Source organism: Emydura macquarii, unplaced genomic scaffold, assembly GCF_026122565.2.
Source record: "Emydura macquarii macquarii isolate MOO-44397 ecotype Brisbane River unplaced genomic scaffold, CSIRO-AGI_Emac_v2 contig_2636, whole genome shotgun sequence".
Lineage (NCBI taxonomy): Eukaryota > Metazoa > Chordata > Testudines > Chelidae > Emydura > Emydura macquarii.
In genome coordinates, this window is record NW_027132773.1 from 45088250 (window position 1) to 45232428 (window position 144179).

The following is a 144179-nucleotide window of genomic DNA, read 5'->3' on the forward strand; positions in this document are numbered from 1 at the left end:
AGGTAGTTTGCCTGGGAGTTTGCCTGAGGAGAGAGCCCACAGCGGGTTTTTGCCTTTCAGACGTTGCTGAGCAGGAAATACAGCATTAGAAGAGGCTCTCAGAGGAAAGATATGGAGAAGTGAGCGATCTGTTGTTGTCACCTGCACTGGATGTGCTATGTTTGTCTTCCTCCCACAGGATAGAGATGACTTCATCTGTATCAAGTGCAGGCTGGTTTCCATATTGGAAGAGAAGGTTAAAGGACTAGAGGGCCAAATATCAACCCTGCGTTGCATTAAAGAAAATGAAGTCTTTCTCGATCGGGCACAGGCACAGTGTAAGGAAGATTCAGAGAAGGCCGGGCAGGCGAAACTGAAGAACGGGGAAAAAAATTGGCAGCATGTGATCTCCTGAAGAAAGAGAACCTATATGCCCACCATGCAGATAGAAGTAAGGAATCGTTTTCATCCTCTCTGCACAAGTACTACGGCAGAGAATGATTTGGAGGACCCATCGGAGGGAATGGATCAGAAGGAGACCCGTTTGATCAGAAGGCAAGGGATGCATTGTCCTAGGGATGGGGGTTCCACGACCACCATTCCCAAGAGAAAGAGAAGGGTGACGGTGGTCAGGGACTCCCTCCTAAGTGGGATGGAGTCATCCATCTGCCATCCTGACCAGGAAACTAGAGAAGTGTGCTGCTTGCCTGGAGCTAGGATTACGGATGTGACGGAGAGACTGCCAAAACTTATCAAGTCCTCAGACCACTACCCCTTCCTACTTCTCCACGTAGGCACCAATGACACTGCCAAGAATGATCTTGAGCGGATCTCTGCAGACTATGTGGCTCTGGAAAAAGAGATAAAGGAGTCTGAAGCACAAGTGGTGTTCTCATCCATCCTCCCTGTTCAGGGAAAAGGCCCATTGCGGAAGTAAATGCGTAGTTACGCAGGTGGTGTCGAAGAGAGGGCTTTGGATTCTTCAATCATGGAATGTTGTTCCAGGAAGAAGGATTACTAGGAAGAGACAGGATTCACCTAACAAAGAGAGGGAAGAGTATCTTCGCAGACAGGCTGGCTAACCTAGTGAGGAGGGCTTTAAACTAGGTTCAACGGGGGATGGAGACCTAAGCCCGAAGGTAAGCGGGGAAGAGGGACACCACAAGGAAGCAGAAGGAGGAGGGTGCAGCAGGGGAGGCCTCCCGATTCATACTGTGAAAGTAGGCCAATCAGCTACTTATCTCAAGTGCCTGTACACAAATTCAAGAAGCCTGGGAAACAAGCAGGAGGAACTGGAAGTCCTGGCACAGTCAAGAAACTACGACATGATTGGAATAACTGAGACTTGGTGGAGTAACTCACACGACTGGAGCACTGTCATGGATGGGTATAAACTGTTCAGGAAGGACAGGCAGGGGCGAAAGGGTGGAGGAGCTGCACTGTATGTAAGAGAGCACTATGATTGCTCTGAGCTCCACTATGAAACTGGAGATAAGCCAGTTGAGTGTTTCTGGGTTAAGCTTAGAAGCAAGAACAATAAGGGTGATGTTGTGGTGGGTGTCTGTTATAGACCACCAGACCAGGAGGATGAGGTAGATGAGGCTTTTTTTACTCAACTGGGGAAAGTTTCCAGTTCACAGGACCTGATTCTCATGGGGGACTTCAATCACCCTGACATCTGCTGGAAGAGCAATACAGCAGAGCACAAACAATCCAGGAAGTTTTTGGAGAGTGTTGCAGACAATTTCCTCGTGCAAGTGGTAGCTAACTAGGGGCCGGGCTTCTCTTGACCTGCTGCTCACAAACAGGGAAGATTCGGTAGGGGAAGTAGAAGTGGGTGGCAACCTAGGCAGCAGTGACCATGATATGGTAGAGTTCAGGATCCTGACAAAAGGAAGAAAGGAGAACAGCAGGATACGGACCATGGACTTCAGAAAAGCGGACTTTGACTCCCTCAGGGAACTGATGGGCAGGATTCCCTGGGAGGATAATATGAGGGGGAAAGGAATCCAAGAGAGCTGGCTGTATTTTAAAGAAACTTTATTGAGGGCACAGGAGCAAACCATCACGATGTGCAGAAAGAACAGCAAATATGGTAGGCGTCCAGCTTGGCTTAACAAAGAAGTCTTTGGCGAACTTAAACATAAAAAAGAAGCTTACAAGAAGTGGAAGTTTGGTCAGATGATTAGGGAGGATTATAAAAATACTGCTTGAACATGCAGGAATGAAATCAGGAAGGCCAAAGTACAATTGGAGTTGCAGCTAACAAGGGACATGAAGGGGAACAAGAAGGGTTTCTACAGGTATGTTGCCAACAAGAGGAAGATTAAGGAAAGTGTGGGCCCCTTAGAGAATGAGGGAGGCAACCTAGTGACCGAGGATGTGGAGAAAGCTGAGGTACTCAATGCCTTTTTTGCCTCTGTCTTCACAGTCAAGATCAGCTCCCAGACTGCTTCACTGGATGGCACAGAATGGGAAGGAGGTGAACATCCCGCAGTGCTGAAGGAACAGGTCCAAGATTATTTAGAAGGATTGGACATACACAAGTCCATGGGACAAGATGCAATGCACCCCAGGGTGTGAGGGAGTTGCCTGAGGTGATTTCAGAGCCATTGGCTATTATCTTTAAAAGCTTGTGGCAACAGGGGGAGGTCGCAGAGGTCTGGAAAAAAGCAAATATAGTGCCCCTCTTCAAAAAAGGGAGGAAAGAGGATCCAGGGAACTACAGACCGGTCAGCCTCACTTCAATCCCTGGAAAAATCATGGAGCAGGTCCTCAAGGAATCCATTTTGAGGCACCTGGAAGAGAGGAAGGTGATCAGGAGCAGTCAACACAGATTCACCAAGGGAAAGTCATGCCTGGATGTGGTGGATGTGATATACCTTGACTTTAGCAAAGCTTTTGATACTGTCTCTCACAGTATTCTTATCAGCAAGTTAAAGAAGTATGAGTTGGATGAATGGACTATAAAATGGATAGAGAACTGGCTAGAGCATAGGGCTCAACAAGTAATGATCAATGGCTCCATGTCTAGCTGGCAACCGGTCACAAGCGGAGTGTCCCAAGGGTTGGTCCTGGGGCCGGTTTTGTTCAACATCTTCGTTAATGATCTGGAAGATGGGGTAGATTGCACCCTCAGCAAGTTTGCGGATGACACTAAGCTGGGGGGAATGGTAGATACCCTGGAAGGTAGGGATAGAATACAGAAGGACCTAAAAAAACTGGAGGATTGGGCCAAAAGAAATCTAATGAGGTTCAACAAAGATAAGTGCAGAGTCCTCCACTTAGGAAGGAAGAATCCCATGCACAGCTATAGACTGGGGACCGACGAGCTGGGCAGCAGTTCTGCAGAAAAGGACCTTGGGGTAACAGTGGATAAAAAGCTGGATATGAGTCAGCAGTGTGTCCTGGTTGTCAAGAAGGCTAATAGCATATTGGGCTGCATTAGGAGGAGCATTGCCAGCAGGTCACGGGAAGTGATTATTCCCCTCTATTCGGCATTGGTGAGGACCGCATTTAGAATATTGTGACCAGTTTTGGGGCCCCCACTACAAAAAGGATGTAGACAAGTTGGAGAGAGTACAGCGGAGGGCAACAAAAATGATTAGGGGGCTGGAGCACAGAACTTATGAGGAGAGGCTAAGGAAATTGGGCTTGTTTAGTCTGCAAAAGAGAAGAACGAGGGGGGATTTTATAGCAGCCTTTAACTACCTGAAAGGGGGTTCCAGGAAGGATGGGGTTAGGCTGTTCTCGGTGGTGGCAGATGACAGAACAAGGAGAAAAGGTCTCAAGTTGCAGTTGGGGAGGTCTAGGTTGGACATTAGGAAAAAGTTTTTCACTAGGAGGGTGGTGAAGCCCTGGAATGGGTTACCTAGGGATGTGGTGGAATCTCCATCTTTAGAGGTTTTTAAGCTGAGGCTTGACAAAGCCCTGGCTGGGATGATATAGCTGAGGTTAGTCCTGCTTTGAGCAGGGGGTTGGACTAGATGACCTCCTGAGGTCCCTTCCAACTCTAATATTCTATGATTCTATGAAGTCATGTGAACTTTTTATATAGTCATACACTGGATCTTATGTTATTTATCTGACAAAACACTTCTCTTGAATCGTAAGGGTGGAGTGGGGTTTACATCTTTTTATAGTTAACACCTTTCCTTTCATTACATTCATTTAAATCTCTATTTTTAGGCCTGTTCATTTGAAGATATTTCCATCGTTGGAGAGGGTGCATTTTCAAATGGATTTGGACACAGTCCATTATATTTTGCTGACACTGTTGCCTGTGTGGTGAGTTAGAGAAGACAGTCCTAGTATTACTGACCAGATTAATTTTAGTTGCTCATATACCTTTGTTACCCAACACTTTTTGTGAGAAGGGGAAGGAATGTATAAGACTTCTTTCTTGATCGGATTCTAAGATTTATAAATGAAAATGCACATTTACAATTATCATGCTAAAATCTGTCTTCTCTCTCTCATTCAGCTCTTTCAAGAAAGATACGATTGGTTTAGAAACAGTACTTGTCATGGGAGTCTAATATATGCTCAGCCTTATGCTGCTCTGTTCTGAAAGGTCTCTTTCATATTTATCAGCTTTTGCTAGGAAAGCATCCTGATATAACTGGCTCTCTGTCAGGATCATTAGCTGTTAACAGGTGGTCTGCATTGGCTACATGTTTTTAAAACATAACCCTTGTGCAGAGGTTGAGGACCACAAGAAAGTGCTACAGAAGGCTACATTTAGAATGCTGGTTATAAGTGAAACATTACTCCAGGGAATATTTAAGGAAAGCTAACAGTCCTGGGCAACAGTCATTAAGATGCTGCTCTGGAAATGGAACATAAAATGCACAATCACTGAGTTCAGCTTAAAGCAGACATAGATACTTTAGTTAAAAAAAACACAACACAATAAGGTTTAGCAAAACTGCAGTGATTTTCCCTTTGCAAGAAAACATTTAACATTTGAATCTGATTTTCTCATTTTGTCTACAATATCACCAGGCAATAAAAAATGTTTTTGAAAATAGGCTGATTTTACAAGACAGATGCAACATTTTATTTCTTCTGATTTAGACTCTATTGTAACAGTAAAAGGTGAATTGTATGACTATTAGTTATTTAAGCATTTGCTCCATGTAATTTGTTTTATATTTTTTTTTAAACTTTCACATTATATATACTTAACACTCACTTGCTAATATTAGCACTAATACATAGAGCCTAAATAGCAATAATTACTAGATGACACATTGGCTTCTATTTAAGCTGACATCTCAGTAACTTGACATATGCATTACATCTCTGTTACACTGGAATCTAAATGGCACTTTATAAAGAATGCTTTTCATATTTAGTTCAGCTGTTGATCAGAATAATGAGGTAGCCTACTTGTGTGGCTCTAGCTGTGGATATGTTTAAGAATAACATGTGTGTCATTTCTTATACTTGCTTCATGACATGTAAAGGAACCTTAGCAAGTTTTATATTCACACTGAAATTGGTGGGTGTGGGGAGGCCATTCATTTAGATTTTAAAGAATATTAATCTGGTTGGTAACTGACACCAAAATATACAATTAAAAGGCTTTCCCAGATACTATATGCAATACTGAAGGCAACCAACATGGCATATCCAGTGTATAAGCCTATTCACTGGATAGCACAGAAAAAAATTGGACAGGCAATTGTAAACATTGCCTATCCTACAGCAGAAGGGGGGTTACAATTAATCATTCCTTTCTAATAAATATGAATCAGTATTTTTGATCACATATTCTAGAGTGTCCCATGATTACAATTAGTTAAGTTTTGACTGCCAGCTATTACAGAGTATGTATATCGTCATTGTTTGAGTGCTCACCGGCATGTCCCTTTTTTGAGATTTCCTGTGACATGCATTACTGGCACTACAATATCAGGAATTGTGGGAGGGGATGTCTTTGAACTTCCTCCTTTCTCATTTGACCTGGACACCTGCATCCTGGATGGTATCTCTCCATGTTCGTCATGACAGTTCAGTAGGAAATGGAAATCATATCAGAATCACTGAAAGTCCTGCTTTTTCAAAAGGAAACACGGATAGGACTCACTTGAGCAAAAGCTCTATATGCCATGGCATTTGAAAAAGGAAATGGCAATATTGCAACTTGTGTAATTAGTGCGATGCTAGCAAAAGGCAGCATTCTATCCATATTTATTAGCTCTCTCTTGCAGAGAGTGGTAATTTGCTTTTAGATTGCACCCTCACAAATAACATAACTATCATGTCTAATGCTTCATGTAGGACATACCATTAGCTGCAGAATAATCTATCAGTTTGTAGGTCTGATTCCTATTCCCTCCTGTTTTCTGATGTTGCTAAATGAGCCCAAGATTTCTAGCATTTAAAAAAATGTGCAAAGAGAAAGCTGTGGTAGCCCATAAAACCAAGAAGCAAGCATGAGGAGGTCAAGGAGAAAACACAGGACAGATGGGTAATGGCACTGATTTCCCCCTAAGAGGCCAAATGTAAATTGGGATGTATGTGCTGAGTGAATAGTAGAGACAGGTACGAAACAGCAGATTTGTCTGCCCTGGCAGCCTGAAATTTTCCAGTAATAAAGCCACATGTCTAGTCAGGGAAACATCAAGGTGACTGACATAGTAAATGACATCTGCCAAGATGATCTTCAATCATTCTCTATAGGTTCAAATTCCATCACTGTGCTTCATGGTTTGAACACTGCTATTTGTTCCCCAGACTGAAGTTTGATTGATTGTGCACCAACTCTCCTTGTTATAACTGAGTAGTCCCTCTAGAAGGCAGTGAAGATTTTTTAGTCTGTCATGCAATAATTCATTTTCCGAATATTTAGAAAATAGCTAGATCTTTAAGAACAAAGTTAAATTTTAAAGATGGTCACAGAGAAAAGTAGGAAGACAGACAAAAGCTGAGATATACTAAATGAAGCAGGAAATGGTGTCCCTAATATTTCTGAGCATGGGTTAGTCAGGCTTACATCTGGTCATACTCCTGTAACGGGCCTAAAAGAAAAGAAAAAAACCCCCACCCTTTTTGAATTGCTGTTATCTTACTTAATGAAAGCTCTTTTCCTATGTAACAATATCTTTTGAACATTTCAAAAGACATCAGTAAAGTACAGTTCAGCTGCACTCTCTCTCTTCCCACTCCCCCAAAAACTCAACCTTTGATGTTCTTTTAATTTCATATGGTGACTGACATAAAAAAAGTTCTTCACTGTAAAAAATAAAATAAAGAGCTCTTTACTGTACATATTCCACTATTGTGACTGAGATACAATTTAATCTTAACCCACTGAATAAACTGGCTCTCAGCAAACCTTTGAGATACTTTTTTAAACCCAGTGTTACTTTCCAATAACAGTAAAACCATGTTTGCCACACCTGAGAGGAGAGTATCCTATTAAAGAAAAATGTTGTAGCACAGTGAAGACTGGAAGTGGAGAGGTATGTAAAATCTCTGTACTGAACCCTGCTTATTTATAAATCCTAGTCCCATCCAGTTCAGAGGCAATCATGATGGCTCTTTAACTGTGCTTGGCAAATACACAGGCTTGGCAAATACACAGATTGTACATGTGAGGTAAGATTTTCAAAACCGCACACCTTCTATAAGCACCTAAATGAAAGGGCCAGATTTGCAGAAGTGCTCAAGACAAGGTGATTAAGAACAATGCTGGAGCCCTGTTAAAAAATTGACTCAGTTAAGCGCCTAATTTGGTGTGAGCACTTTAAAAAAACTGGCTGTATTATACAGACAGACACACGCGCGGGTCACATTTAAAGTCTGTAATTTGCCTTAGATACTTATACCTTAGTATTGATATTAATCCCTGTACTTAACATAGGTATTCTACATTAGTGCCAAATTCAGCCCTGTGCAAAGGTTCAGCACAAGCTTGTGTCTCATTTAAGTTATATTTGAGCCCCCAAAGTAGAATATAAGTGGTGCAGAAGTCCTGCGAGTATGTCAGAGAGAAACAAAAAATGTTTCTTTGAATGTATAGTAAGAGTTGTCAGTTCAAGCTGTTTCCTTCATAATTTAATCATTATAGATCATCCGTTTTCTGAAGGCATTCTGATTCTGAATGCTTTCAAAAATTATTTGTTCAAACATTGGGGAAGGGAAGAAAGAACTTTGTGCACTTTTCTTTCCTTCTTCCTCTGTCCTTGGAGTTCAAATTCAACTTCACTCAGGTACCTGCCTGCCCACTTTATGGAATTCCCAACACCAGACTTCACATGTTATGTCTCCAAAAGAAAAACCCCAACAGGGAGCAGGAAATATATTTCTTGTGCTATTTTCAGTCATTTTATGGAATGCTCTGAGCATTTGGCTTGTTAACTACAAACTCTGAAAAGCAGAGGTAATTTTTAGAAGACATTTATTGAAGAATTCTTTTAAAAAATTAAAGAGCTGCTTTTATATAGAAAAGCATGATGATACACATAGCAAAAGTAATGAACACATTGAAATATTACAGGTTTTCATCACAAATCAGAGAAGTAGCAAAAGTTGCCTGATGCACCAGCCTAGGGCAAATTTAACAGATAAAATTTAAAATAGTACTTATAAGGTCTTGGTTATTTTGGTACTTTCAATTAACCCAAGGAAATTCCCCCCTACATACTATCTGTTATTTGGATCTAAACATTTAGTTACTTTCTCGTCAAAAGATGTGTTCTCCCCCATAACTGCCTTCCCACTCTTCATACAATTCCTTATTGTTTGCAATATTCATTGCTAAATAGGTCATAGTGTGTCAAATTAAATCCTTTACTAGTCAGTGGGACTACCCATGTGCATAAAGCTAAGCACATTTGGGAGCATTTTCCGGGCCTTGATGTGTAGCATCACGATTCTGAACTTGTCTACACGGAGACTTAGTACATAGATTAGTGCCATTTGAAACAGCAGTACATCAAAAGCACTACAAAACTTTTAGTTTGCAGTACTAGGATCCACATGGTTACTTTGTACAAGACTCTAGTATGATGTGCACTTTCACACTCTGGCTTGCTACACACTAAGTCTCCTTTGGTATAGATTTCTCCCAACTTACCCTTTCTCCATCCAACCAACAGGGAAATGAAAAAGATGCCACTTGTAAATTTACAAACTCAGGTAAGGCAAACTTCTAAACATTCAATATTCTGAGCACCTAGAACTATTGTGCAAAACCTTTTGTGCTCAATTTCCTTTTCTGTTATCCACTCAATCTCCCTGTTGCTTTTATGTGGGTGATTTCCTTGAAATGGCCTGGTAGACAGATTTTGGTGTTCTGTGTCTTTCTTGGTCTATGCATATTCTACATAACAGGTGAAATCCCGGAACCATTGATGTAAATGGGAGTTTTGCGGTTGATTTCAATGCTATCAAATTGCTGATTGCAATTTGCAGGTAAATTCTCAGAAATGTACAGGCATCTAGTTGTGCAAAATTTTTAAATCCATGTATACTGCTTTGAGCATGTACTCCCACCCTCACATACTGTCCTGCATGTGTCCCTCATTTCTTCTCATTAAGAGTTGCATTTGTTTACCTATTGTATTACAAGTCAAACCACACTCTTGCTAACACAAAACTGTAACCTTGATCTAATTTTAAAAAACTCTGACTTTGTTAATATTCTCTCTAGAGATGCATCAGTGCTGGATGATAAACTCAGCAATGCAAAACTTATTGTCCTGCAGATGACTCTCATGAAGTGTAATTACTTGGGAGGGACAGAGCCACAAAGTCTGAATATGGTTTGGGACCATGTTTTGAAGTTCCTTTCCCCAGTTAGGCAGGCTAGAATTCAGGGTCTGATTCAAGCTACAATAGAGATAAGCAAAATTTCACTCCATGTTCAGCTCTAGATTTTAAATACCCAGTTTTCTGCAGGGGTACTTAGTTGTTGTGGGGAGAGGGGCAAGAGAAAAGGTATAGTCAGTTTTTGGTCCATCTCCAGTAGAAAGACATGCACCTTTAATTTCTTCTGACCTCACCAGCCCTAATTTCTGGAGTTGGGGGTTCATCTGCTTCAGACGTACATAAAAGACTGAACAGATCCAACCATTTGGATGTGAAATATTATGACCAGAAGAAAACAAATGTGCTATGCAATTTTCAGAGCATATAAAAGCCGGACTAATCTAATTGCACCTCTTTCCCTACTCACATTCATTCAGTGGTGCCAAATTCTAGTCTCAATAATCCTTGTGTAACCCACAGCAATTCATTGAAGCAGAGTGACAGAGTAGAATTTGACCAGTCAGATTATTGCCTGTTACTTGCAAAAATAATATGTATTAGTTCAGATTTCTATTTCATACTACGAGAATTTTCAAATAATCCACTCATAGTTGTGGATTTGGACCAGTTTTTACATAAATTTCAAAACTGATGAGGAATGGTCTGAAGTTTGGGTATGTATAAGCATATTAACACTTAAGGGTACATTTATTTCAGCATAAATTGATTAATCACATTAAAGCCGACTCACGTACCAACTGCATGGAGCAAACTAGTTCTCTAGTACTGTGAGGTTAGGAAGCTATGACAGATAGAGAGGCAACAGTGATAGTCACTCAAGCAGTGGAAGAGACAGACAAGATGACTGGATGTGGGAGCTGTGGGATATACATGATCCTGGAGGGGGTACCACAAAAAGCTGAAGGGAAAGACCCAGACTTGCAGATGGAAGCAGGACCAAAGAACTCTGAGGGGAGAATGCTGGGTGAGGAAACTGGCCAGTGAAAGCATGTGACTGCGAGAACCAGGTGGAGGAAAAGACAGGCTAGTGAAGGAGAAATAGAGCTCAAGAACAGGTTTGCAGAGCTGGAAAATGAAGATGCGGCACAGCAAGTGGTAACTGAAGGTGGGAGGGCAAGGAAGAAGAGAAGAGCAGTTAGTCCTATACAAAGAGTGGATGAGCCAATGGAAATAGCACTAAATAAGAGCCCCAGTGGGATCCAGGTTGGGTTGCAGAAGATTGAAAGGGAGAATAGAAGATGAGGGGACTTGCAGCCAGAAAGAACAGGGGAGAGCCTGGAGAATCGCACCATCACCAGGAAAAGGCAGGTCTATGTCACTAGGGACTCCTTACTGAGAAGAACAGAGAGGCCTGTAACCAGAGCTGATCTGGAGAACAGAAGGGTGTGGTGTCTGCCTGGTGCTAGGATACGAGATGTGGACCTGAGGCTGAAGAGGATCCTAGCGGGAGAGGGAAAGAATCCACTGATTATCCTTCATATGGGTACAAATGATACGGCTAGATTCTCGCTGGAACGAATCAAGGGAGACTATGCCAGGCTTGGGAAGACTCTTAAGGAAATTAAGGCTCAGGTGATCTTCAGTGGGATTGTGCCTGTCCCTAGAGGAGAACAACAAAGATATGACAAGATTAAGATGATTAACAGATGGCTCAGGCTGCGGTGCTATAAGGAGGGTTTTGGGATGTATGGCCATTGGGAGACATTCATGGACAGAGAACTGTTCTCTGGGAATGCACTTCACTTGAATAGGGATGGAAATAGACTTCTAGGATGGAGGTTGGCACAACTGATTAAGAGAGGATTAAACTAGGAATTTGGGGGAGATGGTTGGGAGATGCCTGGGTAATCTCCATGCCTGATTTTAACATTGAGAGGGAGGAAAATGAAATAGGTAAGGATATAGCAGTAGGTAGGAGAATAGACATTAAGAGGAAGGGTGGTGTAGATACCAGTCTAATAGGTGACACTGGTGGTAGAATGTCTGTGACAGATTGTGTAAGGAATGTGAGCGAAGCCAAACAGCAAAAATTAAGATGCACCAATTAAGATGTACACCAGTGCGAGGAGCCTGGGTAACAAAATGGAGGAACTAGAGCTACTGATGCAGGAAGTGAAACCAGACATTTCAGGGATAACAGAAATATAGTGGAATAGTAGTCATGACTGGAGTAAAGGTATTGATGGGTATGTGCTATTTAGGAAAGACATGTAAAGGCACAGGTGGTGGAATAGCATTGTATATCAATGATGAGGTAGACTGTAAAGAAATTAGAAGTGATGCAATGGATAAAACAGTTATTCTGGGCAAAAATCACATTGGGGAAGAAGGCTACTAGAGCTTCCCCTGGGATAGAGGTTGGCATGTGCTACAGACCACCAGGATCTGATTTGGATATGGATAGAGACCATCTTAATGTTTTTAATGAAATAAATACTACTGGGAACTGTGTGATTATGGGAGATTTTAATTTCCCAGATATAGACTGGAAGACTAGTGAAAGTAATAATAATAGGGCTCAGATTTTCCTGGATGTGAAAGCTGACAGATTCCTTCACCAAATAGTTGCTCAACCAACAAGAGGGGATGCCATTTTAGATTTGAGGTGAGTAGTGAGGACCTTGTAGAAGAACTGGTTGTAGGAGACAACCTTGGTTCGAGTGACCATGAGCTAATTCAGTTGGAAGGATAAACAAAAATAGATCTGTGACTAGGGTCTTTGACTTCAAAAGGGATAAGTTTAAAAAATTAAGAGAATTAGTTGGGGAAGTGGACTGGACCAAAGAACTTATGGATCTAAAGGAGAAGGAGGCTTGGAATTACTTCAAGTCAAAGTTGCAGGAACTATCTGAAACCTGCATCCCAAGGAAGGGGAAAAAATTCATAGGCAAGAGTTATATATAGACCAAGCTGGATAAACAAGCAACCCAGACAGGTGATTAAGAGAAAGCAGAAAGCCTACAAAGAGTGGAAGATGGGGGGGATCAGCAAGGAAAGCTACCTCTTGGAAATCAGAACATGTAGAGACAAAGTGAAAAATACCAAAAGCCAAGTAGAGTTGGACCTTGCAAAGGGAATTAAAACCAATAGTAAAAGGTTTGATAGCCATATCAACAGGTAAAAAACAAAGAAAGGAGAAGTGGGACCGCTAAGCACTGAGGATGGGGTGGAGGTTAAAGATAATCTAGGCATGGCCGAATATCTAAGCAAATACTTTGCCTCAGTTTTTAATGAGACTAATGAAGAGCTTAGGGATAATGGCAGGGAGGCTAATGGAACTGAGGATATGGAGGTAGAAATTACCACATCCGAGGTAGAAGCCAAACTTGAACTGCTTAATAGGACTATATTGGGGGACCTGGATATTCTCCATCCAAGAATATAAAAGGAAATAGCACATGAAATTGCAAGCCCATTACAGATCCATTAAAAATCCTTGCTAAACTCAGGGGTTGTACCATATGACTGGAGAATTGCTAGCATAGTTCCTATTTCTAAGAAAGGGGGGAAAAGTGATCTGGGTAATTACAGGCCTGTTAGTTTGACTTCAGTAGTATGCAAGGTTTTGGAAAAAAAATTGAAAAAGAAAGTAGTTAAGGACATCGAGGTTAACAGTAATTGGGACAAAATACAACATGGTTTTACAAAAAATCCAGACCAACCTGATCTTCTTTTTTGAGAAGATAACAGACTTTTTAGACAAAGGGAATATAGTGGATCTAATTTACCTAGATTTCAGTAAGGCATTTGATATGGTTCCTCACGGGGAATTATTAGTTAAATTGGAAAAGACGGGGAGTAATTTGAAAATTGGAAGGTGGATAAAGAACTAGTTAAAGGGAAGACTACAACGAGTCATTCTGAAAGGTGAGCTGTGTGGCTGGAGAGAGGTTAGTAGTGGAGTTCCTCAGGGATCGGTTTTGGGACCAATCTTGTTTAACATTTTTATTACTGACCACAAAAAGGGGGAGTGTGCTAATAAAGTTTGTGGATGACACAAAGTCTGGAGGTATTGCTAATGCAGGGAAAAACTGAGCTATCATACAGGAAGATCTGGATGACCTTGTAAACTGGAGTAATAGAAATAGGATGAAATTTAATAGTGGAAAGTGCAAGGTCATGCACTTAGGGACTAACAACAAGAACTTTTACTATTATCTGGGGATGCATCAGCTGGAAGTGACAGAGGAAGAGAAGGACCTGGGCGTATTGGTTGATCACAGGATGACTATGAGCTGCCAATGTGATGTGACTGTGAAAAAAGCTAATGCGGTTCTAGGATGCTTTAGGCGAGGTATTTCCAGTAGAGATAGGGAGGTGTTAGTACCATTCTACAAGGCATTGGTCAGACCTCATCTGGAATACTGTGTGCAGTTCTGGTCTCCCATGTTTAAGAAAGATGAATTCAAACTGGAACAGGTGCATAGAAGGGCTACTAGGATGATCGGAAGAATGGAAAACCTGCCCTATGGGAGGAAACTCAAGGAACTTGGCTGGTTGAGCCTAACCAAAAGAAGGCTGAGGGGAGATATGATTGCTCTCTATAAATACATGAGAGGGATAAATATCAGGGAGGGAGAGGAATTATTTAAGTTCAGTGCCAATGTGGACACAAGAACAAATGGAAATAAACTGGCCATCAAGAAGTTTAGACTTGAAATTAGACAAAGGTTTCTAACCATCAGAGGAGTGACGTTCTGGAATAGCCTTCCAAGGGGACCAATGGGGCCAAAAAACCTAGCTGCCTTCAAGACTGAACTTGATAAGTTTATGGAGGGGATGGTATGATGGGACAACCTAATTTTGCAATTAACTGATCTTTGACTACTATCGGTAAATATGCCCAGTGGCCTGTGATGGGATGTTAGATGGGGTGTGTTGAGTTACTACAGAAAATTCTTTCTGGGTGTATGGCTGGTGAGTCTTGTGCAGTTTAACTGATCACCATATTTGGGGTCGGGAAGGAATTTTCCCTCAGGGCAGATTGGCATAGGCCCTGGGGGTTTTTCGCCTTCCTCTGCATCATGGGGCACAGATCACTTGCTGGTGGATTCTCTGTAATTTGAAGTCTTTAAATCATTATTTGATGACTTCAATAACTCAATGTTATGTTAGGAGTCTATTACAGGAGTGGGTGGGTGAAATTCTGTGACCTGTGTTATGCAGGAGGCCAGACTAGATGATCATAATGGTCCCTTCTGACCTTATAGTCTGTGAGTCTATGTTGCATGTTCAAGAGACATCACCTCTGAAGTACAGACTCTTAAAGGGAGACAGTGTTCTCTAATGGACAGAGCACTGACCAGGAGTCAGAAGGCCTGGATTCTAACCGAAGCTCTGCTACTGACCTGCATTGTGACCTTGGGAAGTTACCTCACCTCTGTGCCTTACTTCCCTTCCCATCTTTTTGTTTATCTTGTCTATTTAAACTAAGTTCTTTAGGTCAGGAACTGTCCTTCACTGTCTGCAGTTCAGATCACAGAGGTGTGAATAGCAGTGTACACCTAAGTGCTGCGCTATAACTCCTTTGTATGGAATCTGCGGATGCAGATTAAAAGGTTCCTACTTCATATTAACATAATTGTCTTGAACTATGTGAACGCAAAGTAGGAACCTTTTAGTTTGCACCTGCAGCATCCACACAGAGGAGTTACAGCACAGCGCTTAGGTGTGCACTGCTATTCACATCGCTGTAGTCCGGACTGCAGACAAAGTAGGCATACCCTATGTATTGTACAATGCCTAGCACAAAAGGGCCCCAATCTCAGTTGGGACCTCATAACTCTAATATAATACAAATAATACAAAATGAAACACTGACAAAAGGAAGAAAGCTGCCGCAACACAGAATTTGAAATGAAGGCTAGTCACAAAGGGGTTAATGCTAACTTCATATTGAGCAGACAACCTGCACCAAAGTGTCTTTCACATCAAATAACAACGAATATAGTTTACATATAATCATAGCAGTCGTGGTCATCTACTGGTTTGGAAAGCTGCAGATGCAATGAACACAAAGTTTACAGCATAGGAGCTGGTATGGGTAAAATGGTTCATAAAACTTTTCAGGGACTGTAATTTATATCCTCTAATTTAGAACTTCCAATGAGGCAGGTGTTTCCTGAAATGGATCACAAGCGACAGTTGCCAGCAATGGAAGAATAATCATAAAAATACAATGCATGTTCAAAGTTTCATTGTTTGTAAACACTGAAGAGTTATTGCTGTTTTTCTAAGACATTTTATAGTAGTTATTAAACATGGACTGGAGAGTCTGTTATTTGTACATTAAATGTTCTCAGTGTTAAGAATGTGCAAAATGCATCTGGAGTCGATAACTTTTCCTTTTGCACTATAAAAAAATGCTTTTGTGTTCCCAACAGTTAATGTATTGTCAGGTATTGAATTTACCATTTGTTTTTATATATTTTTCATGTTTTTACAGAGAATTCTATCCAACATAAATATTAAGCATGTAAATTAGAAAAAAAATTAAGCTTTCTGGTACTAGAAATGAGAAACCATCAGAAGGCAGCAATATTTTGCCTTGAGGCATTACATCATCTACTAGATGTTATTTATATTACATAGGGTGCTGTTGGGGAAAGAGAACATTGATTGGCATGACACCAAGAAAATCCAGAAGTTTAGTCTGGACTCAGGGATGATGAGTGCTTTGGTGAAATCTATGCTGCTGCTTGAAAAGGAGTATTAAGGCAAAGCAGGTAATGTGAAGTCACTTTACACTCTTGCAAGACAGACACATGGCTCTCGAGGAAAAAGTGAATGGTGCACAGTTGCCCTACTGCAGGCCCATTGGTAAATTTGGTAGGATTTCACAAGACCGGGATTTGGTCCACCATAGACTGCGCTGCTAAACATAAGCATTCAGTAATTCTTAAAACAGAATAACAGATGCATCTGGGCCTGAAGTTCATCTTCTAACATAGAAAGTTGGTCTCTGCGAAGGAAAGGGGGTCATGGCGGATGGAGCGATGAAAGTTCAGAAGCAGCCTTCTTTTCAGCTGCCAAAGTCTTTTGCATATCTGGAATGACAAACCTACTCAATCTGATCCTAAATGTCAACTCTACTGCATCTCTGCATGAAAGCCTCTTCCTTTCAATGCAGTCCTTGATGTTGTTACGAGCCAATCATTTACCTAATGTTTTTGGTAGCATTGCTCAGCTCTGGCCTGCGTATTGGCACTTCAACACACTATACAGCAGGTAGGATATGTGAGATACCATATGTTGTACCACATAATGACTAACAAGTGCTATAGGCATGTTGCATTATACCCGGGCAGTAGCAGCACTGAAGTTAAATAGTAAATTCATGTCAATCTTAACAGCCAATTTATTCTTAATACTCTACAATCTACATGCTTTCTCAGATTGCCTTGAAAATTGTGGTGCCTTTTTGGAGTCTGGGTTAGGGGCAGTGATCAACATTTGAGGCCATTGGAGCAAGGGGTTCCCAAGATACATTCCTCCCCTAAAAAGTCATGTCATCAAAAATCTTATAATTTTTTGGTTACACCTGGGACTCAAACTATCACTCTGATCCTCATATTAACTCATATTAACCATTTGGGATTAATCTCAGCTAGCATCTGGCACCCAGTGCCCCTTTCAGGAAGCAACACATAAAAAGTTAATCAGGGTAAAAGCTGGAGCTACCATGTGTCTCAAGACAAGACAAGAGGAATCCATTTGCTACATGTGCAGCAGGAGAGGGGCTGTTGTAAGCCAGAATGTTCGCCGGCAGCCTGATGTCAGAGTAAGTAGGTGGCTGAAGGGAACATGCTGTGGCCATTGACCCCCAAGCAACACCCATGCATTGTGAACTGGTGTTCTGCCCTTTCCAGCTTCCTGACAATGTATGTTGTGCACACTAGTTGCTCTCTCTCGGCAGGGGCTTTTTTTGCAAATTTTACCCTCACAGCAAAACTTCTGGTTTCAGAGCCAATATTCAAAGTCAGGCCTACCAACAGCAAGCCTGTCCCCACGGCAGAACAGCCAATGGCCCCCCAGAAATGGATGGTTGAGGTCCAAGTAGGCTTCTACTGGAAGTTTTTATTTATTTATTATGTGCCATGCAGGCATCTGAGGAGGCTGTATCTGTTCCTTAGCTTCCCAGGTCCCTTGGGCTCCCCAGGGAGATTACTGATGAACCCGGGAGGCTGAGTAGTAGATACCATCTCCTCAGCCACCTGGGAACCTGCATAGTGCATAATAAATAAGCTTGGCTTAGGGAAAGGGCGGAGAGTGCGAGCGGTCGGGGCCTCAGGGGAAGGGGTATGTGGAGAAGAGGAGGATACATATTAATCCTCCCATCCACCTGGGCCATTTTAAATCAACGGGCCCCTGGGCAACTGCCCCTGCCCCATTGGCGGGTCTGTTCAAAGTGCTCTAAAATCTACATGTATACTCAAATTGTTTTGAAAATTTCTATGCCTCATCTGTGTCGGGGTAATGTTAGTGATACAAGTTTGGGCCATTTGGTCCAGGGATTCCTCAGATTGAACATCCCCAAAGGAGTTGTTTTCATATGCAAATTGCTGTAAAACTCACATACATATGATGACTGTCTTGAAAATTGGTATGTTGAAAGAAGGGATGGAATAGAGCTCGTGGTACAAATGGGTCCTCCTTTGGTCAAGCGGTTCCAGAGATAAAGCCCCTTAAAATTAGCTGGTAATTTCTAGATTCTTACGATGTTTTTGGTGCAAATCTAAGACTTTCAATTATGGTCTGACTTTTCCTGAGATCAGCTTCTGAATGGTACCAAGGACCAGTTTAAAAATATTTCAAAGTTCTTGTACACAAAAAGCGTTAGCACTTCTATCTATAGGCACTCCACATGAGTGAGAACTAGTCCATAGGGTAATGTAATCATTTTACATTCTCCTCCCCCATTTCTTCATCAATGGGACTGAGAGTGATCAAAGAAAAAGGCAAGCTACTCTCAGAATGAACAAGATCAGAGGAGTTGATGAGCTTCAGGAAACAGACCCACAGTAGAGAGGCTTATTCTGAGGACTGGCATTAGGTCAACATTGACTAACGTGGCACCAGGGTTCTCTTGTCATCCAAAACAGTAACTTTGTTTATCCTGCAAATAAACACAGAAAAATCTCAACTTTCTACAATAATCCATCTAATCTACACAAACCAAGGCTTCCCATCTATCATCTCCACTCAGCAAAGTGCTGTAGTTTTTATGAAAAAGGATTCTGAAGGAAATGTCAGACACTAGAAAATGTAGTTATATGATCCTTTTTAAAACAGTCATATTGAACTTCAAATGATATCTCTCCCCCTCTGCCAACCTGTTATAGAAGAATCAAGCAGTGCACAAACTACACTAAGCATTTAAAAATGATATTCCAACACAAAAGACTGAATTTTGAAGACCTTTTTGCCCTCTGTTAAAATGGAAATCCAGATGCAATCTGAACAATGGTGGCATTATTGCCCCCACCATAAAACTACTGTGCTACATCAGGACCAGAGGTAGATTTAGTGTTGCAAGTTGGGATCATTTGGTCACGAGGTTCCTCGGATACAGCTCCCTCCGCAATAAGAGCTTCTTTTAATTTTCAATGGCTCTAAAATCCACATACATACTGAGATTATCTTGAATATTGGTATACAAAAGCAAGGGTCAGATGATAACTTTTCGTGAATATTTTGAGTCATTTGATCAAGGGGCCCCACAGATAAAGGTCTTCCAGTAAGGAACTGATTTTAATAATAAGATTGCTCTAAAATCCATATGCATAGTGACTGGGGCTGGTCTGTACTTTAAATGTTATATTTTCTGATATCCACAGGTTTAAGTATGGGTGAAGTTGATGTTCTAGAAGAGCACAAGATACTGCTTGTCAACCTTAGCTCTGCATTAAAGATTTTGGCAGTGAGTTACAATTGCATACATTCAAGAAAATCATCTGGAATAGGAATGTGAGAAAGGAAAATAGGCAACTTTCAGAGTCTTTTCTCCAGTGTGGCAAATTTCTTGCAGATTTCTCTCATCCCCTCCCCTATTAGAATAAGCAAAAAGCAGTCTGTAGTTTTCAACCATCAAGATTGCTTTTCACTGAGCAAAAGTCTAAAAACAAACAAAAAACCCTAATGTTGTCATTGGAGGATAGCCCAAGCATAAATTCTGTGGGCAATATTTTCCTCTCATATCTACACTGTGGATTTTGACTCATGATGGTTCAATCTCCAGAGACTGAGATCATTTGGATGTTTGCCCAAAACTCAGCTAAACTTTGACAGCCTCTCTATCTCCAGTACACAACTCCACATAATGCTCCTCCTCACCCTCTACACAAACATCCCACCAAAACATGACCAGCCATGGCTGATCTGTGCACGTAGGGAGAGCTGAATATCAGAGGTGAAATTCACCATGCAGCTGTGATAGCAGAATGCATAATTATTTGCATCCCATGCTCTGGGTGTCTCTAGCCTCTGATTGCCAGAAGTTGATTTGGATGACAGGATAGATCACTTAGTGATTGCCTGTTGTGTTCATTCCCTCTGAAGCACCTGGTACTGGCCAGTCAGAAGACAAGATACTGGGCTACATAGACCATTGGTCTGACCCAGTATGGCCATTCTTATGGAATACCATTGTGCTATGCCCTACACATAGTGAGACACAATCCCAGACCAAAAGAGCTTACAGTCTGAATAGACAAGAAAAATAAAGAATGGGAGGGGAAAACAGAGGCACAGAGAGGTGAAGTGACTTACCCAAGGTAACAGTGAAGGGGCAGTGGCAGAGCCTGGAAAAAAAATACAAATCTCCAGTGCAGTGCACAATCTACCAGACCACAATGGTCCACCTTCTGTTTTGCCTCTTCATGCTTACTAATCCTAGCTAAATATGCCTTCCAATATTTTTTAATGACAGCTAATTTGTAGCCATTCAAATAGGAAAACAGCTGCTTTTCTTTGCATTGTACATCTTTAATCAAATGTATTGTGCACATACATAAAATAAGTCAGATATGTTCAAAGTGCATTTACCATTTTCCTGAAAAGAACACCATCCCACCATATGTTTAAAATACACTAAATTAAAGCTTGTGAAAAGTTGTCAGTTTTGTAATACTGTCACATGTTTTAAAAATGAGTGCATCAGACGTACAACATATGTGGTATATGGAAAACATACATTGTTTCTTTACGGGCATCTCTATCTTAAAAAAGATGACTCAGATGATTTAAATGTAATAGATTAGGATTGTGTTACAGGCTGGCTGGTAGCCTTTGGAATTGGATTAGACACAAAGGGACTGCTCCTAAAGTGGCTGAAATTACAGCTGTTGGATGCGAGTTCAGGGATCTTGATGTCCCACTTATTCCTCTAAAGATGAAACAGCAGTGCACAGCAGGGGATGCTAGTTTGCTGTGACCCCAGGCAAGTGTGGGGAGAAGTGAAGTTAGCATTAGCAGACGTTTGAAGCCTCTTGGGCACCTACGGCCTCACACACAAACAAACTGGGTCAGTGAAGGACAAAGAGGAGCCGTGACTTTAATCATCTTATTCATCATCATGCTAAAGAGATATGTATGTAACCCTCATGCCAGGCAGTGTCGGCAGCAGCAAGGGCTGGGTTCTATATCTAGGGGTCCCTGTCAATGATACAACACCAAACCAGCTCGAGTCCCTACCCAGTCACCTGGGAAATCATACAGTATCCCCCTAGGCACCCCAAAAGGCAATACTTCCGTCTTACAAGCACAACATCTGAGTACAGAAAAGTAAAATTTTAATAAAAGGAAGGAAGTAACACAGCACTAGTTTGGGAAACAGTGCAAACAGAATTCATGACCACAATGAGCTGAACCCAACCCATCCCAGGGTACGTGAATACAAAACCCATGCAAACAAAGTGCCCATCCCTTCAGCTGCTGAGCTGGGGGAGTGACACTCAGACCTTGCTTACATGTAGCTGTGCATTCTTCTCTTCAGCCCAACTGCTGGCCTCGGACACAACCACTATATCATGGCCCCTGCACAGCTCCACAGAGATCCTTGCCGCACTGCATTCAGGTGGAGGCAGGAACTGAATAAGAAAGAGCTCCAGTGTGAGGCACTAGGCACTGCTGTGAAGTCTCCATCTAACACTACTGCAGCCTCTGTGACCTATCTCCTGTAGTACGGCAGCCAGCAATTATAGCAGCAAAGGACCTAGCTTCCACAACTCTTCTTACTGCTTCCAATCCACTCTACCCTCTCCTTGTGATACTCCCGCCTGGTAATGATTTCAGTTCTGTCCTATTCCACTTTCAATGGCTGAATAATGATATCCAACTACTTGTCCACTCCTTAATCCTAGTCTTTTTAACAAATCCCTTCATTGTTTTACCAGCAGACTGCTTAATTAATTGCCTAATTGATGCCCTACAGCCTATATTGAGGTATCACTCTATCGTTTTGCCTTATATTTAATTGACTAATTTATTCATTGCTCAGTTGATTTCCTGCCTAATTAATTATTCACTACTTAATGAATTCATCATTTGTTTCACTAGTTGCTTGGACAGCGTGCTCATTTGCATTAAACCTCTGTTGCCTAGTCCCTGTCCTCCAACTTCATCCATCTTCCCCACCTTGTGTGCCACGTTTCCATGTTTCCTTCCTTATTCTTCCTGTTTTGATCCTTTCACTCTTTCTTTTTTTCATCCTCCCTCTCCAATTCCTCCTTTACCCTCCTCCCGCAGCACTACAACTTGACTCCTCTGCAAATCCATTCTTAACTGCTTCCTCTTTTTCACATCTGACAATGTTTTCCCTGACTCTTATCCCCCTTCACCAGGATCTTCACCTTTCTCACCAACCATCTCATCCCTTTGGCCCCATGAATTCTCACCTCATCATCTTCCGCAATGCGAGATTCTCTTTTCACACACTGGGATGGCCTTCTATTCCCCTTCTCTTACTGATTCCAAAACTTTCCCTCACTCTTCCTCCCCTCTTTGTCCAGAATCTGGCCAATTTATTCAAGAAGACTATCAACAAAATCCAGCACAACCTTCCACTATGCCCCTTTCACCTCATCTTCTCCTCCCATCTTCTCAAAGTCAATGGTGAGAGAAACATGAGCATTCTCACTTACTCTTCTCCTCCAACTACTACATTGTCCCTTTGACCCTCTCAACAACACCCTTCGCCACCCAGCCACTTACCCCACCCATATGACAAACCTTTCTCTCTCCTTTGGCTCCTTGCCTTTTCCCATCCTTTAAAAAACTGCTCTTGTCCCTCCCCATTTCCAACTACCATCATCCACTTTCCCTCCCAATTCCAAGATCATCAGTCAGGCCACCTACCTGCTCTGTATTAACCTCACTGAATCAAACTCATTGCTAGATCCACTCCAATTTCTCTCTCTATTGCACAGAAACTACTCTCAAATGAGTTATTTTTCTGGGTAAATTTCAAGGCCTATCCAGCATCCTCCTGGACCTTTATGCTGTCTTTGATACAGTTGGTCACTCCCACATCCTTGACAGTATAACCTGTCTTCTCTTGGTCTTTGTGACTTTGACTTTACTGGTTCTCCTCTTACTCCTTTGACCACACTTCAATTGGTTTTCTTGGTAGCCTTTCCTCCACCCCACTTTCCCTCTCTGTTGGAGTCCTCCAGAGATACATTCTTAGCCATCTCCTCTTTTCCCTCTACTGTGTCTTTGGGTGACCTAATTTACTCACAAGACTTTAATTATCAAGTGTCCCCTTTAAGAACTCACAAAAGTTGGGTCACCCAAAAATTGAGGTACCCAATATCAGTCACCTTTGAAAACCTTGGCCTGTGATTTCACTTGCTTTATAATGAACCTAGAACATTTCTGTGTACTCAAAAATAAGAAAGCTTGAATTCTAGCATATAAACTCCATAAGTTCATTAGGAAAAGCTCTGTGCTCAACTCCCATTGGCTCAGGGGTGTAAAAAGCATCATGAAAGTTCTTCATATTTATGTCCTTGAGTCAATTCTATAACCAAATAGTGAGGCTAATCAGAGACAGGGATCTCTGAGCCAAGAAAAAACATACCACACATGGATCTTTGGTTCTTTCTTGGAGATATCTTAGGTTGAATTTAAGGTTCACCTGCAAGCTTAAGAGGTTGGGGCCTGATTTTACAAAGGTGCATAGCACCCACAGTTCTCACTGAAGTTAAGGAGAGCTGTAGGTGCTCAGTGCCTCTGAAAATAGGTAATTGGATACTACTTATTTGAGAGAGAGAGAAAGAGAGAGAGAGAGAGAGAGAGATGTGTCTAAACTCTAATAGCTTTGTTCTCTAAAGTGAAGATTTATACCACTCTTGCAAAATGTATGTTAAATATTTCATGTAGTTCAATGTTTCCATGGCACCCTCTTTAATTCTGAATAAAGTCTCAAAAAAAAAATATAGTATTTAGCTAAATCGTGCAAGTAATTGTGAGTGGGCAAAAGTAATTTCCTAGATCCCTTGCATCACTGTCTTGTGATTACACTACATTTTAGAAAAGACACAGTGAACTAAATTCTGCCCTTACTTACATAACTATAAAAGTGGAGTAACTCCATTAATTTTAACTTTTCTTTCAATGGAGTTACTTTGGTTTTATAGCAGTGTAACTAGAAGCAGAATTTTTCCCAGTAATGCTATATATGAATGGAATCAGACTTAAACTTTCACTTTTCAATCCAACCCAAATAAGAAAAATGGACAAGAATTCCATTTATTACTCACATTAAGTTTAGGAGCTTGTAATTTCACTTGCCACTCCGACCTGAGACTAAATTTCTATCCATAGATTCCTAAAGGCCCTTCACATACTTTTATTTTTTAACTTCCTTCCACCTAACCCTCCAACCTAAAGAACAATCTTACTTTGGATATTCCTGATTTAATCTATTTAGAAATTTCATCTTGTGATTGTTCATAGATTATTATCTAACCATTGTTTTTTTCAAATCTTTGACACTATATCATAGAAAATGATTTAATTCCACAGCTTTACAATTTAGACCAATCTTCAAGAGAAGCATCTGAGCCTGGATACCAGGTTATATAAGGAACACTTAAGCATGACATCTGGATAGTCAAAAGATTTTGACAGAAGCCACTGAACTGGAATGCTTTAAACTTTGATTAAAAATTCAAAGCAGTCTGTAGCAATGTTCAGAATTCTATTTAAGAATTCTTTATTGGCCATGCTGGACATTCTGGTGAATACTTCCATACACTGGAGTTTGGGAAAGATTTGGTAAGAAGTGACTAAGTCTTTTGCTTCAGTGGCTGATTCAGGTGGGAGGATCACAGAGATGTTGTTATGTTCCTCAGGAAAGGCAATGGTGCAGCTTGCCACATGCTCTCCACTTCTCACAAACAGAGGATTATAGAAAAATACCCTGGGGACTGGGGGGGACAATCTGTTCTACCATTGAGATGCATTTTATAACTGTAGCCACTATAGGAGCAGGATAGGAAAGAGAGAGGGGCTTGCAGTCTGGTGTGGCATTATGAGTATGCCCCTCCTTAATTTCCCCTACTGGGACAGCAATAGGTTCATTTTCACAGCCCAGGGCAAGGAAAAGTCAACACAGACTGATGAATAGCATGTCCCCATTTAATAAGGTTTCAGGGTAGGAGCAATTACAAAACACAGTTCATAAGGTCCTCACCTCAGGCCATGGTTCAGCTCCCAAACTGAAAGTTCACAAACAAAGTCTGTAGTTAGGCCAGTCTCCTAAAGTCTGAGAGAAAAACAACCATCATCCACTGCAGCCTCCATGATGTCTCCTCCCCTCTTTCTTTCTCAGCATCCTGTTCGAAGAGACCAACCCGAGGGCCTCCTTGAATACACTTCAGACAGTCCCCGCTGTAGGCTCCAGCCTGTCCCTTTAAGGGTCAGTACACTCCTTCACAGAGGTAATTATATGGGAAGAGAGGAAAAAACACCACTGGCTCAGTACAAGCAGCATGAGAGCACATGTGGTGAGCTTACAGCCAATTTGCTATAGAACTGACATCATTTGTGACATTGGCTCCATGAAAGTCTAATGACATTTTTAATCTGCTTTAATCGTCGCTGAGCAATCAGAAAAATGCTGTAATGTGTGAAATTGCATCCACCAACAGTACACTCAGCAAAGTTTACCACAATTAAAGATTTTTTCAACTATCAAGACTTGTTGTTGCATCAATTTCAGTATGGTTTGGAGTTCCATCATCTGACAGATCACACCAATACTTAACAGGAATGAGGATTTTTGGTCAAAACTTGCTCCTCGGTTCAGTTTTCTCCATATCGTTCCACTGGGAGGGGCAGAGTTTGCCTCCCTATAGAGCAAATTGAGGTTCCCACCTCATGACCTTGGTTCCCTCCAGGATTTGTATGGGTCCCTGAAAAGCTGCAAGGCAGCCAGAAATATCCATATTAAGTGTTTGTGCCTTCAAACCAGCTCTTGGGCAGGTAGGGTCCAAAACACAGAGAGGGGGTCATGAAAAACATCAATGCACTGATTGTTGTTAGGGATTCTCCAAAAGGCTTGTAGAAAGTGGGGGAAAACATTTACCCTATTAACCCAGACCTTCCCCCACTCATCCTAGCCTCCTGTGAAGGAGACAGGAAACTCCTTCAGAAAGTACCCTGTGTGTGCAAATCTTAGGGAGATAATTCATGTATTTATGATCAGAAAGATCCATTAGATCACCTAGCCTGACATTCTACATAACAACGGCCACAGAATGTGATGATGCATCTCATCATTTTTGTGCAAATGACCCCTCCCCCTCATATCCTTATTTGATAATCACCTGGAATTCTTTAGTTACATAACTCATCAGAAGAAGTTTTTGTTTGGTTCAAAAAACAACAAGAATCAAAACTAAAAAAGGGAGCAAAAAGAGAACTTCAAATCTGCGATCCAGAGCCACATTATGTGGCTTGAATCCCTCTTTCCCCAAAATGCAAGCAGCAGATTTGCCTGTTTTCCCTGAGAAACATACGAACACAGATATAAATATATGTCAAAAGGCTACAAAACTCACACGTGTATAAGAAACATCTGTATGTACCTTTTCCCCAATTAAATCAGGTTGCATGATCCCTTAAGTACACAGCAGCGTTGGACTTCTGTGCTCACCTCACCTCCTGCCCACACCCAGGTCTCCCAAGCACCTCTTTCTTACATTTGCCCAGCGAGGTATTTATAATCATGTTCACCACTATGGTATGAACTATAACATGAAATATATATTTGGGACAGACCCTCAGATGGTATAAATACTGATTTCAATGGAACTCTGACAGTGTATACTAGCTGAATATCTGCCTGTTGTACGTGGACATTACAAGTTCTAGAAATTTTGCTTCAGCTTTTCAAAAGTCACCACTGATTCTGTGCTTCTCAATTTTTGAGTGCTCAACTTCAGAAAACTCTGTGTTTGTAGGACTTCTATTTCTTTTCTTTCCCACCTAGTGACAGGGCTTTTCTGTTTTTCATTTGTTGACCTTCCAGGCACACTGCAAAAGACATCTATCTGACAGCATTTTTTGGAGGATGCTGAGGGTATGCTTCCTACACAATGATGGAGCAGAAAGGAGATTTTGTAGGTGGTTGGCCTTTTCTGAATTACTCAGATAACACTGCTGAAATTTAACTTATATTGTTAATGTGCATTAGGGTACCGATATATTTGGATAAACATCTTTTAAATTATTTTTAAAAATCAAAACAATTACATGCATCAATAATAAATATTTTGGAAGTTTATGTCAAAGAGGTGAGATTTGCATTCCTTATTACTCAATGATTTCACTCAATGCTTTCGTATGTAGCAAAGGGAAAAAACAAAGATTTGTGCATGTGCTTTTTAGAATGTGCTTTTTGTTAAACCCCTATTGACAAAAGAACATATCTCTACTCACATATCTAAAGCTAAGTATCTGCAGGATTCTTTGTAGGATCAGTACCATACTTATCACTACTTCTAGTGTCCATTTGTATAGATAAAGAAAACACTTTCTAAAATTCCTTTCCTACTGCAGCTGTTGTGTCTGTCCCTTTGCTTTTATTCATCATTGGGACTTAGGTTTAAATGATCAGGTAGGGAAGAAATATATGGTTTTTTTTCTCTCTAAGTAGGAAGGATGCCAAAGGTTTCTGAAAGCCATTTGGCTATAGGTTTGAGAGAGATAATTAGAGTGCATTATAACCTAATTGTCTTGGCCTTGGCATTAAAATTAAATTAAACTCACTGTCTGTCCTTGATAGAACAAGATTTTGTTTCTATGCATGTGTCTGCTTTGGAAAGTTTGGTGGTTTATGGATCTGGATGTAGTATATAATGAACAAATTGATCCTCCCTGAGCAAAATTCCTCCTTATGATCAAAGGAGTGTGTTTAAGGACATTATTTGGACACTGTACTTACTAGAAAGAATAAAAGGATTAATTTATGACATTTCTCTATTCTATTCCTTCTTTCATTCCAGTTTTTTGTTTCCTTCCCTGGTCAATTCTATCATTTTCTTAACGGGTATTACTGGATACCGTATTCCTATTTCTTTACTCTCATCTTCTTAATTCATTGTCCATCTTCTTTCTCTTTCCCTCCATTTCTCTCTTCTCAGTTCCCTTTTTCCATCTTTTCACTATTTCTTTTTCATTAGATCACTGGACTTTCTTCCTCCCACCCATGACTGTCAATCCTTCTCACTCTGCCCATCTTTCAAATACCCTTTGTCTTCTAGTCTAGTTGACATATGATTTTATATCTCTTTCTTTATATTTGGTCAGATCTTCCCAACCCATCTCCTTCCTCTGTCTCTCCCCTTCCTGCACACAAGTTCCATAATGTCTTTTTCATTCTCTCCCCTCAACTACACCAGGCTTTCCTCTCTCTTCCTTCTTCACCTCCAGTCCTCTAAGTCTCCCTGCTGACTCAACAAATGATGGCAAATTGAAGTGGTCAGAGCATCTCCTGTTTCTCTTTTCTCTTTCTACATGCCTTTCTCAGCGAGGCTTGGGAGAACCTGGCTGCACTTGCTTCACCAGATCCATTCATTTCAGTGCTACCTTGCTCTGACTCAGTGAGTTATGCACCTATCCATTATCAGGCTCAGAACCACTTCTCCTGTTGATGTAAGCAATCTCTTTAGATGGTACTCTCTAGGCAGATAATGTAATCTATGAGATACCACAAGAGAAGAATATTCTCTTGCTAGCAGGACCATCTACATATAATTTGATAGGGACATTATAATGATCTGTTATGCTTGACCATCAAGAAAGCGTCTCTTCAACAGCCACTTACCGTGACTGTGTCTTTGCTGGTCACTGTAGGATTCAGAGTGAAGAGGAAGGGGAAAGAGTTCCAAAGAGTCATAGCTATTTTCATTTTAAACTTAGATTGTAAATTATTTTGGCCAGGGATTGTCTTTTTGCTCTATCTTCCTAGAGTGCCTAGTACAATGTATCTCAGTACCACAATACAAATACTATCTAGCAATGACAACATCAGAAGGAACAATGCTAAGAAGATGGTGAGATTCACAAAATGAACCAAAAGGATGTTAGAAGCAATACTGCTACTATTACTGCTACTAATTAATTATAGACTTCATGCAAATGTCTTTTTCAATGTGGAAGTAATGGAGTCAAAACACCGCTTGGGCCAGATAGAAACCAGCTGGAGTTCGCTGAATGACAGTTAGCCGTATTCCTCAATTCAGCACATTTCTAAGTGCAATGCTATTTCAGAAAGCTCTTAGTATTCAGCAGGATCTGTCAGGCTACATAAGTAACTCAAAAAATGGGATAAAACAGAATGCACAGAGAAATAATGTACACAGTGCAAAATTACATGCCCGAATATCAAGTAGTTCCATATATAAAAAGCAACTTACAAATGAAAAATAAGTTCAGATTTATAAGAGTACTTAAAAAAAAGTTATTTAAAAAGGCAAAATTATCTAGAAATCTTTATTGCCAGCATAATTTACTATGGAATTAATCCATTACATGTTTCCATCAGGTCAGGCTGCTAAAGGAAACCTGCATCTTATCGAAATCAGATTGAGAAGTACAAATCAAGAATCCCTAATGGAGCACTAAGCGCACTTCAAACAGCCAGCCATATGGACTACGTTACAGCCTGGGGATGGTTTCCCTTGAGCCATAAACTTAAGCAGCGGAGTGCGGAAGACTCTTTATTTGATATTGGGGCTTCAAGAAAAATCATGCATTAAATAAATAAATAAATAAATAGCTTAGCTCGTAAACCTAGTCCCCAGTCCTCCTCCCAAGCCCATCCCCCGCCCCTTTCCTTCTCATTCTATAAAGTTTGCTTTTAAAACAAGTTTAAGAGATAATATACTGATCTGCTGATTTCACAGTGCTTTAAAAGGGAAGCCTGTCCAATCAGAGGCACAGCAGGTAATACCAGAGATGTTATATTATCAGTCAGTATGCAGATGGGGCCAAATTGATTGATTCTATGATTAATGGGCAGGAAAGCTTTATGGACGATTCTGATTTTTAACAATTTTTATGTAGCCTTGTAAACCAGAATTTATGTTTCATATGGAAATCACTGTGTGCACAACAAACTACTGCACAAATAATTCCCACTAACAACTATCACCTATAACTATTATTCATTGTGTTTGAATTGTGTTATACTAGCAACCAGGGACTGAGTGGGCTCGTTCCTACGACAGGAAGGGTGATTGTGTGGATAAAGCACTGGGCTGGGATGCAGAAAGACTTAGTTTAGTTCCTGGTTCTGTCACAGTCTTCCTGTGTGAATTTGGGCAAATCACTTTATTGCTATGTGCCTCTGAGCTCCATCTGTAAAATGGACATTCTACTTCCTTTCTCTAACTTTTTGTTTGACTTATTAATTGACATTGTGAAATTATTGTCAGAAAAGCCAAAATATGAACCATATATACAGTTTTAATCATTTATATAAATTCTAAATCACACAGCAACATCCTGATGTGGTAGCCAAATTTTACTGTTTTAAACTCTTAAAATCCAAGATTTTCCAAAGATCTAATTAGCCTCTGGATTTCTGGAAGGTAACTTGTTTTTTAAATAGCGACATCCAGGGACGCCCAAATACCAGTTTGCCCCCCTTAGAACACTCCAAGCTGTAATTTTGTAGGTATGTGGAGAATTCTGTGTTTGACTTTTATATATGTCTATACATTTTACACACAGAGTACATTTATTTACCTGAAATTAAGTATTTTCATCATCCACCACAATTTTTTAAATGACTTTTGTTTTTTCACCATCAATGTGCTGGCAGACATAATGGCAGGTGCAATTCTGCACTCACAATTACTTGAGGAGGTACTTTAGAACTCACTTAGATGGTGATAAAACCATTGCACCAACAAAACAAGAGGGTGGGCAGAAAAATAGGGGCTTTGCTAAGCTCATGCTGAAATCCAGGTGCAATGATATTTTATACTACTTTATATACTACAATAAGAGTAATTGTATTCAAGTAGTAACTTGAGGCCCAGCTAAGATCAGAGTCCCCTTATGCCAGAAGCTGTACAAACTGATAGACGTAGAATATAAAAAGAATAGTTAATGGGCTTGTGCTTTAAGATAGAATAGTAAAGTATGTAACAGGGAAAGATGGGACCGGAAGGACCTAATAAGGGCTGTCCGGACGCTAGCACAGCACAGATAGAGGGCGAAGCTGACCACACTCGGCTGAGTGACACCTGGAAATAACCACAAGTCATGATGACTAAGCAGAAATGCCCACTAATTATGTCACATGATGAGGCAAGCTGAACAAGTACATTGATCAGCATGATCAGCTGGAGGGTATTTAAACCTCAAAAGTCAGTCACACTTTGGACTGCAGCTCGCTGGGATCCTCGGTAGCTGGACTGACCCCTTCTATGAACCAGCAGCTCCCAAGGGACGGCTAATACTTCTTAGAGTCGACTCAGCCCAAGGGGCTTAGGGAAAGAAGCGCTTTTGGTAAAGTATGAAAGTACACTTGCTTTAAGATAATTGAAAGTTTACAAACGACCATCTGTCTGTAAGCCCAAGAGAGTAGATAACAGAATTGTGTACTATGAAAAAGGATTACATGTATGGTAGAATATTAGGCCTATGTATCTTTATTTGGTTTCTTGTTTGTTTTAGTTATGTTTGCACACTATCTTCTATAGTGTAAATAAATAAGCCATATTTCTTCAAAAAAAGCTTTGTTCACATTCTTGTTCGGTCACCCCTGCCCCCCGGTTGAGGCAACTCCTCTGCTTCCAGAACCCCACAACCCTGGAGCAAGAGCCTTGCAGGCCGCTTTGAGTCCACGATAGAAAGAGACAATCCCCCTCAGAAACACACAAAATGAAGGGTCGAAGGGGAAACACAGAGGAAATTATTTGCCCAAGCTCACACAGTAGGTCAGTGAGAGAGCTACCAATAGAACCCACATCACCAGAGTCCCAGTCCTGTATTCACCGCAACACACTGCTCATTGATATAGATATTGAATTGATTTAATTATAGTCATGCAATATTGGACATGATTCTGATTCCGATTATTCTGAATTCTGATTACCACCATACATTACTAGCATTAAATTTTGCAGTTTAGCTATTGTCTTTCATCTCCAAGGCAAAATTTTGATCCACTGTTTAATCCAAAATAAAAAAAGTGTTTGATCAAATGTGCCTGATGAGGTACAAATCTGAGATGGGCTGGCCTCCTGCTGTCCATCCCCATGTCTGTCTGCCCACAAACAGTTGGAAGAGAAACTTCTGTTCAACCTGTTTGATTTGCATGGGTTGGAGTCTTGTCTCCCTCACTGGGAAAGCAGGCATCAGGCCATAGATTGGTGCTTCAGACCTGAGAACTGAAGGTGGGAAAACAGGGCAGTGCAAACGATGATTGAGTGCCTATATTATTCACACATTTGCCAATGAGCCAGGTTCACAGGTGTTCAAATTGAGCTGAACCGATCAGCCCAGCTTGCCAGAAGAGCAATATCAATTTTAATTAAAAATGTACTGTGATGACTTAACATATGAGTGAATGAGTATATCCACAGATAGGTGTTACCCAAAGACTCCCAAGCAGGGAAGACCATCATTAATTTCAATAAAAGGCTAACATACTCACCTTTTTTACTGTACTAGGCTTGCATCTTGACAGCAGTTTTAATAGAGAGTTTATTTATATATAAAAAGTAGCATTGCTTTTCACTTACAGAGCACCTTTCACCAGAGTATCTCAAAGCACACCATGAGCTTGAGCTAATTAATCCTCACAACACCAAGCAAGTCAGATAAAAATAATTACATCTGTTTTACAGATGCACAAAGTGGGGAGGTTAAATGACCTGCTCAAGGTCACATGGCATAACAGGGCAAAGCTGAAAACAGAAGCCACTGCTTCCAACTCCCAATCCTGCATCCCATAGGAATACAGGAATTAGGTAGTATCCCCTTAACTAGTTGTGATCTGTCCCATGGTGCTCATTTTGTTCTGTGTTTAGAAATCTGCCACAGTAGCAGGGTGTATACGTATCTAGGCATTGTAAGTTTTATATAGTTTAAAAACTCAGTTATTTGGAACTTGTTCTACCTGTGTGGTTTCTTCATACTACGTTTATTGTATAAAGAGCAAGATGTACAACACCTATCCATTTGACAACACTGTTTTCTCATATTCTCTCTCAGCCTAATACAGAGCTCAGGGCTTGTCTACACTTATAGCGCCGCAACGGCGCCGCTGCATCAGTACAGCTGCACCACCGTTGCACTTAGTGAAGACACTACCTATGCCCATGGGAGAACTTCTCTCATCGGCATAGGTACTCCATCTCCCAGAGAGGCAGTAACTATGTCAAATGGAGAAGCCCTCCTGTTAACATCGTGCTGTCTACACTGGGGCTCAGACTGGTTTTGCTACATCACTCAGAGGTGTGGATTTGCCACACCCCTTAGCAATGTAGTTATAGCGACATACATCTATAGTGTAGACCAGAGCTCAGTGAAGTCAATGAAAGGATTCCATTGATTCCAGTGGACATTAATTTGAGTCCAATATTCTTTAAAATGATGTATTTAAGTAGAAATTTGAAATCATTTGCTATTTTTAAAATATCAGCCCCTTTACTGAGGGAAGCCAGATAACTGAGCAGAACAAAACAGAAGTTCCATTTAAAAATTACAGGAGGCGGAGGATATGGAACGATGCTCTGAACTTCTTGCCCTACCATTCCACATCCGTACATGGATCAGTCAGAAAGATTCAGAAGATCAAGGAAGCTGGGCTCCCAGCACAGTCACTCTGGTTTATAATCAAATTCTATGTACATCCTGCTTAATGGAGTCATTACTTCTTTTGCAAGCAAATAATTTTAGAAGAAAGTTAGAGTACTTAGCACCATTCCTACCATTTTGTTTCATTAAAAGAAACAGTAATTTGTTATAAACAGATATCACCATGAACAGGGCAAGAACTTTTAGTAAACAATTGACAAATTTAGAGATAATATCATAGTAGATGTAATTTTCAAGCAAAAGAGCTGGGAAAAGGTGTACTTCAATTAGGGACTAGACTAACATAAACCTTCTTACACCATCTTGTTAGGTGCTCTTCCTACTACTGCCTTCTCTTCCACTCCACTGAATTAGGCTACCTTAAACCACGTCTACACTACAGCTGCTATTGCAGCATAGCTATGGCGCCATAGCTATGCTACATAATCCCATGGCATAGACTCAGACTACAGCAATGGAAGGGGTTTTTCTGTCACTGTAAGAACTCCATCTCCCTGAGCAACAGTAACTATGTCAACAGAGTCATTCTCCTATTGGTTTAGCTGGGTCTGCACTAGGGGTAAACTGGGAATAACTATGGAGGTCAGGAGGATGTGGATTTTTCACAACTCTGAGCACCATAGCTATGCCCATGTAAATGTAAGTGTCACTCAGGTCTTAGACAAAATGGTCCAGGCAGCATAAAGAGTCAAAATCTACATGGACACAGTTTTCAAACTTGAGTGCCTAAAGTTTGGTGCTTAAATATAGCCTAAGTAAATTGCCTGATTTTCAGAGGTGCTGACCCATATAGCTCCTATTGACTTCAGTGGGAGTTTAATCACAACTACATAGACTACCGAATAGTCACATCAGATGGCAATGATTTTTAGCCAATACCAGCCTGGATCAAATTTTACCTAATAACCTCGAGCTGAATGGCTCTGCACCCCATTATCCATCCACAGAATTATCCAGTTTCTCCATGTTTTTTGGCTTTATTTCACTGTTTTTTCATTTGAAATCTCATGTGTCAGGTCTATTACTATAATGGTGAGAGATTAGTGCCAAATTAGTGCCAGATTAGCGTGAACTCAAATCTAATTAACTGCAAAGTGAAGTTAAAGTGTCATGTTGTTAAAATGAGATGGTGAGATGTGAAATACCGACAGCACGGTAATGCATTTAAATTCCAAGAGTCATTAGTAAATGAATGCACATGGAGATTATAGAATCATCAAGCCTGTATCTGTGGATTTTGGTTCCAGTCTCTATTTTGCTGATTTAATGCCATAAGGGCTTTTGGATAGTGCTATATTTAAACAGTGATTTTGGATTTGTCCTTTGAAAATCTGTCAGATTACGTATCAAGTTACTAATACAAGAGTGACTATGCTAATGAGAAGATGAACATTAATGCCACCATGAGTGTGCTAACAGCAGTGTTAAGTCTCTGAGCATGCCCACTGTTAGTTAGAGGTGTCTAGAAACCTGAGCAAACAGTCTGGGCTGAGTGCTCACGCAATTAATAGAAAGCTCTGTTTTCTCTCAAACCAGCCTGCCCCTTTAAACTAAAAAGTTTGTTGATGTCTGGATCATATCCTGCTTGCTAAATCACCTTTATATATATGAATATATTTGGTGGGCGTTTTTTGTTTGTTTGTTTGTTTGAAGTTGGGATACAAACACAATAAGTCCAGATCCCTACTGTGTGCAAATCTCTATGGAAAATTGGGCTTATAGTATAAACAAGAGTGCTAAGCTTTATTTTGGAAGCCAAAGCCCTAAGTATAATAATAGGGGAGGAGAGTAAACCTCTCTCTCACCTACTGGACCAAGCAAATGTATTTTCCAAAGACACCATCACAGCCTGTAGTTAGTGTCTTAGGAATGATATGTTATTTCATTCCAGTGAGGATCAGGGTTTTTCCACCTTTATTTATGGCTGTCATTTTTATGCTTTAAACTCACAAACTCTTTCTAACTATGGAGCCATTCATACAACCTGAAAGAGTTTCAGATAATTTACTGTTGCTAGACAGAATTTCATTCACAATGGAATTACATGCTCAACTCCTCTTTTATGATGTATGGACCAAATCCTGCCCTCATTTACACTACTGTAATAGCAAAAAACCTCCTCTGGGACCACTGATATGTTCTGGTTGCTTGATGGATAAGAAAGCAGGGCTTTTTCACCATCAATTCCACAACCATTCTACACTCCTCACTGCTAGCTAATGGGGGTTCAGAATCCAAGAGCACCTCTAAACTGGTGTCAGTTTGCTGAGCTTCTATAAATGTTACCATTTTTATACGGCATTAAAGGCAGAAAACAACGTCCCTCCTCATCTTTCTGCCATTTAGTGTATTTTAATAGGGAATCTGCTAATATAAAATCTGATCTGGGGTGAGCTTTTCTTTTATAATACAAAAAAGAAGAATAAAGTGCAGCACAGTGGGTCCCAAACCTTGCTGGCCAAGCGAAGCAAGGCGTTTCTACCTGTCTGTATTATCACCTTCTAGCAAAATACCCCCATCTTAACTCTGCCACTCATCTCAATACAGTTTAAAAATCCTGGCAGCCTGAAAGGAAGGAAGATAGGAAGATAAGACATAAGAATGCTGGGGGGAAAGGGGAAGAGAGGGAAAGTGGGGAGATAGGGAGGAGAATGGATGACCATGGTGAGGAACACACAGAACCCCTGCCATGTGGTGGAGAGGGAAAAGGGGGGGACACACAAAGTCCCTGTCATGATAGGGGAAGGGAAGAGAAGAGGAATGAAGGGATACACAGAGCTCCCAACAGAAGGGGAAGAGGCAGAGGCATAGAGGCCTACAGAGGAAATGAAGTGTATGGCTCTCAGGTCACAGAATAGATCACACCTTATTAGAAAAACTGTCTTGCGGACCATCACACCTCCCAGTCATAACTGCATGGACCCACTTCCCATCCCATTCATCATCATCAAAACATCCCTGTGGCAACTATGTAAATTGTTTACACTGAAAGTTAGTATTACAGAAGTATTTAATGCATTTTGAGTTCTCGGTGACGTGATTTAGCAGGTGGAACGTGCAAGAAGAATTATCTATCTGTGCAGAGCTATCCCTCCACAAAGGTCACCAGTGGTCCACAGACCACAGTTCAAGCACCACTGGTCTTAGTGGTTAAAACACAGGACTGGCTGGTAGCGAGGGAAGACCTACATTTTACTCCCAATCAACCAGAAATCAGTATGGGACAAAAAGCTGCACTCTCTGGGTCAGATACACAGTTTCATTGTAGATTCATGGATTCTAAGCCAGAAGGGAATATTGAGATTGTCTAGTTTGACCTCCTGTATAACACAGGTCATAGCACTCCCCCAAAATAATTCCTGTTTGAACTAGAGCACATCTTTTAGAAAAATACCCATTCTTCATTTACAAATTCCTAATGATGTAAAATCGACCGCAATGTGGATATTAGTTACCTCCCTATGTCACAGGAGTGGCTTAAGGATTAATCCAAGTTTCTTTGCACATCACTTCAACCTCTAAGGCACTAGATGAGTAATAGGGGGTATTAATAATGTCTTTCTTTTAAAAGAAAAAGTATATACAAGAAATGGTTCTTAAAGAAGTAAGTACTAAAAAGAAAGATTGACAAGGAGAGAGAACATTGATACCATTTTGTACTCTAGGAAGCTAAAGGAAACAAATGCAAGCTGTGAGAGATGGATATCTAAGGGAGACATGTCCTTGTTTCTAGTCAGTTAATAAAGTTTGTGGGGTGTCTATATAGGAAACAAAACTGGAAAAAAAAATCTGATAATTACAGCAACTACCTCTCAGTGAGTTTAGTCTTTAACAGCTGCTTTCACTATTCAGTACAATGTGTAAGATTCCAATCACCAAAGATGTCCTTCAGTGGTTAAAAACAAAAATGAATAATAATAGTCAGACCAATTTGGTTAGCTTTTCAACTCTAATTTACCTTATAAAGGGTTTGAATACAGGGTGAAAATGAAATCAAGCATCTGGGTAACATTCCTTCATAGCACCAGCATCTGCTTAAACTTAATTCTTTAAGCACCATAGTTCACTGTGTTGAGGTTTAAGTATATTCACCCCCCTTTTATTCACAAACTGTGATGTGGAGACATAATGCAGAGACAGTTATTTTTTTAAATAACACTAAACAAAACAGTAAATTATCTTCTTCTTTAAAAATAAAACAACCCCCCCCCCAACTCTTCCTGAAAAAAATTGAAACAAACTAAAGCTGTTATTTACTTACTGCAAATAATTTCTTGTATTTTCTCTTGGTCCAAGAAAGTTCAGTGTAAAAGATACACATCCCATTTAAAATTAAATTGGACTAATGATTTGGCTTAGTTGTAAAGATGTTAAACCTAGGACTGAATATAGTCGCATCAAGCTCACAATTCCTGTTGAGCTAGTACATGTGTTTCAGAAAGACGCCAAACCTTGATTTAATGACTCCAAGAGATAGAGAGTCCACCACATCCTCAAACAAGCTGTTCCAATGTTTGAAGAAGGCAACATTATATCCGCTCCTAAGTGTAAAGTTCATCTGTCCAGGAGACAAAGTTTTTTCAGAGGCAGATTTGAGACTGTGTAATGGAATCCCATAGGAACTAAGGCTATGTCTACACTTTGCTGCCATCAGATCGATTTTCCCGGTTTGATTGAGCAGCAGTGAAGACACGCTTAATCGATCCGGAAGTCAATCTAATAAAACCACCTTCCCGTAAAGCATAGCATTGCGTCGACAGGTACGCATTTCCTGCTGGCGCAACACAGTGGGGATGGTGTGCTAAACAGAAGTTACGAAGTCAATGGGAGTTACGCAAGCTGCTTTGTGTAACTTGTGTAACTCCCGTCGACTGCCGCCAAATTTTACCAGCAGTGTAGACCACACCTTAATCATAATAAGTCCATCCACCTTCCGCTCCAGATGCAAGGTGCACTTCTTTGACTGCCTTCTCTAACAAGCACAGAGAAATGTGTACATAAACAAAACAAAAAACCCCTATGAAAACAAAAAAGCCTACTGCATTCAATTCTCATTGTGTTAAGAGAAAGAACCATACATGATAGACATCACTCAATATCATTTAATGCACTCCTGAAAAGATCTCAGATGGTACATTGATGAGGGTGGTATAAGAACCTATATAGAATTACAATAAAAGAAAAATCACATTAAAAAGAATAGTAAGGTTGCAAAGTCATTCAGAAGTTAGGAAATGCTAAAACAAATGTTGCCTGTGCAATATTAAATCAGACCCCTTGGGCATTAATTCAGACCCCTTGCTCCTCTTGACCTGCTGCTCACAAACAGGGATGATTTGGTAGGGGAAGTGGAAGTGGGTGACAACCTAGGCAGCAGTGATCATAAGATGGTAGAGTTCAGGATCCTGACAAAAGGAAGAAAGGAGAAGAGCAGGACCATGGACTTCAGAAAAACAGACTTTGACTCCCTCAGGGAGCTAATGTGTAGGATCCCCTGGGAGGCTAATATGAGGGGGAAAGGAATCCAAGAGAGTTGGATGTATTTTAAAGAAACCTTATTGAGGGCACAGCAACAAACCATCCCAATGTGCAGAAAGAATAGCAAATATGGTAGGCACCCAGCTTGGCTTAACAAAGAAGTGAGCTTAAACACAAAAAAAGAAAAGTGGAAGCTTGGTCAGATGACTAGGGAGGATTATAAAAATACTGCTCGAACATGCAGGAATGAAATCAGGAAGGCCAAAGCACAATTGGAATTGCAGCTAGCAAGGGATGTGAAGGGGAACAAGAAAGGTTTCTACGGGTATGTTACCAATAAAAGGAAGATTAGAGAAAGCATGGGCCCCTTACAGAATGGGGGAGGCAACCTAGTTACAGAGGATGTGGAGAAAGCTGAGATACTCAATGCCTTTTTTGCCTCCATCTTCACAGACAAGGTCAGCTCCCAGACTACTGCACTGGGCAGCACAGAATGGGGAGGAGGTGAACATCCCTCAGTGCTGAAGAAACAGTTTCAGGACTATTTAGAAAGCTTGGACATACACAAGTCCATGGGGACAGATGCAATGCATCCGAGGGTGCTGAAGGAGTTGGATGATATGATTTCAGAGCCATTGGCTATTATCTTTGAAAGCTCGTGGCAATTGGGAGAGGCCGCAGATGATTGGAAAAAGGCAAACTCAGTGCCCATCTTCAAGAAAGGGAACAAAGAGGATGCAGGGAACTACAGACCGGTGAGCCTCACCTCAATCCCTGGAAAAATTATGGAGCAGGTCCTCAAGGAATCCATTTTAAGGGACCTGGAAGAGAGGAAGGTGATCAGGAACAGTCAACATGGATTCACCAAGGGCAAATCATGCCTCACCATGTGATTGCCTTCTATGAAGATGTGACTGGTTCTGTGGATGTGGGGAAAGTGGTGGATGTGATATACCTTGACTTTAGCAAAGCTTTTGATACAGTCTCCCACAGCGTTCTTATCAGCAAGTTGAAGAAGTATGGGTTGGATGAATAGATTATAAAATGGATAGAGAGCTGGCTATATCATCAGGCTCAACGGGTAGTGATCAATGACTCGATGTCTAGCTGGCAACTGGTCACAAGTGGTGTGCCCCAGGGGTCGGTGTTGTTCAACATCGTCATTAATGATCTGGAGGATGGGGTAGATTGCACCCTCAGCAAGTTTGCAGATGACACTAAGCTATGGGGAGTGGTAGATACCCTGGAAGGTAGGGATAGGATACAGAAGGACCTAGACAAATTGGAGGATTGGGCCAAAGGCAATTTGATGAGGTTCAACAGGACAAGTGCAGAGTCCTGCACTTAGGATGGAAGAATCCCATGCACAGCTATAGACTGGGGACGAGCTATTCAGCAGTTCTGCAGAAAAGGACTTGGGAGTTACAATGGATAAGAAGCTGGATATGCGTCAGCTGTGTGCCCTGGTTGCCAAGAAGGTTAGTTGCATATTGGGCTGCATTAGGAGGAGCATTGCCAGCAGATCGAGGGAAGTGATTATTCCCCTCTATTCGGCATTGGTGAGGTCACATTTGGAGTATTGTGTCCAGTTTTGGGCCCCCCACAGCAAAAAGGATGTAGACAAGTTGGAGAGAGTTCAGCGGAGGGCAACAAAAATGATTAGGGGGCTGGAGCACAAGACTTATGAGGAAAGACTGAGGGAACTAGGCTTGTTTAGTCTGCAAAAGAGAAGAATGAGGGGGGATTTGATAGCAGCCTTTAACTACCTGAAAGGGGGTTCCAGGGAGGATGGAACTAGGCTGTTTTCAGTGGTAGGAGATAACAGAACATGGAGCAATAGTCTCAGCTTGCAGTGGGGGAAGTCTAGGTTGGATATTAGGAAAAACGTTTTCACTAGGAGCATGGTGAAGCACTAGAATGGGTTACCTAGGGAGGTGGTGGAATCTCCATCTTTAGATGTTTTTAAGCTACGACAAAGCCCTGGCTGGGATGATTTAGCTGAGGTTAGTACTGCTTTGAGCAGGGGATCAGACTAGATGACCTCCTGAGGTCCCTTCCAACTCTAATATTCTATGATTCTATATGAATCATGATACAGTCTTAAATTCACTTTGCCTCAGCTAACTATCTGTAAAATGAGGATAATACTATCCCCTAACCTCACATGGATTTTGCGAAAATGGATTCATTAATATCTGTGAAGCACTCAAATGTTATAGTAAGGTGTGCCAAAGAGAAGCCCATCAGGAAATTAATAATTCTGTCTTTGAAACACAGCTTCAATTGTGTGCAAATAAGGCATGAGTCTCACACTGAACAATGAAGAAAAAATAAAATATTGAATAGCTGCTCATGAAAGTCTTGTCTACACTACAGACCTATAATAGTATAAATGTGTCACTCAGGGGTGTGAAAAATCCAGCAGCTGCACCGACACAGCATTTTAAGTGTAGACTTGCCCTAAGTGAACATTGTCCATTCTGTGTACTGAGTGAGGCAGGAATACTAAAGAAAATATAGTAGTGATGATGTCATTAGAGCCTGGATCATAATGAATATGCACAAGGGGGCTGAACTGGGGTTGCACAAGCAACCTTAATTCCAGCATTTCCGAACTTTTGAAGGACACTGCCACCTTCATAATTTACTTTTAATATAGGTTTTGTATATTTAGCAGAATAGAATATACTCCACAGACTTGGAATGAGAAACGACTTGAGTAGTGAAGCACAAGAGGAAGGAAGCTCACTCTTGAGCAGCTCTGAATTATATTTCAGAGCAGCAGGTTTGCAGAGTCCTTGGTTTAGCTTTGGGTCTGCACAGCAGGCTGAAAATTACACTCTCAGTGACTTAGCATCATCAGGGCTGCAGGGTGTGCACAGCTGAGAAGACAACTAACTGAACTGGGCCTTCTATAAAAAGAAGGGGGACTCAGAATCTGACCTTATTACTGGTCTGTTTTGGATAGCAGGCCTTTGAACTTCCTCTACACATTGGGGCAATTGGGCGTATCCCAGACAACCCACATACAAGATGAGAGAGGCATCGTTTATTACAGAAAATGAGAAGAATTAAAATGCTGATACCTCTTTCCTGTTCCTAAGATTGCAATGAGAACAGGAAAGCACAGCAATGGGTTCTGGTGACAAGGGCAGAATTCAAGGGTGTGGAAATAATGTGTTCTTATTCTAATCTGAAGATTATCATGTTGTGTCCCTTCACAGATCTCATTCAGCACAGGCCAAATATTTCCAATACAGGGTGGGAACCCCAGATAGGTTTGTAGCCATCAGGAAACCATTACTAAGCCTGTAGTTAACGGCCTGCTATTAGTGCAGAACATAATGGACGGAAAGCAAAGGCTAACCAGAAAACAAAAAGAGGCTAGTTCTTTTCACGCAGTTTGATATTTTTTTTAATTAATTGGGGGAGTAATTGAAAAATGATATTATTCTCCAGTTTAGTTTAGACACTAGACACAAAATGCAACTTTATATAGGCAATGAACAATGGATTGGCACAATTAAAAACCAGGAAGTACAATGTAAAGTAGTAAATTAGACCACCCATGATAATAAGCTTTTTTATAGGATGAGGTCAAATACCCAGGAAACTGACTGTGCCTCTGAATAATCCTCCCATTGGTGAAGAGTTTGGCTGCAACCTTCCAAATCATAAATTTTAGGAAGCTGTGGGGAAGGGAATCTGGTATCCTGTGGGTGCCAGGGCATCTGTTTGTAGCACTCTTCTGGTCCCTCATATCCCTTGCAGCATGGCTCCTAAAGTACTGTCTTCCCATTGGCTATATACCCAATATTTGCACGCTCTCTCCTAATCCAGGCATGGTGTAGACACTCAATTCACCTTCCTACTATTTATCTAGCAGCATGAGCTTTAGCATACATATCTTCCAGTCCTGGAGGGAAGCATAGCACATGATATGGCTGCTCCTTGGGTCTCACCCTCTGTCTACCTTGGCATCCACTGCATGATACCTGAGTGCCGTCTGTCCTCAGATTCATGTGCAAAACCCAGCAGATCCCTGGGCCCAGGAAGTTCCACCTGAGGGGCATTTGAGGGCTCCAAAGGAAATGGAAAGCATTTAGAAACCCACATCTTTTCCTCACCTTGTGACAGGAGTCCACAGATCATGGTTTCCTTCAGCATAGAGACAGACAGACTCATTTCCTGAAGAAATTAACTGGAAATACTAGAGAAGGGAAATGTCACATTTAATAGGAGTTCCCTCAACAGCAAAGGCACTTACCGTAGTGGAGAAGTAGTAGTGCAGTTCAAGTATGTGGTTTTCAAATAAGAATGAAATAGGAACAGTAACCGTTATCAAAACAGTTAAGTGAGAAAACAAAGGTTGCATTCTTATTTCATTTCTTTTATTCCCTGAAATCTGATTTATGGCAATGTTTCATACGTTTCATCTTGTAAAAACCAAAGTAATTTATTTTACTAGGAAGGGGTTTATCCAGTCAAAACCCTGCATCCACTAACTCCCACAGCTCCTTTTGATTACAATGTACCATTGCCCCAATAAATGCATACCATATAATACATTTCATGAAATTGTCAGACTGTATCCTCCAACTTTTATTTTAAAACCACAAACATTTTGAATCAAAATGTGCATACGGATGTGAGGATTCATTCCTGAGGTATAGCTGAAGGTTGACAGCAAGTATGACTTACAGCAGCCAACCTCACAACTGGAGCATTTTGATCCAGCTCTGTGGATACCCATCACTCACAAAGTCAAATGGAGGGGGTGTACTTTTACCAACAAAATGGGGAAATATGCACGCCAGGTCCATATGAACAGAAAAACTGCATCAGCTTCTAAATACCCACTGAAATAATCAACAAGTCCATTTCTTTTAATAATTTTTGACTTCATAAACTTTAGAATGCTGCCATTTGCTACTCTGCAAAGAACATAAATCCTGTGTGCATGTGTGTGTTTCTTGTCAAATGACTGAAGCTTTTAGTCTAGTGGCCCATTAAGTTGGGTGTCTCAAGAAGGCAAACATTTTCAGACTTTAGGCTCCTAAACCTCTAGATTGATTTGTAAAAGTGCTGAGCATCTTTGAAAATCAAGCCACTTATTTGGGTAGTTAAAAATGGATTTAGAAGTCCAGCTTAAGACTCCCAGTTTTAGAATCTTAAAGCCAAAGTGAGAAAGTTTCCGGTAGTCAGTCAAGTGACTGAAAATATGATTACAATATGAAACAGACATCCTGAACATATTTTTACTGGAAACTTGCTTTGTAAAAAAGCTAATCTTTTAAGGCAACGCATATCATTTTCATAAATGCCTATGTCCTGTTTCCAAAGTGATTTATTTCAATGAGATTTAGGCTCCTAAATCAAGTAGGGGCAGATTTACCGAGGTATTTATGTGCCTAAAGACACAGATAGGTGGTTCCCAGTAGGGTTTTTAATAGCACCTAAAGCAGCTTAGGCACCTAACTCACTTAGGTGCTTTTGAAAATACTACTTGGCACCTATCTGCATCTTTAGGTACATAATTATTGTTACAAATCTAGTCCTTAAGCACTTTTGAAAATGTCATGCTAGGTCCTCTTCTTTCATGTCATTAAAGTTACTAGAACATTGTTACTATAATATAAATAAATGTTAACATTGCTTCATCACCCCATGTGTGAAAAGGCATTGTTGGGGCACCAGATGTCTTTTTTCTTCCACCCCAAGCCCACATCCATATGGAGTTATACTCCAGAAAGACCAATTTAGGATGGTATGATAGGCTGCACTTGGAAACAGAACATGCTTATAGTGCAAAAGAAAATTTCGTTACTCACTATGGGTAAAATTCACCCTATGCAGAGGGTCTAACACAAAGCCTATTCATCATTTAAATCCCAGAGGGGAAACTCCCATTTACTTCAATTGGAGCAGAGCTATTCAAAGGCTGAATATTTTTGAAAACTCCACCTTAGGACTCCTGGGTTCTTGATTGTCTGCCCTCCACTTGCTAGTCTTCAGTATGTCACTTAACCTCTCTGTACCTCTTTTTACCCAACTATATATAACCTACGTAACCTGTGCATAATATTTCTTTACTTCACAGAGATGTTGTGAGGCTTAATTTAATTAATGTTTGCAAAGCCCTTCTGAGATCCTCAGATGAAAAGTGCCTAGGAATATAAAGGATTGTTACCACAATAGCAGTGTTGTGTTAATTTTGATAAAATCATTTGGCCCAAAGAGTCAAAGGTGTTAATATGACCCTGTCAATGTCCAACACTAAACAGTTAAACCAGATCAGGGGTTTGAGTACAGGGACTTTGGCCTTCTTAGTTCCATGGCAACAACCACCACTAAAAATCCTCCTAACCCTTTATTAAAGATACAGAAGACAAAGAAAAACAGTTAAAACATTTCAAATGTAAAGTATTAAGAAAGGCTCCCATTTTAATATATCTTAATCCCTTTCCCTTTGGCTGGAGAGAGGGCTTTTGTTTTGTTTTTAAAGGAAAATCCCGCTTGACAATCTTTTGTGTGGCATTAAAGACCGTAATAACTGTCCTTTTTAGGGAAAAGAGAAAAAAGGTAGTTGAGATGGGCTGGCTCTGTTGTTAAAGTCCAATTCAGCCTCCTTTAATACGAAACGAGACAAACACAAGAAATTGGAGAGAAAGGAACAGGAAAGATAGAAAATTAAATTTCAGTCTCTGTGGGGGACTCTAACTTGCATCCTCACTGCTGGAAAACCACGAGCATAGCACACTGTCTGATCAGTCACTCTGAGACCTGTCAAGCTTGTACCAGCATCAAGCTATTTAGGGCATTGCTTTTAGCTGCCTCTCTGGTCATGGGCCCACAGTAGTATTGCAAAAGATGCAGCCTTAAACATCTAAGGCAGACTCTTATTAAACAGAAGGCAAAAAAGAGAGATAAGAAAGAGAAGAAATAAGCTGTGGTAGGAAAAGGACACAAAAGGGAAAGGGTAATAGCAGGGACCCAAATCTCACATTCCAGGTGCTTCTCAGGACTTAGCCAAAGCTGATTGAGTTGGAGATGTCACTGGTTCCCTCTCTCTGGCCTGGTCTGGCCAGGACACTTTTCAAGATCAGGACCTGGGTCCAAAGGTGTCATAGTGGGTTCAAAGACATTGGGAGGGTGGCAGCCATGGTGGTTATAGCTCACTTCTGCCAGTCCCCATGCCTCCAGACTGGCATCATGATTTCCTCTAAAGTATCTTTTTTAAAAGAACCCAAAAGGGAGTGATGGAATAGCCAATCCCCTCATTATCTTGTCCACCAATTTGGTCTAATATTCTTATACAAACAATTTTGTTCTATTAATTTCCATTTCCATTCTCCTTTGTTTATCAGACATGATCGTAACTGTCCTTAGGTGGCATCAGTACACATTTTTGTTTGGACTAATATAGTCTATAAAAGTCAGCGAAAATTAGACAGTTTTATGTACCAGGCTGAGTTGGACTTTTGTTACTTGGGACAACTTGGAATACAGTCATTTTGTCTACGTTCCTTCTCCCCCCACCACCCTTCTGATCTGGAAAACCAGTGGGTCAAAGAAAAAACAAGTCACATTTTGATATCAGGAAACACACCTTTCACCAGAGTGCTAAATTCCTGCATAGCTTAGAAGCCAATAGGAAAATATTTTTGCAGAAGAGTTCTTAGAGAGTAACATTCCCATAGGAGATATTGGTTTTTTGTTATGTGTCTTTCCCTTCAGTATAAAAAAGGACTGAAACCAGCGCATCACAGCAGGAATAGCACAAGTTAATGGCCCTGCAATAATATTCCTTCTTAACATATGGAACCAACATATTAAGCCAACTTTTCTTTAATTGTAAAAAATGATTGAATCCCTTCCACCTCAATCTAATAGTCATTTTCCCTAACAGCAAGCATTAATGACTTCCCTGCCTAATGAAAATTAATTGCTAGCCCGCCTTGACAATTACATTGTGATCGATCAAGTTTAAAGGAGCTGCAAGGGTCATTTGCTGTAATTCTAATGCAATCCATTAAATCTGCAGCAGATGATAACCTTTAACTTTGCCACATATTAGGGAATACTAATGGCAACTCTAGATGTCACTGTTTATACAAGAAGTGATATATCATATTGTCTCTTTCTCCTAACTCTCTTATGGTGTTGTTGTTACTTTGTTTTTATGGAATTTCGTTTACACATTGGACCATGACATCGTTATAGTCTTGCTGCAGTGCTATTAAAACCCAGTCATACAAAGTCTCCTGCCAATGAGGTGAAAGTATTCAGCATATTGCAGGATTGGACCTATAGGCTTTTAAACAAAAGAGTATTGTAAAATGAGGGTCAAATTTGCTCAGAGCTGATGCAAAGAGCGTCCAGATGAAGCCATTTGCAGCGCACAAGTTTTATTGGTCTTACAAAACCCAGCAACTCTGCTACATATTTTTGTGCACCATTTACTGGCACATAACCTATTAACTATTAACATTTATACAAATATACTCATGTAATGTCTCTCCAATACTTCAAAAGAGTAATTTCAATTAACTATATAGTCAATTCAAATAGCTAGGTGACTTCACAACCACTTTACTTCACGTGGTTCCATCTTCAGGACATTTCTGTGCTGCTAAATATTCCGGCATCGCCTTTCTCAACTTTGGAGGGTCACCACTAGATAAACTCTTTTACTCTGACATGTTAACAACCAATGTGAAGAGCAGACAGAAGCAATTCATAGTGTGCAACAAGTTCTCTTGGTCCTACAAACCCTAGCAATTCTGCTCCATACACTGAGCACCACCTTCAAGCATCTTATCTATTCATGAACTATTTACGTATACCCAAATACAGAGCACTCCCCTAACAAAATTCACCCCAGGTGAGAAAAGGATGCAATGTGCCCCTTGTGTCAATGGGGTTAGTGGCATAAATGACGTGATGCACCCTCAGGGGAGGGCAACTTTTAAATTAGTCAGAGCTCCCTAGGAGCAACAGCAATGGATACTTCCCAGAAAAGGTGCTGAATCAGACTGGAATTTTCAAAGGAGGTAGGCACTGAAATCCCATTCGATCGGAAAAACTTAAAAATCCCAGATTCAGTAGATTTTCCAGCCAGCCTGTCCTAGCTATAGCCTATAGTGTAGACGCAACCTAGTTGAGCAGGGAGTTCTGGCTATTGGGAAAGTGTGATGGGGAGTTTTTTAAGCTATTGGTCACATGATCAAATGTTGTGTAGCAGGAAGATGAGCTGCTGTTTTGGTCAGATACTGTGTGTCTCTGTACTCTTGTCCTTTTAAATATGCGGCAAGGATGCCTAGAGCTTTGGATTGGGGTCCTTGATTGTGGAGTCTGTACAATACCTAAGCATTCTTAATCTAAATACATATATTTATATGGTCTATATCACTGTGCCATCTGAACACCTCCAAATGTATATATAAAAAACCTCACTATCTCCATTCTCAGAAAAGTACCTTGATTGTGTGTGTGTGTGTGTGTGCGTCTGTGTGTCTGTGTGAGAGAGAGAGATTTACTGAGGGAAGAAATGAGCTTTGCCTTTAATTCTGAAAGCAGTGAGGTTTCATAGTTATTCTTATCTCTTGTGGAAGCGAATTCCATAGTCTAAAAATGTGTCTCCTGCACTCACAAGTCAGCTCTACTGGTCAATAGGATAATGATACCTTGAAGTCTTTAAATCATAATTTGAGGACTTTAATATCTCAGTCATAGATTAGGGTCTATTACAGGAATGGGTGGGTGAGGTTCTGTGGCCTGCAATGTGCAGGAGGTCAGACTAGATAATCACGATGGTCCCTTCTGATGTTAATGTCTATGAGTTCCTACACCAAAGACAACACTTGTAGCCAATCCTATAATAAAATATCCAAAGATTTACCAGGTTAAAACAGGTAAACATACACACACACACAAATGATCTGTGGTCTTAAGGCAAGTCTACACTTAAAATACTGCATTGGCACAGCTGCAACACTTTAATGAAGATTATCTAAGCTGATGGGAGAGAGCTCTCCCATTAGTGTAGTTAATCCACCGCCTCAAAAGGCAGTATCTATGTCTGTGGGAGAAGCTCTCCATTGGACAAAGCGCTGTCTACACAGGGAGAGTTAGGTCGGTATAACTACATAAGGGATGTGGATTTTTGTAGTTATACCAATATAGGTCTGTAGTGTAGACTAGACCTTAGTTTCCAAAAGGTGTTAGAAGCTTCTAAAATAAGCAAGCTCTATGAGTCCTTTAGGGATAACCCAGGCCAAGCACTGTGGATCCGTTGCTTATGCTTAGAAATCTTGCCCTCTCAAAGTCCAAGCAGGATAGAGATCCATTTTCTTCCTGTCAGGTATTTTTGTTCCGTTTCCCCAGAGTTCAAACTGATGGGATGTGTCCACATGTCCATCTCCTCTTCATGTGTGTGGGGGAAGCAATTAACAAAGTCTTTGTTCTTTGATGTTTCACAATGGCTCATTTAGTTTCAATAGGCCTACTTGGTGGCAGGAACCTAATGCCTTCTATAGGAAGACAGAATTTTACATTTGATGACCTGTTTGATGATTTACACAATTACAGAGGGTTTTCAATGCAAACATACAACACAACATAACAACATGAGATAGAGATGTTATAAGCGGAGAGGAAAAGAGAACACCTGAGTATCCTAATGCAGTGAAATATTACAGCTTTTACCAGACCTATCATAACAATGACAACTTTGCACAAATGTCATGCTTTTCCACAGAAGATTCAAAGTGGTTTGCAAAAGGTGTTGTTTCCTTCATTTTACTGATGGAGAAATTGAGACACAAAGGCCAGATCCTCAGCTGGACTAAACCAGCATAGGTCCATGGATGTTAGTGGAACTAAGCTCATTTACAATAGTTGAGGGTCTGGTAACAGAGTTTAAGAGACATGCCTAATTCCACACTAAAAGCCAATGGTAAGTCAAGAGCAGAATTCAGCTCTTCCAGCCATACATTTTAATGATGAAACAGGCTGTACTTACACCTTGGTCATACTACGGATGAAAAATAATTAATTGTGTTTACGTAGATTGGTGCTGCAAGAAGTCCAGATTGTGCTCTCAGTCACTCCAGTATAAATCTGTAATAACTTCACTGACATCAGTTAAGTTACTGTGAATTTATAGTGCTATAACTGAGATCAGATGCTGACCCATAAGTAGAGATGTACCTGAAAGAAAAAACCAAGATGGGAACATCTTCTGACTTTTGGAGATTCAGCCATTAAAGCAATTGTGAAAGGGGAGGGTAAGGAGAGAGAAGAAATGAGCACCAATGGAGCACAAAATCAAGATGTTGAAAACAAAATTAATCAGGGAATCAAAGGACATGAAGAGAACAATTTCTTGAATTACCAATACACTATGCTTGTTGCCTGAGTAATAAACAAGAGGAATTGGAACTGCTCATTTATTAATATAAGTTCTATCTAATTGGTACAGTATTACTGAAACATGGTGGGATGATCTGCACTACTGAAATGTAAAAATCAATGGTTTCCAAATCACTGATAACTCGAAGAAAACAGTCTTGACTGCTTAGACATCAACGTCTTAACAGATAATGCGCAAGATGGGATATTAGTTGGTGTCTCCTACAGACCACCAAATCTCACTAGGGAACTAGACGATCACTTTCTTATGTGCCTATTATAACATGGAGGGAAAAAAAGTTGCATGGTCACGGAGTACTTCAATTTGAGTAACATATGCTGGTGATCTCATGCTGCCAGTTCTAAAACATTATTGGAACATCTAAACGTTATAGATGACAATATCCTAACTCAAAAAAGTTGTAGTCAACACTGAGGAATTCTTTATTTGACCTTGTCTTCAACACAGAACTAAAAAATAATGGTAGTTTAAGTACAAGGAATCATGACTTGATCACATTTATAATGTGCAAGCAAAATAATGGCCAAGGCAGTAATACACACACACTTTCACAAATCAGCTAGGAGAAAAAATTTAAGAGGAAAAATGTGTATGATGATTGGGAATCATTTAAGAACAACTTACTAGATCCCCTCAAAGCCACAATCAAGGAAGAAGGCCAACCTGGTTTAGGGGAAATGAAGGCAGATATTTTAGAGATTATATATATATATATATATAAAATTGATAAGGGGAGCAAAGGGATACAAGGAGAAATCTATGGCAAGCAGAATTATGTACAACAAGAAGGAGGGTTTTTTAAAATATGTTAAGAACAAAAAGAATCCTGACAATCATATTAGTCCATTACTAGATAGAAACAGCAGAGTCATCAATAATGATGCAGAAAAGATAGAAGTGTTCAATAAATATTTCTCTTCTGTATATAGGAGAAAAAACAAACAGATGATATAGTCTCATTATATGGTGATGACAACAGCTGGAGACAGGACACTAGATGGGGAGGGCTCTGAGTTACTACAGTGAATTCTTTCCCCAGGCGTCTGGCTGGTAGGTCTTGCCAACATGCTCAGGGTCTAGCTGATCACTGTATTGGGGATCAGGAAGGAATTTTTTCCGGGTCAGTCTGGCAGAGACCTTAAGGTTTTTTCACTTTCCTCTGCAGCATGGGACAGGGGTCACTTGCTGGTTTAAAATAGAGTAAATGGCAGATTCTCTGTAACTTGAAGTCTTCAAATCATGATTTGAGGACATTAGTAACTTAGCAGAGGTTATAGGTCTATTACAGGATGGGGTGGGTGAGTTCTGTGACCTGCAATGTGCAGCAGGTCAGACTTGATGATCACGACTGTCCCTTCTGGCCTTAATGTCTTTGAGTCACTCTTTTCATCCCACCTGTACCTCAGACAGTTGTTAAATGGGAGCTAATAAACTTAAACATTTTTAAATCAGTAGGTCTAATCTAAATAACTTGAACCCAAGAGTTTTAAAAGAGCTGGCTGATGATCTTGCTGGACTGCTAATATTGATTTTCAACAAGTCTTGGAGCATGGGGAAGTTCTAGAAAACTGGAAAAATGCTGATACTGAGCCAATTTTTTAAAAAAGGATAAACAGGATGACCTGGGTAATTATAGGCCTGACTGACATCTACCCCAGAAAAGCAGTTGATATGGGACTCAATTAATTAAGAATTAAAGAAGGGTAATGTAATTAATGAAAACCAACATGAGTTTATGGAAAATATATCTTGTCAAAGGAATTTGATATCTGTTTTTGATGAGATTATAAATCTAGTTGATAAAGGTAAGAGTGCTGACATTACAGACTTCTGAAAGGCATTTGACTTGGTGCTGCATAACATTTTGATTAAAAAGCTGGAATGGACTGCTATTCTGAATCAGGCCTTAGTGGCTGCTCCTCAGCCTGGATTTTTTTTTTATTTTAATCACATGTTTCAGCTTAAACTTCAGCATATGCGTCAACATCTTAAACTAGATGATACTTAAACACTAAAGCTCTGAAATGTTATGGTTCTGAGGCATATTAGAAGCTGTGGCATGTAACGTAAATAGTTTCATTCAATAAAGGTAAAAATCGCACCACTATCAAGTGTGACTCTGCTGATGTGGAAAAAATATTAAGCATTGCAACAGGTTATTAAATTGTTAATGGACACATTCTATTCTTGGGTTTGTGGTTTGGTGCAGCCTGGGCACAACGTCAAACTGCATCAACATTGACAGCCGCTGACAAGCTCAGGGTGGGGGGAAAAGGAAGGCTGAATGAATAAACTGTTCTGTAAATAAAGAGACATTGTAACCATTTAAAGTGAGACGGGATTTAATTTAGAAAATTAACACAGGTTTCTGAGATGGCAAAATGCAGCAATTTTCTAAATCTCATCCTTATTGGTCAGCAGAAGGCTATGTTCCTTGATAATGAGAAACATTAAATGTCCCCTCCCTGGAGGAAAGTTCAGGGTATCAACTGAATAAAAGGGGAAAAATCAATATAATTTTATGCAAGGGGCATTCTTTTTTTTTTCCATGTATAAATTATATAAATTGCTGAGGTGGAAAATGTAAGAGAAAGGATAATGATACACACAGTGATATTTTCTTTTAACCACTTAGAAATAATAATAATATTTAGCATTAGAGCTGGACAAAACATTTTCAACACAGTTTTTCCTTAAAAATCTTTTTTTTTTTTTTTTTGGATCCTGAAACTTATATGTTGAATTCAGATTGAACTCAGTAAAAGGTTTTGGTTGAAAAAAAATGTTTTTGAAAGAGTCAAAATATTTCACTTCAACTATATTCAAACTTTTTCTTTTGACTTTTCAATTCAAAACAGTATTTCAAATTGACATTTGGCCAATTTAAAAATAAAAACAAAAAAAGGGTGAAAAAAAAACACCTTGAAATGGATGATTCAATAGAAAACTTGGTGGAAAAAATCCTTGAATTGACTGAAAATGAATAAAAACTTGAAAAATTGTTTTGCGTTGATGTAAAATGATTATTTTTTTATTTCATTTCATCAAAACTTTTGGAAAAGAGATTTTGGATCATATCAAATAGAATTTTTTTTCAGATTTTTTCACATCAGCATCACCTAACTGAAAAATCCATTATTTGCTCATCCCTACTGGAACATGTTCCCTGGATATTACCCCTTTTCTCCTCCCTCCCACCCCAGACTCTCAAACTATAGTCACTATTAAAATGGCTTTAGATCCCAATAGTTACCATGGTTATTTCCTCATCTTTGTATAAGGAAAAGCTGAAGGATCTAATCTCACTGGGTGGTAACTGTTGTTAAATGCTTGAGTTTTTTAATTGCAATCAGTGTGCAGACTTCATTCAATAATCCTTTATCAGGCACAGCTTTCTTTTACTATAGCTCCTGATATTAAGGTCAATAGTTTTGCTGAAGACTAGGCCTATATACAAGACACCATGAAAAAATATAATTCTGTAGGAACAGGTCCTATTTTTTTTTTAATATAGGCAGATTAGATGTGCTTTTTAAAAGTGGAGCTTGTTTAGTGGAGAGATTCTTTGTTCCCACAAACAATTAATACATTCCCATTGTTGGAAGGATTCTTCCTGCTATTAAGTATCATCAACTTGCAGCCTCCTAAAATGTTCTTTTGTCCATAGTACAAACAAGGTCTCAGTCAAATCAAAAGAAAAAAAAGCTGCCAAGGAGACAAAAGCAGACAGAGGGGAAAACTGCAAAAGCTAGTCTTCATCCAAGCAAAATAATGGTGTTTAAAAGCTATAATTATTTTCATGATTCTAATTCACAAAATTTACTCTGAAAATGGACAGAGATTTATGGTATTTACCATGCAATAGGTAATGTACACAAATGCAACTGACTGTATGGGAGTTCCATTTTTGTTCAAACACAATCTAGAAAGATAGGCTCAGTCTGTCACACATGCTGTCCCAACAAGAGTTCTTAGAGGCATTAAATAGGTTTAGCAAATGCTCCCTTCTGCAGCCAGCCATTATTTATATGCCACTCAGTGTACACAATTCTTTACAGCAAGCATACTACAAATAGACATAGCCATAAAATTATGCAGTCCGTTTTAAAACCCAGCACCAATACCTGACTATTGCTACTTGTGGTAGTGCATTCAATACACTAGTAATGGTGTGGGAAACATCCAGAGGCCTGGATACAGACATAAAGGACATGGAAGCCTTATGTGACTACATAACTAGGCCCAACTATTACTAAAGAGTAACAGACCTATTGCATTCAGGGAGATGACACATCTGCTCGGAAGACAGATGTAAAACCACTGGTGCAGTGACGTGGGCAGCAGCCTAATATAAATATTTCCTTCCAACTTGATAAAATTCATAGTGATCCCACCCCCACTTTCTTCTCTACCTTGTGCCAATTAAGTTAATTGCCATTCTGGGGTTTCCAATATGTCTTCCAACCAAAAAAAAAAACCCGATCACCATTGGAGGGAAGCCAATGACTGCCATGTGGATGTTTAACCTGGAGAAGTACCTCTCAGCTGCCTAGGTGACATTTCTTTGTTTCAAAGCTGTCAGCCGGGGATGCTGGCTCCAGCCCCATGCAGAGCAGCCTCCCCGCCTCTGCTGAAAGACAGCTGGGGAAGAATCCCCTGCCACCCAGTGAGGGTGCTAAATGCCACTTCAGTCTTTATCTCCCAGTGCCTGAGAGTCACATATGGCAGCCAGCAGAGACTGCAGTCATGTGACCCACCTACAGAGGGAATCACGATTCGACTTCCAGTTAAGCTCTGTGCAACCACCACCAAGAAGTAGGCCCTCCCTCACGGTAGATGCAGGTCTTCGCACTTGGGAGGGGAGACTGATCTCCAAACCTCAAGCTTGCTCCTCACCATGAAGCAGGAAAGGGTTAATGTTTGGTGCTGAAGAAAGCAGCATTACCTTTTATTCCTTCTAAATCCACCATTGTTTACTCACTACGATGCAGTGTAAAAGTTATCGAGGGGCTTGGGTTTGCAGCTGCATGTCTGACATAAAAACACTAGCTAAGGCTCTTGTTTTCAGTGTTGAATACCCTGGTGTGATAACTGCTTGAAAGTATATTGAACCTGAAGCCTTAATATAGACCATTTGTTAGCTTTCTGCTCTGCCATTCTCTCTGCTGCATGCAGAGATAGATCTTCTATGAAATTTTGTATCCTAGCAGGCTTGTCACAGTTATTTAGGTTGGACCCAGATCCTGCAAGTTCCTAGTCATTTCCTGCAAGATGCTGTGCATTCTCAACTCACTTTGATTGTGAGACCCCCTCGGCACACATTGAAGGATCAGGTCGCAGATATACAGCTGTGCTTTGAACTTTTGGGCTTTTTGCACAGTCATATTTATGGCAGATGTGAAATGCTGTGAGTCAGCTGAAACTTGTGCCAGCAGGCTCCCCAAGGAAGTAGTGTCTCAACAGCAAAGAAATGTGAGGACTGCAAATTTTCACTTCCTGTCATGAGCGTGGGGTTTATTTTTTGGATGATTGCTCTGACAGATAACTTAGGCATGCCATTTGTTTCTTGACATTTTATAAGCAAAAATATCTTTTTTTTACTGGAAGCTCAACCTTAGTCTTTGTGTTCAATTTGGCTGCAAAATTTCTGGCAGAAGGAACGTCAGTATTTGTTTGCACTCAATCACTGCACTCATGATAAAAACTTCTCAACCCCACTGGCATGCATTCAGAAATGCCACCAAGCATATACAATTGAAAGAAAAGAAATAAAGAAATGCCAGTTATCCTTGACTCTAAAGCTATGGAAAAATCATGGAAGCAGAACTTTAGACATGAGGCATCATTTTGGTGTTTTTAATATATGTTGAAAAACATTAAAATGATGCCTCAAAGTTCCATTCCCATTATTTGTTTATACGCTCTCTGTCTTTCTCTCTCTCTCTCTCTCACTCACTTTCTTTCTACTAAATCAGTGGTCCTGCCAATACCAGAATGTTAACAAGATTAAAAATCACTGGAGAGAAATAGCACTTTGAAGCACGCCTTGCATGTGTGAAATCAAGACACACGTTCTATATTTTCTTGCAAGCGTTTGAACATGCCACCTAACTTGTGGTTTCTCTGGTTCATTTCTGAGAGAGAGAGAGAGACCTTTAGCACACAGTTAGCAAGGGCCAAATCCTGACATCAGTGCACTGCCTCAGCAGGCAGGCTGTGCGCTGATGAATTACACGGATACAGATCTAGAAGGACTCCTCTCTCTCCCCCAGCCACAGTGTGACAGCAAACAGCTGCATATGCGGGTACTGCACCTTCCGAGGTGAAGTAGCCCATACCATGGGGCTTTGCTTCTCTAGGAGGAAGAAGGTAAACTTGCAAACATTTGAACGTATTGCTGCTCCTCTGCCAAATGGTAGCAGTAGACAGGACTCTATGTTTGGCTTCCCATTGGAGGAGAAACCAGCGACTTGGGTATTTTCCTTAGGGAAACCTGTTCATTTACATATGTTCATCAGTCCTGGAACAGAAGTGGTCATTAATGGTATGCAGACAATCCCTTCTTTTAGCACAAACACTAATGCCCAGGGAGCAACTCTGTCTCGTAAATCAAATCTAGTTAGAGGGACAAGACAAAAAGCAAACTCCCTTGCTGTTTGTCACAACTCCCCAAAAGAAACTGTATCAGAAAACAAAATGACACAGATCCTCAGATTTTGACAAGAATTTAAGTTACATTTGGAAAAGTTGGGAGAGCCCCAGGCAAACCAGGATCATTGTCACCTATGAAAACTAAAGAGGGATCTCCACAGCCTAATGATCCTACTCTCTTCCATGTCCCAAACCCCTCTGTGGCTAAACAACAACCTATGTAGCATCTGAAGGGGAGAAGAAGGACTCCACCAGGAAGCCCACATTAGCTTATCCTTGAACTCTACGTTGGATGCCAAAACATGCTTCTTCTCCAACCCCTGTAAGAGCTCTTGAGACCCTTTCAGTGCAACACTGTCCCCACGTCAGGTCTAAGGTTCAGTCACCTAGAGATACATCAGTGATTTCAGCTCTAGTGATAACTGAGCAGAAACAAGGACTACCTTGAAACAAGGAAACACCTACAGTTGTGGTGGTGTGTAGAGTACCGTAAGCCTGACTAGCATGGGTATAAACAGCACTGTAGACGGTGCGGCACAGCTTAGGAGAGTAAAGTGCCATCCATACATAAACTACATGGCATTTACCCAACATAGCTTCCTACATGCTCATGCAGTGCCTCCCACATTTATACAGCTACCTTTAGCAGTGTAATATCCTGCTGCCTCCCTCTTGCCAGAGCCTTTCACTGCCACATGCCTCTATCTACACATTGAAGTGACAAGTGTTGACACAGCCTGCATTCACTATGGTGCATACCTTCACATATAGTGCGTGTACTCTACATGCTGCCGTAAGTAGATAAGACATAAACTGAATCTGATCAGCTCTGTATTTAAACATTGGAGGGAAAAGGTCAAATGGTATCTAGGATTTTTTGCAGAGTCCATACCACTAGGAACACCTGTCCCCACCTACTACGACTTGCCCTTGGTTAGCTGGTGAAGTTACATTTAGGTGACAATCTCAGTTACGGCATGTTAATTATAACTCTGCTCCCCTTTAGTCATACAGTAAGGATAACAAGATTTCATTAACCCTGCGTTCAAAACTAAAGTGAATTTTAACTCAAAACTGCCAGAATGGATCACTTTTGCAAAGCTGGTCTATCTGTTGAGCACCTAGGCAAAGTAGGTGTACCTATGCAAATACAGTAGAACCTCAGAGTTACGAACGCCTTGGGGATGGAGGTTGTTCCTAACTCTGAAATGTTTGTAACTCGGAACAAAACGTTAAGGTTGTTTTTTCAAAAGTTTACAACTGAACATTGACTTAAAACAGCTTTGAAACTTTACTATGCAGAAGAAAAATGCTGCTTTTAGCCATCTTACTTTATATGAAACAAGCACAGAAACAGTTACCTTGTCAATTTTTAAAAAAAACTTTCCCTTTATTTTGTTAGTGGTTTACATTTAACACAATACTCTACTATATTTGCTTTTGTGTGTGTGTGTGTGTGACTGGTCAGTTCGTAAGTCTGGTGTTCATAACTCTGAGGTTACTGTACGCTCTGCTCTTGAGGTCTTTTTCCCCAGTGCATCAACAAGTGGCAGGGGAGAGTGCATTCAGACTCTGGTTTACATATGGAAGGTAGTCTGTTGCTAGTTTCGGAACCAGCCAAAATCCTTGTGTTTGGAAGCCAGTTGCCAAAGTCCTCCAAATTCTAATGAATGTCACTTGGCTCTCTCTCCAGGACAGACCCCCCGTTCTGAAATATGCTGACTTTTGTGCTGGTGCATGGGAAACATGGAAAAGCTGTTCCTCAGTTGCATAAAAGGATACCCCTTTTCTGCTCCTATACCAACTTCATGCAAATATGACAGAAGCAGGTGATAATATGTATAAAATCAAAAGCTAGTTAAACAATTTACTCATCTCTGTATCTAAGGCCAAAATGATACTGTAGTACAATTTTTCCATGTCCAACATCAATGAACAAGCATAGGCAATATATAGGCATAGTGACTTCTCACTCATTGTGATGACTTTTTAGCCCAAATTCCTGGATACACAACATTACCACAACTGGATCTCTTTGTGAATGCTTTCGAAACATATTTTGGTCACAGTGACCATTCTTCAAAGATGTGAGGCTGTCAAAAAACCAAAATAATTCTTGGACTACTTTGCTTCAAACTGAGAATTAAGCGTGTGATTGTTTTTCTAACTGGTCTAAATTATTTTGTTCACAAACCAATTAATTCTCATGCTTCAATAATGTGTGAATTGAAATTATTTGTCAGTGATCTAAAAGAATGAGAGCCAGATACCGATTCTACTTACACTGTTGTAAATGAGGAGTAGCTCCTCTGAAATCAATGGACATGCACTGATGCTAGCAAGATCCGAATGACATCTAAAGAACATAAAACTATCTAGAACTTTAACGGCCTAGTTAAATCCATCTGTTTAGAATAATCTACCCTTTATGGTCTAAAGTAAGGAGCTGATATTCACGAAACCAAGAGAACTTGTCAGACATTCAGAGGTCAGCAATCTACTGAGAAAATTGTCAGGATGTCAACCTCTTCTTTAATGATCTTGAAGACCGTGGCATATTTGAAACGTGCTTTACCAATTAAAAGGATGACTTTCTAAATCATGACAGGTATCAAGAAGAAAGCTGAATGCTTAAGTGGTCTGCTGAGGCATGAATCTTCAACTATGCAACCTTAATATATAAGAAATGGGAGCTCGGTAACCATTCCAGCTCAAAACCTTTCCCAGACACACAATGATTTATTTGCCACAAATGCAACCAGTGGAAAGCAATGATAAAGGAAATACCTGAAAAAGTTAATAGGTATGGCCCTAATAGTGAAATACAGCTTTCACCACCATTTAAATGTAAAGGTATTCAGAACTTCAGATATGCTGTATTATTCCTAAATTTCACGCTGGCAATAAACATTTGCTCTGGTGCCTTGACTGGAATTTATTTATCTACAGGAGTATCTGCGTAGTATATCTACCCATAAATCAAATGGACAATTCCTGGTGAGAGTTATTTTAAAAGCCAAAAGACTGAGGGGCCACATCTTCAGTTGGTACATATTGGCTGATGTAGATCCCTTTAAATCGAAAGAGCTATGACAGTTTACAACTGCTGAGGACCTGGCCAGGAGTCTTCAAAAATGGAAAGCTTCTAAAAGCTTCTGCATTGTAAACTATTTGGAGGGTTCACAAAACCAGGCCTTCGGGGGTTCCTAAAAACAAATAAATGTGAGCAGATTCTTTCCTGGCTCACACATCATCAACAACTGACTTAGTTTTAATTGCAGAACTTTATTACTGCAGATGACGCAAGAACTAGAAATTCCACAACTTGACCTGCACATGCCAGATTGCATTGGCTGCTTAAAATAAAAGCAAGAAAACCTCTCAGCCCATCCTTTTACTTGTAATCTGAGCAAGTTTGATTTGGAGCCATTGAGAAACAATGAGCATGGAACCTCATGAGGTCATTGAGAGAGAGGCCCAATTTTCCAGCCTGCTTTCTATTCCCTTTGCATTTCCGGAGCACTGCAAGCAGCAGATATTCACCTTAAATCTCCTGCTGAGGATACTACTTAGTGAAGTGTTCCCAGCAGGTACAGAGCTGGCATAACATGCTCCTACGCTTTCTTTCCCTGTGGCCTCCAGCTGCAATGCACCCTGGCTATGCCCAGCTGGCAAACTGTACTTAAGGACCGTCATCAGCTAGTACAAATTTGAGGAGCCCCAAGCCACTCCAACCCTTTGTGGAACCAGGGCAGTGGAAGAGAATCAGGGAGTTGTAACACTGACAGCTCCTCTGAGCACAGAGAGAAGTGGACCTAGTGTAAAATTAATAAAGCATGTTGATAAAGTGACTATTTCTCATGTATGTAAGTTCGAACTGACATTACAGCACCCAGATACTCATTCAAAGTTCCTAAATGCTTAGCTGAGCATTCAAAGATAGTATTAGACAGCCTCTTAATATGTCTTTAAATGTTTGGAAATTGAGCTTGCAATTTGCCCAGACAACAAAAATTGCACTACATTCTTTTGTATGAAAAGCTTGCATGCATTTTACAACATTAATCCCAAGTAGCTACAACTAGCCATTTTAAGCCTACCACTCCATGTGTGTAATGCTATTGATTCAGTTATTTTGCTTTGGATAAGATCATGATTAGAAATTAGACTGTATTACTGAACGATTAGTACAATAATGGAAAATACACCTAATACTCCTACTGGAGAAATGTCTATTGACTACTATTCATTCTCATCTTGGCTCCATGAAGGAGTATTTGGACAACACCATCTGTAAAGTGTCAGCCCATGTACAAAGCAGTTATCAATAGGAAGGTAAGAGGAGAATTGGTTACAAACTTGGCGCTATCAGGCCAGAATCTTGGAAACACCTTTGATTTCAGGTTGAAGCAACACCAAATCTTTTAAACACAGAGCACACCTAAGCAAGAGACAGCTATGAGTGATTTGCTCTACCCCAACCATAAAATTCAACTGGGTGTGCAAAAATCTGAATTATGAAACAAGGGGGGGGTGGGAAAAGAAGCAGGTTTCAAGTAATGAAGTGTCATCTACAAAATAAGCGGAAAAGAATGGAAAAAATATGGTTATCTCAAGTTGGGGATAATGTTCAGTAACATAGAATGAACATTTTTAGTGCATGAACCCAATCCAAAACCATATGTTTGTTCTTGCTTCAGCATTGCAAAATGAAAACTATTTTAAAGTGGAAAACATCCTGCTGAAACGGAAAAGTCACTTCATTTCTAAAGTTCAGTTATTTTGCATTTTATATAAATCATATATTTCACTTGGTGAAAAACAGCCTAGTTATAAGGATGCTGGTTTACCCTCATGCTATTCCTAGAAATAATGATCCTATAATAAAACATCCTTCCTTTGCCTCTCATGCTGAGCTAACCAGGAGAATCATTTTAAGACCGATTGACTTTATTGTCTCCATAGAGATTTCATATGATTGCTCAGGTAATGAAGCAGAAGAGGGCTGCTGAGAAAGCACAGCAGGAATCTAACTATAATGAAATTAAGGTGAACTGAATTCTGACACCTTGGGATGGGGAGCTCAAGAGGAAAAACAACAGTGCTAGGGGATACTTGCCATTTCTGTGGGAAGTTGACTAGGATATAGTGCACAAGATCACTGAATTTACTGTGTTGTTTGTATTACAAAAGAACCAAGGGATGCCAGTCAAAGATCAGGGCTTCATTGTCCCAGGAGATATATCAACAAATTGTAACAGACAGTCCCCAGTTCTGAAGAATTTACAATATAAACAGACAAGACTGACAAAGGACAGGAGAAAGGAATTATTATTTAGAGCTGGTTGGGAATTTTTCTACTTTTTCTAGGCATGGGAATTCCTTAAGTTTTCAGCAAGTGAAAATTGAAATTTTTCAGATTTCAGGTGTTTTGATGAAAATCTGATTTCTTTGGTCAAAACAGGTACTTTCTCTGTTTTTTTAAAAATGGAAAAGTTTTGACCACCTCTCTTGGAATACTCCAAAGAAAATATTATTTCCATTTTACAGATCAGGAACTGAGACACAAAGAGACTAAGGCTATTTTTACACTATAGCAGCACAGCTATGGAAAGGGTTTTGCCATCAATTTGATTAATCCATCTCTCTGAGAGGCAGTACCTAGGTTGACAAAGGAATTTTTCCGTTAACCTAGCCATGTCTAAAATGGGGGGTAGGTCGACTTGACTATGGCACAGAAAGCATGAAATTTTTCACAGCCCTGAGAAATGTGGGTAGGCCTAACTAATTTTTAAGTATAGACCAGGCCTAAGTGACGTTTCCAAGGCCACACAGGAAATCTCTGGTAGATCTTGAGATCCACTCCAGTGTTTTAACCACAAGACCATCCTAACACAGAACAGTAGATTCTTTTTTTTCCTCATGATCCTAAAACAGCAGATTACATATACTGATTCACCAGTTTAACTGTAACCTTAGTTTAAATGATCAGAATGAGAATTACCTTCATGTGCACAACAGCAATGCAAGACACAAAACTGAGGCTAGAAAGAACAAAAAGGAATTGTGTCTCTATGTAGCAGATTCTTAGACTAATGTCATAACATTAATTATGGAGCCATTATCATGGCTCTATAATAAAACATACAAAAATAACTTGAAGGTATGATCCTAATGGCTGCTGAGATCCTGGTGTCCCATTGGCTTCTTTAGGCCCAGCTGTCACTCACTGGCCCTTTCGGAGGCCAGCGATAGGCCTCTATTCAGTAAGACACTTAAACATATGTATAACTTTAAGTACAAACCTAAGTATCTTGCTGAACTGAGTCTGTAGTTTGGAATTGAGGGGGCATATTAGATTAATAGATTAAACGTTCAGCTCCGGGATCTGAGTTCAGATCTCAATGTTAAATCACATAAGGCAAATCGAAAATTTTCTGTTGAAACTATTTTTTAAAATGGAAAATTGGGTTTTCAACTAAACAATTTTATCTTCTAAAAGCATCTGCTTTCTGCAGAAAGTGTTGACTTTTCTTCCAAAAATCAAATGCCCCAAATCTGAATATTTTAATTTGGAAATGCCACTGTGGTATCCCAGGGGAGTTGTTTGGGCACCTGACATGCTCCCATTCTTCTCTATTGGTCACACTCCCCAGCAGGACTATATCTCCCAGGGTGCACCATAGACATGGGACTTACTTGATGCCCAAAAGGAGTCAGCAAAAGGGGAGACTGTGATGCACACGGGAGATAGTCCAGCCAGGGAGCGCACCTGAGAGAAGAGAACAGGGACACAAGGCACCACAAAAGCATTTCTGAATGGAAATCTCATGGATTTTGTCCAAAATTGTTAGTTTTCAACTTTTCGTAAAAAAGTCAAAATTTTCCATGGAAATTTTTGACAAAACCAGTTTTTGTTTGTTTGTTTTCATTGAAATGTTCTGTTGCAAAAGAGAAAAACATTCTCCGACCAGCCTGAGTCACAAGTTAAAGAGCTTTTTTGGTTCATTCAAGTCCACATTTGTAAACAAATTAATCCTTTTACGTGGTTGCTAAGGGAGGTGCACAACTAATAAAAATCTCTGAATATTCACTCAAATAAAATATGGTCTTCACTTTGTCTTTATTAGGAATCGTTTTTTGCTCACTTTCAGTGAATATTCTAGCAGACAAATAAGATACACAGAAAGAGACCATTCACTTTGCATTTAGAGATGCACTGGAAAGTTGGCTTTAAAAGAGTTACACGCATCTGGTCAGGAAACAAAGGAATAACTTGTGACCTCTGTGCCTGATCAAAACTAAGCAGCACAGTTAAAATTAAAACATTTCCGATTTCAAATAGTCACAAGCACCTACCCTCGTTGTTTTTAAAGATCAAGAATCGTTCAGTGAATTACTATGAAAAAGATTTTGCTTTTCAGGAGACAATTTTCAAAGAGAAAGGGAGACTAAATTCCTCAAACAAATTATTTGCTCAAGAGAGACTATAATAATAAGTATATTGCAGGTCAGTACTGAGGTGAATCGATAGCTCTGTGTAGGGAAAGTTGCACAACTCTTGTTTGGCTCAAGCAGTAAAATTAACAAGTATTAAATTCCTCACTGGTTAATCTCTCTCTCACTCTCGCTAACCAAACAAAAATGGTGCAGTAATTATAGTTTCAATTCAAAACCAACTTAGAGGAAAATGTAATGTCCAAAAATGTTTCAAGCAGCTCAAATAATATTCCTAAAACTGCATTTTTTTACTATGTGCTGCAAACCAATTTCACAAATATTTTATTGCTAACTTCAGTTTTCCTACAAACTCAAAACTAAGCAATGTTGCTACAACAGAGAACTGTTAATAATAATCATACCTTTACATAGCATCTTTCATCTAAAATGATTCCAAATGGCTTTATTTTTATTACTTCAATGCAAAGGTCATTTATTTCCAAATGACAGTTTTTTTATATTCTCCTTCCTGTGATGCATACACATAGAAATGAAAGATTCAGTGCGCATGCAGGATAAGTTATATTGCTTTACACTTTTCCTTTAAGATTTGAGAATGCTCTTTTTCAGCAAAGACTGTGACGTAAAAGTGGCTTTCTGGTACCCAGCCTCTCGAGCCACATTTGATAAAAATGCAACAAAAAAATCATTCTCCCTGCTTACTGTGGTCTCAGCTTAATAGTTGATTATACAGTTTATAAGAAACATGTTTTCATATAAGTGGCATTATTGGAAACAAATGAAGATATAAACATAACAACGAGAGTTCTGTGGCACCTTAAAAACTAACAAATTTATTTGGGCATAAGCTTTCGTGGGCAGAAACCCACTTCATCAGATGTAGATATAAACATAGATACCCACTTGCAACTCTTGTGGATTTCATTAGGGTGGTTGAAAAATACTCTCCAGCCAGTTGCCTTAGGAATGGTTTGTTTTACTTTGCTTAGTCTTCTGTCTCTCATCAGCCTCTCTCTGCCTTGGCAGTGAGAATTCAAGTAAAGTATGGAGAAAGGAAAGGGAACAAAAAATACAGTGTATGAAGGAAACTGATCCTCTCGTGTGCTCTGTGGAGTTCTAATATAGCTTTGGAATTTTGACACTGATGTGAGAATTATAATTTTTCTCATTTGTTTTAAATTCCATAACTTCTTATTTTCCTTTGTGTTTCTCACCAATGTTGTAATTTTATGGATTTGCACAAAGTGTCCAATGGCTTCTCATGCATAGTTAAAATAGTTGGACTAAATCAGGAGAAAAGACACATAGCTGAGATACAGAGAGATATCACTGGTCTGTATTTTGTGCAGCAGCTGTGAAATTTTTTGGCTTTTTAAATATAAGATAACCACATCAAAGTAAAATTAAGGCGGAGTTTTTTCTAAAGCACCTAAGAGAGTGAGGCACTCATTTCCCATTGAATTTCAGAAAGGAGTTGAGCACCCAATTTCTTTAGGTTCCTTAAAAGACCCTAGTTTAAAGACCAAGGGACAGATTCTCAGCAGCTGTAAGTATGTGTAGCTCTACTGATGTCAATGGAGCTATAGCCACTGACAACAGCTGAGGTTGCTCTTGCTCTCCCAGATTTTGATGCTTATAGAAAGGGAAAAGTCTCATTTTCAATGTTATGGCATTGTGTATTGGAGGGAGGAACACCATCAACTTGAAACCTAGTCGGTCTGGAAAAAAGCTGAGATAAAAGCAGCATTAAAAAGGATCATATGGACAGGTCTCATCCTCTCATCTGTCTACAGCATGTTGAACTTCAGTACACAAAACTCAAATAAGATGGCAGCTACCACATAACGTATTGCTTTAGGGCAAGTCATAAAGACCTCACAAAACAATTTTAGAAGTCTGCTTATAAGACTTTAGTACGTACTCAACTTTCTAGCTATATAACTTTAATGTCCAGATCTCCTGCCCTTTCTCTACATGTGCATAGAGCTTAGGGCTACATCATTCTGCACTAGTGGACGATTTAAAAAAAAAAAAAATGGTAATCACAGTAATAGAGCCTCAGGTCCTTGACCTGACCTCACTTCAGTTATTTTCTTAAATGTCTTTCCACGGCTTCAGAAGAAGCCTTTTCATCAATCCTTCTTTTTTGCTTCCTAAATCCAGGCTTACTTACAATAGTCTGTTTCAGAATTATGGGTTATGTTTTCAAAGAGTTTTAGCCACATCTCTTTCACTTACCTTAATAAGAGCTGAGTGGTTAAAACCTCACACACAATGCTTTGAAAACGAAGGAGCATGAGTCAGCTCAGGGGTTCAAGTGGACTGGAATTGACAGAGAAGTCAGGCAGTGATGTGTTCACTGTTTAAGCAGTAGCTCCCAAGGAAAAGGAGCTTGGTGGGTGACTTGTGTGCTTCCTACAATGCAGTTGGCCGGGCTACAGACTAGCACACACAAAAGATGGCACAGCTGCTTTTGATGAAGGAGACAGGAGGATTAAGTTGTGATAGACTGGGTAGTGTGTCAATGCCAAAGCAAGAGAGAGAAACTGTGCTGTGGAGCTCAGATGTGTAGTAACCTATTAAACATATTTATGGAATGTTTAGGAGTATGCACCAAGTATATTACACTGGCAACTAACATTATTTTGCCCCTGACACCATTGGCACTTGCGGGAGGATGTCCCTCCCTCTACTGCATGGAATATGAGAGAAAAAAAAACCTGACTCTCTTCATAGATCACAATTCCTCTTTTACTTACATCTCCATAAATCAGAATGACTCCATTAACTTCGGAGGAGTTACTTCAGATTCATACTGTTGGAAACATAAGGAAAACACTTCTATGTCAACTTTCCCAACTGGTTGGCAGGGTGAAGTTGCTCCTTCAACATACCAGGTAAAGGCCCATTCATGATTCTGAGGGCCTAAGAGCAGGAGCAGGGCCGTGACCATGTCTACAGTACAAAACTCAGTTGATCTAAGTTAGGGATGGCAGAACTTCCACTGTCAGCCCGTGCAGGTGGCAGAGTGGCAGGACTCTGGACTGTCAGCCAGGGGCAACGGGGCTCCAGACTCTCAGGAACCAGGGGCTGACAGCTGGAACAGCCAACGCAGTGGTTACACTGACACTGTCTCAACCAAAATCCATCGACCTACGTGCTATGTCTCTCACAGAGATGGAGTTATTAGGTTGGTGTAGTGGGAGACTCACATTGACTTATGTGTTGTAGTGTAGATGCTTACGAAGTTAGGTTGACATAAGCTACCTTTTTTTTTTTTTTTTTTAAATCAACGTTATTTTTTTGTTTGGACAAAATAAAACATTTAATTTGGTCTGAAACAAGACATTTTGCTTCACTATCAAAGGATTTTTTTTTTTTTTTTTGAATTAACAAAACAACAACAAAAAGTCCCACATCTTTGAAGGAAATTCTCAATAGAAAAGTAGTTTCAAACTGAAATATTGAAAATGTCAAAACATTTTTTTTTTAAATTACATTTTCTTTCAACCAAAACAATTCAATGAAAACACAAATTGGCCAAAGGTTTTGATTGTTCCAAATGTGCATTCTTCAGACAAAAATGCATTTTTCACCCACCTCTAGTCAGGAATTCGGTTGCCAATGGTTGCTCTGGTATCCATGTATATTCGTACACATGAATCATCAGAGGAGTCCTGCTGCTAGTGGCTTTGTTAGAAAGCTGTTCCTCAATTTCTCCCACAATCCTTTCCCTGGCATTCATTAAGATCAACATTTCTCAGACTTTGGGGGGCACACTAGGTCAGAGAAATGCCACCCACCCACATCAATTGGTGAGGGAACTTGATGGGGCCAGTAGTTAAAGGGGGACAGTCCCAGCAGCAAGGGAGAGAGACATGCCAAGATACAATAGGTAGCTCCTCATCCTGGGAGTCTCTGACACCCATTGGTCAGCTGGCGGAGAAGGGTGCTGATCGGCCAGCATTCCCCAGCTGCCACGATTTATCCTGGCACAGAGGCCATGTGGAGCATCTTTTGGCTCCGTTCCAGCAGTCCACCCTGCCTACCCAAACTAGGAATGGGAACCCATCCTGAGAGATGCTGCAGGTTTGGCTGATTCCCTGTTTAGGGGGTCAGGAAGGATTATTTTCTTTCATGGGCCAATTGGCGGAGGGCCAGGAAGGTTTGTTTTTTTTTCTTTGCCTTCCTTGCAGCACCTTTAAGCCACAGTGGGTTAAGTTCCAATGTGCTTGGTACCTAACTGAGGTACTGGGGTGGAGTTGTTTATTTGTTGCAACTTGTGGCCAGTTTCTAGTACAGTTAAGGGGGGGGAGAAAAAAAAAAAGCAAACAGTTCCCAGTGGTAAAAGACCTGGGATTTTGGTGATGGGCCTTGGGCTCATGTGATAGGGTGAGACTTTGTGGCCTTCACAGGCTGAGGTCAGATCTTGTGGCCTTCATGGGCCAAGGTCCCCACCCTTTGTCCCCTTCATGGCGGGAGAGGGTGCTAAAACTCAGGGAGAGCTGAGTCCTGGTGTATAGGCTGAGGAGAGCCTACCCCACATGATGAGTTATCTAGTAAGAAGCCCTGTAACCCACACACTGGAACCCATTAAATGTAGGAGAATATGGGTGATCGGTGGGTAGCACCCCTCCCCCTGTGTTAAAGTTTAATAAAAGTTGTGGCCTGCTGCTTAATTTTATGCAAGTGTCTGTCCTCATTTTGCCTCTCTTTCCAGATCAGGATGTATAAGTTAAGAAGGATAGACTCTAGCAAGTCACAGCAGGGGGCCATGATTGGTTTAATTTTCCTAAAGTGGAGCTCAACTTTCTAAAGATTGGGAAACCCTGCTTTAAATCTTTCCTCCAAATTTATTTTTGTCGGTCATAATCCCCCAACTCCCCCTTCCCCCAGCCTCTCTCTCGCGCGCTCTCGCTCGCACACACACACACACCCACACACACAATATTTTCTAGGACAAAAAAGAACACCCATAGAACCAGTACTGATTTTCAGCATTTATAATAGGATATTTTCTGTCGTAGGCAGACCTCTCTTCCTTCAAACTCAACCATTATAGGGCCATTTCAGCTATTGACGGAATATATGGAACTTCAACAGAAGTCAGTGGGATGTAATGTATACGTCCAAGGGCAATTTACCATTCCTTATGATTTTGAGCAGTGCTAATTACTTCACAAACAGCTAGACCTTCAATTCTCTTTTGCAGTGTAAGGTGTATGTTATGTATATTGCAGTATAATCACTGTTTGCAGTGTTGTTGTAGCCCTGTTGGTCCCAGGACATTAGAGAGACTAGGTAGGTAGAAATGTTAACTGCTCACTTCAACTTAAATAGTATTTTGCAACATGTGTTAAGTCTTTATCTGTTCCACCTTGAATCTAGCTGGGACACCCTGAGTACCTTTCTTCAAGGTTGGGAAGAGCCCGGTGTAAGCTCAAAAGCTTGTCACTCTCACCAACAGAAGTTGGTCCAGTAAAAAAATATCACCTCACCCACCTTGTCTCTATTAAGCAAAAAAGCCACTTTTTTTTCTTTAAAAAAAACAAACATCAAAAATCCAACATTGTGTTTTTCTTTACAATATTTTTGCACAGGTGTCTTGGACATGCCATGCTTCTAACATCGCTCTTCAAAGTAGATTCTGACATTAAAAAGCCTTCTCTAAATGACAGTCAGTTAATGCTGTTGCCTTTCCCATGAAAATACCACAGTGTAGAGAAGTCCTTCCTATAATGACCATGGGAGCTGAAATCACTGATGAGCTGAGCTTTAGACCTTGTGGTGGGGGGATAATGTTGTGGTCAAAGATAACCCATAGGATGCAGAAGCAGTGAGGTTTCCCACTAAACTGAAATCACTAAAAGTTGAAATCCCTAAGAACAGGATAGAGCGGAGCAACCTCGGAACAGGGCATTGCAGCTAGAGGCAGAGGTGGCAGTAAGTGGCAGGCAGCGGCAGAGAGCGGTGAGCAGCAAAGGCGGCAGGGACAGTGGCAAGCAGCCCCATTGCGCAACACCCCACCCCGGGGCTGGGGGTTGAACCCATGAAGCCGGGGCTTCGCTGACTTTGGGCAACCAACTGTGGCTGGGTGGCAGCAGAGGGAAAGGGGAATGGCTCGTGAAAGGGACATTCATCGGTCGGACTTTCACACGCCAAGGTGGAAAATTGAGGCAAAGGACAATGCCCAAGATACTGTGCAGCAGGTGTTTATTTATGGTTTGCATCCTTTTGAATCATGGTTGAAAAGTTTCCCCACCCTCATGTCGAGTTCTCTCTCCTTTCAATAAGAGTTTTCTTTTACCATACACAGACTTGCGAGTAGTGAAGTGCTGCCTCTTAGGGTACTGTCTATACCGCAATTAGACACCCACGGATGGCCCGTGCCAGCTGACTCAGGCTTGCGGTACTCAGGCTAAGGGGCTGTTTAATTGCGGTGTAGACATTCGGGCTTGGGCTGCGGCCTGAGCTCTGGGACCCTCCCACTTCGCAGGGTCCTAGAGCCTGGGCTGCAGCCTGAGCCTGAACATCTACATCGTAATTAAACAGTCCCTTAGCCTGAGCCCTGTGAGCCCAAGTAAGCTAGCATGGGTCAGCCATGGGTTTTGAACTGCAGTGTAGATGTACGCCCAGAGGCAGCCAGGGGTGGTGTTTAGTTGTCCCAGATCTCAAGCCTGTTAAATTTTGTAATGTTAAGAGGAATCCCTCAGTACTGAACCCGACCCTTGTTGCTGCTGATACTGGCAGGCAGAAAAGGTTACGCTTTTATGGTGCGCTATAAAACAAAATGAATAAACAGAAAATTGGAAGCCCTATTACCTCCTTCATCTCCACGGGCAGATGGGATGAAATCCAGCTGGATCACTGCTGTGAAGTGAGTGTAACGTCTATGGCACTGTTACTCACCCTGCAACAGCATCTCTGTGGCAGCTTTACAGAGTTGAGCTTCTGCACTGTGGGAGAGGGTGGAGCTACTGAGACATCAATTCTCCATGGAACGGCCCCCGCAAGCCCGGGGAATTCTGCAGGGAAATTAAAGTGACCAAACCATTGTTCGCTTATTTGCCTACCCTCTCTGAGGTGGAACTGCTCCTGAGAGGGCTGGCGGGGAGCCCCTGGTAAGCAAGTTCTTCCAAGCAAGCTCTTGCAGGAACCACGCTGCAGAAAAGTGGCATGGTCCCAGGTTTGACTATGGAGACACAGAGCCAGATTTTGCATGCTACTGAGTTTTGGGAGGGGTCTAATTCCATGATCATTCCAGGGGGCAGAAGTAAACATCTCTCACCACAGAAACCATGTAATAGAAACACACAAGAGCTGTGACTCTTATATGGAAGTAGCCCATATGGGCCACATTAGGGCCAAAAATATCTTAACTGTCAAACTATGCCAAATAGCCACCTTGTACCACAGTCAAGAAGCAGTGACTACAGCTGAAAGAGCTTTGAAACATTAACAAAATATAACCATGATGATATGAAACTGAACTGAATCACAGTACAAACATAGGATGTATTGCTAGATACACTGTATGGTTATGTAGTATTTACAATATTAACAGAATCTTAAATAAATATTCCTTGTTGTGGTCTAATTTTAATGCCTTTACTAAACACAAGGAACACATTTAGCAATTGCATCTATCTATCTCGGCAGTAACTTTTATGTGCAGATTAATTTTCATATTAGTGAGTATGGATGATATCCAAGTCTGCCATAATTATTGCATTTAAATTCACATTGTCTGATATCCTTACATAGTTTGAGGGAGAAGACTTCACGATTGCAACCATAATATAAAGCAGAAATAGGAAATAGTGTTCCTACCTTGAAGCTTAAAAGAGAAGGGATGAAACTCAAGTAAATCTCTCTGGAGCCTGAGTCATGCAGTCAGCATTCCAAAGAAGGGGTATGGAAGGCAGAGAGTGCAACAATAGCATAGCTGTTATGACAGGTTCTTCTCCTGGGCTGACCTCTGAACTTCTTTTTCTTGCCCAAGTGCCTTGCTGCTCTGAAGCACATGAAACTTAGCAGACTAGCCTACAGAGACCAAGTTTAACAGGCTGCAAGGAGCTTCGCTCAGAGAATCAAAGGGAGCAGCAGCAGTTCCCACACAGCCTGAAGGAAAGGGAGTGAGACACTAACAAGGCCATCCGTTGGGGCTCAAGGAAAAGCATTTCTCTAACAAGGAGGAGAAGTGTGTGGGGGTGGAGGGAGGAGGTTATTATCCGCCAGTATCATATTACCAAAATAAAAATTGTTTAAATGAAGACTTGTGTTTTAATAACAGCCATTATTTATCCTAGCAATCTGTAGTAGTTAGCCACTGATTGCACTGCTACTGTGTTCACGTGGTAATGGCAAACCTCTACCATGGTTTGACAAGGGTTGTATTTCTAGGCGCTCCTCAACAGACAAGGGATGTGGGGGTGGGAGGAAATAATCTTGTCCCCAAGTGATTATGGAGGTTAACATGAAAAATATGTTTGTAAGAGAATAGGCTTTTACAGGCTGATCCCAAGCTCACTGAAGTCATACAGTACTACTCAGTGTTGTGTCAGCTATAACAAATGATACCGAAGGCAGTGAAGGGACAATCCAAAGCCCACGAGTCTCTCACTGACTTCAGAGTGGGCTTTCAATAAGGCTGTTATAAATAATGCAGTGTAGTATACTCAAAGGCAGCAGATGATAATAGCCATATTAGAGAATGCCACCTAAAAAATTTACATTTCCTTGCATTGGTTTGTAAAATTATTTTGTTGTTTTGAAAATCATGCACTCACAAAACACCCAGAGCCAGATTCTCTTTTTACTAGCACCGGTTTTAAATATAGCATGACCCTCTTTGAGGTCAATGGCCCCTCTGTATGATACCCAGCACTATCTGAGCACCCCAGCTCAGCAAAGGTCCACCAAGTATCTTCCAAATCCAACTCACACACATAACTTCACTGCATTTATTGCTCCCATCTGCATGATTTGGAGCAATTTTTTTTGGAGCAGTGCTGCAGTTAGAAGAGGCAGACATGGCATCATTAAACCTGTGACCAAGTCCAACAAGTGTCTTTCTAGGAGAGCAGAACTGAATCTTATACACTCAGCCACACATTCCCCTCCTGTTTCTCCTCATCATGTCTTGGTAACTAAGCTTCACTTGTTGACACGAGGAATTTACAGCCAGGGCTATCACAAATGAGCTATTTCACCAAGCATTAATGCAGGAGATGAAATTGGAGACACACAAAAACATGTCATGGAGAGACTTTTTCTTTAAAAAAAATTAAAATACCAGTATGTAATGTAATTATAATTTTTTCAACTGGTAGAACTGAAATTAATTCCCAGACAATAACACTCTCCAGACAAAAACATAATTGTTCAAGCTGATATTCTAACATACATACATACAAGCTTTCAATTTAGGTGGTAAATATACTCTTGGAGGTTTGGAGAAAACAAAACCAATTAATATAACTACTTGTTTTAGCATTGCAGAATGAAATGGTACTTGTTTTGAGCTGCAACCAGATACACATTTTAGGTATTTTGCTGAAAGTCCACACCACAAAATGCCAGTAAGTTCAGATGTTTCTCATCATGACCTTAAAACAGCCACAGATGGGTCTCAGTCTGGCCTCAGTGAAATTATATCTGATTCAGGCCTTGTCTATATGAGAAAAACTGCAGCATTTTAAATCATTTTTAAATCTATCTTGTTAAATCCCATATGAAGATTGTATTTAAACTGGTTTAACCTCATGTAAATCAGTTAAGTTTAATTTGATAATTGACAGATCCAAGCTGCACCAATTAAAGCAATAGTTAAACCACCTGAAGTGCATCTATATAGGGTGTTTGCACAGTTTTAATAAAACAATTTAAAATCAAGTTAATTTAAACTGGTAAGATCTTGATATAAAAGAAAAGCCATACAACGGTGAAAGTGAAATCAGGCCCAGCACAGGTCATGTAAAAAATACTCAACCAAAAGGTCTTTGTTTACAGATACCAGATTCCATCTTTGTTCTTGATTAGCTTTATGAATGTTACAGATTAGAAATCAGTTGAACAAACACAAACAGGTATTTCAAACACAGGATGATTCTGAAGAAAAAAACAATTATACAAAATAAACCCCACTTCACAAAGAAAGTACTCTTTGCTCTCACATCACTCTGCAGTTTGTCATGCCAAGACAAAAGTCAACTGATTAGGAGAGAACTCATTTTTCATTAGCTGATCCTAGCCCAAAAATGGGAAGAACTGTTTAAACTTTTCTTTTATTAATTTAAACAATTGTAACTTTGCTTTGGCTTAGTGGGGCTTCCTCTTCTCCACCATCTTGTCTGAAGTGACACTTTGTTTAAGGGGTTAAGAACTAGAAGACTCTTCAGCATGGGACCAAACATGCTACAAAATGCAATGAAGTAAAAAGATGGTTGGTTAAATCTTACAAACAAAGGTCCAAATCCGGAGTCCTTATTCAGGCTTCCCATTCAGGCCAATGGGTTATCTGCTACCTTCTCATGAGTAAAACACATCTCCCCAAACTAAGTGGACTCTACTCTCTTCTGCTTTGTAAAATACTACCAAAGTCACAACACATTCTACACCCATTTTGCACTTACATGTCAATGAACAAGCTTGCACTTGGTAAGTGCAGGAAGAACCCTCCCCCTCTAACAGAAGGAGTGGGGGCCAGTGGCTTTGTGCAGAAGGGAGAGCATGCAACCTGTTGGATAACTTTAGTTTTGGGTCACCTTCTCCTTAAAGAGGATAATTACTGCACAGCAAATTTCACCTTCAGCTGTTTTCAATGTTGTCCCATTTATATACATATATAGCCAGATTTATTTTTTTCTTTATACAATGGTCAAAATGCTTTTTTTTTCCCTTTCACCCCATCAGTGCAGTGCAAAAAATACCTGAAGATAATATGCACCACGTTTCAAAGCCTGTCAAGTTATGGCCCAAAAGGTGAAAAACTGAGCATCTATAAACACAAGGTCACACTAAACACAGTTTTATTACATTATAGCTAACATTACTTGTGCCCATTATAATATACATTATCCATATTCACACACGCACACTTGAAACTATCCTGTCGGTAGCAAAGAACTCAATTTAGATATATCTACTAATGAATACCATCATGTTCTGAGTGAAGAAACTTGTAGCAGGTTCTGCACAAAATAATTAGACCTCGGCTGTCATTGACAATTTGGGTTTAGAGCTTCATTGTCTAGGGACCCAATTAAGCTGTATTACTAGTGAGCCAATCCTTGCAACCAGAATGCAGATCAACAGTAATAAGGACATTTCCAAAATCCATCTTTGCCATTTAACTTACCAAACACTAACCTCAACCAACTAAAGTAAAATATTATGTCCAAAGCTCATTGCCTTACTTATGTGAGTAGTCTCACTGAAAACAGTGGAAGTACTTACATGAGTAAAGCAAGGAGAATTTGGTCCATAATAGCTCTTCATTTCTATTTTAATTCAAAGAAAACATATCCATAAAGTGTGTTATCTATTTCTTTTTTATTAGAATAAAACACTTTTCACATGTAAAACCTGGCACAACCGAAATAATCAAAGACTTTTACTCTAGTGGTTTTACTTAATTAAGGTGTTCTGCATTTTATCATTAAAATACTTTTTATTTATAAGAACCCTCTTATCTATTAGCATATTCTTATCTTAAGCATGGAGAGTTAAATATCTGTAAACTAAGGCGATCCTACACCCTTCAAAGAACCTGATTCTGCCACACTCACTCTGAACTTGGTTTCAATGGCACTATTAGAGGAGTAAGTTATTATTTAGATTGTGTTGGTGTGGAAGAACTGGGGCCAAACAAAGCCAATGGAAGTTTTGCCTGAGTAAGGATTGTGGGCTTGATTATTCCCTTAGCAGGAAAAACTCATGTGAGAAGCCAGGAAACATCACAAGTAGGGAGTTCCAGAGCTCCTTTTCAATAGTCACATAGGGATGGTAGGGTTTGATCCTCCATGGAATGGGATACAGGGTTCTGCCCCCAAAATGCATGGAAGTCCTGAGATTAGGAGATATTCAGGACAGCCAGAAGTATCCATGAGGGGACTTTGTGGTCCATAAAGATTCCTAATACCCTGATGCCATTGACATCAAGATTACTGCAGAAACCTTGCCCATATACCATCCCCTTCTGTGGCTACTCCTAATGCCTCCTCCTCTTAGCAGGGCTCACTGTGCAATTAGACACAAATTATGTAAATCTGCATATCCCCAACCCATGGAGCCAAATCTGCATGGTGCATCCACACTGGGGCTTCACAGGGTCAGGAGAAGGGGTAAGTAATCACAGAACCCGCTTTCCCCTCCCTCATCCCACACATCCAGCCTGGACCTGTAAGATCATGGTTCACTTAGCTCAGGGATGTGGAGGCAATGATCTAGACTGGAGTAAGATTGCAGTATTTGACCCATAGTTTGGCAGAGTTAGAACAGTGTGCAGTTTACAGTTACCAGTTTACAGTGAAGCAGTCTTTGATTCTTTTGTTCATCAGCAAGCTTAGCTTTGTCTTAAGACAGGACACTATGCTGAGTTTTATTCCTAGAAGTAGAGTAGACATGGAAATTTATTGTAAAGGACTTCAGAGGAAAAGAAATAGAAGAAGGTAGTGTTCTGGTTTTTGAACCAAAAAGGGCTATGGAGTTTGCCACTGTTTTTCCAATCAGACTAAATGGTCCCGCAGGGACAGCATTTCAGGCAAGACAGCTTATCTGAAGGAACAGTTCCTTGATTAAAGGAGCAATGATAAATCACAGTCACAGTATTCTCCAGTTCAGTGTGCTGTTTTAGCCATACACCACAAATAAAAAGGATATGAGACACTAGACATAAGAGAGTCTATAAGGCGAAAGGGAGTTTCAGAGTCCACATAGAGTTATTCATGTGTGAAAATATTTGATTCCCTTTTTGCCCCTGCCTCCGGGCTGCTTGTAGTTCTCTTCTGGTAAGTTTTGAGTCAGCTCCCAAAAATGAAAAATGATTCTAGAAGAAAAACAGCTCTGAGTGTGATGAAGATTCAATCACACTAAGAAGGCAATAGCATATTTTCTAATCTATGTTTAATATATATAATAATTCCATACAAAAATCTTCACTGAAAGAGCATTGAGGTTGGAAAGTCGAGCAATCAAGTTAGGAAATAGTTGGGAATGGTTGCCCATGCTACCTTAATTTGGCCTCCCTGTGCATATGCATTTTTAATTACATGATCACATAGTTTTCTCCCATAAGACTCCTGCCTGAATCAGTGCACAGATTGGACAGTGCTCACAACAATCAGCTATTCAATATTTCATTTTATGCTTATTGTTCACTATGTGGCTCCAACCCTTATTTAATTCACAATATTCAGACCATGTCTTGAATACAGAATTATTAATATCATCATGGGCTTTTCTATGGAGTTAATCACTGGTACTGAGGGTTTCACACATATGGATACATTTATCTTCACAACACCACTATGAAAACAGGCAGCATTATCCCATTTTACAGATGGGAAACTGAGGCATGGAGAAAATAATGGCAAAAACGTACACAAATTTTGAGTACCTCATGTGAGATGCTAGGCCTGATTTTTCAGAGAATTTAGCATTTTACTGAACGTAATTTGTTCAGAATACAGCTCCCATTGACTTCAGTGGCAGGTGTGAGTGCTCAACACTTCCACAAATCTGGTCCCAAGTTTTTCAAGTTTGGCGCTCAGTTGGTGACCACCTGTGAAAAGTTTGGTTTAAGCAATTTGCCCAGTATCACATGAATTCTGAGGCAAAGGCAAGGATAGTTCTCAGTTCTCCAGGGCAGTATTCAACTTCCCTGACCATTAGACTATCCTGTCTTTTCCTGATATCGACTACCTCATTCACTGTTCACATTCCGGCCTCTGCAGCAAAAGATGCAAGGGCCCAAAGGACAACAGACTCCTTCACTGCAGAACCCTGATTCATCCCCAGAGCACAGTTTGTCCAATGCACTGAACAAGACAGGGGTTCTGTGGAGTAAATAGCATGTGATCATGTGATGCTACTCACAAAATTCAAATCCTTGTACCAAAGCATGAAAGTATTCTCAAGCAAATGGTTGTAATCATATATTAACAAGGGCAAATATGTACTTATCCCAAATTCAGCTGGTCAGAAAAACACAGATGGAACCATTTTCTGTTGGAAAAAGCTGTTCCATCAAAATCAAGTCAATTTAGCTGAAATTTTGTTTTGGAGAACCTCCCAAAGAAGAAAGTTCAGACAGTGTTGCAACATCCTATTATGATATTTTCATAAAAGAAGTTTTGACTTTTTCATTTTGAAATTTCATATTGTATTGTATGTTATCATATAAAAATAATTAAAGAGTCAAAATCAAACTGAAACAAAAATAAAATTTGCACTTTTTCTTTATGGAAAATTTCAAAATCCTTCTCAAAATGGATTTTTCCATCCTCTGCACAGCTCTCATCCTTAAATTCAGTCTTAGAAAACATTGAACGATTTCTGCTGACAAGGACTGCCAAAAAATTTGGCCTAAGGCAGAGACTCAACATAGAAAGTTTCATTAAATCGTAGAGTTTAACACCAAAAGGGACCACCAGATCTTCTAGTCCAGTGATACTCAGACTGAGGCACATGATATTGAAACACTGTGTGATTTAGTTATTAACTAATCTAAGTTATTAACCAATCAGGATGCTTTTACTATGTTATTAACCAATTGTAGTTGATAAAATAATAATAATTGGTTAGTCAGTTTGCTGTGAGAATAAGATTAGATAGATAGATAAAATAGTAATGATGATTTCACAATACTGTGGCTCTTTCAGTATTGTCAACTTCAAAAGATTAAAAATCATGAATTGGATCCCCCAGAATCATGAGATTGGCCCCCCAAAATGATGACTTTTAAAAAAAGATTATATTGTGTTTTTTAGGTCAGTCTCTTGATTTTTCAACTCTCCCTGCGCATCCCCAAGTATGTGCATGTGAAAATTAGTGTTGCCCATTCACCCACATGTACTGGATAAAGTGATTTTGGCTCCTGCTCCAGGAGCTCTCACCCCTACATCTCCCCATCTCCTGCCAGAAATTAATCCTGTTCCTCAATCCCCCATCAATTCTGTCCCCGCCCAACCCCCTCAGTTCATCCCCATCACCCCCCATCATCACCATTTCATCATATCAGCCCCCGTACCCCATCGACCCTCAATGCCCTCAGTTCCCTTCCCAGCACTCACCCCATCTGCTCAGACCCCATCATCAATGCAGCCCCCCCCCCCAATCAGCCACACCCTCCTCACTTCAGCCCCCCTGCAGCCTCCCGGGCCATAATTCAGTCCTCCCAGCCTCACCTCTGCTCCTCGCAGGGTTCTTCATCATCCCCAGGCCTGGTGGGGATGCAGTGGTATCCCCTCTCCCACTTTCCAGACTGACAACGGGAGACCCCAGTGGCTGAAAAAGAAATCCCAACATTTGAGAGTTCTATTGTGAGATCATGAGTGAGGCTCGATTTACTTAGAAATTCCATCTCTCACAATCAATTCACATGAGTTGGCATGTCTGCTCTTTTGGATAGTGTTGATCACTGATTTGGCTCCTGAACCACCAAAGTCTAAGTATCACTGACTTAGTCTGACCACAGGCGGCTCACACTACTCATCACCCATTCACTATATCCAAGAACCTAAATTAGATCAAAGTATTATAGACCATAGGAGGCTAGATTATGATGTGCCACAGGCAGAGAACAGAAGGGACTGATGTGCACCAGTGCCCAAGCCCCCTACAATAGCAGGGTAGTGATTTAAGTGATATATACTTGGATAATCCTGGCAAGTGACCTGCACCCACACTGCAGAGGAAGGTGATTTCCTTCCCCCACCAAAATCACTGCCAATCTGACTATGGGAAGAATTCCTTCACGGCCCCACATATGGCAATCTATTAGACCCTGAGCACATGAGCTGGAACCAGCTAGCCAAACACCTGAGAGAAAGAATGCTTGGTGCCATCTCAGAGTCCTGGACCACCCTCCCCAATGTCCTGTCTCCAACCATGGCCATCCCTGATGCTTCAGAGGAACGAGATAAAAAAACTGCAGAATACACCAGGGACGGGGAATCCCTTTCTGACCTGTGGAGTTGGCTGACTGAAACCCTGAAGTATGAGCTTTTAGGACCATAAAACATAAACTGGAAGTAAGCCTGATGGCTGTTGAGCCCTAGCCCCACCATCACAAGCAATCCTGTCATATAATTGCACTCAGAAATTTTGTGCAGCTCTCTCATAAAACTAATGCCTATTGGGAGTCTGTTTCAGAACCTCACCCTCCATAATGGTTAAAAACTTTCTTCTAATTTCCAGCCTGAATTTGTTCATGGACAATTTATATTCATTGTTCTTGTGCCAACATTATCTTTTAGCTTAAATAGGTCTTCACCCTCCCTGGTATTTACCCACCTAATGTATTTACAGAGGTCCTTCTTTTTGCTAGACTAAACAAGCCAAGCTCTTTTTCTCCTCTCATAAAATAAGCACTTAATTCCCCTCATCATCCTAGTAGCTCTTCTCTGCACCTGTTCCAGTTTAAATTCATCCTTCCTGAACATGAGTGACCAGAAATGTACACACTATTCCGAATGAGGTCTCACCAGTGCCTTGCACAATGGCATTAATACTTCTCTATCTCTACTGAAAATACCTTGTCTAATTAAATTTATGCAGTTACCTTTATCAAACAACCTTGTAACCTCCTCAAAGAAAGAAAGAAATGTTTGTTTGACAGGGCCTATTTACCAAAAACACGTTGAACAGCATTAATTCTATTTCTGTCCTTTTTTTTTTTAATCAGTTGATTCTCATATCAGCATTTCCATTATTTTGCTTGGGATTGAAGTCAGGGTATCTGAGTCATTGTGCTTGTCCTTTGTGAATACTGACACAACATTAGCACTTTCCCATTGATCCGGAATTTCCCCAGTATTCTGAGATTTATTAAAAATTAACACCAGCGGATCAGAGATCTCCCCTGCCAACTCTTTTAGGATTCTTTGGTGCAAGTTATCTGTGCCTCCTGATTATAAAATGTTTATCCCTAGTACATATTGTCTAATGTCCTCCCTCAGTTATCAACAGATTGGAAAGTACTTCATTATCCTTTGATGATACAGGAACCTCATCCTGCTTCTTTCCAAATACAGAAAAGAAATATTTATTCTATACTTCTGTCTTTTTCTGAATCAGAACCATCTCCATCTAGTAAGAATGCTATACTATTGCTTGGATTTATTTTGTTCCTAATATATTAAAAAACTAAAAATCTCTGTTATTTTGTCACTGTTATTTTGGAGCCCCATTATAGAGCACTATATAAACATGGCAGGAGACAGTTCCAGAGTTTACAAGCTAAACAGTAAATACAAACAAAAACAACATAAAAGCAAAACGTCAACAGGCACAGTTGGCTCTGGCTCTAGGACATAAATACCCTACACGGAATGGTTCGATGAGCTGGTGAAGGAGGAGGAGGAAGACACCTTTTCTCATTTGTCCCTCTATCCCCACAGATATACTCAGATGCCTATTCAGGCTCATATTGAGTTCTTGGCACACAGTGTATATGGAAAGGTTTCCATGTGCTACAGTTTATTTTCTTTTCTAAACAGTACAATATAAACTAGAGCGTATGCTATTTCATGGATGGCATAGCTCTGAGTTTAGCAATGTCCCTGGCACCTTAGTTACCACACATTCTAAGCCTTTTTCACTTTTCCACAACTGTCATAGAAAAGAACTCCAGATCTCTGAAGGGCAGGTGAAGAAATGGGAAACAAATATGTATTATATATGTATGTAATAAATTGTGATGGATATCTGTTATGGCACTTATCTGTGGCTGGGATGAGGAATCAGGATTGCAGACAAGCAATTTACAGGGGGTTACAATTAAAAAAAAAAAAAAAACAACGTTCCCATTTTTTATTACTAAAAGCCATTAAATGTGAAAGAGAAATTCTCTTCATCTGCTCTCACTTTTCTGCCTTCCACTGCACTGACCCAACTCAGCCCTCCCCTCCCATGTATGATGTATCAGCTCTCTTCATTTGTATGCTTCCTTAAAACTCACCTCTTTGTCAAGACTCATGAACATTAGCCCATTAAACAGCTATCAAGACCCTATCATGTAATAAAGAAATACATAAAATTGGCCCAAACCTTCCAGGATCTGAACAAGGTGTGCTGGAACAATTTTTATAGTGGGGGTGCTGAGAGCCAATGAATAAAACTGTAATCCCTGTATATAACGGAAACTACTTCAAGCCAAGGGGTGCAACAACACCCCCCGCAGCCCCAGTTCCAGCATCTATAATCTGAACATTCACTTTCAACACCCATGACAGCCAATGAGTGAAATTCACCCATGGTGTGTAGTATTGGTGTGCAAGGTCCTCCTGTGTAAGGCCCACACAGGGCCTGATGGCATGTCTACCATTAGCTGTACAGTGGCACATGAACAACACCTATGCTCTTCAGAAAAGGTCTCCATGGCAGCAATACATACCCCATTGTGGAAAGCTACAATAGGGAAGGATCAGCTTATGCATGGGTTTCAGTAGCCCACACAATTGGCACAGGGAGATTGATATGTGTAAGGAAATAGAAAAGAAAATGTCCTCAATGGCTAAAAATAATAATAATAATAATAATAATATCTTTAGGCTTCGATCCAGCAAATATCCTGGGTGAAATCCTGGTCCCACTGAAGTCAATGACAGAACTCTCCTAACTTCAGTGCAACCATGAGTTCACCCTGTGGGCTTAATGTTACCCATGTGATAAAGTAAAGTTAAGCACATGTTTGAAGGCTTGGGTCCTTAATATCTGCACTCTGTGCATACGTGGAACTGCCATTTTAAACCCTTCACTGCTGAATTCATAGCCACCACATGCAACATCAATGAGAGTCCGACACGTGGAACAATTATCTTCTATCCTTAGGGTGAAATCCTGGCTCCACTGAAGTCAATGGAAAAATCCTCCACTGACTTAATGGAGTAAAGACTTTGCCCTCAGTGTTTACCCAAGACATTTATGTAATGGCAAGAAGAGTGTCATTTAATGGTAGTAAAAGCAGGCTGCCATTCCAAGAGAAAAATTCCTACTGGAGACTTGAAACACAGAGGAGTCTAAATTAAGATGAAATGAAAAGTCATGGAAAATGGTTAGAGTAAAATGGTTTATCCTGGCCCTCCCCACAGGAGAAAGAGAAGAGTTTTCAAAGATCATCTGCTGATCAAGTGCACCAGGAAATAAACTATCTGCTGGCTGATATACTTCAGATTCTTCAGAGACTAAGTCAAATAGCTCTAATAACATTTACAAATAAATTAAAATCAAGGGCCAAGTGCTGCTCTCAGTTCAGAAGAACCCAGTGGAGTTACACTGGATTTAATACCAGTGTGTGAATAAGATTGGAATTCATTCCCCTGTTGGAGACAGCACCACTTAAAGCCTTACAAAATTGGAATGGATAATTTGTACTATTAAAAAGAAACTATTGTTTTCCATTTTGATTGGGGAGGGCAAAATACATTGTGCATAGAATCCAACCTACATTAAAATGATGGTAAATATTTCTTAATGCACAGACCACCAACATATGTCTGCTCTCTTCCTGGGCTTGGGTCAACAGAGTAAGGTACAATAAATCCTCCAGGCCTAATGTATGATAGGTTAATCCATGGCTATACTGTATGTCACCATAGACTATGAGTTTGCTAAAATATTATAGGCCCCTTCTGAGGTTTAGAAAAATTGGATTCCTTTAAACTGTCATCCAAAGGCAGATTTATTCTTGAAATTTGTGTGCAGTAACTTATATATAACTGGGCTTTTTGTTCCAATCACGAACATTCAAGGTTTAACTGTTATCATTTTGTGTTTGCAGAAATTTAAAGGACTTTAATGGTAAGCTGAGAAAGATAATTTCTCTTTCCATCCTGACTTATGCATTTTTTAAAAATGTTTTTTCCAGCTTCCACAATAACCTATTCAAGCTGAGCATCCCATTTCAAAGCACATAAATAACTGAAAGCAAGTTAATGATCCTGGGAGCCAGTCATGCACACCCCTTTCCCATTCTCATGTGAGTAAAGACTATTTGCATTAATAAGGTTTTGCACCACTGTCTAAATTCTATTTTAATAATAAAGAGCCTTATCCTGCAATCACTCTGAACTCAAAACTTCCATGTGACTTGTGTAGGAGGAACACTAGAAGAAAATGTATTTCTTCTTGTTACTGTTCACTGTATTTAGGAGCTAACTTTTTTTAAGTTTTGAGTAATATTAAGGTCAAATCTTCTTTGCTCACTTGTACAAATATCCCCATTGAAGTCATAATGCCAGTTTAGATGGGCAAAATTAATTCGAAGTCAAAGGAGCTGCATCCATTTACACCAGAAAATTAGGCCCAGCAGGCCTACCTGTGCCAGTAAAGTGAGCAGGATTAAGCACTATGCACCAAATCTCGCAAGAGCAGTCCAAATGAAATCAGTGGAACTACTCATGAGAATATAAATTTGCAGGACTGAGCTACATATGTGCCATTAATTGTTAAATCAGAAAATAATTTGCCTCATCATGAGCTTCAGATATTTTTCATCATAATACTTATTCAAAAGACACTGTCAACCACTCAGGCTCATTTAAATTTTGTAAAATAATGCGTTGTCGTGAGAGAGTTGGAGGATGGAGGTATGGGGTGGGGTCTGAAATTTACAAAACCTGATCTGAATATAAATACAAAAACGTCAATGAAAGCAATTTTGTGTTGTTTATTTTAACATACGTAATGAATTCCCTGAGCCTAGGATGTGTGCTTAGAGAGGATTTTATAAGTCTACAGAAAGAAAGAAATATATCTAGGCCACAATGTGTATACTATAAATAGCATAATATATACATTAAGGATTACAAACATAGTACTGCTGTTAAAAGCCAGATTTTCAAAGAGAAGATTTTAATGCATCAGTAAATTCATTCTGCTTTGTCCTTTTAATTTGAGACCACACAGATCCTAATTCTTCAGCTACAATTTAATTATTGTTTGTCTAAACATTATCCAAGCTGATACTGTATTCTCTGCATTTCCAAAACACCCATTGAGTTTTCGATGCACAGATTGTTCCGGATGGGGCCCAAAGTATATAATGTATACATACCAGTAGTTTATTATTTCAAACAATTTAGAGTAAACATTATTTTAATGGAAACATTGCAGTTAAATACTAGAATAGCACTGCTGCTCTACCAGAAAATATAACAGGATTTGGAGCTGATCACATCTACACAGCCAATTCTTCCAGGTGCTAAGAAGCCTTCAATTCACATTGAAATGTAAGGGAGATTTGTGGACCTTCAGCACATTGCAGCAGGGGCTCAGCACCTAGGAGCATTAAGCTTTTGGGGAAGATTTTCAATTGGCAGTTAGGCACCCAACTGCCATTGAAAAACAATAGCTGGCAACTGTCATTTCTGCCTTTGAAAATATCCCTGTATAGCACCAAACCAGTTCAGTCGAGGTTAACAGTGACTGGCCCACTAAGAGAAGGTTGAGGTCCAGTACATCACATTCACCTGGGCCCCCCACCCCTACCATTTAAATGTCATTTCATGCCCAGTTACCAACATTTTGGGTGGGTCCTGACATTGGGGCCCAGGTATTATTGCCAACCCTATTTCCTGCCACAACATCATTATCACCACCCAGCCGTTCAGATGCCTCAATGAAATGAATTCTTGCTCACATTTCTCTTATCCACAGTATTGTCCACAGTTATCCACATTGCAGTTAACTTTGTTGGCAGCTTCCTCAGAGATGCAAAGGATTGAATGAGCCAGGTAGACTGAATGACCTCGCCCTTAGAAAGCCTGGCACTATGAGAAAGTCTGCACTGCTCATGATCAAGTGGTACAAGTTCAGTGGATATATAGAGGAGTTAAATCCTTAAGTCTGTCAGGCTTCTACAGCTCCTGTTCATTGTTCAGATACATGGGCAAAGGAGTACACGGGAAGCCACAACTCCTGCCGTTGCTGAACCGTTGGTTAACCTGAACACATCAGTGTCCATGATGGCGAATCTCTAAACCTTCATGAACAATAAGGGCTCAATCCAACCCCTATTAACATCAATGGAAAGACTCCCATTGACTTTAATGGGAATTGAATCTGCTTTTAAACTGACAAAAGAAAAAAAAAATAGTGAGACGTGAGTCTCTTAAACCAAGACTTTGAGATACTACCGTTAGGGGTATAGCATAAAAGCCTAAATAGGCCAACATAGAAATAGTCACATAAGTGCTGAAATTATTGGATGGAAAACTGCCAATATATGAAAATTCACATTTTGCCCATAAATGCTTATCAGCTTAAATGACTTGCCAGTGTGAGTTTTCTCAAAGCTTGCGTCAGTCTCTCTCATGAGACAGCTACACCTGCCTTTGGGGCAGGTCAGCCTATGAATAAGATTCGCAGAGACCTTTGAGACCAAGATAAACAGAAGACTAATAGAGTGAAAGACATTCCGACAAGTAATGTGGTACTGGCATTCCTCAGACAAAGGGTTCTGCCAGACAGTGTCATCTATTCAAACCACAAAATCATTATACCTCCCTATTGGTCATGCTTTTCTGAATTATGTTTATAGTAGTCTTCTTTTCTGTGTCTCTGTTCACATTCTTTAAATCAACTAAGCATTAATGTTTCATTCCAAATTACTGAAAGAACATAAAAGGACTGAACTAAAGCAGTTACACATGGTTGAAATAACCAATTCTTATATTTAAAACCATGTACATAAGACATGACAAAAATAAATGTTAATTATTTTCATAATGGTACAATATCTTAACTTTTTAATAATATAGACTATGGCCTAGGTCAGCCATACCTTGGTCTAATGACTAGGACCCTGGAGAGGAAGTCGGAGGTCCTGGTTCTTTTTCTGTGTGTGCTATTGCTCTACTGTGTGATTTAGGGCAAGCCACTTCAATTTTCTCTACCTCTGTTTTCTCTCCTATCCTTTGTCTCTCTGGCCTATTTGGATGCTAGGTTTTTTAGGACAGGGACTGTCTTTCGATATGCATTTTAGAGTGCTTAGCACAACGGGACCCCAGTCTCAGTTGGTCTTCTGGGTGCTACTGAATCACAAATATTACAAATTTGGGGTTCTATGTAGGTGCCAGGGCGTCAGTGCAGAACTGATTGTAGGAGTCAGATCTATATAATTAATTCCCTAATCAGGGCCCTATCCTAAGAGGACCAGAGAAACCTCAGATCACGTTGATGGGACTTAGTCTTTTGTGAGATTGTTCCTTTAATTCTGCATAGAATTGCCTGAGAGGCTCTCTGATAATTTAGGAGCATATGAGGAAATCCAATATTTAGTTTAAAACATGCTTTCAATGCCCAGTACTTGAATTGCTTTAAATACCCTTAAATTCCATTGTCTGTTTCCCCTTCATAACGACATTACTAGAGATATTTGAATGTGCACCTCCATTCAAATGTATGTGACCTTTCTCTTTAATTGGTTTCTTATCTACACATTTACATAATTTAGATTTTGCTCCCATCAATCTTACTGTCACAAAAATATGTAGCCTTTATGGTAAGATTTAATCTCCATTCTCCAGGATCAATGTTTTTGTAACCTCCTTGTATGTAATGATGCCTTCAACTTGCATGTGATATCCATCAGGAGATTCCATGGTGCTGTTTGGGGTATGAAATGTTTCCTTTCCCTATCTCTTTTTATATCAGTGGGTTTTTATTTCCTTTTGATGGTGAAGATTATTTTGTGTTTGTTTTTTTTTTTACAGTTATATGGCTCAATATTTGTGTATTATAAGAGGTTGTTCAATTAAGGTGACCAGATAGCAAGTGTGAAAAACTGGGACACTTTTTTCAGAGGGGGGGTATATAAGACAAAGCCCCTAATATCGGGACATCTGGTCACCCTATCTTCAATATAAGTGTAAGATCTACAAACTAGTAAAGTGTTGTGGTAATAAAAAAATGTCATGGTGAAAGGAGATGGAAGAATATGAAAATCTCAAAAGGACAAGGTGAAAGAAACACTCTCCTGTGTTAAAAACATCCATATGATGCCTGTGTTATAATCATTTAGAACTGCATGGCCTTGATACTGATAGAAGAATGGATTCCAAGGAACCTAAAGAACTGGATTTGCTAATTCTGTCAACGCCTATGAAAGCTGCTCCCTAGACCACTGTCCAAAAAGAAAAAGGAACCCAGTGAAGTAGTCTACGTAGCTATTCTTGCCCAGTCTAAGATATTATCTTGCCAACCTTGTCTCTCTAATATCCTGGGACCAACATGGCTACAACAATGCTGCATAGAACATCTTTCATATACACATATACTCTGAATTTAGCTCTCCCATAAAAGTAAATGGCTCCAATGACTGCTAATTCATTTGTCAGTGGTTATGTACAGTAAAAGTCACTATATGGCAATTGTTGCCACACAATTATCCCATATACATCCTATTAAATATTGGGAGTGGTCAGGAGGGCTAATGGTGGCTTTTTTATGGCAACTTTTATATTTGTGTTTTCAATCTCACTTAACAAGTAAAATATTCATGGTCTTAACACAGAGGTTTTAAAACTGTGGGGTGGGCCTTCCTGGCCAGGGGCGATGCTCAAGGGATTTTTTACTTAAAAAAAAATCATTATTACATGAGACATGACATTAACATTTACACACACTGAAATAGTATGAGTAAACATTTTGCAACTGATTTAATCAGATGGCCTTTTTTTGGCTAATACAAGACTGCTGAAGCAGTACACGGGAGTATGTTACCATGTATTTAATTATAAGCTGACTATCATTTCTATAGCAACAACTACCTTTCCTGCCTTCCAGTTTTGTAGATCATATACTGCTGTTACAACAAGCAGTTGTACAATACTTATTCTTATGTGGTGAAAAATGGATCTGCACTTATTACCAAAAGATGGTAGTGTTCAAAAACGAAAGGCAGAAGCTGAAATAGCTAATGTTGATACAAAGAAAAAAATCTGCAAAAACAAGAAAATATGATGAAGTGGATTTTGGTTTCACTTCCATGGCAGTTAACGGAGAAATTAGGCCTCAATGTGTAATGTGTGCAGTAACTTTAGCAAATGATAGCCTGAAGCCAACAAAATTAAGATGCCATTTAGAAACAAAACATGGCAATCTAATAAGAAAGAATAGACATTTTTTTCAAACAAAAGCTACAAGAAATTAACAAACAAAAAAACACAATGAAAAATATGGTATCCATCCCTGCAAGTGCTTTAAAAAGCATCATATCAGGTTGCATACCACATTTTCAAGAATAAAAAGCTTTAGGTAACTGGGGAAAAACTGGTTCTCCCAGCAGCAATTAACATTTGCTGGATGATGCTTGATGATAGTGCAGCAGAGAAGTTAAAAATGACCCCGCTGTCAGACAACACGGTCAGCCGCTGAATCTCTGACATGTCAGAAAATATCATTGCACAGCTGATCTCTCGATTGCAATCCAGTTTATTTGCAATCCAGTTGGATGAATCAACTGATATATCAAAAGAAGCTAATTTAATTGTTTACATTCGGTACTCTCACGAAACATCAATATTGGAAGATTTTTTGTTCTGCCAATTACAATGCATGCAACTGGATGTGAACTGTTTAACATCTTAAACGATAACCTAACTTCTCATGGGGTGAAATGGGAAGCCTGCGATTAAATCTGCATGGATGGAGCCCCTTCTCTGTCTGATGGGAGGGCAGGCTTGAAAGCCAAAGTGTTTGAAATTGCTCAATATACATTGTGGATTCATTGTATGATACACCATGAAGCCCTTGCAACTCAAAGCATGGATCGGGAACTTATTTATATTTTGAGATCTGTTATTAAAATCGTTAACTTTATCAATACACAGCCCGTAAGGGCATGTTTCTTTGCAATGCTTTGTGCAGAAATGGGAGTGGAGCACAATGCTTTGTTGTTTCACATGAAAATGAGGTGGTTATCCAGGGGGAAAGTGTTGCAACACATTTATGAACTGAGAAATTGTTAGATTTTTTTTCTAGAGGATCTGAGAACAAAGATCAAACTGGTTTATGCATTCCATTCCCATTGTTAACTGATGCTATCAATGAAAACAGAATCTGAACTATTGAATGTTGTGAAGCCATAGAAGAATCATTTGACTTCTCTCACGGACAGTTTGGATAAACATTTTCCCGAAGGAAATGCACCCCTGAATGACTGGATTTTCCCATCGTTTGTAACTGATGCAGTGACCATGTCCCATCTCTCAAGTGACATTCAGGAGAAGCTGTTTGAACTTCACAGTGATAGAAAACTGGATATTCACTTTAAAAAACAATCTTTGGGGGATTTTTGATTGAAAGTTGGCTCAGAATATCCAGCTTTGTCAAAATGTGCGATCAAAGCTCTTTTACCATTTGGTTCCTCTTCTTTGTTTGAGATCGGATTCTCAGCACTGGCTGTGTTAAAGACCATTTGAAACTGGAAGTGGAGGACAACCTCAGAGTGTCGGTTTCAAAAATCTCACCAAAAAAAGATAAAGTGTCTGCAGAGAAACAAGCACACCCTTCATGTTAATTAGTAAGTATCTGTGTATTTGAAACTTACAGGCAAAGGTAATTTAATTAAAGTTATGTTAAGGTCTCTGTTAGGTTTATGAATATGATATCAAAAGTATACTTTTGCATGTGTGCACTTTTGTCTCGGGGGGAGGGCTGGGGGGGGGGAGTAGGGGGCAACCAAAAATTATAACTCAAAGAGTGGACTCAGCTCAAAATTTTGAAAACCACTGTTTTAACATCAAACAAGAAGTGCTTAGAATACACTATAAATCACTTTATGATGCAATGTATGTAGTTAAATGTGGTGGAACATTCCATACCATCCTCACTTTCTTTTAAAAAAGCTGACAAGTATGTTAACTAGCTTCAGTGTACCTAAGGGGTTGGGAGGGATTTGTTATGTTAGGTACATCTAGAGAGACTGCTGCAGAGATGAGGAGAGGATGGGTCCAAACAACCATAAGAGATGAGGGAAGCTTCAACCTTAAAAGTAATTTTTTTTCCCCCTAGTAAACATTTCTCTCCCCCAAGTAAGCAATAATTGTCAGTTGAACTACATAAAACAGTGCAGCTATGCATCAGATAAATCTGCCCGCAGTCTATTTTATCCCAAGTTAACCCAAGACAACTAGAGAGAGGGAAACACAACCCAAAGCGATAGACACACAGGCCTTGTTCCTCTGGATGAGTCACATTAGAAAATTTTCTAATGTGTCCATAAAAGGAAGATCATGCTGCTAACAAGATGTCCCATTGCATACATTGTTGCTATATTTGCTAGGATTCTGAATATACTGAAGCAGAAGACAATGTCAGAGAATACCAACAACATTCTGCTTTGTCTAAAGTTTCTACAAATGTAGAATGTAAAACTCAAGCCAAAGCCTATAAACTCTTGGGCATTTCTTCTGGATTAACACAAAATTGTTTAATGCTAGGTGCGATTAAAGAGTGGTACAGTACTCTGCAATATAACCAGCTCTGCAATAATAAATAATCTCTGCATTTTAGGAGTTTTGCAAACCTGTGCTAATTGTGGAGTGCACTATCTTCTGGGGAACGAGACACTGAGACAAAACTAACAATATTTGCATATTTTCTTTTCTTATTACTTTTGGGATTATTTTGGTATGATTTTTTTTTCCTAAGGGGGAAATAAAGCGATCAGCTCACCCCTGAAATAGCCCAGCTAGTTTAAGTGTTGAATGTCTTTCTATTGTTAGGCCGATTTAAAACTATTTGTCTTTGGAGCTAAGCTTTAGTTAGCACAGAAATGTCAAACTAAAGCTTTCGTTCCCTAAGTGCTTTCCTTTATCTGTGAAAGACTGAAAAATGGCTTTTCAGCTGGCACCAGTGGCTTTGGGGAGTGCTTCACAGCACATTTTTGTAAACTGCTTATTCTGTGTTTATTGGCCTCACTGCAGAGATTACCGAAGACCACACAATTGGGTTTTTCATTTTCCTTTACATTAGCAGACTGAATTTAGAATGGCAGCAGCTAATTTTAAGGGAACCCAGACTAGTGAATAATGCTTCATGGAAAACATTTCAAGATTAAAGAGGATTCTTGTTTATGGAGTTCAGTATCCCAGGTCTCATTGAAAGTCAATGAAATTTGTGCTCCTAAATCCCTGAGATGTTTTTCAAAATCTCCCCCATAACCCCAAATCCTTTCCCCAAGATACCCTGTGTCAACAACCTGTGCACACGGGTGGCCCATGAAGAGACAATTCTCTCTCCTGAATGGAGACTATGGGGACAATAAAATAGAGCATCTCTGTAGCCTCTGTATGCTTCCCCAGCTGTAGTGGCAGATCATTTTCCCTTAGGTTGACCAGATGTCCTGATTTTATAGGGACAGTCCCAATATTTGGGGCTTTGTCTTATATAGGTGCCTATTATCTCCCCATCCTCGTCCTAATTTTTTAACACTTGCTATCTGGTCACCCTATTTTCCCTGCCCCACTGGTACTAGAGTTAGGTAAATATGGGTATTAGGGCACAGTGAGTTACTGTGAATTACAACTCCACTGGCAGATAAGGAGCATAGACATCCACAGACGCTTGTAGAACTTCTGAAGTCTCCCTGTGGGTGAGAAGATTTGGCCTATTGCTGCATATATCAGAATTGATTTTGTTCCCTCTTTCTTTGTTCTCTGAAATATCTGCAAAAAGCTGATCTTTGTTTTGAAAAGCTCATCCTTTGTTCACTACTCACTTAAACATCACAGCATAATATAGAATCCTAGAAAACAGTTAGAAAAGGAAAGACCCATTAGCTAGGTCCATCTGCAAATAGTGGGGTTGGGTGGGCTTCATATTTGACTACAAAGAACTGAAAAACTCACTTGTAAGTAGAACTGGTCAAAAACATTTTGATGGGACAGTTTTCCTTTGGAATATGACATCTGACAAAATCAAAATGTTTCACAGGAACGTCATTTTTGGCATATTTTCCAGTGGAAGTGTTATGAAACTATTCAAAATGAAAATGGAGTATTTTCTTTTGTTCTGACTTTCATTTCATCTGGTCTTTTGTAATATATTAATTTTAATATTAAATTTACTATGTATATGTTTAATATTTTATAACAATGTTCCAACATTCTCAAATAAAAATGTTTTAAAATAAAAATGATTCTTTGATGTTTCAAAATAAAAATATTTCAGAATTTCCATTCTATTAGATATTTCAAGATTTCATCTTTTTGTCTCAATGCAGGACAAAAAAAAAAAAAAATTTCAAAATGTCAAAATTTCCCATGGGATGGAAATTCTGTGTTCTTACCAACTCTAATTTTAAATTACAAATACCCTGGCACCTAATTCAGATGCTGCCAAATGAATGGCATAACCAGACAGCTATGTTTTTTGGTTCATTACAATGGCTGTCTGTGTCCAATGCCCACTACTGCTTACTGTAAACATTTTGTTTTCTGAGAGCTGGATGTCTTGTTGCCCATTAACTTCTGGAGCCCATTTTTCAGATAAATTTCTCAGGAGCTTAGCCTTTTCCCCTTTTTTTCCCCTGCAAAGGTTGGTGTATTGCTCCATATTCATGAAGCTGTATACTTTCACAAAGACTGAATAACAGGGAAATCTCTTTCTACTCGTGCCATGTTCTGCCCCCTTGTAAAAAGAGACATCCCATATCATGACTCCTTGTGGCATAAAATGGTTCTGCAGACACTGCATCCTCAGCTCTCTCACGGTTCAGAAATAAACCACTTGCATCCAGAATCTTTAAACAACATTTCCTTTCTCTTGGGGGTCTAATATAATTTAATCAGCTAAGAGCTGCCTCTTAAGTTCCAGGGTCTTCCCAACCCTCTTTCTTGGGGCTGAAGGGATTTCAGTCCTTCCCTCCTTGGCCTGTCGATTCTCCCTCAGGATCAGGGAATCTTCCCAGCGCTCACTCCTTCTTGGAGTTGGGTCGTAATTCAAAGTCTCCCTCTCCTTGAACCAGGAGTCCACAGCCCCTTCCCTCCACTGGATTATGATGCAAATAAACTCACACTTTTCAGATAAGGAGACCAGAGCGCCAATAAACTTATAGACTTCAGAAGAGACCATCATGATCATCTAGTCTGACCTCCTGCACATAGCAGGCCACAGAACCTCGCCCACCCACAGCTGTAATAGACCCCTAACCTCTGCCTGAGTTACTGAAGTCCTCAAATCGTAGTTTAAAGACTTTGAAATTGCAGAGAATCCATCATGCACACTAGTTTAAACCTGAAAGTGACCTGTGTTCCACGCTGAGTGAAAAAATCCCAGAGTTGTTTCGGATAAGTTTTAGTCCTCAGTCAGCTTCTCTGCCCCCAAAGCAAGCCCTTTGCTAGTCAATCATTTCACCTGTCAGCTCAGAGAGTTTAACAGGCTGTAGATCTCCTTCTCCTGCAGCAAGAGAGCTCCTATCCCAAAAGAACCCCTCCTTGCAACTTAGCCCTGAGCGTCTTTTATCAGAGACAGGTGCTTGATAGTCAATTAACTGCCTACATGGGCTATTTCCCTTTAAATTAGCTTCCCATACATAGCCTAGGCACAGACTCCCCTTAAAGGGACCAGCAACCCCATGACACCTCTGCATTGATATTCATTCCTCTACATAGAATACAGGAGATAGTTATCTGGATTTTTCAGTTGGTGCCCATCTGAAGGCCAAGTATCTGAGTGTCATTTTTCCTGTTGGAAGGCAAACGTTCTTCCCTGTTAGCAAGAGCCTGACTGATTTTTTTGTTGTTGTTTTAATTTAAAATAACAGTTCATGAGTGTTAGTGAGCAGGGGCTTGTTTACAGTAGAATGCTGTACTGCTTGAATTCTACTAGTATAGTTAAAGCAGTACAATCCCCCCAGTGTGGACCCAGTTATATCAGTATAAAGATGTTTTATTGCAGTATACATATCCCAGTACAAGGAGGGGGATATTCTATATCAGTATAAGGCACTTTTATGAAGATATAACTGTGTCCACACTGGAAGTTGTGCCAGGACAGCTATTTAGGTAAAACTAAATAAATAAATGCATCCCTAACCAAAATAGCTATATAAGTACAAAAAAACCTGTATGTAGACCAGGTCTTTAAATGTTAGGAAACAGTGAATTAAGGTTGCTTGTACATCCTTAATGCAGTTCCACTGCACAAGTCTATAAAGGTATGACAAACTGAGTAGGGCACAGGGAGGAGCCTCTGTTGTTTTCATGTGTAGCCTGCTTGACCTCCAGAACCAATAGTGCATGAGTAGGGGTGATGCAGAGGAAGCAGATCAAACATCCAAAGGGGCTGGCCAGGGATATGACATTAGCCCTGCAGGGCAGGGGTGGGTGTGTCACAAGTCATCACAAGGGACTTTTGAAGAACCTCAGCTTATTGGTCAAAGGTGGACGAGGAGGTATTGATCTCACAGAGAGACCCTGACCTCAGCCAGACAGGATAGGCGTGCAGGGTATGGGCAACCTCAGAGACCCCCATGACTTTGCTGTAGCAACTCTCCTTCTTGAGGTCTCTCCTTGAGGACTGAGAAAATTCAGGTTTACGTATGTGAGCATGAGGAGGAGCTCTTCAGGAGTTTTCTCCTTTCCTACTGCAGATTTTGTTAGAAAACAGATGTCCCTGTTGGGAAGAGAAGAGCCTCAGAGAGGTTTGGAACCTTTTGTGCCTGATCCATCTAGGGAGTGCCAAATTGTACAGAAAACACTAGGTTAAGATGGCAGAGCTTTCTTCCCACCTAGACCTTTGTCCCTTTGAATCACTGGGGACATTGGGGTTTGTCTTCTTTGGTTTCCCTTCTACTCCCTCCATTCTCTTCTTCTCTTGCTTCTTTATTCTCTTTTCCCTGCTTCCCTCCCCTCCACTGGCGAGAAGAGGTTTGCTCTCCAGCCCTCATTGTGGGAGGCGCTCACAAAGAGGTGGGGCTGGAATAGTGTTTTGACAGTGATCCACACTGGTGACTTGGGCCATCCTTTTGACCATCTGGTGAGAACCCTCTGCCTCCTGCCTCTCAGAACCTCAATGCTGATTGGCTGACCTGGGATCTATTGACAGGAAGGAGACTCAAGACCTTGTTGTTCTCTTTTAAGACCAAATAAATAAGCCAGAACCAATCATATGTTTGATGAATTTTACTGCTTCTCTCCATTAATTGTCTCTTAGCAGTTCCTGATTCTCTCTAATGTTCTAGTTCTTCTAAAATGCTTGCTGAATAATTACTATGAACAGTTGTTGGTCTGTAGTTCATTTGAGAGCACTTTATTCTGATCATTTGCTGTATGAAATTCAAGACTGATGATTCATTTGAAAGTCAGGACTCCAGGGTCCTATTCCCAACTCTGCCCTAAACCAAGTCACTTCACCTTTCTCAGCCTTAAGTTTTCCCTCTGTCAATTAGGAATTACAATCCTCTCTTACCTATCTCACGGCAAGTGGAGGTTAGGGAGCGGTGAAGATCCATTTGAGAATGTCAGTTGCAGCAGTGAACAATATGAGATGTCCAATCATGCAGAGTCATGTCATATTATGACATATCATAGAACCCCGTTTATCCAAACCTCCACTATCTGGCTCTCCATATTTTCTGAACAACCAATGCACACAGATCCAGAAGAGGACAATCTCTCTTGGGGCTTCTAGATGGCTCTGCAGCCTCACACTTTCCCATTCTCCTGATTATCCAAATTTTGATTATCTGATCTGACCCTGGTCCAAATTAGATTAGATAAACAGGGTTTTGCTGTATAATAGCTGAAATATTCTATATTATTTGTATTTTATTATTTTTTAGTCATTAAGAGCAGCAACTACTTAATACAGGCTGAAGCATCTTATCTAGCTCTCTAGATCGAAGTGTCACCTCTTCATGTGCAATGAGACAACCTAATACTTTGGGACTAACAGGAGATGCTTTTGTTTGGCAAGAAATATTTGTAAAAAATTTCATCCAAATCAATTTATGATTTCAAAAAAGAAACTGGTTTAATCTTAATGGGATTTTCCAAGAGAAAACTGTTTCAATGAAAAATTTCCCACCATTTCAATTCCTGGACTCTATCTCTACCTCGAGGGGAGGGAAGGGGTTGTTATCTGATGGTTAGACCAAGAGTGAGAACTGTTGACTTTTCTCTCTGGCTCTGCCATCGCCTTGCTGTATGACCTTTGGTATGTCACTTCTCTTCTCTGTATTTCAGAATCCCAATCTCTCCAATGGCAATAGGGACACTTCTCTAACTTCTGGCAGTAGAGAACATGCATAAGAAAATGGGCATTAAAGCCCTTTGTGGAGAAGAAAGGTTGTTTCACGGTGTTGAGCACCAAGAAATTCTAAAATTTGCTAAAATGTCTAGTCTAGAGAAACAAGAAATGGTCAGGGCCAAATTTTAACCATTGTCTTTCTTAAAACCCATTCAGGGATGTCTCCCCCAATATCTTAGTCACCTGGGGTTCTTTGTCGGGGGGGAGAGAACTGATTCCTGGCTCAGCTTTTTGGCCTTTACAAACCAGGTGCTGTACACCAGTTCTCTTCTGAGATCCTAGAAAAAAATATCTTTACATCCATGATAGTACCTATCTTTAAAAAGGGGACCAAAGAGGGTCTGGGGTCTTACAGACTAGTCAGCCTCACTTCAATACCTGAAAAGACACTGGAACAAATTGTTAAACAATCAGTTTGTAAGCACCTAGGGTTATAAGGACTAGTAAGCCTGGATCTGTCAAGAACAAATCATTCCAAACCAACCCCGTTTCCTTCTTTGACAGGGTTACTGGCCTAGTGGATGCAGGGAAGCAATAGACGTGATATATCTTGATTTTAATAAGATTTTTGACAGTCCCACATGACAGTCTCAGAAGCAAATTATGGATGGCCTAGATACAATTACTATAATGTGGGTGCACAACTGGTTGAAAGACTATACTCAAAGAGTAGTTATCAATGTCTGGCTGTCAAACTGAGTGAGTGTATCTAATGGGGTTATGTAGGGATCAGTTCTGGGTTGGTGCTATTCAATATTTTCATTAATGATTTGGATAATAGAGTGGAGAATATGCTTCTAAAATTTACAGATGACATCAGATACTTTGGAGCACAGGATTAGAATTCAAAACACCCTTGACAAATTGGAGAATTGGTCTGAAATCAACAAGATGGAATTCAATATAGACAAATGCAAAGTACTTCCCTTAGGAAGGAAAAAACAAATGCACAACTACAAGATGGGCAATAACTGGCTAAGGGGTAGTAGTGCTGAAAAGAATCCGGCCATTGTATTGGATAACAAGTTGAATGTGAATCAACAATGGGATGCATTTGTGAAAAAAGCTAATATAATCTTGGGGTTTATTAAGAGGAGTGTTCTATGTAAGCCATGGGAGGTGATTGTCTCATTCTGCTCGGCTCTGTAGAGGCCTCAGCTGCAGTGCTGTATCCAATTCTGGGTGCCATGCTTTAGGAAATGGGTGGTCACATTGGAGAGTCCAAAGGAGATTAACAAAAATGATAAAAAGGTTAGAAAACCTGACCTACGAGGAAAGTTTAAAAAACTGGGAATGTTTAGTCTTCAGAAAAGAAGACTGAAGGGGGACTAGATAACAGTCTTCAGATATGTTAAGGGCTGTTACAAAGAAGACAGTGATTAACTGTTCTCCATGTCCACTGAAGGGAGGACAAGAAGTAATGGGCTTAATCTACAGCAAAGGAGATTTATCTTAGATATTAGGAAAAACAATGATATTAGGACAATTAAGTACTGGAAAAGGTTTCAAGGGAGGTTGTGGAATCCCCAGCACTGGAGGTGTTTGAGAACAGGTTGGACTAACACCAGTCAGGAATGGTTTAGGTTTACTTGATCTTGCCTCAGGGCAGGAAGCTGGACTTGATGACCTCTCAAGGTCCCTTCCAGCCCTACATGTCTAAGCCCTGGTCTACACTTACCTGGAGATTCGGCGGCAGTCGACGGGAGTTACGCAAACTACGCAGAGTAGCTTGTGTAACTCACGTCGACTGCTCTGCTTCCCTTCTGTGCGCTGTCTACACTGCACTGTGCCAACGGGAACACTGTTCCCGTCAATGCAGCGTTACGCTACTTGAGGGGGTGGTTTACCAGCGTCGACTTCCTGATCGATTGAGCGGGTCTACACTGACCACTCAATCGATCCAGAAAGATTTTGCCGCCATCAGTATAGACATGGCCTAAGATTCTGTAAGAGAGTTGCAAGTGGAGGATTGTCTTCTTTTTTGAGAGGACACTCTTGTTGCTGTTGTGCGTTTGCTTTTTAACCAAACATTTCCCAAGATCAAACTCAACAATAGCTTCACCCTCAATTCACAATAAAAAGCTCCTACGAAATATGATATACACAAACTAATTACAATAAACTAATACTGAAATATCTAACATTTTGTCAAATAAACTATGCAGAATATTGCAATAACATAGAAGATATACCATTCAATAAGCACCATTTTGGAGTCTGCCATTGGTCCTAGAGGGAATAATTACAGATTAATGGGCAGAACAACATGTCTCCTTAAAGATTTATCTGCTTGTCTCTTATTTGGACAAAGCAAAGAGTTCCTAGGAGTTTATTTAACTGGATGGAATAGTTCATTTATGAAAACAAGCAACTGAACACATAAATCTATAAGCTATTTTTCTCCAAGCACCATGTATATAAAAATACTTACAAGTATTTCTTCAGATTTAATAAAGGCTCAACCAAGTTTGTAATGACCTAACATCAGAATAAATTACAATAATTGCATGACTAACCATTTCTGCATCTATAGTGAGGCTCACCACTTGCCCCTTTGAGCTGAGAAGGACAATGGAAGATGATTGTTGTTTAGGGCAAGAATCCATACTGATTTCCTGACAAAAGGCACTAACTCATCTTTAGGTTTGGAATCAAGGGTTGGAAATTCCTGGTGATCTTCTGCCTCCTTGCATTGTCTCCCTGATTTAGATGCTCAGATGCCAATGGGATTGGAAGTTATTGGCAGATTTCCAGCTCTTGGCTATCTAGGTGATGCGGGTCTGAGTCTGGCCTCCTAGATACAGAATCCTAGACACTGGAGTGGGAAAGGCCTGTTAGCTCATCGCTCTGCCCAGGGCAGGCTGAACAAGGGCCCCTCTCTATATACTGAGCTGAACTTAAACCCCAGAGCCAAAACACTCCTCATTCTGGGCAGTGTGCTCTGACCTTTAATGATCAAATGCTGCGTAGCACTGACAGAGCAGCTTTTCCCAGGGGACTCCCCAAACCTTACAATAACAGTTAAATATTAGATCCCCTTTGACTGCTGGGGGCTGAGCCTCAGAGAGGGGGAGCAACTTGCCCAAAGTCCCACAGGTCAATAGGAAAATCAACAATAGAACCCAGGAATCCTGGCTCCAATCCTCTGTTCCAGTCACCACAGCAGATCACACGCCCTCTCAAAGGCAGGGAGGCTGGACATAAGGGCCTGGTTGTAATTCCCAGCTCTGGGAGGAAGTGTGAAGCAGTGGGAAGGGGGGACACTAACCCTGCTTTACCCACCATGCCCCTGTCCTTCCCCCGAATGGCAGGAGGAGTCACCCTGTCCCCTTCTCTCCCTGGTGCAGGGACCCCCATGGACTCATTAGAGGAAGAGGAGGAGAAGGAAGGAGTGGACCTGGCCACAGAGGAAGTTGCCCTCAAGTCATCACAGAGCAGCTCTAGGGCAGAAAATAGGTACAGACGTTCTCCATCCGGGCTGGAACTGAGGTTATCCTGCCCCTTCACAGCATCTCGACCCTCTACAGGGGGGCCTTGTCCTAGATGATCCACCACCCCTAATGGGGACCTTTATCCCACATTATCTGCAACGCCTAAGATGGGGGGGTGTTTGTCTCACACAATCTGGGGTCTCCTCCCGCCACTGCCCCGTTCACACATATCCTCCTGCAGGACAGGAGTGGTTGTTGTGATATAGACCCACTATTGGCTGATGTGGTGAGCCTGACAGAAAATCATATGGCAGTCATGGGCCTACCTGCTTAAACTCGGAAGCCGCCTATCTCATGGAAAAACTACTTGCAGATCTATGGGCCAGATGAGAAGGAAAGCCTCCAGAAAACCACATATCTTGGTCAAGTCCACAGACAACCAGCAGCTATGGCAAAATCTTGGAGATCTGGCCTCACATGGACTATAAGGCAATGGAAAAGCCTGATCCCAAAGGAGGGCCCTCCTTGGGCACCCATCTTCCTTTAGGTGAGCAGGCAGTACCTCGATGGGAAGCTCATTTGTGTATGGACAGCGTGGTCATTTCCACTGTGACTGCCCCTTCCTGGACTGCAATTATTTGCAGCCACGGACAGCTGACACCTTTGGAGACACCATCTATCTCCAGTGCCTACATGGTGATGTATGCCTGTATCCCAGTGTGTGGAGGAGTCCCATTGTACCTGTGCCAAAGCTGGATAGATCAACCCATTTTTTCCACCAATTTCCAGAAAATAAATGTACTATTGAAATTTGACAGATATGCTATGATGAGAGTGGATGAGTTGCTGGAGAGATTAGGGACTACCAAATAGATCTCTCCTTTGTCAGGTCAAGAGAGATATTGGCAGACTTCTTTGACACCTGAGTCACAAGAAAAGACCTTATTCTCTACCCCAATATCAGTTCAAGACCATACTATTTTGGTGTTCATGTATCCGTGGCCACCTTCCAATACCTCATGGATTGGGTATTCCAGTCTCATGGGCAACATGCCACAGTGCACGTTGATGGTATTGTCATTTACAATTACAATTGAAACAACCCTCTAGATCATCCAGTTAATCCCATTTAAAGGGCAGTGAAGAGGTCCCCAACAGACAACTCTTTGCTATGGAATGATATGAAAATACAGGACTGTGGGCTAAACTCCTACATATTAATTGGCTTCCCAAAGACCTCTTGGACCAGGAGTGAAGGTGAAGAAATAAACAGTAAAATTAAATGCTAAAATCTTTCTTAAGATACTGTTTTTATTAAGTGTCTGAAATAATGAAAAAATGGGGAAATGGAAAGACATAATACATTGCTATATTTTGTAACTAGAACTGGCTGTTAAAATAATAGTTTCCAAAGTTTTCAATGTGTTGTCACCCAGTCAACATTATCACACTACGACACTTCCTTACATATCTTAGCAATTAAGAGCTTGCAGGTTCTTTTGCTAGAATTGTTACACTGATTAAATGTTCATACGGTACATAAAATGCTATTTGATTACACAGAAATCCAGCCAAAAAAAAAAAAAGTCATGACACAATCTTTAAAACATGCTGAAAGATGGAAAAAGAAAGAACCATATCTAGATTGTGATGACATTTCTCAGGACGTGCTCAGCATTACTCAAGGCTATTGATATAATGTATGGTTCATTTGACTGGCAGGGGTCCAGATAGCAAAACCAGAATTTGCATACATCTTTGTTCTCAATGTAATGTGGAACCTGCACCACATTTTAAACTTCACTTTGTCAAAGAAATGTGGCTGAATAAGCAACTGGCATAATTCCACTGACTTTAGTGGAGATGATTCAACAATGAATTTGGCCCACTTAATAATAGAAAAATATAAATCAGATTATAATTACCAACATGGAAAATTTTTCTTTCCTTTTGTTTTAGGAAGTGGGAATTTATTAAATAAATGAATGCATGTGAATTTCTTTTCGTCCCAAATACACAGAGCCAACAAGCCTTCAATTTATACACAAAAAGAGCAATAAATCTCTTTCATATTTCTCATAAAAAAAGTAAGTCTCAGTTTGTAAAATCTATGTTTTCTTTAACATTTAGAGGTGTAGTCAAGCACAAGTCTGAATGCTACACCCTTCTCTGCATTAGCTGCAGGAATTATATCCTGATCTCTTTCCCGATGCAAAATATTAACCTTTGCCAAGTACATTATATATTAATTAAAAACAGATCTAGATCCTTTATCAATCAAGATTTCAAAGACATTATAGCAGACAGATGCTATTTCAAGCTAAGATGAAAGCTTCACATTATCATGATCACAATTTATGCACTATATGGTTCTATAACCAGAGCTAAACTCAGGGAAGATTTAAAAATCGTGGCTTTGTTTGAAAAAGGAGAACTAGTTCCCTGCTTGCAATTAGTAGGTGAAAAGCCAGCAGAAGAATTTCACTGATACATGCCTCTTTGAAAAGGGATCTTACATGTGTACTTGATAGGCTGAAAGTGAGCCAAGGCGTCTCCAGAGAAAATGAATGAATAGTAGTTGTAGCTGAAAAATTATCATTATACCTCTAGGGAATTAATCATTCCAAAATACAGTTTCAGAGTAGGATGACCAATAGGCTACAGCAGCCAGGAATACAGATTTTTAAACTTGGGCTGTCTGACATTTTAATTTAAACCACAAATAAGGAGAAGATGAAGAGTGCCCTTGAACTCTGGAAAGCAACATAAACAAAATTTAGTGAATGCAGCTCATTAGGTCATATTAAGTCCTTTGAAGTGATTACATTTCTGATGATTGTGCATATAAATGATGTATCTAAATGCTAGCATTACAGCCAAAGCTAATCCAGCCATGATATGTTCATTTAATGATCAGATCCTCTGATGATTTGACTTAAAATAAAATCTGTATTTTTTCCCATTTCCTGGAGTGATTCTTTAAGCACTTAGAGACAGTTCAAACAAAATCTGTCAGAGGAAAGATTCCAAAATGGCAGGGTAGCCTTACAAAACTGCCATGAAATTTTACCACCCTAAGTGCAAAATCAGCTTGCTCATCCTTACTATGACAATGACAATATTTTATTTACCTGCCAAAATAAATCATTTACCTGGGATAAGAGCGTGAGTAGAACTTTGCAAGGCTGTGGTATAGTACAGATATTATTGAATGAATCTTTGTTGTTCTAGTTATAAATGTTTGTTCTGGAATCTTACTCTGATGACATCCAAGACAAAGTCATTTTATACGAAGTCACTTCATTTCTCTTCCAATTGTTTTTGTTTCATTTTCAAAATCCACTGTATTTATCATTACCATGCCATTGTTTTTCCATCTTTCTCTCTGGCCTAATGAATAATTAGTTATACAAAATGAAACAACTCCAGAGAGACTGTAAACACCATACCCTACAATAACCATTGGCTCGGTGGTTATAGAACTGGCCTGCAATTTAGGAGGTCATGTCTCAAGTCTCGGTTCTGATTCCTCATGAGATTAACTCAAATTTTACCTTGGGAGTCTGTCATTCCAGAAGGGATTTCTAACTCCATATAAAAATAGCTTCCAATATGATTGTTTTAGAATATTAAGCTGTACATTTGACCATATTCATTTTTTTCCCTCTGGGGCCACTGGACACTTTGTAGTATTTACACACCACAGGAAATCTTCTTCTCTCCCCATATGTATCCATAATTCTCAATGAAAGTCAATGAGAGTTACACCATATACATGGGGCCCCACCTAAAGACATAAGCAGATATTATTAATTCATTCAAATAGGGCAGTCTATTTATCATATCACAGAACTTCAATTGTTCCAAGATTGCCTATTTTTCTTTGATTTGCCACTTATTCCATTTCTGTTGGACAAACACACAACCAATCTGTTGTCACTAGGGATGGGAGAGCCTCAAACAAACCTCTGCTCCTACAAGCTTTTCCAAAAAATTCTACCCTCAGCACATGAAAAATTTCAGGCAAACAATTTGGACTTCAGCGAAGTAATATGGTTGAGGGCGGCCGGGGAGGGGGGGAGAGGGAGAGATCAGGTGTAATACAGAGTTAATTACAACAATTTCAGGTTATTTTATTGAAGGCATCTTATTATAGTTCCTAAGTATTATTTGTCCATAGTATACACTTTTACACTCCATACATCCTTCTGAATTTAACATGACATAAATAGGTTTAATGTATTTGGTATTTTAAAACTCAGGAAGTTCAGACTTGCTAAAATTATGGCTTCTTGGTCCTTCTTCCTCTAGTTATTACCATGTTGCCCATGAACCTGTTATTCAATGGAGACCCAGAGGGGCCACCCCTCCAGAAACTACATGTTCAAACAAGGAAATGCTGAGTTAAATCCTGACTGGGGTCTTTCACCCCCACTGTGTATCTAACATTTCCATCAAGTTACAGGGTTGAGTGACAAGAGATTTAATGTTTTGTAATGAGAGGCTAATTTTTCAAAAATTATATTGAGGGCCAGGGGTGTATGTAACAGGGCTGTGTCAATGAAAATGCCATAATGGTGATATCACATCCAGGTCACTAAGATTACCACCTACAGATGTCCCAAAGGTGGAGACTAAAGAATGAACTTCATAGATCTAGTTATGAGTTCATGTTACAGAATGCAACCATATGTTGGCACTCAGGCTGTGGAAGCAGAATCCCTAGAAATATCAGAGAAAAAGGTATATGGACAGACAACTATTTACATAAATGTCCATTTTACATTTTAAAAGAACAGTAAACAAATAACTTGACTTCTTGAGAGCAAAATAGTTGTCCACCTACATCTATTAAAACATCCTCTTATATACTGGGTGTGTGTGTAAACTTTTATTTTGTCTTACCAGAACACATTTTGAGATAGGTGGGTGGAGACTAGAAAAGGAATTGTAATTCCCCTTAATTGCTTTAGACTTAATATAAGGCTTGTTTGTTTACCTGAAACCTGTAGAAAAAATATTGGGGGTTACAAATGTGCTGATGGTAAAGTAAATGCAAGCATATTCCAACTGCCTAAGGGTAGAAAGAATTACTCTATTCTCACACACAAAAATACTTGACCTAGGGATTACATTCAAAAATTGGGGTCAAATGTTCACCAGCTGAGTTAATTTATAAAGGCCTAGTCTGTCAGAAGAAAAACCAAGAAAAGTATGACAAAAAAGAAAGTCCTGGAAAAATCCCAGACTTTTACAATAGCTTCAAGTGAAAACAACAGTTTCTACAGCAAGATAAAACAATATAACCAAGGAACACAGCTGAGACTAGGATGGTATATAAACATATGTTAGATGATTTTCAAGTTCACTTGAACACTCCAGCAGGGTGAATGCACAGAACACAGAGAAAGATGGAATTTGTAGAACAAGATGATGTGTACAGACAAGGCAGAGAAGGAATGTGGGATTGCCTCAGAATGGAGAGATAGGAAGGATGGCCTAGTACAGTGGTTTGCAACCTTTTCAGGTTGGTAACTGCTTATTCAAAGTAAATAAATAAATAAATAAATAAATAATAATAATAAAATCCACCACAACTTCCTTACATTTACTCTAAAAAAAAAAAAAAAAAGAGTAAAAAAATGTATCAATGATAAACCTATATTACTTTGTATGTGTTTCGGGAGCATAACAGAGAATACTTGACATTTAAAGGTAAGAGTGTGCAAAGGATCAGAGGAGGGAGGTTTTCTTTGTTTTAGATTGTAATAAAACTTGCAATGCCTCAAAACCCCGGTTGCTACATGAGGGGATGCAATCTTGCAGTTTAGAATCACTGGCTAGTGGTAGGGGACCTGGATTAGGGTCTCAGGAAACCTGGGTTCAAATCCTGGCTAAGGGAATAATAGAGCTAATACTTCCCTACTTCACACAGGTGTTGTGAGAAGACGTGGAGGGGAAAAGGTTTTGAGAGGCAGAGACCCCCACTGTCCCAGGGGTTAGGGCACTCACCTGGGATGTTCCTGAATCAGAGCAGGGACTTGAACCTGGGTCTTCTACATTCCAGGTAAGTGACCTAACCCACTGTTTCCCAACTGGTGAGTCCCAACCTACCAGTAGATCTCTAGAAAGGTTCTAAATGGTTCACGGGGCCTGAGGCAAATACACACTTCGCCTGGCCAGGTGCAGAGAGGAGGCAGGTGTCCCCATGCTCCCCCTGCAGCATCTGCAGCAGCTCCTGTTGCATGGGACTGGGCCTAGCTCCCTGCTCCAGGCATTACTACCTGTGGCACAGAATTGCAGCACCACTCAGGTTTGACCCAGCCATCCCTCTGTCATAATGGACAAGCAGCTGGGCTGAGTAGCACTGTGATCTCATGAGCTAGGTCTCAATGCCACTCATCCATATTTGGCCCAGCCATTTCATCATGAGGAAGGGGTGTCTAGGCCACACCTGGGTGGCAGTGCGATCCATGTGCTAGGTCACAATTCCTGGAACAGGGAGATGGGCCTAGTCCCATAGGACAGGAGCCACCCCTGCAAGACAAGCTCAGTCTCCAACACCCTCGTCTGGGGCCTCCCTTCCACACCCAACTGGGAGTAAAGTTGCAGTGCTGAGGTACAGGGTGCATGTATGAAATGGTGGATCACACACACACACACACACACACACACACACACGCAAAGACAAAATGCAGTAGTCATCTTAGTAAAAAGTTTGGGAACCACTGCCTAGCCAGCAGACTGCTGGGTATTGTGGGGTGTGTCTCTCTCAATCTCTTCCATTGTAGCTGTTCTACTTTGCATAAATAATTAAATATTAATTGGGGCAGAGCCAGAGAGAGAGACTAACTCTATAGCCCAGGGATTAGATTCAAGTCCTTGTATCTCCCACATCCCAGGTTACCGCCCTTATTGATGAGTTACTGACTGCTCCCGACACTTCCCAGAATTCTACCCTGGACCTGAGGAAACCCTTCTGGTGAAAGTTTTGAGGAAACCGACCCTTTCCCACAAAATCTTCCAATTTGACAAGCCAGTATTTTGCAACCAAAACAAACAAAAAAAATGTTGTTAAAAAATTCCAGACCAGTTCTAGTTTTGAGTTTAAAACTTGTTAATGGCTGCGATATGCTTTGGTAATGACGGCCATGTAAATACTTGGATGTAGCCTGGAAATAGCTAACTTCTTAACTGGGCTGTCTTGACACAGCTCACTTTGTACTGTTCAGCTGGCACAGAATAGCCAGAATGAAGCATGCTCCAGCAACGCCTCTGCTTGCCACACCCACTTCTGTGGAGGTTTTTTGGGGTTGGGATAGAACTGTTATATTGGCTCTAAACTAGGTGGTAAAATTTCATGTGAAGGAGAGGTTGCTGTCGCTGGAGTATGGAACAAAGTCTGGCCCTTTATCTTTCATCATATTCATCTCTAACTGGGATCTAATCTATGACTTTCAGTGTGGATACACTTCTGTGATCTCTGCACTCCGAGAGTGTCTTATTTTTTCCCCTAATGGCAATGGAAAATAGCAATACAAACAAAACAAAACAAAATACATTCCAGATTAGAGGTAGGCAGTGTTGTGTCTGTTGTACACTAGTAAAAGAAAATTACTGTGGAGGAGTTGGTTTTATGGCTGCAGTTGTGCTGTAACTCATCTATGCCTGAGATTTGACATATATTTTTCACTCTTTGTCCCCATATTTATGATTTAAAGTGTGCAATATAACCCTTCAAGTTGTATTCTCTCAGATCCATCAAGATTGAGAGCCTAAATTGAATTCATGAGCTCCAAACCAAATATTCATTGGAGAGATGGGATAAAGGGATCACGGGGGCAGTTTTATTTTATGCAAGTATGAAAAAGTTTGACTTTGAACTCTTTTCTTCCTTTTCTACCTTGGGCATAAATCACATACCACTGATCTCATTTGGCTGTGTAGCAGGGATGGGTTGAATATACTATGGTCAAGATAGCGAAGACATGTCTGTGTCAAGCGTCTATCCTGCCAAAAGGAAGCTAATCTACAGCAGAAATCTACATGTTCTGGGCAGTCAACACACAGATTTAAGCACGAAGAGCAACAAGACACCGATTTGGAAGGCTCAGAGAATTAAGAGGTGAAGCAATGAATAAATCAGTACTGTTTTCAACATTTGTATGCACAGCCTACTTCTTTCTTGAACACCAAAGCAGAATTGAAGTCTGTTTGTGATGTATTGCTTCATTAAAGATCTGTGGATGAAAATCCTGACTCAGGGAGTAATGGGGATAGGCAACTACAATGCAGAGGATACTCCAAAGGCTTTAGGCAGCATCACTTAAGTCTCTAAAAACCCTGCATTAAGGACTCATTTGCGATGTTAGTGGTTTGCAGGTAGTTTTAAGTGCCCTCTACCCTGAGTGAATTTCATTTTATGGAATAGAACAGATTTTCCAAAAACGACTAGTACTTTTCGTCCAGCCTTTTCGGTGCCCAATTTGAGACACCTGAAAAGAACCTGAGTTGTAGAAAATGCTGAGCAATCTCCATGTGAAATCCCATTGAGGCATTCCAAATTGGGCACTCAAAAGCCGAGGCAATCATTGCTCAGCATTTTCTACAACTCAGGCTCTTTTCAGGTGTCTCAAATTGGGCACCGAAAAGGCTGAACCAAAAGTACTAGTCATTTTTGGAAAATCTGTTCTATTCCACTTTTGAAACTCGTTGGCCTGTGTGTGCACGTATTGTACATGTGGTATCAATTAGATCATTGTGAAGACATCTTAAAGGTAGATGGACTTGAACTAAATAATGAAACTGAAAGAGACAATGACCCTGTTTGTTTGGGGGAGGGGTTAAATTGGTAAGCATTATTTAGGTGGATGATATAGACATGTTTAAAATATACCGACACAAGACACTGTATCAACATCTGCTCTGAAGTTATGTTTGTTGCAATGGCCGTTTTATTGTAAAAGAGAAAAATCAATAAAAAAGTGATTAAAAGAAATTCGGTTTCAAAGAAGTTTGAATGAAAAGTGAAGCGAGGGTGGAGCTAAGAACTACTTTTGAATTGATTTTAAAACAACAGCTCCTAGGAAAGAGAAGGTTCATTTTCCTTTGCCCTCTAGCAATACTTTATACTTCTTCTGCTACCACTAACTGTCTAGCTCTGTTGTTGTGCCTGTAATTTGTTGTTCACTGATTGACACAGAGAATGTATTCACCAATACAGCTGTAAGACCAGGTTGGTGATGAAAAGCTATGAACCCGGTAGAAGATATGTAATCTACTCCCATTTAGACAGAAATTCAAATTGTTGTTGATTAACCCCTTTGAGTCCGTTATTAGTTATCCTAGAAAAATAGTGCTAGATTCAAGATGTTATGACCCAGCTTTGCATTTAACCAAGCTGACCCTCCATTGCGAAGGCCTCCTGTTTTCTATTAAAAGTCTGTACAAGCAGAGTTTTTTCTCATGTATACCCCAGTCCCCTCACCCCCAGGATGAATGAGAATCAGAACATCATCAGGAGTTATATGGATTTACTTCCCAAATGATAAAGCAGCATGTTGGAATCAGGTAGCATCCAGCGGGATGAAATCCTGGTCCTATAGAAATCAATGGGAGTTTTGCCATCAACTTCATTAGGGCCAGTATTTCACCCGAGGTCTTTTACAGATTTCCACATTTATTATCACAAGACAGACAAGGAAGAATAAATTGTTGCATTGTGCAGAATGTTCTCCATAGGTGAAATTCACCCTATGCAAAGGGATAACAAAAAGCTGTATGTAGCATATAAGTCCCTTCTAAGCTTTGAAAATTGGTTTTAAGCTGACCTCCTGTATAGAGGTGATTTTCACCAAATGACACCTGAAACCATATAAAACGCACCTTCCTGTGTTTCCTCACAAGCTTAAAAAAGTGTGCATAAAGCTTTGTTGAGTTCCAAAATCTCTTGGACTGAGCCTGTGTCCAATTTTATGCAAACCTGAGATGACTTTCTGTTCTGCAACAAAATTGTGGGAGGATCATGGATTTGATATGAAGCCTGTTGAAGCTCTGCAGTTTGGTCTACGTTTAGTATAGAGATTTTTGAGTTCAAACACGAAAGTCAAACTAAAAACACAGAGTTGCCAGCCCACATGGAGAAAAACCAAAGAAAATGTTTGCACAACCCATTGTGAAGCAAAGCCATCAATTTTATACAGATTTATAACTAAGCAGCCTATTTTTACTGTACCTGCAGTACTGTAGAAAGTTGAATTTACCTTTCTTGGTAAGTGAAGAAATGAAAGGTTTGGAGAACCTGTGAAAGATAATTTGAGGATGCCAGACATAATAGTGACATATTAAGAAGAAAAGGTCTTTTCTATTGGTGATTTATTGTTTCAAAATAGATTGCCCAATAAGATTTCAAACCCATGCACACAAAGTATATATGGAGTGAAACTGGATATTATTGCCCTTAAAATACTACAGTAATGGGCCAAAATACAGTATTTTGAGATAGAGTTGTGCAAGCTTTTCCAACTTCATTAAAACAAAGGTTCATACTGTTCTTATGCAAGAAGAGATTTGCATAGGTTGAAGTGTCGAACCGTTGAGGATCAAAACTTGTTTTCTCAGAGCTCCTAATTTTGTTGTGAACTCATTAGTAACTTGGGCGTTGGTGAACAATCATGTGGTTATGCATGGAATTGGCTAGTTCCCTGGAACTTCTATAGGAGTGAGACTTCTGGCCGTAATGGAAGATGCTATGTGAATTTTCCCAGAGATGTTTTCAAACTTGAAATTCACCATAAACAGTAGCGTCAGAAAATTATTGGATAAGTCAAGCAGAAAAAACAACAAACAAAAAAGCATAGAGAGTTAGCAGATATAAGATTTCTAATAAACCACTGCTTGGTTTTTAATGCCAGTACACAGCTAATTTAATTCAAACATTTAAACTGAATTCTACTGTAGGCTCTAGTGGTTTGGACCATTATTCTAGAAAACCGCAGTATGGTGACTGCATGTGCTGTAACTATTTCAGCCAGGGGCTGTTCTTTGGTGGAAGCTGAAGAGAATGTTTGGGCTTTTGTAACACATACTAAACTTTTAAACTCCTGTATTAGAAATGTTATCATGCTTATAAAGTTTGTCATAAAAATGATGTAAAGGGTGAAATAACTCAAAATTAAGAGAAAAATGTGTTCTTTTAAACAAATGTTTATCCTGTGACATGAAGAAAGGCTGAAAACAATGTACTATACATTAAAGCTGGTCAAACATTTTTTACTAAACTTCATGTAAAAAAAAATGCTGCTTCATCTAAACCAAACTCTTTTGTATATATCTATTTTAACAAAAACTTTGTCAGGAAGTTTAGGACCAGCATGGAATTTCCATTCAGAAAGAGACAGACTCCAGCCCACTGGCATTCACCTGGGATGTGAGAAACGCGGGATCAAGTCCCTACTCTGCCTGATTCAGAGCAGGGACTTGAACCTGGGCGTCCCACAACTCAAATCAGAAGCCTAGGCAATAGAGCCAACTTCTCTCTCGTGATCTTTCATAATAAATTTGGAAAAGTCTCATCCTCATTCTGATTCAGAGAGAAACAAATTTTGAAACTTTGGATTTTTCACAAAACAAATTGTTGTTTTCTGACCACTTCTACTATACATTTCAGCTAAACTATGTGGAACATTCAGCAATACTATCTGAACACATCTTTGTATTATGATTTAGCGTGTTCAGTCTCTCTCTCCTTCCACATCACTTTTCCATAGGCATTGCTGTTCCTTCTGTTGGGTGTAGAGTCCATGAGTAACAAAGCTGAAGATGTGCTAAGGAAAAGCAAAAATCTTGCACCCAAGTAACTGCTCTGCTATGCTACTGTAGCCTTAGAATCTCACCTGTCTGCAGGAAGAGTGTCTTTTGTAAATGACATTATTGTTATTCAGTGGAATCGACCTTGCGATGCAGAAAACTAAGATCAGGAGGAATTTTAAAGCTCCAGGGCAGCATGATACACCCTCTGTATACTGGTGTCAGCAAAGCAATTCATATCCACAGCATATCTCCCATGTCCATCATTAAAAGATGTGACCATAGCTGTCAGCGCTGTGGCTTATATTTTGATGAATAGCACTTTTGACTTCATCAGGAAGAGTGGCTGCTCAGCACCTCTTGGAATCAGGCCCTAAATGTACAAATTATATCAGGCTCCTTGTTGAAAGAGAAGAAGAAAAATCAATACTCTCTATCTACTGAGGGTGACTTTTGAAAAAAAGCTGCAGAAAAAAAGTGTCTGTGGTGGCAGAAGTATGGCATCAGCTTCCTTTTTCACAGAAAATGCCACCAGGTTATAAAGTGAGGCAAAGTGGGTGAGGTAATATCTTTCACTGGACCATGTCCAAGATATTACCTCATCAACCTTGTATCTCTAATATCCTGGGACCAACACAGCCACAACAACATTGCATACAACAAGGGAAGATGTTGAATTTTGCCACCTGAAAGGAAAACTCCACAGCATGAAGAAAAAGGAAGGAAAATTGAACAGCAACATCTACTTCCTGAGCAAATGCAATAAACAAATCAACATCCCCAGAGGACTTTCAGGCTATGACCTTCTGACCATTATGTACAACTCCAAATATGCTGACCAGCTCTGCAAAAAGACTTCAGAAAAGCTCAGGAACCCTTTACTTCACCTCATATACGCCATAAAGGATTACCTCAAATAAGAAATCATCACACACTCCCACACACTGTACAGAAGTTGGTCCATTAAAAGATATTACTTCACTGGCCTAATATCTCTAATATCCTGGGACCAACACAGCTACAACACTGCATACCAGGTTATATAGCCATTCCCAACCGTCATCATCCTGCAGGTTGCCTCTGGTGAATAGTTCATGTCATATTTTAGATCTCCAGTATCAGAACTTCCACAGTTAACCATCAGTATCAGCCTTAACAATGATTTCCTGAATTCTGTGCATGTAAAATCAGAACTTTAACATCACTTTTTTCCCCATTTAGTTTAATTTTTGCACTTAATGCAACATGTTCCACAATCGTCTTCCATGTAACTAGCGACAGTATTCTGTAACCAGCACTGCCACACAAACTGCAGGAGTCATCATGCCTGAATGCAAACAGGAGCTAAAATCTTGACCCTTCTTCCAAGGTGAAGTGATAGGAGGAAATGGTCACTGCTCATTTGAGTTATGCAGCCATTTGCATGAGTGAATTCTAAGAGCCTATTTACATAGCAACATTTACCATGACAGGACATCATGTTATTACATCACAATGCTCCAACCATGTATTTTAACATTGTTTGCTCTTGCCTGCGTGAATACACAAACCCATGTTATAGATATGTTATGGAACTTGGTTACAGCCCTGGGGCTAAATTCTGATTTAAAATATCAATTGAATCAATTAATAACCGTGGACTTACTCTGTATTTATATCAATATAAATATAAATATAATCAATAGTCTCTGATCTTTACAGAGCTATATCTGTGTGCTTTAACGTAGCTATCCAACTAATGGCTTGTGTGACGATTTTTCATCCTATTGATTGTTCCTGCATAACTCACTGTGACAACGAAGAGGATTGCCTATTCATAATATGTACGTTGTGTGTCCGGTCACCTTAGTCACCTGGTACTGTTCCCTGTGATTATATGTAACAGGAAGCCTCCAGGCTCAATTCTGCCCTCCCTTTGACAAGTGCAACTTCTAATCTCTTCAATGGGACCTGCATATATGTAACAGCATCAGTGGACTTGGTGGCTTGGTGTAATTTGAACCTACACCCTCAGAACCATACACAAAACGGCTATAAAATTAATCATCTCTTGACAGATGTTGGATTTTAACCTCTCATCAGTATATTAATGGTACTGACATCGCTTTTCTCCATTAGCTGTAATGGGAATAATCCATGGAAATCAAAGGGTCGAGATAGGAGAAAAGTCTACAGCAATGGAGTCTCCATTTGCTTTGTGGGAGGTATGGATGATGGACAGAGTTCAGCATCAAATGAGGAGCAAATTAAGCTGAGGCCTCTTGTTCTTATGAAATGATACTACAGTATGTCCCACAATTGGAATGAAACAAATTGACTTCCAAAGGCCGCAAAGTGGTCCTACATGAATGCACGCTCTGTACTACAGTGCTGCACATTTGCCAGCTAATCAGAACTGGGCTTTTGATCTTGAATGCAGAAAATAATTATTCTGTCATACGAACTCTAGCAGATTGGTTAAACCACAAGCTTGTTCCATATGTTTGTAGTGTACACCATTGGGAGTTGTAGTAAATGGTTTCTCAGTGTTCTTACAGCCAGATTTTATTTCACCAAGGCTAGATTTCTTTTGAGTTAAAAAGAGAAAGTCCTTATATTTTTGCCCCAGTTATCTCTAATTTTATCAGACTCTATTTTACTCCTGTAGTTGCTTTCAATCATGGCTCACAAAGGCTAGAGTATATGAGAGTAAAGTTTCTTAACTGGAGCCTTGCAAGGTTTACAATTATCCAATGACTTGATATGGCAGGTTAATCATATAAAATTGCTGTGGTATCCTTTCAGTTGGATTCCCTAGGTCTAAATAATCAAGATCACAGAGATTTAGTTTCCCTGTTTTAATTCTCTCTGCCTGCTCACCCTGAGATCTACACTGTTCTCCCAATGCAATATTTAGCATAGCTGAATGTCTTTGAAACCCTTTCTATTTATAATCATGATAATTTTAAAGGGTTTTCAAATGCCTCCTCAAAAAAATAGATGCCTTTCCTTTCAGCCTTCGGTTCTAAGCTACTTAACCCATGATGGTCTCTCTGGCCCACAAAATGTCTATTAAAATGGGTGGTAACAGCAGAAGATATATTTGTCACCAAACCACAAAACCTTAAGAGGTGCAAAGGAGAAAAAGGATTCATTTTCAAATAGAGTGCATGGTTGAAATGATCACCTACTCATCTGTAATTGGATGTTTTAATTCCCTTAAAAATATTTTTAGTCTCTATCATTAACTCATTAAGATACAATCACTATATAAAAGCTGGTACCAAAAGGAACAAGCAGAGAATTCCAGGCTGCCTTCTACCAGCTCAAATCCTGGATGCTTCTTCCCACACAATAGAATTATGGCAAACTCTGAAAGAGCCTTGGCCACGATCTTCAGAAGAGACTAGTGATTTTCAGACAGTGCTGAACAACCATGCACTAAAAATCAGGCCACTTTAAGGTGTCTCAAACTGGACACTAAAAACATCGTCATTCAAAATCACTAGTAACTTCTGAAAATCACAGCCCTTCTTCAGATCGGCCTGTAAATGTACAGTAATGAATAATATATGCTCTCAATGAATTATGAGGCTATGCAATGTTAGAAGTTGAGACAGAACATACCTATCTTGAAGACCGTGCATTATGACCAAGGCTCTAGTATCCTCTTCCACAAACTTGACCTAATTTTTGCAGCAAGCCAGTGCAACGGACAAGAAATTCTGCAAGAGCATCAGGTGCATTTTTAAAAACAGAAGTTTTATTGAATTATACATGAAATCAACTAATACAAATCAGTAGAATATTTCTTGTGTTGTCTATCTTGATATTCAATTTAATTCATTGTATACTACCACTAATTTTAGTGTGCTGCAGAATTCCAAAAAGCATAAACTCAAAATTACATTGTGGAAGTTACAGGGGAAGTTGGAGTTTCTGGCAGCTGGGAAGGCATTGAAGGGAAGCAGTTTTGGATTGTAGGTTATTTAGTTAAATAGTTCTGCTAAAATGAGCACCAATGAACAAAAGTTAGTTAAACAGCAATTAAAAGGTACAATGCCAAAAGTGAAATCCTTGCAAGCTGCATGGAAACTTTTTAAAGACACCATAATAGAAGCGCAATTTAAATGTATATCCCAAATTAAAAAACATAGTAAGTGGATCAAAATGTGCATTGTGGCTAAACAAAAAAATAAAAGAAGTAGTTAGAGGCAAAGAGGTATCCTTTAAAAAGTGGGAGTTAAATCCACTTGAGGAAAATAGAAAGAAGCCTAAACTCCAGCAAGTGAAGTTTAAAAATATAAGTAGGAAAGCCAAAAACTAATTTGAAGAACAGCTAGCCAAAGACTCTAAAAGTAACAGCAAAAAAAAATTGTTTAAGTACATTAGAAGCAGGAAGCTTGCTGAACAAACAGTGGGGCCACTGGACAATCAAGATGCTAAAGAGGTACTTAAGGAAGATAAGGCTATTGTGGAGAAACTAAATGAATTCTTTGCAGTGGTCTTCATGACTGAGGATGTGAGAGAGATTCCCAAACATGAGCCATTCTTTTTAGGTGACAAATCTGAGGAATTGTCCCAGACTGAGGTGTCATTAGAGGAGAATTTTGGAACAAAGTGATAAATTAAACAGTAATAAGTCACTAAGACTAGATGGTATCCATCCAAGAGTTCTAAAGGAACTCAGATGTAAAATTGCAGAACTACTAACAGTGGTATGTAACCAATCATTTAAATCAGCTTCTGTACCAGATGACTGAAGGATAGCTAATGTGACACCAATATTAAAAAAGGCTCCATAGGCGATCCCGGCAATTACAGGCCAGTACTAACTTCAATACCAGGCAAATTGGTTGAAACTATAGTAAAGAACAGAATTATCGGACATACATAATCATAGAAGATTAGGGTTGGAAGGGACCTCAGGAGGTCATCTAGTCCAACCCCTTGCTAAAAGAAGGACCAACCCCAACTAAAACATCCCAGCCAAGGATCTATTCGTAGATTAATATGATTTGTTGGGGGAGAGTCAACATGGTTTTTGTAAAGGAAAATCATGCCTCACCAATCTAGTAGAATTATAGAAAGTGTTCAACAAGCATGCAGACAAGGGTAATCCAGTGTATATAGTTTACTTAGATTTTCAGAAAGCCTTTGGCAAGGTCACTCACCAAAGGCTCTGAAGGAAAGTAAGCTGTTATGGGATAAGAGGGAAGGTCCTCTCCTGGATCAGTAAGTGGTTAAAAGATAGGAAACAAAGGGTAGGTATAAATGGTCAGTTTTCAGAATGGAGAGAGCTAAATAATAGTGTCCCCCAAGGCTCTGTACTGGGACCAGAATTGTTCAACATATTCATAAATGATCTGGAAAAAGAGATAAACAATTAGATGGAAGTTGAAGCTAGACAAATTCAGACTGGAAATAAGGTGTACATTTCTAATGGTAAGATTAAGTAATCACTGAAACAATTTACTAAGTGTTGTAGTGGTTCTCCATCACTGACAATTTTTAAAACAAGATTGGATGTTTTTCTAAAAGATCTGGCCTTGCAATCCACTGCTGTATACTTTCATTATTTGTACAGCTTCCAAGACAATGGTACCTCAATCCTGATGGGGGCCAATGGGTTCCTATTGCAGTATTAAATAATAATGAATTGAATATAGAATACTTTGTATCCCTTTCTTGTGCCAAGTCAGAAAACTAGCTAAGAAAACATACTAAGTGTGACTCTTTATCATTAATCTTACTATGAAAACTGAGTTCAGGGAAATAAACCCTTACACCTGCGTTCAGGAATTGAGCTGTCTTTGAAAAAAAAGGGGCGGACTGATAGCAGCCATAAAGCTGGGAGCCTTCCCTTCAATTACACAATAAATTAAAGGAAATGCCAACAGGATGGCAGGTAACACAATTTAACAGGAGCAGATGAGACAAGAAAATTCAGGAATAAAGACATTAGGTAAATATCTAGGCAGAGGTATGTTAACACCTTGGGAGGAGGAAGGAAGTATTAAGAGAGATTCCACCCACCAGAATTCACTCCACAAATTGCAGGTTTGTTGTTAAAGGAATGTAAGACAGCCATTATCCCTTTCCAAAAGGGTTGGTCTTGAATTATAATTGCTGAGGAAGCAGCTGAGTGAATGTCAGGTATAATGTGTTTCTCAAGCTAATTTTCTATTTTATAGTTAGTCTTGGAAGGATTAGATTTTTTATTGGTAAAAATCAGTAAATGTTGATTTCACCATACAGGCAGAAGGAGACAAAAGTATTTCCATTAATAATTGTTAAAACATACCGCTATTCAGAGTAAGAAAAATGCTGCTTGAGAACTTATTAGAATTTGATTTAAGGACATTTACTTTGTACCTTTTGACAAGTTGTTTTGAAAATTTATATTTAACTGTTATAAAGCCTTAATTTTTTAAATCTCAACATCTGCTATCATTAAATAATTATTGTCTGACTCCCCCCTTAATCTGGCCCCCCACAATTTCCTGCAACTGTGAAAATTTAAAATTGATAAAAAAGCTTAAAAACCATAATTTTGTGCAAGTGTGAAAATTTAGAGAAATAAAAAATACCAAAATGCTTAAAAATAAACATTGATATTATCTATTGAAATTATAATAAAATTAAAATCAAACTCTGCTAAGCCTAACTGTAGTTTAGCATGGAATATTGCCTTATATTATGATTAGAGTTAAGACTATGGGCCCTGTTCTACCCCATCTGTCCCTTACTCATTCTGAATAATATCTTCCTCTGGAGTATTTGCATTTAAATCAATCCTGCTACTCAAGAAGTGAGGCACTATTTCTTTTCATTAAGGATCACAGAATAAGGTTCACAGTGGTGCTGTGTCCTTTTAATCAAATTGCAGTGTTTCATCTCTGAGCTGGCTGCATTTCTGTTCTGGGAAAAGTGATCCCAATGTAGTTTACATTGTAACAAAACCAAAACATCCAGAAAACATTTGACTAGAAACCGCTGAAAACTCCAAACTAAAAATTTTTTAATGTTATTGTTTCTTTAGAAAAACACCACTTCTTTAGCTGCTCCTTGCCAGGCACAAAACCCCAAAACATTCTAGTAAATATGGGATCAAATTCTCTCACTCACATTGAGGCAACACCACAGCTTTGATGGTGTTATGCTATTACAACTGAAAGGAGATTTTTGGTCACTTAATGTAACATAATCCACTGCTTCATTTACCTTCTTCTCTTGTCTTCTGGCTTGTGCATCTCAGCTCTACATTCACTAAAGGTGAAATCAATCCTCTGCTGAGGGTCAACATAACCCATTGGGCCACATGATTAATCCACAGAAGATATGGGTCCATGGGATCCCAGGTAAAGAATCACAGCATTGCTCTTTAGCTCAAGGTACACACTAGACTCACACTTTTAGCTCCGCGGGTGTCCAGTTCAATCCTTGGTGTTGGCCAAAAGACAGCCATCATACAGAGATTACAACAGGCTCCCATTTTCTGAGGCTCGGCCACAGAAGGGTACATGTAATACATGCTGACCGGTGGACCACACCAGCACCACTGGAGTTCCCCCTGAGCCCTCCAAACAAAGTTTTAAGTGCAACCTGGGCAGAATGCTGGCCCGTTGCTTGGGTTGGATTTCACTGTTAGCACCCTATGGCGGAACTTGGACCTGCTTTGGTGAGCACTTACTCATACAGATAGTTCCACAGACTTTGCAGTAAGAGTTCTGCAATCAGACTCAATTCCCAGCATTCCCCTCTCTCTCTCCTTCACCCTTCCTCCTCTCAGCCTCCATGCCCTATTCCACGAACAGAAAATCTATTTCTTCTTTCTCAACACAGTGTTCATTCTCACCTCTGACATGCATGGTAAGGTCTGTGCATGCATTACAGACTGCTCCACACTGCTCACTTCATGGGCTCATTGGTCACAGTCTGCAGTACATTGGAGCAGGCTCACAACTGAATCAGTGACACTTCTGCTGATAAAAGCTTATCAAAGGATTTTTATTCCAGGAAGATAAGAAAATATACAGGATCAGCATTCTGGCTATAATGGAAGGTTATCTTTTCAAAATTACAAAGAGCAATTGCCCCCATATGGATGATTCTTGTCAGACCGCAGAGTACAGCAAAGTAAGCCACAGACAGAACATCCTTGCAACCTGTCCTGTATGCTTCAGAGTCACCTTTGATTTTATCTTTTGAACCTAATGTCTGAGTTAGAATGAACAAAACTGGAAACCTCGTGTTGAACTGAATATCCTACCACTAATCAGTGACTGCACGTGAAAGGAAACTAAAAGCTGTATTATCAACCCTACACAGACTTCATTTGCAAGGACTCTGCCTGAACAGGAAAGATTTGGGCATGTGGAGAGGCTTGAACTAATGGTTGCACAGTGCAGTAAAGTTCTTTAAAGCTGATGTTTTTTAAATCTTGTTTTATACTTTATGCAGTCCTTCAAGAACTACAGCAAGATACTAATGACAATACTGCTAAATGACTTAATAAAATTACTTCTACGTTTATCGAGGGTTTAAAATAGATCTGATTTTTATTTCACCATGGAAGTTTATTTTTGCTCTCGGTTGACACTCTGCTTAATCACTCTATTTTCATTTTATTTCACCCTGCCAGGTATTTTTCACCCTGAGGCTCCAATCCCACACACATTTATGTCCGTGCTTAACTTTATGCACATGAATAGCCACATTGGCTTCTGTAGGATCAGTCATACGCTTAAAGGTAAGCATGTTATTTATCATGAAAGGCACCAAGATTAGTCTCTCATTGCACTAGGCACTGTAGAAAGATAATCACTGTGTTCAAGAGTTTACAATCTAAGTAGATAAGACAGGCAATATCTGGGAGAGGAAACAAAGGCACAGAAAGATGAAATGGCTTGCCCAAGGTCACGCAATAGGTTCCTGGCATTAATGGGAAGAGAACTCGGGTCTCCTGAATTCCAATCTAGTGTGCTATTCACAGACCATGCTACTTCAGAAGTGCTAAACATGTAAGCAAAGGTGTGAGATTCAGAGCCCTTTATCTCAAATCACCCCGCCCTTCTGAGGTCTTTCATTTTCCCCTTGAGATCAACCAGTCCCTCTTTATCAAAGCGTCATCTGCCCCAGAGAACTGCCATTCCCTCTCAATAAGTTTTCTCTATTTCCAACAGTACACACTTATGTTCATGATCCATAGGAATAAGTGTTCTGTTGTACATGTGTGTACCCCCCGTTGTCTGGCAAGAAGAACCGGAGACACTGATTGTGATTTAACTAGGCCACAACTTTACTCCTAAATGTCTGAAAGTACCTGGCAGATAAAGTTGTTCAGTGCAGGTAATTCCATAATCATTTATATACACTGGGCAGGGGGCTGCTGTCAGCCCTCTGCTTTTACCCATCCTGATCCACAGCTAGCTTGCTGCTGAGACCTCCCCTCCACTCGAATAAGGGTTAAGGGGAGCTATAAAGGACATGGGGTTGGCTCCCTACCATACCAATCATAACAGCCCCGAACCACCACTTTTACTGCTCTTTAAAAAATACCTCCTTTAAATCCTTTACCAATCCATTTTATCTGATCACTGTGTCCCTTCCCTACAGGGTACCTGCATTAGACATCCACCTCACGCTTACATAATGTGTTGCCATATCGTTGCCTAATCCCCATTTCATGTTAGCCTCAACTATGGCCCCACCCGCTGTGGGGAAGGTGAAAAAACCGCACCTCGCCTTGCCCAGTCCGGTAGTGAAGGAAAAAATTCCTTCCGAGATCCCCATGAAAGGAGCAATGATGTGTAATACCCATAGCAGATCATGACAAACCTGGTATTTAATTACTTCCATGGATGGGTGGGTGTTGCTCTGCCTGGTCCTGGTAAAAGAGGGCTTTTCCTGTACTGGCACAGACATAAAAGTCTCTGCTCTCCAGGTGACCTTGTGAGAAGATGGACAACAACCCCACAATGACCTGAAGCTGCTGCAGCAAGTCACTTTCTGGCTAATGAGGCTGTAAAGGAGCCACACACCTTTTCATACAAGTCAGACGACAGCCCCCACTGCTTAATGTGTGGTGAAGACATTCAAGTGTACCAGACTGGCTAAAGCACATTAGCGGGATGCTTAATGATACTTGTCTCAACCAGGAATGATTAATGTTGAAATTTATAATCATTGTTGGGCTTCAGAGTTAACATCCTACTGAGATGAATGGGGTGAGTACACACTAGTCAGGGCTATCCCTTCATTTTACCTTCCTGCAACCTCAAGAAAACAACTCTGAACTGACTCACATTAAGAAGGTCTTCTATCAGGAAGGCTAAACTATTTATTTTTAAGTGAAACCATACATTCCACAGTAAACGATTATATCTAAGGTGGGACCTCAGAGGGGTGCTCAGAATTGCTATCTCACAGCATGTATTTTTGTTTCCTCATGAACTGGAGATTTGGGGGGGGGGGGGGGTTATGCAATGGATCATGTGTGGGTCCATCAAGAATCTTTTCCTTCTTTCCCCTCATGGTTTTAGAAAAGAAGTCTCCCAGCATGTGCTATCTGGGCAAGAAGAATCTATGCCTCACCAGAGGGAGAAAAAACAATGGGAATGTCAGCAGATTCAGGTCTTTACTTTTCCAGTCTGCTAAAATAATTTTTTAAAAAGCATCACTCATTTTCCTCCAGGCTGTGTCCTGATGGTTCACATGGTGAGAAGCAACTCTTGCCATATATATAAACAATTATCTACAGTATATTTGACATTCATTACATTTTACTGGCTAAAAGTGGTTTCATTTCTACCACCCACAGTGCAGAGGTCCAACATCAGAGCTTGTAAACCAGCTTCCACCCTCTTCTAATGATGGTTTAACAACCACCAGAATGTTTCTGTTTAAATATGAAATATTTCTGTTTAAAACATTTAACCATCCCCAAAGTTTCAGAGGCCTTTGACAGTTTACAAAATTTCATCCAAAAGCAGACATTCCTCGCTCTGTGAACTCATAGAGCTCTACACTGAGTAGAGCTGGCTTTAACTACAGCCTGGAACCAAGTTAACTAACCGATTTATTTACTGATATTTTTAATTGCAATTAGTAGCTTCTTTGATATAGTACATATGTTGGCACCAGGACTCTGTGATGATGCTTGCATTACCATCAACAGAGGACACAGCTTTAATTTGCCTAGGGGTCCACCCTCATGGGACCCAGACACTCTGAGGACAATCATTGAATATTAAACTGAGTAATGAATTTAGTAAAGATCAATATAATAATTCATGTAACAGACACAACATATATAAAACAAAGTATTAAGGACCACACTGAGAGAGTTCCAGTAACTTAAGCCGCTAGGTTTCATAAACCACATTACCACCACACAGGGTTGGTCTTTGTCCCCATTTAGTGGTCAGTCTACATAAGATAATGAGTTTGTTTCAAAGGCCACCTAAAGAACTACTCAACCAGTAGACACTTCTCTTTTCAGTACAGATGTCCTAGGTTCAATTCCTTCCTGACAGCTTAGTGTTGTTGGTTGTTAAAAAGTTGAACCCTATCACAATTATACAAGTTTATTTTATGGGAACAATATGACCTCAAGATGATATAGAAAATCTCAATATAAAAGCAGGAGTCGTCACATATGATTGAAAGAAACACAGAGCAGGGGGAGAGAAGAAAAAAAAAAAAACCCAACAAACCCTAAATCCCAATTTCAATCCTATTCCAATGCAGAGGCCTGGAAAAATAACCCAGTGAAGTGACTCAGCCTTGTTATGTTAGTAATATACTTGATTGCTTTCTCCCAAATTATGGAGAGCATTTCTGGTCTATTTTCTTTACAGTAAATAGTGTTGTTCAAGCTATAACACCCAGTCATGATTTACCAAATCACTACTGCAGAAGACTGTGTCCTTCCATTGCCAATATTAGTTCCTTCACCATTAGTCCATAAAAGCAGCTTTCTAAAACGACACGTTTATATAAAGGTACAAAACACCTGTAATTCAAGGCATGCCCTAAAATGACTGAATTTGGTGTAATGATATAATGCACGGTAACTATTTTATTAATATAAAAAATTCTAGTACCTTCCTATGACAATTCCTTACAATTCCAAAACATGTTAGCTTCCCGGTATTGGTTTTGCATCTCTAGCATTTTCCGGGTAAATTATTTTGCCTTAAATATCTTGCAAGAGGAAAAATAACTTGTGATGATGCTGTTACATTGGACTGATCTAAGAATCTATCCTCTACTGTGAAACTATCATTATACTAATATCCCCTGTGGTAATGGTTTCTAACCTATTTGTACGCTGCAATCCAGGGGACTGTGACTTTTACTACCCGTAATGAGACTGAGCTTTGACTTAGCTCCACTTTTTTTCAAGTGTGGGGCTCAGTCTGAGTGTTGTATGATAGTTCATGTAAAACCAATTGTCCCATCCCTAAATCTGAATCAAAATATATATCAGCTTTTTTAGCTTCTTAGCAATGTCTTGTACAGCCCTGAATGCATTGCCAGCACTTAAGACATAATGAAATAATAAGTAGATCTATGCTACCAATGATATGTTCCTCACCCTACAGAATACTTTCTTCATTAGATGAATATTACTTTCCCCTTCCCCCTCAATCTGAACAAAAAAGTGTTAGTTTTGAAACCACTCACAATTATGGCCAATGACCAGCACACACAACCAGTAAAACCATTTGCACACTGTCACTAATCTGTACAATGTAGATTGCGCAGTGGCTAGTCATGTGAAGATGGCTTTTGTCCATGCTCCTCAAAGAACAAAAGAACCAAATATATAGCTAGCTCATATGTTTCTTTCATGTACTTTACTTACTTCCTTTGCTGCTCTTCAATTGCTTACCTCTTCATTAAACAAGTTAGCAAATGTACTGTTGACAGAAGGATTGGACTGATAGCTATGTAGGCTGAAGTGTTCTGTTTCTCCACAGAGCATGCTCAGCATGGGTTATAACTGTACAAGCGTCCATATGCTCCTCAGCCCTTCCTAGAATGATCTAGTGGTAATAAGGGTAGTTCAGCATCTATGTGCACGCAGTCCTTGACCCCTTAATAAGATAGCCAAGAACAGTGCCAATTATTGCAATTTTTCTGGATTTTTTGTTTGTTTTGTTATACAGCTATCTGCTCATGAAGAACTAGACTGAGACTATCAATCCATTCACATGCGATAACAACTGATCATTGTTCCTGGCCTGGTCTGAATGCAAATTACAGACATAAGTGTAAAAAAACTGATGCTTTATCAACTTTTTTATCTAGGGTTTCTCAACATTTTCTTTAACCCATCACCTCATATTCATCTACTTACAACCAGTTCTTCTTAGATGTATCCCAAACTGATCAAACTTGACCAAACTCCAATGTTCAAAGTGCAATTCAGCTGAAATCTTTTTTGTTTCCTAGCTTTGGGCTAAAACAGCATTCGATGATGGAGGGCTTGTCTACACTGTCCCACAGTTCGGACTATGGGGGTAAGATTAGCAGTGCGCACCAAAGTGCTGCAGTGTAACTCTCTTGGGTGTGAACTAAAAGGTTCTTCACCTGCACTAATGTAATTATCCTAGAGGACTGCATTAATGTGAACAAGGAACCTTTTAGTACGCATCCACAGCATCTACTCCAGGGAATTACGGGACAGCTTTTCCACACCCATAGTCCAATAGTGGTGTAGTGTAGACAATCTCACACAGTTTCCATGTAAATCTATTCACTGGTATGCATAAAACTTGGTCTAAGTTCGCTCTAAATATAAGCAAGTTTCACACAATGATCAGCCCAGGTTGCTAAAACATTGGTTGACAGTGCCTGAATTTTTGGTTTGTAACAAATCCCATGCACGGTGGAGCGAAGTTCACTGTTCTGAACCCAGGAGTTAAGAACTGGTGTCAGTAACCAGGCAGTTCTCCAAAGCTGAAGTTCTCTTTAAAGTTTATGCTTATTTTTAAATTGCATGCAAGCTATTTATAAGATGTATTTGTTCAGTGTGTGTTTTTGTTTTATGTATGCATATATATAGTGCACATTTAAAAACAGAGTGGGGACAATATGCTTAAAGATCCTACAAATAAAAAAAAAACACACCAAACAGAAGCAGTGTTGAAATTGGTAGGAAAACTCAATAGGAAAACACAAAGTTAGCTTTCAGCCTCATAATCTTCTATGCTCCAGCCAAGTTCATTGCAAACTGGTCACAGGTGAAGACATTTTAGACTGTGATTTTGAAGGGTGGTGACAGGTCTGTATCTATAATATATGTTCATCACTTGCACATATGGTTTATATCTGTGCTCAGTTATAACTTGTTAGAGTCTTGAAATGTTTTTCTTCTTTATTATTATTTTATGTTAGTGTAGTATACTGTGCCTGGAAAGACATCCTGGCAGTTAACTGATACAACAAAAAGAATGTCACAAAAATTGGCAGAAAATAAATCAATATATAAATTAATCCAAGGGGTGTTCTAAAGGTTGTTATCAAAGACTGATGAAATCTGGGGTGATTGTAGTGATAAATGTTTAACACTATTTAAGCCATGTGCAATTTATGGTTTGGTAGAGCAGTTAACTGATATTACTGTAAAATTGTATTTATTAGTTGTATGCAGCAGCACTTAGAGACTGCAACGGGGCCCCATTGGCTGGAGATAATGCATCACTGTATTCATATGAATACCTGAGTAAGTGGCCAAGTTTCATTTTCTTTCTCTCCCCCCACCTTATTTATGTGAAACCTGGCCATCTCCTCAGGTATTTACATGTACACATGCTCAATCATTAGCTCTACACTATGAAGGCAGTTTGATCGTGTGAATAGGGCATTGGAGTGGGATTCAAGACGCTACCGCTCTACAAGATCTGCCACGGACCTGCTGTGTGATCTTAGGCAAATCACTTTACCTCCCTGTGCCTCCCTTTCCCCTTCCACACTTGTCTACATAGACTGTCAACTCTTTGGGGGCAGAGTGTAAATACGGTAAGACACCAGCTAGTATAATAGTGCATGACCAGTCCTACACACTCCAATCTTTTAAAGGGTGTTATAGCTGCCCAGCAGCCCTGGAAGAACTCTGCTCTCTGCACCTCCAGCCCTCACCATAGGACCTGGTTCCTTCCCTCAATACCACAATATCCTAGCAAAGGCTTCTCAAGTACAGCCTAGCCCTTAAGGAGATTCTTAAACTACCAAAGTAGAGAAAATCATTCTAACTTAAATCCAGGAGCTCAGCAGCACTGCATGTGTTTGAATTAATCTGAATCATTTTAAAGACAACAAAAAAACATAAGTCGTAAGAAAATTAAGTGCAAACAATGGAAGTAAGCAAAAGAAATTCAATGTCATTGACTGGTCGAGAGTCTAATTAACACTGAATGTGTTTAGCTGTAACTAGAGTCATATTAGGTAGTCCAGATAAGCTAACATGTCAAATAAATTAAAAAGACAAACATTTTATGAAATGTTGGGTTGATTTCTAGAAGAATATGAATATGATTAACTAACACACACATCCCTGCACAAAGGGCTAGGACAAGACCTATGAAACACTTATTATTTTGAGAACTTATATGGTATGTGTATTATATTTTTATACACACACTATGTATATACACACATGCATGCAAACATATATACATATATATTAAGGTACAAAGCAAAAGTTGGAGAGTCTCTTCTTTCCGGTAAGTAGCATAATATATCTAACTTTAACAGCCTTTCATTAATCTACCCTAAATTCAAACTTGCTCCTACATTTCAAAACATTCATACATTCTCAGAATGGTGTTCTTTGAGGAATTTATTGCTCTGGTGTCTATTCTGATTTCTAGGCTGGGATCCTGACATATACCACCTTATAGCATCTTACAGTCTGAGAGAACAGAGATTTTTCCATTTACCAGAAAGCTGTCTGCATGTTTTTTCTTTCACTCGCTGATACTACATTGCCAGGAATGATGTCATGCTATTCCTATCATATCTCACAATAACACTTTTCTAAAGTAAACTATAATCTCTTAAATCCAGTGGACAGTGGCTGTCTAAACAGAACAGATATCTCTTTTTTTTAATAAAACCCAGGTGATAAATTAAGTGCCTCTGATAAATGAAAGCCCCATAGTTCTGTAGTTCTAATCCTCCCGTGGAGAGAAATACTTGACCAGGCATAATATGTTTCTTATGAGGGAGATACAGTATCTTTCACAAAGAAGCCTACGCATGGAATTTAGGCAATTCAATTCTTTGCATGGATATAGTGCAATCAATTCAATGGTTATATATATAAATCTATATAGCACATAACAATAATATTAAAAATAACTAACCACTTTTTGCCTAGAAAAAACAATATGTAGAGATTCTGGCCAACATTTTTCAAAGTTGGATGCCTAAAAGTAGGCACCTTAAACCATATTTAGGTTCCTATGTAAAAGCAATTTTCAGAGGTGCTGAGAATTCACAGTTCTCATTAACTACCAGGTGGATGTAAGTCATTAACTTTAGGCACTCAGCTTTGAAAATATTGGCTACTCAGAAACTGTCCCAATAAAAAGAGTGATCATATAAGTTTTCCTGTTATCTGTCTGTCTGTTTGGGCACTTATATGGCCCCCCACAGCTTTGTAACACCTGAAAGTATTTAAAAATAAAAATAACAATACATCTCTCTCTCTCTCTTCCTAACGTGCAGATTTTTTGGCTTGTTAGGCTATATGTGTATGTTTGATAGATGCATTGAGGGAAAGCTAAGTTGAAGAGATGAGCCTTGCATTGTGTTCCAAAGATGGCACAGCCTGCGATCATGATCACTCTCAGAGTGAGTTCTCTAATCTAGGGCCAGCTCCAATGAAAATTTTGGGTCCTGAACTCCCAATAGTAGATAGTGTCATTATTCTACTTGTACACTGATGTCTTGGGGGGCCATGCCTATGAAGAGAGAGCTGATTTCTTCGATAGCTAGGGTGAATCCCAAGAAGGATTTAGAATGCAAGGACAGATACCTTGAACTTCACTCTCTATTGAATGGGTAGTCAGTGCAAAGAGTAAAGTAAAGCATCATAGCAATGCAGCTACAGTAACATTTTACTGAACAGACAGGCTACTTTCAGTACCAGTAGCAGCTCTTTCAGGTTGTGTGGCTTCATTCCTAGAAATTATAAATTGCAATAGTTAAGGCTGGAGGTGATGAATTTGTGAATCACTGACAGAACAGACACAGTTTTCTGGCCAATGCAACTGGGAGTAGGCACGTTGAATATTTGATAGCATTGAGGAATCTAAAAGGACCCCAGACATCATCTGAGGGCAGGTGTCTTTGATAGTGGTGAATATTAAAGAGGATGCAAGTTCTTCAAAGCACTTCCCCCATCCTACCAGCATCACTTTAGTCTTGCCTGGGTTCAGCCTTCGCCAGTCACTTTTTATCCAGTCACTGACTTCAGCTACGCATTGAGAGAGCCGTGAGATTATGTTGCATGCTTTTGATGTAAAGACGATGTACATCTGAGTGTCAACCATGAGCCATGGACAGCTGGCATTTTAGCCCATGTTATCTTGCCAGTTCAGCCAATGGCTTCATACAGATGTTGAATATTACAGGGGAGAGAACTGAGGATTATGCAGATAAGGGCTTTGGAGTGAAGAAACAGCTGTCTAAAATGACCCTCCAGGTTCAGTATGAGGAGGAACATCTGAATCAGCTCGGGGTATTTCCATTTGGATTTCTTCATCTCCAGTGGCTAGGGACAATTATCAGAATAGCTAACTGAGAAAGGAAATGACTAGATTTCTCCACTCATGAATGATGCAGCCAGCCTATGTTCACAGTAAAACTGATATCTCTATACCACCCCATTTTGCATTCATTACTCATAGAAACAAACAGAAAAGATGCACAACGTAAAAAAGAATATTTAGGGACATGGATTACAAAGAATTTTTACAATGAATCAACACGGAAGTATATAGCATTGGCTTTTGTGTAATTTTGATCTATGAAGAAAATTCACAATGTTCAATTGTCCCAAAATGCACATTGCCGTAACTGTGTATTGAGCTGCCTTTGTTTTGCATTAACACTCATTATTTCTATGCTTAGGGCCCAACCAATATCAGGAGATCATTATGCCAGCTGCTGTACAATCCCTGCCCTGAAGAGCTCACTTTCTAACTAAATAGAGAGACAAAAGTTGAGAGAAAGGGGGAAGAACATACAAGCAGAAGGTTGGGAACTGAGACACAGAGTGGTTAAATGATTTGGCCAATATCACACAAGAAGTTTGTGACAGAGACAGGAATTTAACTTAGCTATCTGAAGTCCCAGCCCCATACATTTACCACAACATCATTCTTCCTCCATTAGACATGTCCATCATTTCCTTATTAAATCAACGTATAAATTATAAATATACTATGTATTTACAGATCAGTTGGAGTTTTTCCAGTAGAACTATTCCAATATGTCTGATATATAAGGATGTTTGTGATTTTTTTAAGCTACTTATGTATAGCCATGACTAAGAAACTAGAATAGCACCTCAGTGTAGTTTGTGATATTGTAGGGATGCATACAGATATTGATTAAGGCAGAAATGCAAGCGCCTACAGGCCTACAGCCTGTAAGAATCTTAGCTTAGACAGATAAATCAAGGCCAATGCCTACAGTTGGCTTGATATGAGTAGCTAACTGATCAGTGACCCTATTTCACAAGATAAATGCTGCAGTAAACAAGTAGAGTAAAGTGCTGAGCAGTGCGATCAGAAACTACAAAACACAAGTTATTGATATTTTGGGTGATTCTTAAGATTCTTAAGCAGATTTCACAGATGTTCGATCACAAAATGCCACAGTAACCAGTTGATGTAAATGCTAGTGAGTCAAATGAAAATAGCTAGTGAACCTATGGGAGATCAGAACCACGGTATTAGTAGAACACAGAAATCCAGAAAGGGAAAGGGTATGAACCCCTCATGAATATTCATAAACTATAGTGGGCGCCATTGTAACCTATTATAAAAGGGGTTATCCAGCCTATAAACTGAGGGATGCATTGGAATACACCAGGCTGAAGGTGACCTGATGATAATCCTACCTCCTCCAGGGTTCCCCATCAGGAGATGTGCATGACGCAAGTGCTAATGCTGGACATTTTGCACTCTCTCTTTATCTTCTGTAATATTGCACTGTTTGTTGGGTGGTTTCTTTGCTCAGCAAGATTATGAATAAAAGAAAACACGATTAGTTTAGTCTTTCCCTCCTGTGCTCATCAGATCTCTCACTGTAATAATAATCCGGACACTGTAATTGATTTGGAGGCTGAGCCCTTTGAGACCACGGCTCTGTTAACAGTTAACCAATGGATAATCCCCAAATTCCATTTAGGCTACATCAGGGTTTTCCATAAAATACATTTTCCTTACTCTATTTAATTTTTTTTAAGGGCCAAGAAATTGAAAACACTTTCCTGTGTGTGGGTTTAGGCTAGGACTCGGAGATATTCCATTTTCATCAGAATAACAGATCATGAAAAATAATGGTTTTGCTAGTGTTTGGAAATGGCAAATTTGAAAGTGATGTAATTATTTGTAAGATCAGGGTGATGCCCATATATAATGATCTCAGAGATTTACTATGTGAATTTAGAAGTAGGATGCAGCCTAACCTTATTCAGATGTTATGCCTTAAGTTTTAAAAAAACACTGCCCTGACCTTAAAAACTTTAAATCCCTCGTTAGATACCAACATCTTTTTAATTTTCCCACTTTGTATGCTTCCAATTAACCACTTTCTTGAACCATCCATTATCTCACAACACTGCTTTTGAAAATCTTAATGGTCTAACTGGCAAAGAATCCACAATACATTATCGCTATGTCTTCAAACACCTACATCATTTCAATGAGCCAGGCGAGACAATTAGAGTAAATATTTTGCTAAAAATGTCCAAAGCTAAATAGCTCTGCACTATTATTTCTATTTATGGTTTCTATTGAATATTCAGAGTGTGCTGAAGAGACTCTACAAGATGGATCACAATCACAATGAAGCGCTGTGTAAAGCGCTTGCTGTGTAAAGCACTTGCCCTTTGTGTAAATGTTCATCTTCTCACTCATTTTCGTCAGGAGCCTGAAAGGTATATGCCTTATTTGGTTTTAGCAGTGTGGTCAACTTCCCTAGTGGCTGAGAAAATACTAACAGAGCTACGGCTGACACATGGTTATACTTTCTTGACAAATTATTTATTTGAATTCTCAAACATTCAGCTCTTATTTATTGCTTTTTCATTTAAATTTTAAAATCCATTTATCAACAAGAGTGATTACACAATGACTCTACCACCATGCATCAAAGGTAATGTACTCATTTGTTCCTTATAAATAAGGAAGTTAGGGACAAGCGAACTAGTTCAGACAAAATGACCACCAAACATAGGCTGTTATCCAAAATTTGAACTGACCCAAATACTTATCCAAGTTCAGCTAGCTTCAACCCTGCAGTGCTAACCTAACCTCATGTGCAAATCTCCAACCTATCATATGCCTCAACCCAATCTCTAACATCTTTTCCTGAGAGTGGGTCAAAAATTCATTTAAAAAAAATTGTAAAATGTTCTAAAGTTGTTTCCCTTTCACAGGATTTAAGATGGGATCCATTCAGGGGCATGCACTGGGGGGCAAGCAGGGGCACAGCCCCCCCCCCCAGTAATCTGCAGGGAGACACAGAGCTCTTCCAGGGTCCCAATAGGGAGGGCACATGCTCCCCCAGCTCCCAGGGCCCCAGGCAGGGAGCACAGAATCCTGCACGTGCCCCAGATCCATTTTAGCAAACAAAAATTCACAATTTTTTGTTTATCAAAAACTGGCTCTTGGTTAAATGAGACATTTTGAAAGTGGCCTTGATAAAAAATATAGCTAAAAACTAGTGAAAAACTTTGTACACAATTTTTTTTTAATTCAACTGTTATTCTCAATTTTTTTAAATTAAAAAAGACCATTTTTAAAATTAAAAAAATTGAAAAGCGTTGGCCATTTCTACTTCTCCCGCTTCATTGCTGATTTCTCCCTATACTTTTTAAAATGTAAGCCCAGCAGTTCCCTGTTATGACATGGTGTACTATTCCCTACTGGTTTGCTGGTCCTTTGGAAGGTATTTCAAATCAGTATTAATCAAAGGATTTCCAGTTTTACGTTAACTATTATTAAAAACTCATCAAAGGGGTGTTTTGTCATTAAAACATGCAACAAAATTTCTCAATTTTTCAGTTATGAGTATCATTTCCAGATGCAGAAAACCACCCATCCCTCTGGGGCTTCATGCCCTGGAGGGTGGGAGTTTCAGAAGCTGCCAATTTTCTATATACTCCTAGAAAAATAATACATGTAAACGTTTTATTATATATAAAAACACAGAAATTGATGAATGAATCAAATGTCAAGAGAATATGCTGGCTGCTTGCTAACCTGAAGAAATCACACTCCAGAGAGCAGCTTTGGGACTTCAATTTAGTTCACAAAGAAGCAAAATCATTCACCTGACAACATGCATTTTATCAGTGTAGAAACACTACATCATGGGACTAGACCAAGATTATCAATTCAGTGATACACATTTAAATTGAATGCAGTGGATATGAATAAACAGGGACTGGTTGACAAAGCAAAATAATCCTGTTTGAACTATTGCAGGAATATCTCCCTTTCCTCTGATTATTGTTGCTTTCTTTGCCACTTTAAATAACTGGGCCTGGATCGTTATCCTAATAATATGGAGTAGGCAAATTTCCTTTCCTTTGATTCCTTTGAAAGTGTTTGATACAGGTGTACAGGAATCTCAAATACTAATTTGATGCTCCTCTTTTTGAAAAGTTTGCCTTAAATTGGGGAGGAACTTAAAGGTGAAGACAAGAAAAGAAAAGAAGCTTGTAAAGAAACTTGTTATAAAGAGCCAAATCCTGCTAGCCTTACTTATGCAGATAATTATCCCCATTGACTTCAGCAACAAAGTTTCAGCAATACAGGAATCTCACTGCAGAATCAATGTTTAAAACATGATGAATGGCTACAAAACTAAGAAAACACACCAATCAGTCCTGCCTCTGAAACCCTGCTCTAATGGAAGACATAACTAAGTGATGTAAACAAAGGGGGCTAACCAAGTGACAACAGGAAAGACCACCCATCTGGGACAGACAGCTTTCTTCAAGGTTATCTGACTGTTTCCTTTGCCTGGGTTCACACAGTGACAATTTGGTCTATGTTCTGTTGACAGTGACCACAGATTAATTAGATCAGCAGTTTTCTGAATGTAAACATTCCCAACTCAGAAGACAAATCTTGTATATAGCTTCCACTATGTTTGCCAGAGAAATCCCTATCCTGATATTTTATCTAACCCTCAGCATTTCCACCATCTTTGTTCTGAAGTTCTAGCAGCAAGGGTATGTATGTGAATTGGTTCAGAAGCATGCACTGTTATGGCTGAGAGTCTCCTGTACTATGTTTTTTTGAAAAATGGTTTTAAAGCCTTTTTATTTTTTTGTTTGCAGGTTTGCAAAAAGCATCAAATGCAAATTTTTAAAAAAGGAATTACAAATGCATTACACATGGCAAAGGCAGTGAAAGGGATGCTGTGCTTTATGAAAAAATAAAATGGTGAAATATTTAAGGGTAGATAAAAATACTATCACTTTTTATGGCATATTGGCTTTTGAAAGGAAATGATCAGTGCATTAAGATCATTTCTTTTTATTGCAAACCATCAAAAAGTAAACACTAAAAGCCAGATGCTGCTTCCCTTACTTACAGCAAGTGGTACCTCACTCCACTAACAGCCCTAAAGATTTCAGTGGGACTATTCACAGAATAAAGTACTTCTCAACACGAATAACATGGCCCTAAATAATGCAAATAATCCATCCACCTCTCTTCTTTCCATTTTTATTTCTTTCTCCTAATTTCTAGTGCTGACTGTTGTTTAACAGTGATAATCTGAGCTGTCTCTCTCGCTCACTCTCTGTCTAACATCTTCCTCCTTTGAAACTGTTGCCCTTTTGTCTTTACTTCTTTTCCTTGGGATGCTAGGAAAGTGCCATGGGAAAGTGAGCTAAAGCTCCACTAACTCATTTTGTAATTAAAGTGCATCATAGAAAGAGATTTTTAGGCAAATTCTACTTCTCTTGTCCCTCTTGAGGACCTTTTTCCTGGTTTTATGGGCTCCCAGTGTGTGGTACTTCTGAGCAAAGAATGATGACCAATAAACAGTTTTACTGATAACTACTTGCAGACCAGGCTACACAATTATGCCTGCTCTTCCTGAGACAGGCACACAAGGGAGGGATCTGCAATGCACTTGGAGCCAAAGTAACGCCCTTCTCCTTTGGAGAATGATATCCATCTCCGACAGCAAATATAAAAGCAGTTGAAACAAGATTTCATGGGCCTCAATTCCCACAGCCTTTTCTGGGCATCAGATTTGATCACCATTATAAAACATTCTATGTAACTAGCCTGGACACTGTAAAAAAATGAGGAAAAAAAAAAGAATCCCAAACCCTTTAGTTCTGTACGATTTAGAAAGTAGAAAGAATCAATTTTGTGGAAGACATTTTGATGTGCACTAGACAGCTTTCGAATCAGTTTTCCATTATGTAAAGAAAGGACCCTATTTCTCTCTGCTGGGCTGTTGTGCCTTATTCTTTCACCGTGATCTACCTATTGTGACACAATTTTTGACATTAATAGAAAGGGAAAAAGGCTGTTATTTGAATCTGTCGGATAATGAAAGCACTATAGAGTTACAGGAAGAAGAGGGCTGTTGAGGTACAAATTAGTTTGTGATAAATAAACTATACTGAAGCAATTAAAACAACATAAAATACTTTAATTCCAATACAGCTGTTTTTTCCTTTCATGGAAATGATGTCCTCTCACAGCAGCATTTTCAAAAGGGGAAAAGAGATTAGATGTTCCAAACAGGACATTAATCTTTTAATCATTCTTTCTTTAGAATCCAAGATCCTGAAGTTTGAGTCTATGAACTTCCATAGGTGTTTTTATTCCTGGGAAAACTTGCAGTTCATTTTTATTATTAATAATAGATAGCTACTAGATAGTTAATCCTCTTGTTTTTCTCATATCACTGACAGACGTTTACATAGAAATTCAGTTAGGTCAGCACTAAAAAAAAGGTTTCAGTTTACAGGGTGCTGTAAGCCATATAATTTTCAGAGCAGATTCCTACATGAAATAGAAGCTACATTTACAGAGGAGTCCCTGAACCAAACACTTCCCTGAACTTTGGGGCATGGATCCAGATCGGACTTTCATAAATTGCATATGAATTTATAGGGAAAGATTGTGGCTGTCCCCTGCCTGGGGACTATCATGCAATGGTGGTGAAGAATTACAGAAATAATTGCTTCATGTAACACTGAACACGGAACTTATTGAAAGAAAGAAAGCAGTATTATCCCTGAAACTACTCTGTCTCTTCTACACTGTAGAGCTTTTGCCCTAGAACCTTCCCCAGACCTACTACTGCCTGGCACTCTGCTACAGTTTTGATGAAAGTGCCATATAGATCCCCTACACCTTTCCCCACTGTTTTGTCTGTCTAAACCATGTCTGTAACCTGCTGAATATTCCAAGTGTTTCTTCAGTACATAATACCTTAATCAGTTTTACGTAGGAGTTCAGTGTGCAGTGACAACAACTGACGTTGTCCAGTATTTTTCCTCACTTGGTACGGGGTCTTCTGGTTATATTCCAGTGATTAAAGAAGAAAGCCTGAACCTTCTTAGATTTGGCCTATTTCAGCTTCCCATCTTTTAAGTCAGGCCCACAAGCACTGAAGACTTACCTGTAAATTTGGCAGTCTTATTCTTCTCTGTTGACCCAAAGTAATGGAGATTTGGGCTAATTCCAGTCACTTACTTAAGGGGTGCCTTTCATTCACAGAGCTAGAGCATGTGATATTTTTGTTGCAGATTTGTCTTAGCAGCCAATACTTCTGTCCCTGCCACTCTATTTTCTTGTCGGTTGTATGGGCTTGAAGTCATATTGCACCCCAAAAGTTTAGAACTTAGAGATGGCAAACTGTGGCCTACTGTCAGTGACTATTTCTTCTTAAATGCTTAAAGGAGGGAAGATGCCTTTTAACTTTTCTATGATCCATCGACTTGTGGGTCTAGCAAGAAGTAGAATTTCCATAGATTTAGGAAAAATAATCAATGGCTTCCAAATTCCTATTTATCCAATCACGTCACACAAGTCTAATGTCATTCTTTCAGAAGACCGATCAAAAACTGCTGTATGTACTAGAGGCTCTTTGAGTTCCATCTATCTAGTCGTTTTACAAAACATCAGTGTACAATTCGAAGGGGCATTTTAGGCCCTCTCCTTTGCTGAGCCAGCAGATCAACATCTAGGTTTCCTCCTGGCATCTCATGAAGCCTTGGAGTTCCCTAAATACCCATTTTTAGTATGTCATCCCACAAGGGCTGTGGGACTACAGTACAATTACCATAAATCACTTTAAGCTTCAGAGAGTTCCCCTCTCATTGATTAAAAAGAACAAGCTGGATATGGGACCCTGATAAGTAAATGGAACGATCAGATTTTATACACTTGAATACTGGTTGCAGATGTATATCAACACTAGTGACTATTTTAATCCATTCCCATTTCTGTGGGGAGAATGGCCAAACACTCCAAATAGTACCCAGGTGTGTTTCTATATTTTCCCAAACCTTGGAGAAACTAGGTGACAAACAAAGCCCACAGAGTGTCAGCCACCAGTAGCAACTTCACTCCTGAGCAGACAGCAATAGATTTAAATCTCACTGAATACATGAACAACCTTTGGCAACTAAAAGCTAGCTTATTTAGGTCTTTGCTGTTTATACAATGGTATAAGTGGTTTGTGGTCTGTCAATGGCTTGAAATTATCAAGACTCTACAGGTATCCTGTGAACCTGACACATACCCATATACCAGCCAAACATCTCTTTAGTTAGGTGTACCTGGGAGGCTCAGCATATGAAATCCAGTGGGAACAATAGGCTACAGGTTTCTACTGATCCCCATGTCAGTAGAGTAGAACCCCACAAAGACCATAACTGCTGGTATATGAAGAAATGATTGCACCAGTAGATTGGGAACATTATAAAATGCATTACCAGGGATGTGTTCAATAAGTTCATAAGAGTTTAGCTTTCTGAAGATCAATTAGGTATGAATTTTTACACATGATCTAGGAATACAAAGACCTAGAAGATGACCATACAACTTTCTTTTAAAAATTAAATTATATAGGTAAAATTCTGGCTCCAGTGAAATTATGGCAATGCTCCCATTGACTTCATTCTATCTATTTAAGGTTCTTATATGGCCCCTATTACCATGGTATCTGAGCATCTCTCAATCTTTAATGTATTTATCCTCACAACACTCCTGTTAGGTACAAAAGTGCTATTATCCCCATTTTACAGATGAGGAACTGAGGTACCAAGAGACTACCTGGCTTACCCAAGCTCACACAAGAAGTCTGTGTTGGAGTAGGGAAATAAACCCAGGTCTCCTGAGTCCCAGACTATTGTTCTAACCACTGGATGATTCTTTTTTTCAATTGAGCCAGTGTTGCATTCTTTATTTTTTAATATTTGATATTTAAGGAATATGCTTAAAATTCTGTCTAATTGAATCCTGATTCCCAATTTAAATTCTGGATCAAAATAAACAAACTTTTAAGTAGAGAAATCCAACCTACAATGTTCAGATCTGAAGCCAAATCTGAACTTCTCCTTGGCTTGAAAGTTTTCATGTCTGGGATTTTGGTTCAGCTCAGAAGAGACATGAGAGCCAGACTCAAAGCTTGGATCAAGTTCACAGATTCAAGAATAGATCTAGGGTTTAGCTTTGGACCCAACTCTACTTATTAGAGTATTATAGCTCCAAAATGCTTTAAGGTAGGGTAGAGATCCCAAAGGAACAGGGAAAAGGAAATACATAAAGAACCACACAACTATAAAACATATGAGAACCAGAAAAATAAGCTGTTACACACTTTCTTACAATCCTAGCTATTTCCACCAGGAACCTATTAGTTCACCTCGCTCACCTGCCCATAAATCCATCCAGTGTAAAACATTATAATTTCAATACTCTCACAAAGACAACAGGAAATGTTTCTTCCTGAATTACATGTGCTTATAACCAATGGCTCCAGGCGGATGGGTTCATCCCATCAACAAAACAGTGAAAGTTTGCTTGGAGGGAAAGAAGCTAAAGGATTTTTTCCAAGGTGATTGATAACTACAAACACCTGTATTTAAACCAACAGACATCTTAAGAATTACATGAAGTAATGAAGCAGCAACAAATCTTATGTTTGCCACTGTACTCCTTGACAACTTAATTGCACTTGAGTGTATGATATTTTAATCACAAGACTGGAGTGAACCCAGTCAGACCGAAAGGAGGGATACATGTATCAATGTTTGTTCATCTGGAATTAATCCAAATAAAAAATGTCAGTCCCTTTTCATCCACAGAAGTACAGTAGATGCTGAGAGATATCTTATAGACTGGGTCATTTATTTTTTCCACAGTAGAAGTACAAGGTAGTCTTATTCATTGTTTTTCTAGGTGTTAGGTTTCTCTTGTTAAGCTGCAGATGAAAATTAAGAAATCATAAAAATAGGGAATGTTGCTTTATAGAAGTCAAGTACCATTTCTGCCTGTGAGCTGACAGCCATCATTCAATAAGGAGCATGCACCTTTTTCGCTATTAACACACACCCTGATGAGTGCTATATTGCTCAGGTCAAATAAAATTTTAAGCAGGTTATAAATAAGCCTTCCCTCTCCTGATTTAGGGAATGTTTTAAAACCACAAAAAGATACTTTGAAATAATGCACATTTATTTTAAAATATAAATGTGTGGGCCAATTTACTTCTGGGGAAAGTTGTCAGATGAAGAAAACCTGGACAACGAAGGACCAGATACTAAAAGGTGTTTAGGGGCCTAATCCCAATCTGGCCCTACATAATCTCTTTACCTACAGAACAGGTACAGAATGATTAAACTTCCATCATATGTGAGAACAAATTCATCACCACCCTAGGAAAATGAGATACACACTTTTCACAGTAAGGATCATTAACTATTGGAACAAATTTCTTAGGATTGTGGTGAATTTGCCATCACTTGATGTCTTTACATAAAGATTGGGTGTCTTTCTAAAATGTGTTCTCTACTTCAAGAAAAAGTTATCAACTTGATGCAGGAATTAAAATCACATGATCTGAGTTAAACCAGAGATCACACTAGATGCCCTTAAAATTATGCCCTTAAATCCATGCATCTATGACTATTCTTTCCTTTCTTGGCTTCCCTGCTGAGGATGTCAGCAAGTTTGCCACTTAGTACAAATTCTGCAGGTAGGAGTTTTGTGTTTGTTTCCTTGTTTCTCTATGTGGACAGTTATTCACAAGAAACTGGACTGAGACTATGAAACTTGTTTCCACGTGGGCGTTTGAATAGTTATTGGAATAAGAAATAGGATAGCAAAATTTCCAATGTCATTGAGTTGGGCTCGACTTGAATAAAGTGCTCAGTACATTAAATTACAATTTTATAATGTATTTCATTTTCTCCTTTTTAGGTTAGAATTTATCATACATCTATTTCTCACCTGCGTGCGCAATGCCACACATTCCAAAATCAATGACATTTGAGCCAGAGTTCAAATGTCATCTCAGAAGTGGAACCAGTGATCTTCTTTGATAACCTAATTCAGCAGTTGCCTAGTAGTGTGCATAGGTTATGCTTTCTTATGAATTATTATTCTGTTCAAATTATGCTCAGTAAGTGGCTGGTTTGGAGTAAAGCAGTATTTTGAATAAGATCTAAGTCTATCTGCTAGAAATGGATGATAGCTGCTTAATTGGAAGTGCTGTTATAACAACAGGTGTTAATAGCCTGGCTACCGTAGGCCATTAATGTCTAAGTATCCACAATGACATTCTCACTGCTCCTTTGTTAAGGGCCTAGTGTGAGGTAAAATACCTTTTGGGCAGTGAACACTTTTTCTGAAATTCCTTTGTTTTCCGGAGCAGCTGCACAAAATAAGGGTTAACGGCCAGGCTACCTTTCCATGTCATGCAGTCCTAGGTGAGAAGTTTGGGTTAGGGGGACAGGACAGGAACAAGGGACAGTGGGGTGAGATAATGGTCCCCTAGAAGTCAACAGGAATTTTGCCATTGACTCCACTGGGTCCAAGATTTCAGTTACTGTGTATTAGCAGTTAAATTTGAGAGTGAATCCAAAGAAAGACAGAAGCCTAATGAGCTGCTATTCTTGGTGACAGGGCACTAGTCCTTTCGTTGACTCTGCAAGGCAGAGTTGCTGCTTTGTGACCCCACTCTCTGTTCAAGGAATCAGAACTTGGGTACATTCACTAAATAAACAAATTACTCTAAGAAATACCCTGGCTCTGTGTCACTGATTTCTGCTGCAAAAAGGGAAATCCACTTGCAAAGCCACCAAAGCTGCTACCACTCAACAAAGGGAAAACTAAAAGATGGCAGCATGCTCTCTCTGAGGTGAACGGGGCTCTGCTGTGTCACAGGAAGGGGAAATGAAGTGTGTCATGTAATCGTAATTTTAAAGGTAAATACTCGCTTCTAACTAAGCCATAGCTCCTTTTTCCCCAAACAGCTTTGCAAGCTACAGACACGAGTTTTGTGGCTCCCAGGGAACATTAGAGTGGACAAGGAACACCTCACGGCAGAGGAGGAGGAGTGGAAAGCACAAAGGTATAAGGGAGTGGTGGAGCCATCTCTGGAGCAAAGGAGTGGGAAGAAATGGGAGAAAGGGCAGAGCTGAGAATGCAAAATTTGTGACAGATTTTGACTGGCCCTTGGGAGAAGATGCAGGAGGATGGTACAAGGATGGCTTCCCCATCCCCAATTTTTTACATGCCCTGTATAAGGACCAGGAAATCACACACCCTGGTCTCAGATAGAAAGTACCCATCTTCCCAAAGAGAGTAGAAAGGAGTAAAGACCACAATCCAATCTTCTCTCTCCACATCAACCCAAAGAGCCAAACTGTCTGGTTAGGAGGGCATGCCACACCATCTTAAAGGACCGGTGTAATCTTCACAGTCCCTGGGTGCTCTGCGAAGTTCAAGGAGGGCTTGTCTCTGTGAAACAGTTTGCACAAGAGCATCCCCTTGAAGAATGAAGCACTGCTCCTCCCATTCTTAAGGGCACAATCTAGCCCTCCATCAATACCTTTGCCTAGGAGGGAA